General features: G+C 44.6%; 5 protein-coding genes and 1 long non-coding RNA gene across 7 annotated transcripts; 4 read left to right on the top strand and 2 right to left on the bottom strand.

Moving 5' to 3' along the window:
- Nucleotides 1-1,103: 1,103 nt before the first annotated feature.
- Nucleotides 1,104-58,374, bottom strand: wdfy3 (WD repeat and FYVE domain containing 3). The gene is made up of 64 exons (XM_062381319.1): nt 58,170-58,374; nt 55,231-55,354; nt 54,216-54,325; nt 51,388-51,621; nt 50,726-50,918; nt 50,289-50,642; nt 48,371-48,850; nt 47,720-47,830; nt 45,214-45,407; nt 43,346-43,617; nt 42,865-43,062; nt 41,451-41,534; nt 40,278-40,461; nt 39,676-39,890; nt 37,908-38,020; nt 35,740-35,977; nt 32,508-32,611; nt 29,975-30,193; nt 29,673-29,854; nt 27,816-28,047; nt 27,511-27,671; nt 25,595-25,706; nt 25,297-25,487; nt 25,053-25,205; nt 24,667-24,740; nt 24,416-24,577; nt 24,206-24,300; nt 23,915-24,035; nt 23,392-23,609; nt 21,489-21,685; nt 21,229-21,363; nt 20,542-20,721; nt 19,828-20,061; nt 19,566-19,665; nt 18,932-19,092; nt 17,125-17,354; nt 16,442-16,551; nt 15,807-15,989; nt 14,478-14,713; nt 14,146-14,376; nt 12,191-12,359; nt 11,820-11,983; nt 11,121-11,269; nt 10,506-10,626; nt 10,260-10,345; nt 9,909-9,989; nt 9,585-9,639; nt 9,366-9,485; nt 9,118-9,235; nt 8,889-8,995; nt 8,368-8,521; nt 8,182-8,273; nt 7,894-8,106; nt 7,656-7,797; nt 7,258-7,412; nt 6,695-6,853; nt 6,349-6,528; nt 6,082-6,264; nt 5,885-5,978; nt 5,631-5,798; nt 5,143-5,412; nt 4,883-4,994; nt 4,513-4,710; nt 1,104-4,303 (listed from the first exon to the last, which is right to left on the bottom strand). Exons 1-64 carry the CDS (start codon nt 58,347-58,349, stop codon nt 4,183-4,185), a joined length of 10,716 nt encoding a protein of 3,571 aa, XP_062237303.1. The 5' UTR covers nt 58,350-58,374; the 3' UTR covers nt 1,104-4,182.
- Nucleotides 58,375-63,291: 4,917 nt separating this feature from the next.
- On the top strand, nt 63,292-64,294 carry LOC133933005 (uncharacterized). Its single transcript, XR_009912013.1, has 3 exons — nt 63,292-63,420; nt 63,801-63,926; nt 64,103-64,294. It is a non-coding gene; the product is annotated as an uncharacterized LOC133933005 (long non-coding RNA).
- A 15,022-nt stretch (nt 64,295-79,316) lies between these two features.
- Nucleotides 79,317-80,666, top strand: LOC133933155 (C-C motif chemokine 20-like). Its single transcript, XM_062380132.1, has 4 exons — nt 79,317-79,465; nt 79,647-79,761; nt 79,869-79,993; nt 80,087-80,666. The coding sequence occupies exons 1-3, from the start codon at nt 79,402-79,404 to the stop codon at nt 79,987-79,989; spliced, it is 300 nt and encodes a 99-aa protein (XP_062236116.1). The 5' UTR covers nt 79,317-79,401; the 3' UTR covers nt 79,990-79,993; nt 80,087-80,666.
- Nucleotides 80,667-85,493: 4,827 nt separating this feature from the next.
- Nucleotides 85,494-86,843, top strand: LOC133941683 (C-C motif chemokine 20-like). Its single transcript, XM_062381741.1, has 4 exons — nt 85,494-85,642; nt 85,824-85,938; nt 86,046-86,170; nt 86,264-86,843. Exons 1-3 carry the CDS (start codon nt 85,579-85,581, stop codon nt 86,164-86,166), a joined length of 300 nt encoding a protein of 99 aa, XP_062237725.1. The 5' UTR covers nt 85,494-85,578; the 3' UTR covers nt 86,167-86,170; nt 86,264-86,843.
- Nucleotides 86,844-89,608: 2,765 nt separating this feature from the next.
- Nucleotides 89,609-91,607, top strand: LOC133936344 (C-C motif chemokine 19-like). The gene is made up of 4 exons (XM_062381318.1): nt 89,609-89,769; nt 90,755-90,878; nt 90,969-91,080; nt 91,195-91,607. The coding sequence occupies exons 1-4, from the start codon at nt 89,706-89,708 to the stop codon at nt 91,225-91,227; spliced, it is 333 nt and encodes a 110-aa protein (XP_062237302.1). The 5' UTR covers nt 89,609-89,705; the 3' UTR covers nt 91,228-91,607.
- Nucleotides 91,608-91,898: 291 nt separating this feature from the next.
- On the bottom strand, nt 91,899-121,619 carry rusc2 (RUN and SH3 domain containing 2). 2 transcript variants are annotated; one of them, XM_062381315.1, is made up of 13 exons: nt 121,493-121,619; nt 106,569-108,339; nt 105,171-105,747; nt 100,288-100,980; nt 98,994-99,197; nt 98,665-98,835; nt 97,556-97,632; nt 96,939-97,113; nt 96,709-96,814; nt 96,238-96,284; nt 95,066-96,146; nt 94,710-94,880; nt 91,899-94,283 (listed from the first exon to the last, which is right to left on the bottom strand). In XM_062381315.1, exons 2-13 carry the CDS (start codon nt 108,147-108,149, stop codon nt 94,082-94,084), a joined length of 5,085 nt encoding a protein of 1,694 aa, XP_062237299.1. In that variant the 5' UTR covers nt 108,150-108,339; nt 121,493-121,619; the 3' UTR covers nt 91,899-94,081. The 2 variants fall into 2 exon arrangements, with proteins under 2 accessions (XP_062237299.1, XP_062237301.1); XM_062381317.1 differs by lacking the exon at nt 98,994-99,197.
- Nucleotides 121,620-121,896: the final 277 nt, after the last annotated feature.

The raw sequence follows: 121,896 nt of genomic DNA, 5'->3' as shown, positions 1-121,896 counted from the left end.
ATTTGAGCAGCTCTCTTCGTTTCTTTTTCAAAAGCAGATGCAGTGTGTTTTTACTTTGCTCTTCCAAAACAGCCCTTTGTATATTTTCCTGTTTTAGGGCACCTTCTTCGATTTTAAGTCATGTTGCTTTGTATATGTCATCAGGTCACGACACTTGTCTTACATGTCTAGTTTGGACTCGATTGGACCAAATATGTCCAAGATACAGAAGCTTGTGTTTTGATGGCGTTTAATCAGACTTTGACGCAACGCCATGGTCACAAGGTGTGACGAAAAATAGATCTTTGAATAATTTAAAATCTCCATCTTGTTGGGATGACACTCAAGTAAATTTAACGTGTGCGTCAAAGTAAAAATGTGGAATATGACCAAAATGGCCACAAAATCCAAAATGGTGGGGTTCCTGTTTGTTTAAGCATATCTATCCAAGAGACTTATTTCTTTGTCATGAAAAGATGTTCCTATCAATTTGTAGATGTAGACCAATCGTGGTGCCGGGGCTCCCCTTTAGGGGGCGCTAGTCAGTTATTTTGCCACGCCTATTCCTTAAAACCATCTGAATATCTTTAAGGGGGGGCTGTGGAGGTGACGTTTAATCCTATAGACTGGGACAAGATCTGTAGTGGGGTTTTACCTATGTACCTCAATCTCCATACATGAACAGAACTTAAATTTTATTTTTAGAACCTATTACACACCTGTTCGCCTCCAGAGAATGTTCCCTTACACATCTAACCTTTGTTATTAATGTAAATACATAAAGGTATATTTATTCACTTGTTTTGGTCATGCAACCGTATCCAGACTTTCTGGAAGGGGGTACTCTCTGTAATTCATTATTTTTGCTGATTTCTTCTTTCGCTCACTGGGAAGCTTCCACACATTGTCCTGCTGCTTTCTCACATGGACTCATTCTGATATTTACCAGGGAGGTGCAGGAGACAATCCAGAAAACAACCAGATCAACCGAGTCAGACAATTGCATTCTCACATACAGACTCGCCGATAGATTTCTGGAAAAATGTCCAGACTTAAGTGCCGGTCTGAAATTTCCAACACGATTTATCAACTTTTGCCAAAATCAGAAATGAACCATGAGACTCTTTCATTTGGTGGTAAACAGCAATTATTTATTGAAATGAAATTAAAAAGAATAAGTACCAGATCTATTGCATTATTGTAACATTTTGTTTCTGTAACGGGGAGCTGGGTCGTTACTCTACTGGTTTTTCTCTTGTGGGATGTAGTGAACACAAATATACAAGGAACATTCAGCTACCACAGATTGCACACCAGATACTGTAATATCGCAGTCTAATACAAGACCACCAAAATAATCCGAGATTTATTCCTCCTCCTCCTCTTTCCTCTTCTCTCATGAATTCTTTTCCGTTAAGAATACAAAAAGTCTGAGTCAGGAGACGTTCTGCAGCTCTGTACATAAACCTGATGCTCGGCCACTCGGGAGTAACTCATCAGACAGTGCCTCCAAAAAAATGTACAAATTAAAACCCGAAAAAGAACAAAACCAAAACAATATAATGCCAAGAACATGTACAATGCACTGACACAGAAAGTCAGCTGTGTTAATAGACATGCAACAAGTAACAAAACTTGCTGAAATCGCAATAATCATAAAAAAAAAATCTAAATCCATTTATATTTGCATAAATACGTTGTTCAGTTCATTTATTCGCTTGTGAAACGCACCTCTCTGTTAAAACCACAACGTAAAACTGCATTGAATAAAAACTCGTGACTTTTCTTTTGTACACGTGAAGGTGCTAAGCAACTCTTGATTGACAGAAGCCGACTCGGCCAATTCAGCTAGGTGGCATGATTGCACGCTAAGTTACAGTACGTAAACGCAGTGGACGATAACAAGAGTGCGTATTATTAGTATAATGTCAGGGATCTGTGGGGGTGAATATTAAAGTGTGTTCTTTTTGTTTTTTTACATGTTGAAGACTGAAGACGAGTGTAGAAACAAAAAATAACGAAACATTCTCTCAAAGAAAGAGAAAGAAAACGAAAGCAGCACTTGAATGCGCACGTGTTGCCCACAGAGGCACGAACAAAACAACATGAACACAAACGTGTACGGAGCGAAAAAACGGAAAACAAACGCAGGTTCATCGTGTGTAACTGTCGAGGCAGCAGCAGCAACTCAAACTGTATCGTGTGGTGACAAATTCTAAACTCGTACGCAGACGGCCGTCATGTTTACGTGATGCGTCTGTACGTTATTAATATCTCAGTCTTGTTCGAGTTTCAATTTGTGCCAAAAACTGACATTTACTTCCCTGCTGGACTCTTTGTGTAGAGCGTGGCGCCCCCTTTTGGTAGCATCACAAATTACACTAGATCCTTTGTTTTTCTAACTGAAACTTTTCCCATTAGGATAATTTCAAACTTTCCTCACAAACTCATATTTACCTGTAACAGGAATATATGCAAATACAAAAAAACTTTGGAGAAAGAACAATTTCTTTTTGTTCTCATTTCATCAGATTCAACTGTTGAACATCTACATTTTCTTCATCCTTGTTTTTGCACTTTCTTGGCGGAAGTTTGCGCTCTCCGAGGTTAACGGTTCCTGGTCATCGGAACCAAATGGTCTCGTCTGGTTTGTAAATTATGTCCATGAAGGAGCAGAAACAGAAATTAGAGTGAAATGAGTGAATGATCCGACTCGTTGGATTTCACTGATTTCTCAATTTAAAACGGTCACTGCAAAATACAAGTTTTTATCCTTCTCTAGAATAAATAGCCAAGATGTAAAACTCAATAATTTCTGCATTTGTACCAAAACAGCAACATAAAGCAAACAAACAGCAGCTCTGTCCCACTGTCTTTAAATTAATCTCATGAATGATTATTTAAGTTTTCATACTTTCTTCTCAGACTGAAAGACGATTGGCTGCTGCTCCTCCAGTTTAACACGGACTGAGGATAAAGTGTACGGAGTGCCGCTGTAATAATGCCACAGGATCGGGGTGACGTCCAGCAAACGACGAGTCTGTGCAGAAAAATAAAAACTACCAATCCCTTTTTCTGTGTGCGCATTCAAAACGCTGCTTCAACACTGTACAGTAACTAAACACGCAAAACAAATGTGCAGCAACATTAAAGGTCTATCTTCTTTTTCAACCTAATTCATATTTCTTTCACAAATGAACTGATATGTTTTCTAAAATATATATATAAACAAAAACAAACGTGATAACGTGTCCAGTCTTTCAAAGAAGCAGCAATAACAAGTATTTTCCAAATGGGAACTCATGTAACGGACAGATTAGATGATTTGAGGATAAAAAAAAAAATCATCCTAATTTTATACTTTTTAACAATTTGGCAAAAGAAGGAAAAGACGTTCTGATAATAAATCTGTGTGATGGTGAGCGCTCGGCGCTGTGAGCAACGCACACGTACAAAATTAATCACATTTTTGTAAACAACAACAAAAATAAACAGGAAATAAAAAGAAAAGAAAATAAGTGACGTTGCATAATAACTAGACGCACGAGTAAATTCAACCCACTGACATTAATTATTGACATTCATTTCCCTCCCGTGTGACGCAGACGACACACCATCGATTTTGTTCTTTTTCTTTTTTTGTTTTTTTAACGCCAGCAGTGGCTAGTCACAACGCTATGTTACAGGCAATTTCTTTTGTTTTTGCTCTTTTTTCATTGACCTTATTTTTTGTTCTGTTTGTTCCTCTTACAGTTAAAAAGGCCATGTTAAATATTTACAATATCAACAAGTGTCTTATGTCTTGCAGTGACAGAGGAAGGAGTTTTCCATGTTTCTTGATCTCAACACAAAGATGGCGGGTGATTGAATCAGGCGCCGCACTCGAGGGCGTTTGGAGAGCAGGTGGTGAAGTGGGGATTGAGTTTTCATTTCCTTTCCATCACGTTCGACCTCCTTTTCCCTCCGTTCTCCTTCAATGAGTTTGACCGTCACAAAGATGAATTGACGGACATTCCTTCCCGTTCTCGTCTGTCGGTGTGTTACAGTTCATGTGGTTGAACACACCAAAGGGTAGAGGGGCTTCAGAGGGAGAGAGTTTCAGGTTGTCTGCGGGCTGACGAGGGAACAACGAGGCAGATGAAGGAGGGAAATCCTCCTCAGGTCCCCGAGAGGAGGATTTCTTTTGTCGGCGGCGGGTTGAGCTCAGTTTCTGCAGCCGTCCTCCACGCTTCGCTCGTGCTGCAGGTTGTAATAACAGTTCTGACAAACTCGCACCGGGGACGAGATCTTCAGCCTTTTGATCTCTGACTGGAAGCGACTGCACCTGAGAAACACAGAGAGACAAGGTGAGCATGTCGGTAGGTTAATTCGGGTTCTCCATCATGAAGCTGTTGCAAAAGAGTAGAGATAAAATAACAGGGGACCCAGGACGGAGCCCTGGGAAACACCAAAGGTTCAAAGATGCAGAGGATCAGGTGAGTAGAAAACGTTCATATTCTCATTTAATTCAACAATTCAAAAACAAAGCATTACTTCTGGCAGAAGAGCTGCCCGCAGTTCCTGCAGTGGTGGCGTCGCTCAGTGAGGGAGAAACGAACTGAGCAGCCGGAGCAGCTGTCGACCACCTCGTCCTTCACCCAGTGATCAGCTGCCGAACGGCCCGGCTGGTCACTGACCGACCAGCTGAAGACCCGGCCGCGCCCATCGCCCACCAGGATCTTACTGTGGTCCCTGAGGAGAGGGTTTAACAGCAGAGGAAAGTGGGAGGTCAGTGGAATTGAGTGAGTTTCTAATCAACTGTCCACGGATCAGGAACCATATAAAAACCAGTTACAATACAATTCACAACAAATCAAAGTTTGTCAGTTTGGTGCAGGACCACACGCTCTTCCATCGTTCTTACTTGGAGATGGCGAGGGAGGAGATCTCTGCTGGGTGAGCGTTGTCCTTACGATCGAATGCCGTGTGCATGGTGAGTTTGCTCCTGAAGACCAGCTGGCGCTCCCATCTGTAGCCTGCAGACAGGCACAAATAGAGCAGCAGCATTTTAACAATGCAACAAACGCCTGGTCATCAGATCAGCCGAGCAAACTCTTTGAAAATGTTGCTTTGCTTTAAAAAATGAGACCGTGACTTGTATAAACCTGATTCTCGGACACACACCTGCCCTGAGCTGGTTGAACGTCCGTGCCTCCAAGACTGAGGCGTGGAGCGGCTGAGTCACCGAGCTGTGGCCTGGATGCGCTGGATGAGGATGAGGATGAGGATGAGGGTGAGGGTGAGGGTGAGGGTGAGGGCCTCTGGTCTGACCCTCAGAATAGTTGACAAACACGAAGCCGTCCTTCTCGTCCACGCTGAGGGAGTCGGACCAGCGGTGGGAGTCGTCGGAGCCGCTGTCCATCGACCATGACGCTCCCGCTCGGGCTGAGGGACCTGCAAGGGGTTTAATTTATCAGGAGTGAGAACATCACTACGGTCTAACACTCAGGTCTCATGAAATACTGTCCTGAATCTCAGGGAAGGAAATACACGGGAAATGTGAAGCAGGACAAACCAACATCCTGACAAAGTGTATTAAACTAACGAAGAGGTCAAGACGGGCTGTAGCTGTAGGAACATGAGCAGCCTCTGGTGGTGGAGTCCGTGTTTACCTCTGGGTCTGTGGACGGCGCTGCCCGGCTGGCTGCCCGGCTGGCTGCCCGGCTGGCTGCCCCCCCCTGTGGACGGGTTGCGTGGCGCTTTGGGCTCCTGGCTCAGACTCGGTTCGTCTCCGTCCGACTCGCTGCTGATGTCTTCCCCGTTGTGACTCACGCCGCCTTCTGGGACGGAGAGAGAGAACCTCATCAGATTTGTGTTGTGACGTGTTGCTGGTGTGAAAGTCAGAATCTGTTGGTGAAGGACTCACCGATCTTCTCCTCGCTGCAGCAGTCGGGCACATCGGGCTCAACCGGCACCGGAGCAGGCGTTTCTGGGACTTGGAGGAACTCCATTCTCCAAAACTATGACAGATAGAAGAGTAACAACAATGACTGAATATCTCTGTTTGCTGCATTTTAAACACTTAATGTATCACAGCAGCCTGAGAAGACATTGTGTAGTTACCCTCACAACGCCGTCCGAGTGTCCCGTGACGATCACGTTCTGTGTGTCCCACTCGTTCATCTCCGACACGCAGCAGCACAGGATTTGCTGGCTGCGTCCGGTGAAGGTGTTGGCGCTGGCGATGGGGCTGCCGTTGATGCTCCACACGTGGATGTAGGTTCCTGCACACGACACGATGTCGCCCTGAACAAACACAACATCTTTAAATCACTCTGTCCCCATTTCACGGTGACGCCGATCACGAGCTGTGTTCTCTGCTTCACCCACCGTCAGTTCATTGATACACAGAGCAGAGACGGGCGCCCGGTGGCCCCTGAGCTGCGTGACGAAGGAGAGCTTGTTGAGGTCCCAGATGATGCAGGTTCGATCCCGCGAGCCGCTGACGATGATGTGGTACGCCGACGACGCCGTGAGACACGTCACAGCGTCTGTGTGGCCCAGTAACGCCTGGTGGACGAGAGACATGAGATTAGAGCTACACAGTTCAACACCGCTGCCTTGTGTGTCCTGAACCGAGAGGGAAGTCATTTAGACAATTTCATGTTTCTATCAGAGCTGGCCTTGAGTGTGTGTGTGTGTGTGTGTGTGTGTGTGTGTTTGTTTGTTTGTGTACCTGTTTGAGCACGAGGGACTTGACCCTCTCCTTGGACGTTCCGGTCTCCCACACACAGATGGCCGTGCTGGTGCCCCCGGTGATGACCAGCTTTGGGTTGGGACATATCGCACAGAGGACCTGACCCCACTCTGACAGACACTCGTACACAACCAGCGCCTGAAACCACAGCCGCAGATTTCTATCTGTTACTCATCTGTATCTCAACAAACATTTCAATTGTTATTTAAATTGTTCTACAGGAGGTTCTACTGAGGAAGGGCATGAGAGACATCTGTAATGGAGTCAGTAAGAAATGTGTAGTGTCACTCAGGCGCCAGCAGGGGGGAACAAAGTCTTCAATAACGTTTCACTTTGTCCCGACAGATTCATAGTGACATACGTGTGAACAGGAAAGTGTTTGAAAATCAACAGTGGATCAGGACGTCATTGAAACTACTTAAAAAGAAATCAAATCATACAAATCAAATGATGACACATTGTGTTACATCTTCACATGCAGCACAATGACACGGGAGTAAAGACACAAGAGGAGATTAAATGTTGGAGGAACGGCTCCAGACCTTGTCAGACTCGTAGTTGGCCAGACGGCAGCTGAGGTCGGCGTAGCCCCAGGCGAAGGTCTTGCTCCAGGTCGGTGGAACCAGGACTTTGTTTTGCTCCCCGGCGAGGATGCCTTTGTCAGTGCAGACGATCTGTCCCACGGGCTCCTTCAGCTCTGGATAAATGGAAAGGCAAAAAAAATTGTCGGTTATAGTCTGTAATAAAACAGGGTTTATACAAACACACCTGAAAACGCATTTACAGAAAATACTATGAGCGAGGAACAAAAATGGGGGAAAGTCAGAGCAGGGATTTCACACTAAATCAGGGTCAGCTGCGTTTCTTCTGTTTAGTTTCTCATGAACAGGTCCGTGAGTTGGCCTGTCTGTGGTTCTGTGTGTGTTGTACACAGACGTACCTTTGACCGGCGCCAGAGAAGGTCGGAGGTTATCCAAATGGTGGAAGAAGATCTTGTCGCTGTTGGAGCTCGGAGGAACGCTCGCCACGTCGCCGTTAGCTTTACTGCGAACCCGTTTAGGAGGGTGGGGCTTCTTAAAGAGCTGAAACACAAAACACACCCATCAACACACATGAGTGATCGAAGAGAGGGGTTTAAAAAACATCTACTGAAAGGGTCAGAAATGTGTCCATCCAACCTGTTTGGGGATCTGTCCAAAGTTGTTGATGAAGCCGATGGTGGCCGTCTCTTTGAGCGGGTCGTTGATGTTGTAGATGTCCACCTGACCCTCGTAGAACAGGTGGTGGAAGACGTTGACCGCCTCCACAGCCGGAGGACCCTGCTGCTTGTAGCCGAAGATCAGGTCGATCCATTCGTGGAGGTGGGCCGACACGTAGTCGCACTCCAGCGCCTGAAGGAGCACGAGATGGAGGTTAGCATGTGACTCACTGAAAGCCGAGACCTTCACTGTGGGCTCACGTCCTACCTCTCTGTGGACTCTGATGAACTCTCGGGGGTCGCCCTTCGCCCAAGGCGGCAGGATGACGTCGCCCAGTTTGATGCCGTTCTGTTTGGCGCCTGGTTCGTCAACAACAGAGGGCAGAACATTAATATTCATGAGCTCCAGTCCCTCAGTCAGGTGGACATGTGCTGCAGTCGACCTCATACTGACCCAGGTCAAAGTTGTTGGCGTTGAGCATGAATTCTGGCAGATAGAAGAACTCTGGGATGAGCTCCTTGACGTCAGCCATGTTGTGTTTGGAGGCGGAGTTCCAGGCTTCACGCACGCTGTGGTACATCCTGTCAGCCAGATCAAAATGGCCTCCCTGGTACACAACACACAAACACACACACACTGTTTCACACTTGATAGCATCTTGTTTTTAAGAGGCTGAGAGGACGATGATCTTTTCTGTTAGACCTTGAGATCTGAAGAAACCGAGCAGCAGTGAAACCTTCTGATGTGAAGAGCAATAGAACTTTACATGACCTGTTCTGTTCTGTGTGAATCTTTCAGGAAGAGGACGCAAAGAAATATTTCCCTCTGGAGATCAAACCCATTTGTTAAATTCTGTAACTGAGCTTAACATGAGAGTAACTTCTAAATGTTTCGTCTGAATCTTTTCCCTTCACAGTGGGAGCATGTAGAAGATGAGCAGAACACTCAGTAGGTAACAGAAGCTCAGTTCAAACCTGAAGTCTGAGGAAAATCTGTGTGAAAGGCTCCATGCGGACCAGGTACGAGGCCACGATCATGGCTGAGGAGTAGTGTGTGCCGTAGTGGTAAGCCGGGGTTTCACCTGGAGCGACAAAAGCAACACATATGAAATGAATATCCCTCTAATGTCTTCATCTGACCTTTTGAATAAAAACAACAGACTTAAATTTTCTCCTGCTTGTGAACTCGTGTCTGGCCTCTTACCGGTGGGATCCTCCCAGTCCTTGTACCTCTTCTTGTACTGGGTCAGTCGGTCTTCCGTCTGGGCGCCCATCGGCTTGGCCAGGTTACGGAACGTCTTGGGGTTGCTCAGGTCCAGCTCCTGGTTAGCGTGACCAAAGTTATAAAATGAGAGTTCATTCATTATGTTGAAAATCCTGACATTTAGTCGTGCTGCCATCGTACCACCAGTATAAACATGAGACCAGTAGAGAGAGGAGAGCTTCACTCACCTCGGAGTCGTAGTCGGCCAGGATCCAGGGGAAGACCGGATACTGCATCAGGTCGTTGTAGGAGCGTCCTGCCAGCGTGTTCAGGTGCATCAGGTACTGGAAGTTACTGATCTCTCCTCGCTGGAAAACAGACCACACACACACAGACCAGTGAGGCTTGTGATTGGACAAGCTGATATGATGAAGCATAACTTTAGACTGATGAGTTCAGGTTGTTACCTCCCATCTTTGAGTCACTGACTTCTCTCCGACCAGTGTGCTGAGCAGACCCGATCTGAAAACACCAGCACAGGGAGGTGGTTTAGTTCAAACTTCTTCTTCTTCGTGTTATTTGTGGGATTGAGTGTTTTTTCGTTTCATTTATTTTCTGTAAATAGCTGAAATCCTAATATCTGTAAAATATTTAGACTCTAATAGAAAATGCTACAAAGATTTTGAAAAAAAAGCAACAAAAACAAATATCTAAACCTTCAATGAATCATCTCACAACATTTGAAAAAGTCGGCAAATTGAAATGGTAACATGGATATTTATTTATCTTACCCCTGTTCCACGCTGGTGTTCGGCCTCTGACCTGAAACCGACTCCGAGCTGTCGGCCAGTGAAGGCACCACAGCCAAGAACCTGCAGGAAATCAAACGCAAAACTTAACAAGATACACAAAACAGCAAAATCTGATAGAGGAGGCGACGCATCAACGTGGCTCTCACATCACTTCCTTAAAGAGATCTCTCATGGTGAGTGACTGCCGATCAAAAACAAAAAACGAATTTGTCTGTAAACGGATAATCAGGCTAAAATCAGGTAATGGGATCTTTGCACAAAAGAGAGTAACAATTGTTTTTAACTGCTGTTGCTGTGACTGACAGAGCAGCTTGAGTTTGAGTTCAGTACCTTTGGTAAACCTTGTTGCGGACTCCTTTCTGGAAGGCTAACAGGTAGTTCCTCCCGTCCGCTGAAAACACTTCCACGGCCATCGGCTGAAAGAGGACGAGCACACACCAGTCACACATCAGCATTTCAAGAGCTGAGCCCAAATACTTTACTGGTGCTTCCTGGGATCAAGTTTAAATCTCTTCAAAATGATCATATTAAAGTGTGTGTGTCAGGGTGTGTGTCAGTGTGTGTGTGTGTACTAACCTGCAGCAGGTAGCGTCTCTTGTGAACCTCCTTGATGTCCTCGTAGGCGAAGATGCTGCAGGTTCTCTTCAACAGGCTCTGGCCTTGTCGGGCTCCTCTGGGGATGATGGCCTCATGCAAACTGGAAACACAGTTTTATTAATAATATTCATATTAAGGGAAAAATGACCCTTTGCTGCCCCCCGTTTATTAAACATTAAAACAAAATAACAATAATCCATCTGCCATTTGAAGCCGATACTCTGCTTAATTCATCCAGCACCTGAGGGGAACAAGTTCAATCTAACAACAATCTGTTGGTGACACTTTTTTTTGGGCTGTTTTCCCAAATGATGCCTCAAAGAAAGAGACAAAGAAAAATCCTCCCTCTCAAAAAACAACAACTCAACATGTCAAAGCTTTTCTGTTTGCATCACAACACTCGCTCCCTCAGCAGCATGACATCACCCTGGCAGCAGCAGCAGCTCCCAGTGCAGCCTCCAGAGGAATGAAGTCATCGTTCAAAAGTACAGTGACTGTGATCATCTGTGAGCTGCAGCCTCAGGATTCATGACTCTGGTGCTGAGTCTCAACGCTCCTCAGGACAGACACACAGCCTCAGAGGGGTGGACCTACTTCGGCGGCAGCGTGTCGATGTCCCGGATCTCCCTGGACACGGTCATGGTGTAGCCGTCGATGACGTAGAAGTGCTCCTTCCCGAACAGCAGCAGACCCTCGCTGGTGTCCAGACCCTGAACTCTGGCACAGCGGTACATGTGCTGAATCTGGAACCAGAGAAACAACCGAGGGTTCATTTGCTAATCGAAGATATGGATGCCTAACTCGTGACTTCAGTTGATCAGCTCAGTGTCCATCAGAGATTTTACAGCAGGACTTGACTGAAACTCATGTGACTACAGGTAGATTCTCGTTTACAGATTTAATTCAGGGAATCAAACTTTACTTAGCAACTTAACGGAAACATATTCTGCTCATATACAGGTTCAGAAAGTTTGTGTTATTAGTTGAAAATGTAAAACTCAGTAAACTCCTATTCAACCTGTTTTGGAAGTGTTATCAACTCTCCTGCCAAATTGAAACTACTGTTATTTAGATGACAACACTCCTGGACTTTCTACAACATAGATCAAATGCAATTCAAATCTTTAGGAGCCTCGTCCCACTGGAGGAGTTAAACTTTTACACACGCCTCTCTCTGCTTGTGGCTGAGTGTTGTTGTGTCTTATCTCTTATTCTTTCTTAGAAAAAGAGGCTCTGAAACTATGATGCTGCAATAAATACAATTTCTTTTAATTCATCTCTTGAATTCCTGACCTTCTCTCCTTCCTCCAGGAGGCGCAGCAGTGACGTGTTGTCGGTCTTCTGCTCCTCCTCTGGGCCTCCGGACTCTAGCAGCTGCTCCTGAAGCTGCTCCTGACTTTCCTCGTCTGCTCCGTCCGCCGTGGACCGGGACCTCTTCAGCGGCGCCTTCACCAGACCTGGAGAGCAGAGACAGAGCTTTTACCTTGAGCTCAGACACGAACTGGGGAAAGTCATGGAGGCTCCCGACCAACACAAACAAGTATTCCTTCTTCCTCTATGATCCATTTCTAGAAAGACTTGTTTGGAAATCAGCCAGTGATCCTGTAAAAAGCTTCCAGACGCTTCGTGAAGCTCATTGGCCGTCTGGGCTGCTGCCTCTGTACCTTTGACCCTGGCGATGGTGTCCTCTCCGTGCTCGGGCTCGTGCTGCGTGGTCTCCCCCTCGGTGCTGTGCTCCACCGAGTGCTGGTACATGCCGGGGTTTCCAGACAGCAGGCGCACGTAGTAATCTTTGCTGTCGTAGCTGATGGCTCGCCGGTAACGCTGAGGCTTCTGGAGGGGGGGGGGGGGGGGGGAGGAGGTGAGACCGACTCCAGGTTTGGTTAACGATGATTAGCACAGATATTCATCTTCAAAGAATTCAAGTTTTATTTTTTTTTTATTATCCCTTCTAGAATTTTAGTTTTATTATTCTAGTTTATTTTTCTCCTCTGTTCCCAAACACAGGCTACACAATAAACTCTGGTTCCTCATCTGTCAGTTTTTCCTCTTCGTCTTTAACCTGTTGTGTAAATTATGACCTTAAATATATAAAATTAAATATTGAGACGACTGCAGAGCGTCACTTGATGTGTTATTCATTTTGTTGTTTTGGTTAACACTTCATCCTCAAACAGGGATTTGCTGAATGTGCAAACACATGCAAAGTCAAAACCCAGGATCTGATTCAGGCATTAAAACAATTTCAAAGTCACAGCAAAATAAATGCAAAGCATCAGAAGTGCAACTGTCCCCACGTGCAAAACACACACGTCATTGAACACGTTGAAAAACAACACAAACATTCTCCTTTCCTGGAAGTTTAAGTTCACATTTCCCAGCAGACACACGTTACGGTGGCAGATGATTAAAGATGAGACTTCCAGTCCACTCATCATGTGTGTGGACTGATGTGACGCTGGGAGATTTGATGTCTGTGTGAGTCTAATGTTGTTTTGTAAACACGGCGTCATGCAGTCACACCGGGCGTCACCGAGCGCTACGTGGCCTCGTGCACTTCAGAACGGTACCTGGGCCAGAGCTGAGGGTACAAGAGGAACCCGAGGGGGGGAGGAGGAGGGCTGGAGGAGGTAAAGAGAGGGGGGAGGTTTGTGAAGCCATTAAGATGCTGTAATGATTCTGTTGGAACCTTCAGTCTGCAGAGTTAAAGCTACAAGCCTGTAGAAAACGTCACAACAGTAAAGTTCACAGGAGAATTATCACAAGTGTTTTCTCAAGTGTTTCATTTGGTTTGTAATGGAACTGGGACATTTTCTGCTCTGTGGCCTTGAGCAAGGCAGGGAAGCCAAAAGCTGAAGAGCTCAAGAGCTAATGTCTCTTATGGTATTTTACTGGGAACAAAATTCCCTCAACATCCCCCTGAGCACGTTTGAATTATAAACCATCATCAGGCCTGTGGGACTTTTTGGACCCGATCATCATCGAGGCACTAAAGACAGAAACGATGCCAATTCAACTTTCCTCTATTTAGTCTTGACAATCAAGATTCTTTAAATAATCCTTCAAACGCCTTAAACGTAATAAGTGTAAATGTGACTATCTACATGTCTCTACACTGATATGTCCACAAATCACAGTGAGCCATCTCTCAGCGTCCTCCTCACCAAATAGATCCCTGTGCAGACAGAAGGGACGGATCGTCTGTCCAGCACACAAAGCTAAATGTGTCTCAGCGGTGCCAGGACCAAACGCTGAGCCCCCGGCTGCTGGTGTCACTTCCTCCCATGACAGAGACGAGCTCTATTTCAGGAGAGCTGTTCTTACAAGTTCACAACACACAGTTATCAACATGATCCATTTCAAATATTTCATTTGAAGGATGTATATATATATGTATGAATGATCTTTAACACATTCATACGCTGCTGAGCCCATTTCAGTTTGAAATCTCTGGATCTGCATTTGAGTCTGGAGGGGCAGAGACTTCCAAAGAAGAAATCCCTCCTCTGACTTGTCACCATTGTTTAGATATAACAGAGTGTTATTCTGATGATCTCACTGTTTTACTCTTAGACGTTAACCAGCGGTGCTCTGCTGGATCATGTTTGAGGCCGAGTACCTGCGCTGAGTTGCTGTTGGGCTCCATCTCGGGGATGTACGGGTAGTGGATGTAGAACATGTCGTTGCGGACCATCTTCTTCCTCATCCTGCAGGGCCCCTCCGTCATCTCCAGCACAAACTTGTCCAGGTGGGAGCCGATGGGGGGGCCCCAGAGGCCGCGCTCACGCAGCAGCTCGTACTCGATGGACGCCCACTCCTCCGTCACGTACTTGAGGGTGTTCTGCTGCCGCTGGGGGGGTGAAGTGAGAGGAGTCAGTCACTGTTTTCATGTGTCTTAAAGGGTTAAAGATTCTTGATTCTATGCACTGAGTCATGATGCACAGTCGTTACCTCTTGATATTCTTTGTACTGCATGGCCACCAGGTCTCGGACCACAGCGATGTGTGTGAACATCCACTGGAAGGTCTCCTGTGCCGAGAGGCTGTTCTTGTTCAGGCTGTTCTCCTTCTTGTGGCGGCGGACGCCCGTGAGCTTGGACAGGCCGAAGCCGCTGCTGACTCTGGACAGTTTGGATTGGGTCGCCGGTGCCACCGCTTCACCGCGGCTGATGCACTTCTTCTCGTGGACTGCGACCGGGAGGGGAGCGAAAACAGAGGAGTTAGTGATTTAACCTCCAAACCATTGTCACAACTGTCACCTCAACACCAGAAGGTTCTGGGATGGAACTCTGGATTCACTCCACAGTCCGAAGACAGGCAGCTGAGGGGAATCAGAGACTCAATGTGAGCGATGGCTGTTTCTCTGAAACTTTTACTGCCAGCCACCGAGTAAAAAGTTAACAGTGAGCGAGTGAGCACGTTAATTATGTTTTTAAAACACAGCGGACGCAGAACTGGAACAATACAAATATCTCAGAATGAGACGAGTCATGCTGGTGGAAGAAGGAGACTGGAAAAGGCTTCTCCTGCCAGCTGATGCTCTACCCCTCGCCTGAATGTTTTCCTGTCACTGTGAACGAGTCTGACAATCTCCAGCTGCTTCCTCTCTGCATTCTGCTTGAAGGGAGAACTCCAGAGAAAGTCTGAAAGCAGCTTGTGTCAGCTCTTTGATGGTCTGGTAATCTGTACCACACCTTTCGCCCAATGTCAGCTGGGACTAGCTCCAGCCTCCCATGCCCGATTCTTAAAGATTCAAAGTCCTTGAATCTTTAAGTTTTGTTAACCTAGATACTTTTGGTTTTATTTGTTTTAAAGCTATTCAAGCGTTTCTTTTTTTCTGCCTCCACCTTTGTGCGATCAACCTGAACTCAATTTGGTTTTGTGGGTTTCTGGAAGTTTCACTCAGGTCAATCCACAGGGAACTCTTCTCGGAGGCTTTTGTGAAACGTTTAGTTCTGCTCGTCTGACAAAGTGAAGAGTCAGAACTTTAACAATTACCAGATTAAGCCGCCTGCTTATGCAAGCAAAAACACAACACTTTGATTAAGTGAGCAGCAGAAAGAAAGCAGGTCAGCAATAATCGGGCCCTGATGGCATCGCTCCAAAGCATTTGACAAACAACAAGAGGCATTTCTAAAAGTTTGATCTAGTTATAAAATGAGAAGCCGTTAAAACTCAGGCAAAGGGAATAAAGGGCAGCACAGATTCAGAAGGGCTGAGGAGGTGTTCAGCTACTTTACTGCAGGTCTACGTGGTTTCATCTTGTAAAGGTATCCCTCACCCAGGTGGTTCTGCCAGCTCTTCAGGGCCGGCTCCTCCAGGGCGGGGCGGGCCGTGACGATGTCCACGTGTCCTCTGTCGTTACAGGGCAGAGACACTTTGAAGATGTCCTCCAGCATCTGACGCTTGCTGTGCATCAGCTCTGTCCACACGCGATTCACAGCCTTCAGCAGCAGCTGGCGCCCTGCACAGACCAGACCATCATGTTCATAACACTATCATAACATCTGTGTGTTATCAGATTCAATCCAGCACATTGTCTTGTAAAACTCATCTTTAATGTCTGACATGATAATTATGTTCTTTCCTCATCTGTGAATTGTCTGGAGCTAGAGTTTGAATTATAAAACTACAGAACTATGTTTCGCACAACAAATTTCCCCTCATGTTCAATTGTTTTTTTTTTTAAATATCCAAAATATGAAGTTCAAGAAAAAAATTCCCTCAGTTGTTTGAAATTTGGATTTAAGGTACTTCCAATTTTAACAAAAATGCTAATATGTGCACAGAAACCTGTGTTATTCTCCCTCACACGTTCAAACAGGTAAAAGAGGTCAAAGAGGTCAAAGAGGTCAAACAGGTCAAAGAGGTCAAAGAGGTCAAAGAGGTCAAAGAGGTCAACCAGCTCCTGCTCACCCTCGCTGACGTCCTGGCTGTGCGTGGCGTCAGCATCGTTCTCCGTGGGGATCATGACGTGCCAGGTCGTCATCCTGGCCTCCGCCTCCAGACCGAAGCCCTCCACGCTGCTGCAGAGAAACACACAGCGGCTCAGTGCCAGCCCTCAGACCAGGAGGGGGGGGGATTGTTTTGCTTCTCCGCAGCAGAGAAGCTGCTGCTCTCTGAAGTCGTGTTGTGTTAAAGCATATTGTTTTCCCAGCATGGTCAGAACAGTCTCTCCCCCCCGCTGCAGCTCTGGAGGAACAATCAGTAAATTCTGGCAGGAAACACACGTCCCAGAAAAACACAGTGGACACGACTCGGTGGTGAAAAGGACTCTGAGTGCTGAGTGGATGTGTTTCAGTAGAGCTGCTCAGAAAGAGTCTCAAACAAACCTCAAGTCAGGGACACAGATCCACAAATATGCACTAAAAACCCATTTCTTCATAATAAACACAGTAATTTGTGTTTGTACCACATGTCTCTGTCTTCATCACACACTACATGAATGTTATAATAATATACATACAGTATCATATATATTGTCTTGATTTACGTCTTTTCTTTTAAGTCTTTTCAAAGTTACAGGACAGAAACGTCAGCAGTCTTTTCTTTTTTAAACAGAAGGTTCCCCCCCGGCTGCAGGAGCCACGCCTCCTCACCTCCCGCTGTGCAGGCAGATGAAGCAGTGAGCCAGACACGCCACAAAGTCCTGGTCGTGGTTGCCCGGGCCGAGCACCAGGTTGCGGTTGACGGTCAGGACCCGCAGGGCGTCCAGCAGGGCCACCTGCTGAGCCACCGTCTTGTGGGGTCGACAGAGCTGGTAGAGCACCGTCCGGTTCAGGCAGTGGTAGATGGTGTCGAGGGAGAGGCCCTGCGAGCGCCTCTTCGACTGCAGGAGTAAGAAACAGGTGGGTGGAGGTCAGAGGGAGAAACACAGCCCAGGAAATGAGATCCCGGTTGTTGCACATGGGAACAAAGCCGCTCAGGAAATACTTGAGCAGAAAGAAGATTTGTTTGAGCAGCCAGAGCTGAACTGGGTTAAGTTGTTTGTAGGTTTGTGAAAGTAGCTTTGTTGTTCTAGTGTTGTTGTTGTGGTCTGAACGTTGAAGTGCTCACAGACTTTGAGTGGAGAGACACTGCTATGAATGACTTACGTGAGTATAGAGCTAATACGCTTCATCTCCTCGTTTCTTTATTCTGCTCACAGACGAGTTCCTGACACCACAGAGGATGTGTGTGTGTGTGTGTGCATGTGTGTGTGTGTGTGTGTATTAAAACAGCTGCTGACACAAGACCACAGATAGTACACATCTGCAGTGAAAGTGTTTTACAGGCACTGGGTACTTATACTTCAAGTCACCAGCGTATATTCCAACTACTACTGAGTCGATGGCCGTCTAAATCACTAAACTCTACTTCGAAGACACAAAGGCACTTTATGTTTTGAAAAACCTGTTTCAGAGCCTAATCCTCTAATCTTCTCACTTTGTGTGTGTGTGTGTGTGTGTGTGTGTGTGTGTGTGTGTGTCGAAGGCCTCGAGGAAAGAGGCAAAGTCCGCCCATGAACTTTACTCAGAAAAGTCTCTGCACTCGACAAAATTTACTTTGTTCACTCTGTAAAAAAATGAAATATAAAATGTAGACCTAATCTTATATATAATAAATATAATCTCAGTCCCTCGAGGCTTAATATCAAATTTTTGATAAAGTCAAAATCTATTCATATACAAGACTTGTGCACCAACTTTCCTGTCAGTAAGATCAATTTGATCTTTAATAACAGCGCCACCTTCTGGCCAATTGATTCATAAAAAAATATCAAATGACACTGCTCCACTTCCTGAATCATACAAATGTGACGTTTCATGTTTATCTTCGGAAACTAAATCACTACAGACGTGTGAATGTAGATACGGACTGACCTCATGCTGCACTACACACACACAACACATTACACACAAACACAACACATTACACACACACAACAGATACAGGCAGTCACACCAGCTACACTCTAAGTGGATGAAAACAGCCGGATCTAATTGTTGTGCCTTCACTGGCTCACATGAGCAAACGAATGAGGCCTGATGGAGGCTGCTGATGGAACTGAATCCTGAGTGGCTTCCTCAGTCGCATTAACTGGATAAGAATCACAGAAGGAGTGGTTTGTATTTCTGCGGACGGAGGCCGCAGCAGAGACGGCGTCTGTCTGCTCAGGCCGACCAGTCCCACAACCTGAGCTGCTTCAAACAAGCCCCCCCCCCCCCGAATCCTGATGCATTCCACTGAGAGTCACCTGTCGTTTGACTGTGGCACAGAACCAAAGATCATCTGAAAAGTCTGTTCTATCGTCAGATCCACTGGAAATGAAGTCTGGTAAATTCTGGTGCCTTAGAGAAACTCAGGAAACTTTATTTCATGAGAATCAACTAACTCTAGTTCACGGGACAACAGTTTGGTGTGTACCTGTCCGATGAGCTGCACGATGAAGTCCACCACCAGCTTGGAGTCCTTGTTGAACATGCCCTGCCACAGCTTGTCCACCACCCGCTGAGTGAAGTAGAAGACGTTGTTGACCAGGATCTGGTAACTTCCGCTGCTGCTGAGCGGCAGAGAGGCGTCTTCGCCTGGAAGGAGACGGACGGCAAGAGACAAGGTCAAACACCTGATCGGCACAGAGGCGACTGACAAAAGGACAAAAACACGTTAAATATCATTTCTTTGTCTAATAGTTCTTGTGTATTTCATTTGGAGGAATAAACCCCAGCATGTCTGAAGGAGCTCACAGTTCTATCTGCGTCACACTGTGTTCTGCTGAGTCATGATGCAGCCATTAGAGCCAAATGAGGAATCGGTACAAGCTGCTGTCCTGCAGCAAATTCATCCCCAGACACTTTCTGTCCAATCTTCAGAGGAATGATGAGCAGCCAGAGGCCAAACCCAGGTCGATGTTATTCACTCTGAGATCATTTACTCGGTAAGAAGCCACTGAAAAGCTGTGGTTAATGAAAAATGTAGGTTTATGTGAAATCATGTGAACTAATGTGTCTGGGAAGGAAAGTCCAGTTTGCCTGGTGGAGACTGAGATGTTTGTTCTGACCTAACAGGACGTCAGCGGCCAGCAGATGCTCCATGACACCGTCCAAGATGTTCGACTGGAACTCCTTCTGCTGAGTTCTGGTGGAGCGCTCCGGAGACGCCTGGTGAACCAAGAGAGAAAAATCAAAACAGGATTGTTGTTATTATTTGGTCCATTTCGCTGCTGCATAGGATGAGTGAGTCAAATCTTAAATTCTGCCAACATGCCGACACATTTCTCTCTAGTTTTGGTCAGTTTGTGGTTTGTTGACTCCGCCCCTCACCTCCAGCAGAAGGTCGATGATGGGCGTCTGCTTGCTGGCCGGCGTCATGCACAGGTTGTCCATGATCAGGACCCTCATGAAGTCGAAGACGTACTTCTTGGCCGGGTGGTTGGTCAGGGACGTCTTGGAGCCCACGTTGCAGTATTCAGACTGGCTGCGGTTCATTCCAGAGTCGCCGGCGAACGCCTTGAACTCTTCGATGGGAGAACCGGCTTCGTCGTCCAAATCGGTGACCTGGAACGGATGGAGGGATGAAGAGAGAAATAGAAAAACATAAATCTAGTCTCTATTCTTCTTTCTACACAGCAACTTTCTGTGGATTTCTCTTTCTTTGAGTTATTAGGAGAAAAATGCAGCGTTTTTCAATTTGTTGTTGAAACTGCAGCAGTGAATATCGAACAGAAATTCCAGAGGAGAAATAACTTTAGCTCTTTAAAGCCCGTGAAGAGAGGGTCAATATGTCTGAAGCCGGTTGTTGGAGAAAGTCAATACATGAGATTGCAGTGGGGATGAGATTCCTTTGCCTTTAAACCCAAAGTTCGGGCCATTATCTCGGTCTTGGTATAAAAACTTCTCACGCTTTGTAAATAAAGGATTTGACAGCAGAGATTTGTGTAGGATGAAGAATTCCTTTGTGGTCACGAGGAGAAGTGGTGGATTTCTCTCTGACCTGAACCGACTGGGAGTCATGTAAGTGAAAAGGTTCAGACTCACCATCTCAGAGTAGGGCCGGATGTTGAAGGGGAAGACGGAGGCTGCCAGGGCGCAGAGGAACTCGGCACTGTGCCACATCGGTGCCAGGTCGGGCACGTTGTGGTAGAGGTACCTGAAGAACTGCATGAGGGTGATGGGGTACTCCCTGAGCCAGGAGCCTTCCTCCTCCGACTGCCAAGGCTGGAAAACAAATCAGGAGATGAATTCAAACAAAAGCCAAAGCAGCCGAAGCTTGAAGTTCAAATCTCAGGTCCAACAGAGATGAGTGGAACTCCCTCAGCAGCAGCAGTCTCTGTCTCTGTCGAGCCACTGCAGGAGCTTTTCTCAGCAGCGAGTTCGGAGGATGCTCTGAGAAACTGAGTGTGTGTGTGTGGATGGAGACGACGTGTGTGCCAAATCATTTCTGTTGGATTATTGAAGCTTAACAAGGCCCTCCAGAGAATCCAGGGATGATACAGTAGTTGTTACCAGGCACATGAAGAGGATGAGCACGAGAAACCTCACACGTTGGGCTTTTCCAAGATAGAAACCTCTTTGTAAAAAAGGTGTTGAATCTAATAATAAGCAAACTAAGCATTCAGAAGGTTTATGCTTGAAGAACTGTGACCTGAAGGAAGGAATGAGGGAATCTCTGCGTGTGTGTGACAGTGTGAAACTGTGGGATCATACTGTGTCGTTGGTTCCTACCAGGTTGAGCATGCTGCGGAGCATGGCCAGCAGCAGGAAGGCAGCCTCGGTGCACACGCTGTGGATGGAGCCCACCACCGTCGCACTGGAGGCCGGGATGCCGAAGATGAACGTCCAGATGGAGTCCAGGTCGAACTGAGGAGACAAACACACAAACTGGGGTAATACACAGTCAGGATACTCCAATGTTATAAGTATATAAAGGCGAGAAATGTTAGTTACTAGGGTAAAAAAGAAGGAAGAAGGTTGGTTGTACTGACATGTACCTGCAGGCTGTCCGGCAGCTCGGTGATGGGCTGCTGGAGGAACAGAGCCATGAGCAGGAAGTAGAGCTCGGGCACGTTGGTGTGTTTGGGCAGCAGCGTCTGCATCACAGGGAATCCTGGGAAGTGGCAGGCGTCACGGTTGATCTCTCGCAAGGTGGAGCGTCCGCCGGCGCTGCGACCCACGTTGAAACCTGAAGGAGGCGGGGAGCAATGAGTGTTAGGAGAACAGCTACCGGGTGTCACTGCTGATGCCTTCTGGCTAAAGCTCCTACGGGGGCAGCTCTGGATACAGCTGGTGGTCCTGGTCTTTGGTTTAACCAGGCAGGATGTGGTTAAAGTAATAACCCAGGACTGTAACCTTCTACCTGAGCTAATCAGACGGGATGTGTGCTTGAAACTGAGCACTAACAAAACAACTCAAAAGCATAAAGACGAGCAAGAAGAATAAAACCAGTGGCGGATGTAACAAAGTACATTTAATTACTGCACTTATGTACAAATACATTATGTATCTTTACTTTACTTAAGTGGATGTATTTTAAAAGGTACTTTTACTCCACGACGTATATCAGCAAATATTTATACTTCCTACTCCTCGGCACTTGATTTGTATTTTATCATATTTATTATATTTAATATACAGCCAGGTGATATTAAATCTTACCTCCCTCATTGAAAGAAAAGGGTGTTTGCAGCAACAGAAACTTCAAGTACCTTTATTTTTAATACTTATCAAGTATATTTAGAAGTTAGTTTACTTAAATTTTACTAAAGTAGAAAAGTTTGTGATACTTTCACTTTTACTTGAGTCTATTTATTTATACTTTCATTGAAGTAACATGTCTGAGTACTTCCTCCACCACTGAACGAGACGAAGGGTTTTAAACTTATATGAACATGGCTCTGAATATTTGCCAGAGCCCTGACCGCTCTGTGAGGCCACGTCAGCACTAAGGGTTTCTCTGAGGTAAGGTCAATGGTTCTCTAAAGTAAGGTCAATGGTTCTCTAAGGTAAGGTCAATGGTTCTCTAAGTAAGGTCAATGGTTCTCTAAGGTAAGGTAAATGGTTCTCTGAGGTAAGGTCAATGGTTCTCTGAGGTAAGGTCAATGGTTCTCTAAGGTAAGGTCAATGGTTCTCTGAGGTAAGGTCAATGGTTCTCTAAGGTAAGGTCAATGGTTCTCTAAGTAAGGTCAATGGTTCTCTAAGGTAAGGTCAATGGTTCTCTGAGGTAAGGTCAATGGTTTTCTGAGGTAAGGTCAATGGTTCTCTAAGGTAAGGTCAATGGTTCTCTAAGGTAAGGTCAATGGTTTTCTGAGGTAAGGTCAATGGTTTTCTGAGGTAAGGTCAATGGTTCTCAGCCTGGAGGTTGAACGGTTGAATTGTGTAGAATTAGACCATAAAGATCTGTTATACACAAATTAAAATCGTTAGGAAGCAAATGTTCATAATCATGCAAGTTTGCATTTGCTAGACTTAAGGATTTCTCTCTTTATATTAAAAAAGAGTGAAAACCATTGAGCTCAGGAGGGACTAGGACAGCAGCAGCAGCCGGAAGGTAAAAGAGAGAAACACAAACCCTTGGCCGTGCGACGCACAACCTGTGCAGCTTTCTGTTTACTGAACGACGGCCAACTCCGTGGGAAAGCGTTGGCAGCGTGAGGAGAGTGTGAGTCTGCTGAGCCACGTCACAACATAGAGGTTTTTACACTGGACATTTAACTGCATCCTTCTGACCTCCTCATTCACAGGGGGGGGGGGATCAATGGACATGTTTAACTGCTAACTATTTAAAATATTTAACAACACTTGTTAAATAATAACTTGCGCACTGGTCCTCGTAAGACAAATGTGTAGCCGTGAGGTTCAAGAAGACGCCGCGGGCTCCGTGTCACTCACCCATCACGGTGCCGATCTTATTGGTCAGGACGGAGTCGGTGTGGTCGAGCCAGCCGCCTCCACACAGGCCCTCCTTGAAGCGGTTGAGGGTGGACTGGTTGGAGAGCAGCACCACCAGGATCCACAGAGCTGCCGTCACCGTGCTGGAGTGGAGGTGTTCCTCCATGAACATCAGGAGCCAGTCGAAGCCCATCGTCCGCACCAGCTCGTCACACGCTCTGCAGGGGGCGACAGAGAGCAGGTAGGGGGTGAGCTGATGGGCAAACAGCCACTGACACCTTCAAATACCTATTTTTGTTGACTATTCAAATACTTTCAAAACTTTGCAGCTAAAAGTTGCTTCAGATTTTGACACAATGAAATTTTTTTGACATAACATAACTTCTGGCCAGATTTGATCCTCTACAGATCAGACTTTAAATACGAACATGTTTCAAACATCCAGGAAACTCTGCATTAGACTCTGACATGAATATTAATATTTTGTTCAGGTTAAACCAACGTGAGAGGAACAAAGTCTTACTGGGCGTTGACGGTGCATTTCTCCTTGGTGGTGAAGAGCAGTCGCCGCAGATTGTCCAACAGGCGGTTCCTCAGCAGAATGAGGTTAGCTGACAGCAGGCCTCCGAAATCCTCATCGTTACCTGGAGACACGAGGAGAACCAGCCGCAGAATATTAGTTCTATATTTCAAAAAGCAGATATCAGATTCCAGATTTCCCTCGAAAATGCGGTGATGATGGAACGAATACAACAAGTCAACCTGCATTTGAAAACACAAACAAAAGGTGTCGTCACATCGGATTCATCGTTACCTCCGTCAATCTTCTCCTCGTTGTTGATTTCCATGATGACAAACTTCTCACACACTGCGAACGTGGGAAGAGTCGAGGAGATGAACTGGCCGAACCTGTGAGATGAAGACGAGACCACAAGCGTTTGGTTAATATTTGTGTTTGTGAAGTGATCCTGTGTGTGTGTGTGTGTGTGTGTGTGTGTGTGTGTGTGTGTGTGTGTGTGCTCACCGCAGCAGGTCGTACGGGTTGGGGAAGCCCTGCAGCAGCAGACTGAGCACGTGGCTGATGGCAGCGACGGTGGGCTGCGACAGGGACGAGTCCCTCAGGGTCAACAGCAGCCTCGGGATCAGCTGGAACTCCCGCAGCAGTTTGGCGTTTTTCGCCGCCTCGCTGCTCGAACACAGTTAGATCAGACACGGGTAAGACTCCTGCTGATTACTACACGGTAAGGACATATTAAAAACACGTGTGGCACTTGCCTGGATTCCGTCAGCAGTTCTATGAAATGCTCAAACAGAGACAGATGCAGCTCGTAGGGAGCGTGGAGCCAGACCTGTGGAGCAGAAGAATCAGACTCAGGCTACATCCACATGTCGTTGTGTTTATGTCAGGACTCCACACTATCTGGACTTGAAGAACTCCAGTGCAGCGTTTTGTTCGAGATGAGCAGAATTAGACTTTTCTGAAAACACATTCGCTTCATGAAGGCAAAAGGAAGGAGAGGTGTGACCCAGTTATTTGAAGAATGCAACTACAGTTCTCTTTGGTGAAGGTTTTAGGAGGAACAAGATGCTTATGGCTTTAGTCATAATGTAGGTATCAGAATTAGCTGTTAGAGTGGCTCAATACGCCCAGAGTCCCTCACCTCGAAGTCACAGAGCAGGTCCTGGAAGGCCGTGGAGTTGGGAATGATGGAGGTTTCGTGGCCGCTGTCGACTGTTCCCACCAGGGAGAAGGTGAGGTGGAGGATGTGGCTGTTGAGCAGCGAGCGCTTCTTCTTCAGCAACATGGCGAGCAGCTGCAGAGGAAGGACACGTGTTTGATTTTTTTCCACCACACTTATTTGTTGACAGTTTGAAAACCTTCTTGTGTAGGAAGGTGTATCTGACCTGGTAGCCCTGGATGCGCTCCATCTCCTTACTGGCCAGCGGGTTGCTCTTCACCACACACACCAAAGCTTTGACCGCGGCGTACAGCCCCTCCACATCTGAGGCCATGGCCACCAGGCCCAAGATGGCTGCCGCCCCACCCACGTACTGTAGGTTGGTGGCCACGGGCTTGGGTACGAAGGCACGGACGCCTGGTGGGTAGTGACATGGAGGAGTGAGTTAACCATGAAGGACACACCTAATCCATTACAACACATAACACAGGATGTGAGGCTGGTGTCACCGTGGGGTCGTTCACCTAAATATCCAATGACAGCGGCTCCGATGGTCCGGGCCGGCCCGTTGAGGTGGCCGGCGGCGTTGTGTATCAGCTTGACCGGGGTGGCGTTCTCATGAGAGGACACGGTGAGCTGCAACCAGAGGGAGGAAGACGAGAGAGAGACTTCAGAATAAAAGTCCAAACAGCATTCTCATTTCTTCTATTAAGAATGTTTCACCTTTGATTTAAAGCGTTAACATTCATTATTGTGAAATTTATTCCATTATTATATTTCTTAAAGTTACATCAAAGTGACGTTCACGGACTGAAAGAGGAACAATTCTCTTTATTCACAGTCACTGAACAATCTAACTTTATTTAATGAAGCTGCTGGTTTAAGGTTAAAATGTCTCATGGTGCTTAAATATCATTTTTTGTTTTGGGTTTAACGACACAGCTGGTTGTGGATGTGTTTTTTCAGGGGATCAGAATTTATTGTTGAAAGCTGCAGTCTTGTAAAAGGCTTTTATTAAACTATAATGAAATATGAGACCAATTAAGAGCTTCATTGGTAAATTATAATATTTTTGCCAATTTTGCAAGTAGAACATGCTGCAATAACAACTCCCTAAGTGTGGCACATATTCAGATTTCTTAAAAACCAGACTGCAGCTACAGTAAACCTCTCCTCCTGCTCTGTGACGGCTCCCCGCTGGAGGAGAAATGCTGCCTCTGCACTTCTTTGCTGTTTGCTTCCTGTGAGTCGCCTGAGCAAGGCATGCTGGGAAATCACTTGACAGGTGGGGAGAGATAAGGACGGAGGAGGGAGCTCACACTTCTGGTGCGATAATAGGAGGGTGTGATATTTAATGTGAATGGTCAACCAGAGCAGATCTCATGTTGAAGAGAGAGTTTGACCTTAACACAGGATTGTGCATCTCCATATAATGTGTGTGTGTGTGTGTGTGTGTGTGTGTCAACATTTAAAAAAAGAAAGGGAGCAATAGAAACTTCCACAGATTTTCTTTAAGGTGTATTAATTATTTAAGATGTGAATCTTTCCGCTCTGAAAACTTTGCAGTTTCTGCCAAAGTTCTGCAGTGAGAACATCGTCGGTGTCTGAGCCGAGGCCGAGAGGAAGAGATGCTCGTCTTCCTCAGTTACATCAGACGGACATGATGAAGCCTGTGAGCTGAACACTAAGTCCGACTCCAGCCTTTTCCCACAGGAAATTCACCACAGCTCTAAACAAAGCAGGTGATCTCAGTGTGTTTTGATAAAATGAACCAAAAAAACAACCCTAAAAGATAGAAAGTGAGATTCAAACCCATTTTTGACTCTATTTTGACTGATGCATGATTAATTTGATCTATGTCATCCCTCCTTTCTGTGTTCAGTGGACAGGGAGGAGCGAGGCCATCACATGCTCCTGACCAGCATCGGAAGCTCAGATGAACTTCTACAGAATTTGTCTTCGTGCTCTTAAACGCAAATCGCAGCACAGTCACAAACCAATTCCCCAAACTCAGCGTCTGGTTTCCTCAGTGTGTTTGCACGAAGACTCAAAACGCAGTGAAAGTCAGAAAGAAAGAGGAAGAGAAGCAGGAATGCAGCTCCAGGTGCTTGTTCATCCTATTTGACTCAAATGCTTCTTGCTTCTTTCTTCCAAGCAGCTCAACCGTTTGTTACCAACGAACTCTCACTTCCACTTTCTTCACAGTAACCAGACCACAGACTGTACGTGTCACTGAGCAGTGAGGTTCAGGCTCGACAATCACACCGAACAGTGTGAGCACAGAAATCCTGAGCTTCTCCTTTCCATCGAAGGAGAGTTTCTCTACAGTGTGATTTGGTGGATGTGAACATTTGAAAGTCACACAGTGCCGACCAGGTTATTTAAAACACATGGTGCTCACGTGGTGACCTTAACTCCAACGAGCAGTGGCCTGTCTGACCTGTTTGGCGATGGCCTTGCTGTCCAGTTTGTTGTAGACCTTCCTGATCTTGGCCACAGTGAGCGTGGACACCGAGAGAGCGTAGAGACTGAAGGACACCTTCTCCTCCGGCACCAACGCCACCGGAGCGGCAGGCGCCACCTCTGTCTTCGAGTCTTTACCTGGAGCGATGAAAAGAGACATGGAAGGTGTAAAGACAAAAGCTTAAAAACCAGAGAGAGAGAGAAAACATAGAAGGTAGTAGACTAAACGAAAGAAGGGATTACACATGATCTATATAAACACAATGAAGTCAGACCACTCACAGGGCAGGTAGACCGCCTGGAAGCTGCCCACGTAGTTGGGTCCCAGTTCGAAGACGGCAGCGACGCTGGCGGCCGGCAGGACCTCCTCCAGGAAGTGGCTGGGCCCCAGACGCCACACCAGGTTGGAGAGCTGGCGCTGGGCCGGCGGCGTCCCCACGTAGCCGTACACGGTGCTGAGCACGGGAGGGTTGGTGGAGCCGGACCCGCCCGGTGCACTGTGGATGTAGTGAAGCTGGAGGAGAGGGGGAGTTAGATTAATCCAATGTTATTCGTTTTTTTATATGTAAACATGTTTTTGTAACTACAGGGTTCATACACATTTTGACCAATGGATTTCCTTGACTTTTCAATAACTTTAAAACAAATGCCCATGAACGAACATTTTGTGAAATCTCTGTGTATACTCGAAAAAGTGACAAAATGAAGTATTTAAACTAACAATGAGAATTCCAAGGCATACAGTATACCTTAAATGACACAAACCCAAGTACGCCTGCTTATATTTTGAGCGCATTTCTTTAAAAGCATATGAATTATTTAAAACTCCGCGTAAATGAACGACATGAATATATGAATATAGCAAATTTCCATGACTTTTCCAAAACCTTTGGGATTTAATTTTTTTCCATGACTTTTCCAGGCCTTGAAAAACACAATTCCGTGACTATTCAAGGTTTTTCATGACCGTAGGAAGTCTGTAACTAGTACTGAAACAACTACTCAATTCGTGAATAGACAATCTGTGCGAAATCAAATATTGTTGTGTTGTAGGTTATTCGAAGACATTTGGAGACGTGTGAACTTTCTGATCGAATGTGGTCATAACAAACCACATCACAGGGACACTGGTACAGACACACACTCCTGAGCTACATGAGTGCGGCTCGTGGCTTCCTGTCTGTCGACCTCGGCAGGAAATGAAGCTGTAGTTATCAGCGACACTGACAGGAAGCTGAGACTTGTGGTCTGTCGGGTTGTTTCCCTGCTCTGTGTAATCTCAGGGGAATCTGCAGTCACTCAGCCACAAGCCACACCAGTGCCGCGCTGCTCGGCTGCTGGTTGAAGTGGAGATAACAGATTGGTTTCCTGAGCCTTTGTCCAAATAGAGGTCAGTGCTTTCAACAGTCTGGGTTTTTTATGTGCTGGTCCATCAAGAGAAGACTGCACAGCTACTGCAAACACAGTATCACCCCCAATCCACAGATCCTCAAAAACAAGCACAATCTGTTTTATAGATTATAGTATATGTAGAACTATCATGATACAGCCACAGTGAGCCATCTCCTCTTGTTTCTTTCAATCCATTTATCCATCTTTGTTACTTGCAAATACAAATGAGGGTGGATGAACATCAGCGTTTCCTGCACCATCCTCCCACAGATGCATTAATTAATCAAACAATCGTTTAGATCATTCATCAGAAATGATAACATTTCCTGTAAAGCTTCTGAAATATGAGGACTCGTTTCTTTTCTGTTTTTAATAATACTGAACTAAAGATCCTTGGTTTCTAACCAGTAAAGCACTTTTTATTTGTATTTATGGCCTCAAATGACTGGACAGAATTTAGCTGTGAAGGAGGAGAGAGAGCGAGAGCGACAGAGCGAGAGAGAGGGAGAGAGAGAGAGAGTGACTGAGAAATCATCAATAGAAGAATTATAGGTGAAATCTTTAGTTGAGACACTAATAAAGAAATATGTTAAGTGTAAACAACTATAAATTGATGACTATTACATCAGGAAGCTGTAACACATGTTAAATTCTGACATCAGGACCCTGGGAACATCTGGACGACAGTATTTCCCCTGAATGACCTCAAAGACTCTTATTACAGGACGTGTGCATCCGTCCCTTTACCTTGACAGTGTTGATGAGCTGTCCGTCCAGGTACAGCGTGGCCATGCTGTTCTTCAGCATGCCTTTGCTCATGACCAGCACCAGGTGGTGCCACTGGCCCTCGGCGATCAGCTCGCCGCAGCGGAAGCGAGCGCAGCAGGGCAGGATCTCATAGAAGGCAGCTTCCTCACTGGACTCATCCGCTGCTTGATGGAGGACGGACACACAAGAGAGAGTATTAATGTGAGGTGACAACAGTGCACGTGGTTCTACCAGATTCACTGTGTAATGTTACAAGCAGGTGAAGGTTCACGGCTCCTTACAGTAGGTCTGCAGCAGCTCCTCCTTGGTGGAGACGGTGAGGGACCGGTCTTTGGCCGACAGCACCACGGCCAGACAGACGTAGTGCTGCTCCGAGGAGGTGGCCCGCCGCACCACGGTCAGCAGCCGCACCGGGTGGGCGTGAGGCGCCGCACTGAAGCGCTCCACGCAGAACCAGGTGGAGTAGCTCAGGCCCGACGGGGGAGGAAACAAGCGCTCCCCTGAAGGAAGAGGGAGAGAGGAGAGGAGGTTTTACTTTTTGTTTTAAATCACCAGTTTCCGCATCTTTATCACTGCTGACTGAAAGTTCTCACTGCAACTTTCCAGAGTAGAAACTGATCAGAGGGGTAATAAATAATATGATATATAATAAATAACAAGGGTAACATGGCTCTGCTATCTGCTTTAAGACCACTGGAGCTTACTCTTAACTGCAGTTCCATCAATTGCAGAAGAGAAGTATTCATGTATTTATGGAGTGCTGCAGATAACGGTATTTATGGACACACTGAATGTTTACTCTTGTTTTGATGCCTGAACCCACTTGGTATTAAATGAATGTATTCATAATCACAGCTGCTTGACTGTAATTTGTGTAATATTGTCACTTTCATTTTTCCTGTTTGTTATTTATGCTCTTGAAGATTATGTTTGCTTTCCTCTGAACCCGTTGTGTCGTCTTATTTCAGCCCCCTGTTTTATGTCAGTCCTTACTCTTCTGGCTTGTTGCAGCAGGTGTAGAATGAAAAGATCTAAACTCATCCTCCAGGGCAGATTTAGGAAAACAGTGTTATCTTTTATCCAAAAAATGATAAAAACTGTGGAGCCACATCAAAAGAAGTGACAGTGCTTTGGACTATGCTGCTGAAACATGACACCAGTGTTTGATAACTGAGCCTCAGACTCACCGCGCCTCAGGATACGACCGTCACTCAACAGGTGATGTGACTGGACCAACATTTAAAATGATCCTGAACAACCATGATGCAGTGAGAGCTGGCCCTGCTCCACCTTCTCTGCTCCCTGGGACCGTTTCATTACTTCTTGCAAATTCAAGTAGTTTGGTCCATTTCCAATTCACTGACATGGAGGAGGGGGGTTCAAAACCTATACTGCAGCCAGCCACCAGGTGGCAATCTAGATAACATGGCTTCACTTTTAGGAGCTGTCATTTTGGTCCGTCTAAATATTGATGGTGTATAAGTGAACTGCTATTTTGAAGCCTCATTGGTTTTGTCTGCTGCACGAACACAAACGTGTGGAAATCAACCGGTTTGAGAGGAACCATTGATTCCTCCTCTGCATCGGTCCTCGGTGGACTGAAGAGATGTGGATGAATGAGCGTCTACATGATGCTTTCCATGTCCATTTATTCATGTCCCGTGGATATGGGACAGATTTAAGTTAGAGGGAAGCAGGGATGGAAGGAGGACGGGGTGGAGATAAATGAGGCAGGGGGGAAAGGAGGGAAAAGTAACAAAGTGAATAGACAGATTCAGGGCAAAGAAAAGGAAGAAGGCAAAAAGGAGCGAGGATCAGAGATTGAGATCAGCAAGGAAAAGGATTTAGAAAAAGGGAAAGTGTGAGTGACAGGGAGAAATGAGGGAGGCAAAAAGAGCGAGGTCTATAAATAGTGTCGGATGACTGGATGGAAAAGACAAGAGGAGACGGCGTGGGGTGGATGAGAAGCAGGAGGAGCTGGGATGAATAGGTAAACAGATGGAGGAGAGGAGAGGAGAGGAGAGGAGAGGAGAGGAGAGGAGAGGAGAGGAGAGGAGAGGAGAGGAGAGGAGAGGAGAGGAGAGGAGAGGAGAGGGGAGGAGAGGAGAGGAGAGGAGAGGAGAGGAGAGGAGTCTTGCTGTGCTTCATAAATACTAAATGAGGATTCAGACTTGAAGATCAACCCTAACGTCACATATTCATTTTATCTCCGTCTTCAGGTCTAAAGAATCAAACTCTATGAATCTGTGAAACACACAGATCAGAGTGTGTGGGGTGTAGGGGTGTGTGGGGTGTAGGGGTGTGTGTCCCCCCCCCCGTTCATACACAAATGGATAGATCTGAAGGTCTTTGTGGATGAGATGGAGAAATCCTGAGAGGTTGAGAAAAAAGTGAATAACCCAAAAATGAAATGAAAGGAAAGAGTGAGAGAGGAGCGAACGCACAGAGGAGCAGAGGAACGCTGCACAAACACAAACTCTGGAGATGTAACACACAAGCGAACATAATGATGTGCGGTGTGTGTGTGTGTCTGCGGTTAAAAATATGTGAGTGATCAAAGCGGGAGGAAGTGTTTAATGTGTTTAGAGGAACAGGTAAGATGATCACACAGCTGCAGCAACGTGCAACAAGAATATGTTCTTATTATTTCACTGCTTAGTATTTTAAAAAATGGTTTATATCTTATAAATATTTCTGCCTCATTTCCAACAGCAGGAAGTGAAACGCATCGTCCTCCTTTCATCTACAGTCTGTGATTCACCAGCTGCAGCAACACAACCTGACGATGAGAGACACTCAGAGAGTTGTGTTTACCTGCGCCCATCCCGCTCAGCACCGCTCCATCGCTGACCCCCGAGGAGGCGTTGGTGTTGTTGGTGGGACCGTTGTGCGGCGCCAGACTGGGCAGAAACAGGCACCTGTGTGGGACCAGTACAGAGACACAGATTAAAGACCGTCATCTGGAGGAAACAGTTGTAAACACGTCGTCACAGCTTCACTCAGGTCTGCTGAATCCCTGCTGCAGCAGCAGAGTCTCCATCCCTGAGATCAACCATCAGATCTTACATTCAGACGCTTCGAGACACAGAAGCTTTGTCTTATAATATATGGAAATTTTCAACTGCCAAATACTTGAGGATTAATTATGCATGAGAGGAGGAGGGAGGTGGGATGAAAACACACTTTCAGGCTGGTTTCTTCAAGAGGAGTTCAAACGTACAACTTCTCGAACTTTAGCTTAACTTCCTGCCGGCGCATTTCACAATTAACTTTAGAAACGCAGAGAGGAGACATCGACTATAAAAACGTTTAAAATCTCCCATGAGCCACGTGTTCCACATTTAAGAGTGACATCTTTAACACCGTCATCTTGTGTGTCCTCCACAAAATCAGAGAATTTGGCTTGTGCGTGGGCGTCGTGTTCTGCTGACTCACTGCCCCCCCCCCCCCCCCCCCGTGAAGCTGCTATCTTGGCTTCTCTAATCATCTCGAACCAGAAGTGAAGGCGCTGGATTTCTCTCTCACTGTTGTGAACACAACCAGGAACCTGGAGACCGAGCCGCACAAGAAGTCGGCCTTGATGACAACACAAGGCCTGAGTCACAGCTACAAGAATTATCAAATCATAAATTCAGCCCTGCAATATTAATACTGCAGTCAATAGGATCCATTAATGAAGTAATTGCTTGCTGCCTCCGAGCTTGTATTCCAGTCTCTAAAAGATCTTTTTATGAGCCCTTATGAATTATGCATTTAGAAGAAAACGCTGCTTCAACGAGCTCTTGATGACCAGATTCTGTTTTGCTTGAACGCAGCCTCCTCTTTTTGATTCCCCCCCCCCGACAGGAAGGTGAGGGGGGGTCAGGGTGAGCGACAGGACAGCGGCCCTGAAGCTGGCACGGATTCAATGACTTCCTCAAGGACACTTCTCAAGGGCAGACGCGCTGCTCCTCTGTTTAACAGTCAGCCCGTCTCCCTAATAAGGAACCCCCCCCCCCCCCCCCCGCTACTGCACAACTACATGAACACTGTCTATTTATTTTCTTACTCCTCATTAGTCACAACCATGAGGAGATAAAACAGGATTCTCCAGCGTGCCATGCTAATTTTAATTTTTCCAGTCAGAGTGAGATTCGTCTTCTTCTTCCCAAAATAAAGGGTGGGATGGGGGGGGGTCTCTTCTCCCCCCCCCCCCCTCCGCCCACACTATGTTCAGAGACCCTTGTGAAACGCTTGGCTGCGTGAGTGTGCATTTGTGTGTCTGCGTGTGTATAAGCGTGTTGTGCGTGATAGAAAGTGTGGGTGCATGTGATTCCTAACAGCAGCAGGGGCATCAATTTTTCATGCGGACAGATGGGAGGGGAAGGAGGGGTAGTTTCTGTGTGTGTGTGTGTGTGTGTGTGTGTGTGTGTGTGTGTGTGTGTGTGTGTGTGTGTGTGTGTGTGTGTGTGCGTGTGTGTCTCCTCCACTGTTTACGCTGAGCAGAAAGTGGGCCAGTGCCTCGCTGCCTGTGCGCCACTTCGCTGTGTTTTTAGGAGAAACTCGATGTTCTATTCTGAAGCGGCGACAGCCATGTTTCAAATGGCTCCTTATTAGAACACCACTGATTTCAAAATAAGATACATTTACAAATATATTGGAATCATGATTATATGATGATACTTTATGTACAATTACTTCTGTAACGGTGTTAGATGCAGGATTTTGCATACAGACATAGTAAGATGTATGATTCATTCATCCAACACCAGCAGAGCAGAATATTAATCAGTGTTGTTTGGAACCCTGACTTCTTCCTCTGTGTTGAAGGTCTGAGAGACTTAATACAAATTAATAATTCATCTCTTCATCGGCACAATACAAACAAACATATTCCAAATCAAACTGATATCTACTAATTCTATGCTGGTCAGGTAATCACAGGAAACAACCTTTCAACTTTCTGCAGCTCAACCGACAGAAAACCTCCAATGACCTTTTTCCCTTATGAATATTAATGAAACATAAAACATATCACAGCCTAAAGTCTCTTCCAACAGTTCTGTGTAAGTGTAACATGTGACACACGTGTGTTGCTTAAAGTGTGTGGGAGACTTTCCAGGGTCACATCTCACACACACACACACACACCATAGTAATTTCCTAAATAAAAATAAGCCTCTTTGTATGGGCAGCTCCACGACAGGAGGTGAATCACGACCTCCTGCTGTGACAGTCAAAGGTGCTGCCACCCCCCCCCCCCCCAGCTCAACCTGTTTCATTGCAGTGGAAAAGGATGTGAGTCACAAATGGAATGGATCATTTGTTGCTTCACTCTTTTCCAAGTAAACGACACACGATCAAGTCAACACAACTCATCTGACACCCGGCAGTGATCTGCATGAGTGAAGGTTCTCAGCTCTTTGCGATGGTCTAGCTCTTCTGAGGTAGTGGTCCACGTGGGCCGGCCTTCTCACCTCACGCTGTTCATTGGCTGTCTTTCCTTGGACCACATCTTGTAAGTTCTGACCACAGCTTACTGGGAACATCCCAATTTGAGCTGCTGTGTGGATCTGACTCAAGTTGTCAGGACTATGGCTCTTGATAAAACCACAGTAAATAATCTGCCCGACACCAAACAGCATCTAAAAAGAGAGATCTATATCATCATGAACTGGTGGAGACCAAACCAGAGCTAAAACCCTGCAGGTTAAACAGAACAGTGTTTATGAGAGTCTCAGGACCCGACATGAAGCCACATGAAGAGGATGATATGTTGGACTCATTTTAAGTCTTGTGACCCAAAGATAAAAAACTAACCCTTCAAAAGTTATAAAAACATTACAAATCTGTATAGCGTGACATTTTTGTATATTAATGAATCTGGAGAGTTCCAGAAACCGACAGCATGATGTCTAGAGTTCTAGTAGTTCTGTCTGGATGGAGGAATGATCATTTCATTTTGTAAACTTGCCCCCGTTTCCCCGTTTGTCAAAAACAACCACAGGCTATAAAATGTACAAACATCCACATGACTCAGGTTTTGGTAATGTTCATGCCGACTGACCCAAAGCCCTCCAGCGAAGCATCGAACTCCACAAACGCCGGCGTGACGGCCGATCCGTGAAGCCGGATGTCATGGGGTGTGGTCATGGACACCAGGCACTTGACCCGGGTGAGCGGCACGGTGCTGTCCTCGGCCGAGCGCACCAGGCTGCGGCTGATGCGGTACTGTCCGTTATCCTCCGCCAGGGTGGCGAAGACGCTGTCGGGGCCGAAGCCCTCCATGGACATGGTCATACTGTCTGTGGAATCAGAGGAGGTCAGGTTAGGTTTCAGGAGAAGGTGACATGATGATTCCTAACTTCATAACCTTCACGTTTATCTTCTCCTCGTCCTTTGCCGCTGTTTTATTTTCCCAGCGAAAATTATAGCAAAAAGATAATTGGGAGATTTTTTATTTATGTGGAAGATTCTCTATCATCATATGACTACACTGCTGATCACTGATTTAATCTGATGTTTGCTAACCTGTTTAGCATTTATTACCTTCGCCTATGAAGTTATCTTTCCACCCCCGTCCATTCGGTTGTTGTGTGTCTGGATGTGTTAAGTAAAGTCGTTGTTCGTTGCCCCAGAAGCAGTAGAATGGTTTAAGGTTCAATATTTCACCTTCCACTGAGATCATGGATTCCTTTAAATGTGCAGAGTCAGCACGTGGGACAAAGTCTAATTAGGCCACAACAAGAACTACGACCTCCATCAATGGCAGCTAATAAACCGCAGTAGATTACCTTCCCACAGACGCAGAGAGAAAGCTCTGTGTGCTGTAACAGTGGCTGCTGGTGGGGAGCAGTAATTAGTGGGGACTTAATACCCGTCCTCAGCTGGGAGGAGACACAATAAACGATTAGGACACGCCGAGGAGCCCGTAACATTACAAACATGAGCAGCTGCTGATGGAAAACAAACCATTAGCGTGAGGTTCCTCAGTCTGTCTTTATACAGAGCATTTACACATCAACTGGATTTCAATCAGAGACCAAGGAGATTACTTTCCTACAAGCTGACACGTCTGCCGCTGTGATCGCAAATGAATGTGATTCTACTCTACCTGCAGATCGGCCTCTGAGACACACTTCCTCACAGTTGCTTTAAGGAGACGTTTCATATCTATATTCAGGTTTAATTTGTGTTATAACTGTAAAATGTTTACATGCTTTAATGTCAGAAATCACATTGCGTTCCTCAGACTGTCCATTACTGCAGCTCCTCTATTCAGCCTCTGTCTCAAAACACTTGGTTTAGCTCCTGTCTCTTTAAGACCCTTCTTCTCATAAAGCCTGGTCTGCTCTGATTGGTTGGCTGGTTGTCAACCAGTTCCATCGTGGAAAGGAATTATCAGCCTCCGATATTGCCATTGAGTCGTATATCTATGTACCAATCCAATAACATTTCTATTGATATAAATCTGCATTTTCTTTTGTCAGAAATCACTTTAGTTTGTAAATATTTTGTTACTTTTTACTTACTTTACTTAAGCAACATTGAAAAAACATCATGTTTCTCCTTTGAGCTCAGCTGCTCCACCGACTTTCTCATCTGAACCTTTTTGAAAACCTACAGAATTCTTATTCTCCACCGCCGAGCTGCTGCCGGCAGCTTCCACCGGCTATTAAATATTTTACAGGAAGCTCATCTTCTGCAATCACAGCCTATTCACTGGAGGCTTCGTCCCAATGAGCAATGAGAGCCTGAGCGAAAGAAGATGAAGCAATTTCTGGAAGATTGACAACCTTTTTATCAAAAGCTTTTTACTACTGAGGGAAACTTTCTCCCCGGAGGACGCTGGTCTCACGTCGGCCGATGGGAATCGCTCCCGAACGACAGCTCTGCAATTTCCAGCTGTTAAAAATAATCTTTCACTCAATGTTTGTTCTTTCACCAATTTTTATAAATCTAGGATTGGGTTTTTTTAAACTAGAAAATTATCATACAGTTAGTTTTAATGTAGAAAATGTTATCTTGAAGAATTGACCTGGTTAATATCATTATAACTAAGAAACAGGTTATTTTTATGTCCCTTTCAGTTCAGTGAAGGAACCTGAGACAATCCTGTGTTACTAACAGGTCTGATGATGAAAACCAGGAACACACAGAGGCCTTTCCTCTCAGAGCCCTGGCCCATTAACTGTCATGTGATCAATACTCGGCTGAGAGCTGCTGTTTTCTTACTTCTCATCTCCGTGTCGTAGCTGAGCGAGCTCGGCTTGTGCACCCGGTACTGCTTCAGCAGCTTCTTGTCCCAGGCGCCGCAGTTCAGAGGGTTTCCAAGACGTAAGAACTCCCTGGAGAGGAAAGAGACCGGGATGGCATGAATAGAGATAAACTCACAGAGAAAAAAATAACTACAGAATAAATTAAATGTTTAAGGAAAAGCAGGTTTCTGCTTCTGCCTAATATTGTTGAGGTTCTCATGCTCCTGCCACAGACTCGATTAATCAGTGAGAAACATTGAAGAGGTACAGTTAACCCGGCAGTAAATTTAGACCATTAATGCATTTTATCTATAGAAACCTTTCATGATAATCAAAGACATTGCAAAGGTAAAAGTAAATCAATATTAGAAATGAGATATCTATCAACGATGGGTCTGTTTAACGACAGTTTTCATAAAGTAGTAGCTCAGTAGAAGCCTCCATCGCTGCCAGGTTTACTCAGCGTATTCCCACAGGAGCCAGCGATCATAAACATGTCCTGTATGTTCCCATGGAACCGTAAAGCACTCGAGATAAAAGCGTCCATCAAACTGTGCGTTCACTCAGGTTGCAGGTTGACTCCTGCACCTCAGCAGCTCTGGTTAACAGCGTGTTTTGTCTGTTTCAAAGTCAGTGATGAGGTTGACTGGCATGCTAAGCGACATGGATAAGAAGAGTCCCAGTGGTGGTTCCACATCCCTCGTCAGAACGCTGAGTGAGCGACACGAGAACAACACCAAAGACACAGAGAGGCTCTGGAGCTCCACTGCTTGCTGAGCAGAAACACACCGAGAGAAAGAAGAAAAGAGAATTATGAGGGGAAAGTGAGGGCTGACAGGGAAGAGAGAGAGGGGGAGAGGAGGAGAGGAGGAGAGGAGGAGAGGAGGAGAGGAGGAGAGGAGGAGAGGAGGAGAGGAGGAGCAGATTGACGGCTCCGGATACGATTACCTCCAGCACATTACAAGGGAGGAGGATATCAGTCGAGGAGGCTTGAATTTAAATATGAAAAGAACCAACAGCATGCGTGTCAAATAAGCCCCCCCCCCTCGTTCCTCAACCCTAAACTCCCATCGCACTTAACTAGTCAAGCGGGAAATGAGAATTTCTCCCGGTTTGTCTGTACGTATACACAGCCATCCCTCACACGCTGAAACCCATCACGGAGGTTTACCCTCCTCACGTCACTTTCAATCGCTGGAGGGAAACTGTCACGATCCTGGGTCGTGCCTCTGGAGGAGGTTGAACATTCGAGGCATTCATTCTGCTCAGGGCGTCTCATACAAACTGTATTTACAAGAAGCTAAGTGAGAGAAGGTATTTACATAAAGCTGTAATTTAATCTACCTGTAAACACGAGTTGGAGACACCAGGAACTCACTCGGCAATAAGAGTTACACAGACCAGTGGCAAAATAAACACAAAGCTATCACCACAACCTGTTGTATTAAAATAACTGTGAATTATTTATCTGATCAACTATATCATTAAAATAAAATGAATTACACAAGCTGATTAAGTTAACACAAATACAGGCTGTAAACAGGATTGCATAACCATTAAAGAAAGCAGACATCCTATTTGTCTCACTTTCAACTCTTCAGAGTCAGAACCTGCTTCACAAAGTGAAGTCTTAAACTTTGTGGAGCATCTTGGGAACTCACTGCTGGTGAAGACGGACTGGACGTGGGCTATGAAGAAGCCGTCCTACATAATATCAGCTAAATACCACTAGTCAGATCCAGTACCTGAGAGCCATTGGCTGCAGGGCCTGCGAGGCCAGCCTCTCGAACATCCTCTGCAGCGGGGGGTGCAGCGGGTGGTCCTCGTCGCCGAGGGCCTGGCTGCAGCGCTGCAGCAGCCGCTGGTGGAGGCAGGCTTCACACAGCACCTGCTGGTTCCTCTCACTGTTCACCAGGAGCTGGAGGATGTTGGCCACTGCCAGCTGCAGGTCCAGAGCATGCTGGAGGAGAGACGGTGGGAGATGGGAGGAGGGAAGGAATTAAACATGTACACTATTCCAATAGAAGGGATTCTGGAGGACTGCTCAGGTCAGGGACGTATAGAGAGAGAGACTAGAACCAATCACCTGAAATTCTTTACATTAACCTTTAATATAGATACAGATTCTGAGGTTTCTGCTAAATTAACTGTATATTTATGTATAAAAGTATTCCTTGTGTAATGCACCGATTTAACATTATCAAATCCATTTTTTTTGCATATTTCTTTGGTTTTGACTTTAACATGTAAAAACCAACAGACACAAAAAGGGACTTTCGTGCCCTGCACATGACCCGTTCCCCCCCCCCGCTCTGACAGGAAGTACACTTCCACATTGTGTCCTCACCTCTGGTTGGCTGTCGGAGGAGACGGAGGGCAGCAGGTCCAGGATGGCCAGAACCGCCCCCGGGTGGATGACCACCATGTCAGATGAGGAGGAAGCTGGGTGGGAGGGGTTAGTGAGGTGGAGTTTCAGGTCTGTGAGGGCTTTCACCGGGGCGGGGGGGCCCGACGTGCCGTAGTAACCTTGTCTGAGGAAACAGAGGAAACATACCAGGTCAGAAGTTTGTTTAGTCCAACTCAGTTAAACCCCAGATGCATGGAAGAGATGAGGTAACAGGGGAAATAAAATCTGGAAACTTTAGTGCTTTGGCTCAAGATCAAAACTTCAGATTTGCATAGATTTATTGTGGATACTTCACTGTGGAGAAGTATCCACTTTAAGGGAAAACATGTGAGATTTTGAGAATAAAGTCATAATTATATGAGAATAAAGTCGGTATTTAAGGCTGTGTCATGTTGGACCAAGAGTTAAAATGACAAATGTGGAGCTTCTCTAAATGCCAGGAAATCTAGAGATGTCCATCATGTTTTCTGAAGCTGTATATTTGTTAAGACAAGAAAATGAACTCATGTCAGCTGTAACCTGTATAGTTGCAAATAAGTTTGTTTAGTCTCGGTGAAACTGGAGTCTACAAAATATGTAAATATGTCTCATAAAAGGGAAGCGGGTGTTAAATATTTATCATCACAGCCACAGTGTCTCCAGGACCTTTCATAGCTCACTGGAAATACTCGTATAATGAGAATGGCGCAAGAAATAAGTTAAACACTTTGACACCAACTTCATTTCCACACGAGTCAGCGCTCTTCACACTTCAGAGATCAAGTAGTCGCTCGGCGGCTGTTTTGTCTGAAGCGCTGAGCCGACTCGTGTGAAAACAGCGTAGAGCAGGAGATCTGCAGCCAGGCAATTACACCAAAGAGGCGTGTTGCTGCCATGCAAATTACAGAGTCCCCCCCCCCACAGGAGAGCTGCCACAGTGGGAAAGGCTGGAGTCAGCATGAGGCGCTGGAAGGGCTGGATGTGGGTTGTTCACGTTCACAGTAACTGGCAGATGCAGTAATTGTTTGAAGGGCTCAGGGTCACTTTGCCACAAGTGGGCGTGTTGATGGAAGGAGAGGAAAATGGAGAGGAAGGGATGGGGGGGGGGGGGAAGTGGCAGAGCGCTGTAGCTACCTCTTCCTGGCGAGTGCTGGCGTGCCCCACGGCGAGGGCAGCGAGGTCTCGTGAGTCAGGCAGGGAGGCACCTGCTCCGCACGACTGCATGGCACACACACACACACACACACACACACAAACACAAACACACACACACACACACACACACACACACACACACACACACACACACACACACACACACACACACACACACACACACACACACACAAACAGAAAGACAAGCATGCACATCCAGATGTGTGAGGACATACGTACAAACACACACACACACACACACACACACACAGTCGGGCAGACGGACCAGGCCGAGGAGGAACAGCCAGACAGTGCCAGAGGTTAGAGGAAGAGAAAAGAGAGAAGGGAAGAGAGAAGCTGTTAGTGTAGAGCTGACAGAGGAAACAGGATCCGAGGTACAGCTGGAGGTACCCCCGCCCCCCCCAGACAGATCAGCACATGTGTCTGTGTAGAGCAGTGATGACGACAGATTTGGTTGTGATGTCCCGGTGATGAAAACACACACAGGAGAAGAAACAGTCTAAACACAACTTGAAATGAATCCCTCAATTCTTTGAAATACGTATTTCATTACATCAGCTCTCCCTGTACCTGGCTTTGCATGTTTTAGTATCATATTGAAAAAGAAGTGAAACTAAACCTCAAACCTTGTGAGCACATGCAGATCTGGAGAACAGATTTCTCCCTTGTCTCAGCATTTCTGCTGAAGTTGAAACAGTTTTTTAGGTCACTTGAAAACACCAATTCCCCTTCGGCTCAATACATTGCATCCCGTACTTTGAATAAAAAACAAGATGAATTGTTTACAGAGGCTTGTTTTATGATTCAAACTAGGCCGGGAGGAACTTTCCGACCTCTCACAAGAAAAGTTAAAGTTAAGGGTTTTGTTGAACACATGTGAGAGGAGTCTTGAAAGGTTCTGGATGAACATGTGGCTCCAACCTGCTGAGGACTGCTTCCCTTCTGCATGAAGACCCCACTGAACCCCGGGCACATGTTCTTTAAGTGACCACATACAACCTACTGTTAACTTATTTAACTGCCCACGATAAATAAATGACTTGTCGATAATGATGCTTCTTCCTTATTCATTCATGAGCCGAGGGGCCTGAATACATGCAAAGAGACGGCCGCCTCCATTTGACCCTTCAGGCCTGATTTATGATGCGATATGCACACGGCTGACAGCCGAGCACATTAATGTATACGAGCCGGCTGGAGACGTAAGTTACTGAAAGAGACGGCGGCTATTGGATATGCATAAACCATTTTCTATATGAACGACTCTGTAAAACGTATAGTCTCTAAGAAAAGCTTGATTAATTGAGTGTAAATCTGAATTTTAGACGCTAAAGTGCAATTGCCAATAAGCCCAGTTTCTGTTTCCACTGACCTGTCGAAGGAGTCGGTGGCCATCTTGTACAGGTAGATGAAGAGCTTGCTGCAGTGTTTCAGCGTGGGACAGACGCTGTCCCCCGCGCAGCCTCCGGGGGCAGCCTCGTCCTCCAGCAGCCTCTGGAAGGGCTGAGCGTTCGAGGGGAACACGGTCGTGGCACCGAGCTTCTTCGTGTCGGAGAAGCAGCCGAGCAGCCTGGTGAGAGGCCGACACGTGAACATCAAGACGCTGTGGTTTTCAAAACACTTTGTCATTTGATAACCAAACCAGAATATGAAGGAGAAAGCAGAGGCTTCCATATGAAAAGCAAATGTGCAGATTCACACGGGACCGAGAAGATTTACTGAGGATTAAAGAGACAGATGTTCCCTGATCTCCTCGTGCGATTCCCACGAATCAGAACAAGAAGTGAGGTGTGACAGGAAGTGAGGTGTAACAGGAAGTGAGGTGTAACAGGAAGTGAGCGAGCGGGCCTCACCTCACGGCGTCGGCCAGCTTCTCAAACTGGATCTCAGTGCGGAAGAAGTGCGAGTTGGCGGGCTCGTAGCGCATGGCGGCGGTGAGCGTGCAGAAGACCGTGTGCAGGAGCTCGAACACCTGGTTCTGGTTGACGCGCTCCCAGCCGTGTCGCGGCTGCTGGCACAGGCAGCGCTCCATGGCCACCAGCAGCGAGGTGACGTACACGAAGCCGCCCACCTTGCGGAACACCGTCCGGGTGCGGTGACTCTCACGCAGCACCGCCAGCAAGGCCTGGAGGAGGAGACACCACGAGAGGCAGGTTGAGTTTCCTCAGGTTTCACATGAAGAAATAATGAGGTGTTAAAAGTAAAAAGGAAATCAAGTATTTTGGTATCGTTTTCCCAAAAGCACACGATTTATGATGTTTATAATAAATGTCTTTCTTCTCCACAGTTTTTAAATCATTTAATTTCCTTCAGCGGTTTGTTAGTTTTCACGTGGTTTGGTTTCCGTCACCTCGTTCAGTCAAGTCTCTGCTCATCGGCTCTCTCGCTCTTTTGAAGTGCAGACACATCTACGAGCCCCTCTGGGCTGCTCTGGATCGCTGCTGCTCTTTTTACTGGCTTCTACATTTTTCTAACTTTCGTGGTTCACAAATTTGTAAGTTAACCTGAACTGAAACATCAAACCGAGCTCTGAGTGTGGGGACGTAAACACAACACGAGGGGATTTCTCTCTTTTTTAGTTTCTTTCAAATCATGAGTCTTAAAAATATCCTCCTCTTCTTTTAGTGACCACACCGTATTAAATGTATGTCTCATAGAATTTATGAAATAGGATTCTAATTCATTTTGGCCATGTTTACAAAGGGAGCCTGACTTCACTGATCATTACGACATCATATCATCAAACTGTGGAACTGGAGCTAAGCTTCAGTCAGTGGAGGGTGAGTGAGGAGAGGAACAAGAGAGAGGAGAAGTTAAAACAACGAGTCATTACGAGGCTGAGGCGGTTTCCTCCTGCATGAAAATAGAGTCGGCGTTTTTTAAACCCTTTTGCAGGATGTTGAAGAAACTCCCCTCGCTGTTCACAAGGCTGGGAAACCACCACCCGGCTGTGGGAGGATGTGCTGGGAGGTGGTAACTTTACCAGCCCAGAGGATTAGACGCAGCGTATCAGGATTAGTCCGGGTTAAACGTGCTCTTTCACAAGGCTAATCAGCTTAATTGTAAGATCTATCTGTGTGTTACTGTCGGAACATAAACCCCCCGATGACGAGCGAGGAAAAATCTATTTTACCCGTTAACTGGATTTGATACAAGTTGTTTTCAGTGTTAAAGATTTTTTTTTTTCCGGGGTGATAATTAAAATCTCTGATTAGTGAACCAGGAGCAAAACGCTGACGTGTGTATCCAGACGAAGCTTTCAAGGCGTGAGAAAGGCTTCATGTGAAGAAGGCTGAGATTCAAAAAGGCAATTATGTTTTAGAAAATCAGCCGCCATCGTGTGTGTGTTTGTGTGTGTGTGTGTGTGTGTGTGTGTGTGTGTGTGTGTGTTTGTGCACCTAACTCTCTGTGCCCCTGGTCTAAGTTAATTACTGTATGCAGGGCTTAAAATGTATATTGATTTTAAAATTACAGAAGTTTTTTCCTGTGTTGAGAAGTCGTCCAGATTCCAGCTTACACAGGTTGTATCTTATATTTAAGATGATATAAGAAGCATTTCTCTGTGACCTCTGAGTCCCAATAAGAACAAACGTCTGTGACGGTGCTGCCTGATGGTTTCACTCGGAATGACCCAGTTCAGATCTGCTTTCAGGGTTAACCATTAGGGTTAGATTGGGTTTGGTTAGTGTCAGAGCTCCATGAAGGTGAACAGTGCGGTTACCCTCAGTATGTCGGTCTTCAGCTGCAGCTCACTGGACGGGGCGGAGTGCATGAGGCCCAGCAGCGTTCCCATGTCGTCGTCTCCGCTGGGCGACAGCACCAGCTGCTGGATGATGAGCAGGGCGTGTTCCCGGCACTGACGGTACTTCACGATGTTGTGGACGCAGCGGGCTCCACCGAACTCCCTGAACAGGGCTGGGAGACACAAGAGAGACCGGAGGGATGAAGACAGGCGGACATTTCCACCTTTGCACATCTTCATGTGTTTGACTGAACACATGGAAACCAGATGTGATTATAATTCATATGTTGACAGAGCGCTGTCAGATTGGCCTTAAAGGAACATAATGTTGACTGGTAGATTCAGTACATAAATACATCCCCTCCTTGTGGTTCTGAGGTGGAGCCACTATCAGTGTATTTACAAATCACCATACCCATTAAAAACACTGGACCACGTGTAAGACACAACATAGGACATGTTCTCAGGAGCCAGGTGAAGACATGATCAGTAGATCAAGTTGTAAAGATGGAGAATTTCCCCCTTTTCTATTAATATCTTTGACTTTCTTGTTCATTAATGTTGTTTTGCTGCATATCTTGAATGAGTAAACAGTTAGAAGGCAACAAATCCTCATATTAAAGAAGCTGAAACCAGTTTCTTACAATCTCGATGAATACCAAGAACAATTTACTGATAATCAGACGTGTTGACGATTAGTTTTCACAGTTTCACCTCAACATTTGTCAATTTATGATCTAGACCAAACTAACCACATGGTGTAGGAGTCACCTGAGAAGATTCTTTGGAAGTTTTCATCAGTTTTCACATTTTGTTTTGCTGCATCTAACCCTAACCCTTCTCTTTTCATAATAACATAATTCACAAGATAATAAAAGTTGGGAAAGATGTCTACAGCCTCTGTTCTTCATTGAGGTACAAACTTTCCAGAGACACCTTTCATACCCACAGATTTGCAGTTTAGATTAAATATTGCCTGCTGCACTGAATGTTTTACTCTCAGCCTTCTCTCGCTGTGAAACCCAGGAGGTTATTTGTTCAGAGTCACATCTTGTTCTCAAACTGTATGTCCCCAAAAAGATATGATATAATGTTTTGGTGCTTTATCTCCAATTTCATTCTGCTTCTTTTAGACCTTCACAAGGTTTATTCTGCTCTGTGTGAAGGTTTCAGGTTTGATTCTTCATCTGTATTAAATATGATGACTGTAAAAACATTAATTTAAAGTTTATCTGAGGAAGCTGACGTTCAGAAACACAGCAACACAACCCGTTTCACAGACAGCTCTCTGTGGCTCTGGTAATTTTGGTGACGCGCTGAATTTTCTTTCTTCCGGGAGGGGACGGGGGGGAACTCATTTCAAGTCCCTCCAGATAAGACTGCCAGCAGAGAGCCTCAGGCGCAAAATGTAAATGTAATCAACGTGTCAGAGTGGAGTGCTACACACACACACACACACACACCAGTGCAGTCTGACAAAGGTCACCGGTCATCATCAAGGTCGAAGACAGCTCCAAGCAGTCAGTGTGCAGGTGGTTGTTATCTTCATGACTCATCACTTGTCTAACCCCCCCCCCCCCCCACACACACACACACACCACACACACACACACACACACACACTTCTACCCTTAACCATTACAGCAAAATGCCCTCAAACTAAACTCTTAAACCAAATTGAGACCTGGAGCTTAAAATCAAATCTTCACAGCTCTTGTGAGAAATAACAAAATAACTGCGTAACGTCTACAGCTCACAAAGACACAACACAACAAGCTTAGGAGACACAATGTGATCTTTTGTTAAAACGTTCATCTTTAGCTTTGTAGGTTAGTACTGTCCTAACAAAGAATCACAACACAAACGCAGTGTTTAGCAGCTAAACAACCATAAAGGACCAACACATCTTTGTGTCTCTGTACGGATGAGACATCATCTCCTGCTGCATACAAAGCGTCAACACTGCAGAGCACCTGAGCACAAAGTATTTAAACTGACACAACACAAGCTGCGTCTTGTTGTTAAATGCTGTGCAGGACGTCAAGCAACATCTGGCTCAGTGAAGGACACACACACACAACACAGACACAACACCAGCTCCTCTAGAACTACTGGTGACACAAACACACTTTACTTTTACACGTCGTTAATTATTCAAGTTTGACTTTCAAAGCTGATGACACAGAGAAAAAAAGAATCACACAGTGATTTGGATCAACCCCCAAAAAAAGAGTAAAAATAATAATTTGTGTTTGTGTTGAAGTGTCCTTGAGCAAAACGCCGACCTCTGACCTCTCTGTGGAGGAAGGAGAATCTTCCTCCAGGGTTCAATTAAGTATCTTATTTAATTTCTTTAGACCTCCTGCCCATCACATCACCCTGACCCTACCATTGTGTGTGTGTGTGTGTGTGTGTGTGTGTGTGTGTGTGTGTGTGTGTGTGTGTGTGTGTGTGTGTGTGTCTGTGTGTGTGTGTGTGTGTTTACCTGCATTCGTGCTGGTGGTGTTGGAGCCCTGCAGCAGCACACCCAGTGTCTCCATCACCAGCCAGGCCAGCTGCTTCTGCTCCTCCGCCACCGTGTTGTTTTTACAGTCGGCTGCAGACGGAGGGAAACAAAGGGGGGGGGGGGGGGGGGGCACAGGTCGACTTCAGACAACAGCATCACAACTCCATCACAGACACACACACTGATTGTAAGTGCATATAAGGGAATGCCCGGAGTATCGGGAAACTGTTAAGGCAGTAAAGCAGAATTTAATATTCTAGCCACTGCATCTAATGGATTTGTAATATGGTTGAGATTCAGATCAGCTCAGCTCAGTTCAGGTCGGACCTGTGGTTCTTAAACACGGCCCTGCTTTTTGTCATGGTCGTTACCTGCGTGTGCGTTTATCAAATCTACAGCTGCTTTCAGACCTGCACTGAAGTCTGCACATTTTCCTGGTAAAATCCAGGGGGGGGGGGCATGAACATCGCCTGAATGTTCCCAACATGTTCCTGTTGTCGTGATCGAGTCTGACAATCTGCCTCCTGATCAGTGGAAGATAAACTCAATTTGTTTCACATCTGAATAATGTCTGGAGAACATCGTGATCTAACAAAGCACCACCTTCCAAACAAAAGCCGGGCTCCTCACCTTGGTCGTTATTGTGTGGTTGCTGCTGCGTGGCCGGGTCTTTGAGCAAGGCAGCGTACTTGTGCAGCAGGTTGACCAGCACCTCCAGCAGGCCGACCTCCCGCAGCACGTCGCTGAACACCGGGTCGTGCCGGGCCAGCTTCAGCAGCGTGCGCACGGCCGTGATGCTGCAGGCGTGCGACGTGCTGGACTTCAGCAGCACGCTCACGCTGAACAGCTCCTTGCACGGCACGTAGTTCAGGCTGAACACCACAAACTCCAGCAGCTCAAAGTACTTGGCCTGGGCGTCGGGGAGCTTGGCCACGCGCTCGGCGAACTGCGACAGGGTGTGCTGCGACTCCAGGATGAAGTAGTTTGCCGGCTCCGCTGCGTAGATGTGTCCGATGGCGTCCAGCAGCATGGCGGCCAGGCGGCTGGTCTTGGTTCGCAGGAAGGCGTTCTGCAGCACCGCGAAGGCCTGGATGTTACGCACTGTGTGGCCTGGAACAAGAGAACACCGAGAATTACTGAGAATAACACAACTCATCTGGGCCCTAACTCAGGATGGAAAGATGGATGTTTTCCACAAGCCACCCTCGTCATCTTACCTCCATTTTGGGGTTGTGTAACACAAACTCTGAATCTCAAACGTAGTAACACAATCAAGAGTAGCGACGGTGAAGTGTGTCATCACACACAAGAAAAACACCCACAACCTTTGAGTGAATGTGGCAGCCTAATTAGGCGAACAAGCGGAACCCTCACACCATGATGGCATCTGGTAATGACTTTGCACGCAGCTGGAGTTGTCATTAGGGGTGTCCTTGTGTGTGTGTGTGTGTGTGTGTGTCAGTGTGTCAGTGTGTGCATTAAAACATGCAGCAGAGCTAAATTGTGTCAGATTGTCGTTGTGCGAGGTCATAAATCTTACAGTTTCTGTGTTTTAAAATCTGAAACATTTCATCCTGTGTCTATTAAATAAAACCAAAGATTTGAGTCAATTCTTTAAATCAGATTTTAGGCTTCACATAAAAACACTGTCCCATCTTTAGTGGGCAGTGTTGTGTGTGTCTTTGTGAGTGAGACTGCAAGAGGAGACGTTCTCAGGCAGTCGGACGTCAACGTGCCGATTCTCCAAACCACTAAAGCATCTCTGGAAAGAGCTGATTTGTATTCAAGAGGCTTCAGGCGTCCGTCTGCAGCAGTGTGACAGGCGGCCGAGTTGCCATGGTGTCAGTCAACAGGTTAAGCTTGCCGGGATCGGCCGAGCATCAAAGTCATTTCAGGGATTAAGATCGGATGGGGAGACGCGGCGGCGGGGGAACACAGCGAGACCTTTCTCACATGCAACTCCTCTCTCGTCTCAGGGATTTGATGTGAACTGAGTTGGTGGTAGTGGGAAGGTTTAGGGAAAGGGCCTGAGAGGAGGGAGAGAGCGTCTTCATGCCTGTGACATATACGTCAGCGTGGCCCTGAAAGAGACTTGAGAGATGTAGTTTCATCCCTTTTGTTTGTTTGTCAGCAGATTTACAACAAAAATACTTTGTACACGTTGTGGAAGGACGAAACACGGGTCAAGAGAGAATCCATTTAATTTGAATCTGGATCAGCGGACGCATCGAGGAACCTTTGGAACCGTTGTGTGACAGAGCGAGACTAATTCAAACAGTGGGGGGGGAAACCAGTCAACTGGCTAACTGGCTAACTGGCCAAAGTGTGTTTTTCCTTCATCATACGTTGTTAAGCCATTGTTAAGTACTTCTGACTAAAGACACTAAAATGAAACGTCCTGGAAACTTGAACAAAACTTTTCTCAGGGTTTAAACATCTTTTAACAACTGGTCACAAATAACTAACATGGATCTAGTCTCAACAAGACGTTACAGCCATATCAGCTCTGACAGTAATTCAGTAGCTGCTGTTAACACCATGAACTCACCTTTCCCAGTGGACACTGGGAGCACGAAGCCAGGCAGCAGGAAGGGGGCTCCGGTCGTCAGACCAGCAGGTTTCAGCTCCGTCACTCCGTACGTGGTCAGACAGGTGACCAGGTTCACCAGGTCCTTCAGTGCGTCTTTCGACTCGTCTTCCTTGGCCTGCTCCAGTCTGAGCGTGAGGTCGGAGAGGAAGGCGTAACCCTGGCACATTCGGAAATCGTCCAGCAGCGTCTGGGACACGTCGCTGGAGTCTTTGAGGAAGCAGGAGAGGCCGGCGAACATCTCCACGATCTCCAGCGGGGAGAGGTCATCGGACTGCTGCATGTTCTGAACACACGTGGCGAGGCATTCCTTCTCTGTGGACGCAGCAGGTGAGGAGGTGAGAGGAACCCAACACAAGACACACACATCCTATCATATACTGAATGTTTGCCTTTACCGTGTATGTACTTGACCACGTTGACGCTGAGGCCGTGTCTGGAGATGGTGGTGAGCACCTCCCCAGCGCTCCTCCGCCAGGGCAGGTTGTGGGGGGGGCACCAGGAGGTGATGGCACTGAAGAGGAGCTGGAGGTCGTCCTTCTGGGCCAGCTCCTCTGCCGGAGACACGAAGGTGCAGAGCTTCACCAGGATCTGCAAGAGTGGAAAGAACGAGGAAAAATGTGTGTTAAGAACTGAACCAGTAGGACCAGTAGGACGTTAACCATTAGAACTCTGCAATAGAAACAGTGGCTACATGGACATCTTTTCTTAGTGTGAGGTCATTTCCTGGAGAATCCTCAATTGCTTCATATCTCTAACATCTGGACAACCTGAGCTAAAAGGTTCTCTGAGTTAATAAACTATAATAAGGACTCTTTTCTCTCATTTCGTTAAATAATTCCACAAGTTGAAGGGTACATTTAAATAGTTTAAAGATTCTCAACACATTCTGCAGGTCATCACAGGCGTACTGACTTAATGAGGCAGGAGACAGAGACCTTGGCTTTCTGCTGCATAAAGAACGACTGTTCAAACTGTTATGGTTTTTTTATATTTTGATCGATTTCAACAGAATCTCAACCACGGCAGCTGAGTTTTCAGAGTGTTACTGTCACGTCACCTGAACGAAGACTTTCTGAAGCAGCACCCTGCGATCAGCGAGGGGCAGCTCCGGCTGGGGGGGGCCCTGCACTGGGGTCTTCTCCTGGGTGGAGGGCGGCGGTGGTGGTGGTGGCGGAGGCTGCGGGGTCGGGCCCACCGTGGCCTCGGGCATGTGGGGCAGGTCAAAGAACAGGTAGAGACATTTGACCAGGGTGGAGGGGACTGACATGGTCGTCATGCAGTCCACGGTTTTCTGAAGAGAGAGAGGACAAAAAGGGGTTTGTGTGAAATGGAGTCAGGAGCATGTTGAGATTCACACGTTAAGACGTTTTGAATTTATTTATAAAATGACCCCGGCTGCGTTAACATGAAGCCGAGAGCTGCACTAACAAAGATGAAAATGTGTTTTTGTTTTCAGCGTGACTTTGCTAAATGGGTATATTTACTGTTGTGTTGTGATTAATGGTTTTGTCTCTGCGAGGGGGAAATAGGCCTTGAGGTGTGTGTGTGTATTTAATGTGTGTTTTTCCACAACTATACTGCCTGTGTGTATTTATGAGTGTGTCTTGATGGCAAGGAAAAGGGCTTTGGAAGGAGATGGGGTTCGTGCTCACTGGGGCGAATGATTCAGATAATCAAATGCTGCCTCCTAGAAACACACACACACAAACACACAATAACACACAGTGGATCCTCCCATTTATACCAGTACTGTCCAAGAGAGCGAGAGGGTGGACACACAAGGATGAATAACGGAGCACAATAGGTGCACACTCAAATTCCCCGAGCTGATCGATGGAGAGATGGGAGTGGGGGAGGGGAAGAGAGAGAGAGAGAGAGAGAGAGAGAGAGAGAGAGAGAGAGAGAGAGAGCGACGCCCACAGTGGATGTAGGTGGAAGGTGTTTGTAGATGATAGTGAATCAGTATCAAGGATAAACTGGAGCAACACTTGTGGTGCAGTGGGTCTATGAGGTGAAGTGTGTGTTTGTGTTTTCTTTACAGGCTGTGACATCTTGGCTCCGCTGCAGCTTTAAGGTCAAGGCTACTGCTGAACCGTCAATCAGGGAGAAAACCAGAGAGGCGAAGACGTTTAACTGGGCGTGTGTGTGTGTGTGTGTGTGTGTGTGTCAGATGAGTGCACTGGGAATGCAAAGCGTGAAGGGCGTCATATAAAACAGAGGAGGAAGCAGTGTGGATGCGAGAGGCAGAGCTACAAACAAAAATATAGCTTTTCTATTATCTGAGGAAGAGGAAGAGCAGGAAGTGAGTGAGAGAAGAAAGAAGGAACCGAGGACAGACGAGCACTAATGAGGTGACGTCAGGTTTATGGGAGGCCAGCTGCCAGGAGAGTCCTTTGTTTTACCGTCTGAGACGCGAGAGGAAAGGAATACAAATCCATTAAACCCAGTCACCCCCCATCAAACACACACACAAGCAGGAGTCTGAGCAATGATGCTGTTTGTGGGGTGGGTGATTCTTCTTCGTCTTTTATGCTGCAGTATAATGACAACACTGTTGTTGCACACTCACAATGACAGAGGGGCAGGTTGACAGGAAACAGTGGACACACACCAGAGTGGGAGAAAAGGACATTTCTTATTTCATCTGTGAATAAAAGGAAAAAGCCGGCGGCGGCTCAGAGGAGAAGGAGAACTATGAAGGAACTTGACAGACTCGTGGTTTGTCTAGCTTGTTTCTCAGAGGGACCTCGATACCGGGACTCCACAGAGTCTGGCTCCAGATGACGTCATCGGTGCAAGATGGCAGCTTTCTAGGATATTTGGCAGCAGTTCAGGATAGTGGGAGGAACTGGAGTCGTGTCATCCGTCTTTATCTACAGTCTGTGCTCGTGAGTGGTTTAAATGAGTGTGAGCGCCGAGAAGGCAACTTTAGAAACGTGTAGAAACCTATGTGGTTGTATTTTAGTGTGTATGTTGTGTACACAGACAGCAGTTGCACCTCAATTGTCCCGCTTGAGGCTTTTATCCCTAAACTTCTCTGCTTTAGTCGACAGAAAACACTAAAACAAACTGAGCTGAATTTTAATTTTCTCTAAATCTTCCATATTTCTATGAAGCATCAGCTATCGTGTGTGTGTGTGTGTGTGTGTGCGTGTGTGTGTGTGTCTGCTCTGACAGGAACAGAACGGGGGGAGTTGTTTTTTAAAAACATGTCTGGCGAAAGAGAGAGAAACTGTTTGACTCGACAACAACAAAGGCAGATTTCTGAAGTGCAGCCGACCAGGAGAGAGAGAGGTGGGCGGGCGGCCAAGCAGCCGGCTGACAGAGACGCTCCCCTCAAGACCCCCCCCGAGGAATGCCGGCACAAAACCTCAAAAGAAATCTGCTGGCCATTGCTTGAAAGCACAGGAAGCTGAGACTCTGAATTATGCAGAGTGGTGTTGAGTTGGGAGAAGAAGCTTCACACACAAACTGAATGTTGACTCGCTCTCGTTTCCAAAAGGTGACAATGCTGCAATTCATGTGACACAGTAACATGACAGGAAAAGAAATGTCACGGAGGAAGCATCAGGACAGAGAAGCAGGTTGAACGAATGACTGTGTTCGGGTGGAATGAGCTGCTCCAGGTCCGATGGGACTTTGTATTTGTCCTCAAGGGCCGGTTCCCTGGTTCTTACGGAGGAAGATGCTATTTTTCTGCTGGTAGATCAGAGAGGGGAGCTGCATAACGGTCAAATAGATACAGACCACTCCTTTATACAAGATGTTCCCCCAAATGCATATTAAATCTAATGTGTGAGAGGAAGATGAGAATAAATACAGACACACACAGGACAACAGCCAAACACATTCAAATCTAGAAAACACCACCATGGTGACACCGACCTGTCCGGAGGAAGCCAACAGGTTGATTGTGGTCAGAAGCATCCAGCCGCGACTCGCCTCCTCACTCTGGTTCACCTCCAGGAACTGGACTATGGCTCGACTGGCGGCCTCTGGAGGAGCAAACACACAAAAACAATGATCAGTTGTGCTGCAATGCTCGGTGAATGAGATGTGGGAACGTGTGGAGTGAGGGGGTCTTGGTTTGTGTTCTTGAAAACCTACTTTTGTCTAAATATGATTTGATATTGATGCTGCATCCATGCTTATACGTTTTAGCTCCATGATTGGACTATGACGAGGTGGAACTGTTACTGAGAGCCAGAGTCGACCGGTCCAGACTACAGCACAACAAGGTTTCAAACTAAAACAGGACCGGCAGTGTGTCCATTCTTCTCTGACGTGGTATCAGATCGGTATCACCTATTTGTAGAGTTGCATTTTGTATTAGAAATAAACATGCTTTGGAAAAGGTCTGCTAGAAAACCCCCACAAAGTTCACCCCCTTCCCCGAGGTGAAATTCAGTTGTGTTGATGATGACAGAGGAAAGTAATCTGAGAGCGTGAGTCAACCACTGAGTCAGTCCACAGAGGCGTGGTGACCAGCTGGAGGAGCCAGCCCTCAGACTGGGCTGCTGCTCGAAAAGAACGAGTCACATGGACGCTCGAGAAGAAGAAGATGGAGAGAGGTGATAAAGAAGAGGAAATTAGAGACAGAGAGCTGGACATTTACTCCACTGACGTGAAGTTACCGGTTCTGTTTTAAATGATTTGATTCAATACATTTGATTAAACTGCAGGATAAGCCTGACCCTGTTTGTAATAGATGAGAGGAAGTCCCTTCTGTTCCTCATATGATCACACACAGCATCAAACGGCAAATACTCTACACAAATACTTCTTACAGCTGCATCACAATCTGAGCATCAAATGAACATCATCGAAGGAACAATTCATCTTTTACTTTATTAACCAAACAAGTGGATGTTTTCGAGAGCTTCGGGGGGGGGGGGCTCACCTGTTGATTTGTTGGAGGCTCTTCGTCTGATCTCGGTCACCATGAGACGTGAGACCTGGGTGGTGAACTGCAGCAGGTCGGAGAACTTCTCCGTCATGCTGCTGGGTGGAGCATTTCCAAAGACCTGGAGGGAACAGGGAAGAACCCATTACATTCTGATGCAGGGTCAGGACTTCATTAACATTGGGTTTTAATTTATGTTTTACCCCATTAAAGTAAATAATATCGACAAACAGATATTAAAGTGTGTATGTGTGTGATATTTTGATACAGGGCCTGAGCAGAGCGACGAGTTAGTTTCTCTCTCTCCTCTGTCAGATGCATGATGGGATACATGTCTCGGTTACTGACCATCAGTTGATCACTACTCTTCACGTCGGATTGTGGGATGCAAAGAGTCCCACAATGAATGAATGATCCGGGTGGAGGTTTGACTGACTGGGATCTTTGGGTTTTCCCTGCTATGCTCTAGTTCTCCAGCCTCAGTGGACTGTGCAGCCTGAACCTCCTCCAGGCTCCTCGCAGTGTATTTATTTATCAGGAACAGTACCACATTAAAGCAGGGCCGGAGCCCAGCGTCCCTCTGCAGCGGGGAGTGCTCGACTTTTGAGTTCTGACATGAATTATGTCACCAGTGAGTGAACCACCGCCCGGGCGGCCCAATTAGCCGACAAGTCAAGAGACCCTCGGTGAGGCACTCCAGTTTGATGAGGACACTCAACGGGGGCTGCCTGAGGTAACGGCTGCAAAACAAAGAGGCACAACTCTCCATCTGAGTAACAGGAACAAAGACTGTACATGTAACAAGTCCTGCCTCCTCGGCTCTGTCGACTAAAACACACACAGATTTAATGTTGCGTTCAGCCACCCTGAATCAAAAGGATTTCATATAGAACTGCTCTTGTTTATGGATTTAATGCTAAATCAATCAGAGCTTTGTCTGTTGTCCAATTAATTTGCTTCTGACCATCGTTCCTGCTCCAATGATCAATCTATAATAGATAAAAACTTAATTAAGAACTGTTTTGATCAATTCTTCAACAGAGAATTGGTTATTGAATAAAAAAGAACAAATTGTGAGGATTTATTGTTAGATTATAATAATTTACAAGGCAGCCTAGGTTGGACAAAATGGTTATAATCAATTTGAAACTATATTTAATTTGTATTTGTTTAACTAATTCCTGATTAAAGTCGTGTAATAAAAATGAATAAGTTTGCTTTGTTCCTGGCATCAAAATCTTTCTAAGGATTCTTAAAACCTCACATTATGCAGGACTACATAATATGTATTTATCATTATAGATATTTCTTGACCGTGTCCAGACCTGTGTTAACATCTGTCCTCAGTGACCTGATTCTAACCGGACAGCTCTGAGTACAGGTGTAAACCCATTCAATGAAAAAGACGACATTCTGGTCTGGGACACATTCGTTCTCCTGCGTTAAGGCAAATGTGTCCTGGGCCACAATGAACGACCAGAGTGTAAAGCTATTTGTGTTTGTGTGTCTGTCCTCCTCACACCAAGAGACACACAAACACATAATAATTTGGTCATTTATCAGAAATTATGTAAATGTGCAGTGAGATCACGTGCGGCCACTTTTTGAGAACACACTTTAATTCCAGGTGGGAACAGACGTGCTCAGCGCTGTCCACCTGTGATCGTCTCCCTCAGGTGGGACGTGAACACCAGGTCTGACCAGGGCCTGTGCTGCAGCCTGTGGCTCTGGGAAGATGTTTGATTAAACTGGGTGTTGACACTGGGAGGGAGTTGACTCAACTCTCCCACACACCTGTCTACCAGGTGTGTGGGAGACAAGGTCCACTTTGTCAAACAGCCTTTCAGGATCTGAACTTTGGGAACAGGCTCAATCTCAAGTGTTGATGCTGGAGTTTATTATGATTCCATATATTGTAGTTGGGTCATTTTGGAGAGAATTCATGTGAGCCAAAGCTGGAAGGAAAGCATCTGTGCTCTATTTATATTTAAGTCCTCATACCTGCACAGGACAACCGGCTTAGTTCCTTGAGATTTAGCTGCAGGAGTCTATTTAAGTGTGAGGGTAAAATAAATCCCAGGTGACTTGTCACTCATTGATTTCACATCAATCCATCCTCAGTATAAATCCATGATGTACGAGTCACTGGCCTCGTTTAGACCTGGTTACAACATCCTTCCAGAGAGATACGATCACATGAGGACAGCATCAAGGTCATGTGATCACACATCGTTTTAAAATGTGAGCGTGACTCATGTGACCACTTGTGATCCGATCAAACTTAACTTCCCTCTACGCAAATAAATACGATGATCACTTGTTTTTGTAAAGAGAAAATTATATGTTTTACCAAGTCTGAGTTTACAGATGTGTCTGATGTCACTGTGTTTGTGTGTGTGGGTTTGTAGCTGTTTGTGTTTGTGTGTCAGCACAAGAAAGAGAGTGAGAGAGGAGTCATGTGGGGCTGAGTGAATCTCATGCAGCTCTGTTATAAAGAAAGAATCCATCAATTTAAGGAAAGTTTGAATCATTATGTGTGGATCAGTGTTGATATTGTGGTTGTGGGTACAAACAAATCAACAAATAGACAGTGTAGTGTGTCAGAGGACGTCAGCTGAGTAGGTGGACATTCACACAGCTTAAAGAAAGTGTCCACGTGTCCCAGACCACCTCTGAAGGATCTGTACTCTGTGTGGTCCACTTGTGATTGGATGTTTAATCCAGGTCTGAACCAGGTGAATGTTGACAGAGCACCAGCTTGACTGGAAAACCACGAGTCCAACAACATGAACAAGTCAAACAGGTTTGAACTCCAGTTTCCACACGTCCCCACAACCAGAACCGGATTCTTTCCTGCAATGTGTCAGCTGTTCAATTTATGAAATTCTGTTATTGTAAGCATCCGGCTCTCCTTCCACCCCCCCGGTGGGACCTACCCTGTTAAAAACAGGAAGCATCATGTAGAGCTTCTCCTCCTGCTCCTTCTGGGTCATGTGGCGAGGAGGGTGGCACAGTTCGGAGAACAGGCGCCGCAGGTGCATCAGGCCGAGTGCATTGTCCTGGGGGCTGCACTCCTCCTGCCTCGGCCGACCCATGATCCTCTTCACCATGTTCATCTTGAGCGGCTTTGTCAGGGCAAAGGCAGCCCTGTGGAGGAGAGGGGGGGGGGGGGGGGGGGTTAATTACATGTATCACAGCAGTTCAATACTCAATCATCCTGCGGGGGTGAGAATCAAATCTAGACACAGCTTTTAACCAACTGTACTGTCTCCACAGAGAGGCCGAAACTATAAACTACAGTGGGAGGATTATCTGAATATGAGATGACCTTCATCTGTGTGAGATATGGAGGCACCGGCCCGATTGAAAGGTGCTTTCACTTATAACTGCTGTTCATCTGAGTCTTTGGCACATTTTGATTGATGCAAAAAAATTGGTTAATTAACGTTAGATTAAGTTTAAAGTTGATTAAATAAGGAACATGAAACAAGTGGCACTTTGGGATCAGCACTGAAAGTCACAGATAATTTTTAATACTGAGCTTCAGTGTTTCAAAAAGTATGAGACAAAATAAAGCATTTTTGCATTAAAAGAGTCTGATGCCTTATTAGCGTGCTAATAAATACAAGCATTTGTTCAGATGGTCGATGTGACATATTTAATGTCTTCCTTTAAAAATATTGTTTTCTATTATTAGCTGGAATAGTCTCTCCAGACTATCTTTAAGATGGTTGCTAAGAGACGTCACTGAGCTGCAAAGCCTACACACAACACAGAAAATCATCCAACGATAAAAACTGGATGAAAAGACTGGAACAGCTGCTCATCGATCTCAACACAAGCCTCGTGTCTCAGCAACTGCACTGACACAGAGTCACTTGCTCAAGGGTTCACGGGCGCTGGTTACAGAGAAAAGACATGATAAAGAGAATGAGCCTGTAGGATGTGGGACATGACGAGGAATTAAATGACATTTTAGCTAAAGCCTATAATAATAATACATCTTTCCTCAGCTCCTTGTATTTCTCCATCATCGGAAATTCTTGAGCTACTTGTGTGTTTGATTTCACGATCATGATGATAGCACGACAATTGCATTTTGAAAAACAGCTCAAAAGCATTGACTGGCCTCAAGTATCAACGCTTCCCACAGAGTTTTATACTTCTTGTTAGCACCATCTTGCTTAATTTAAAATAGAAGTAGGGAGGTCAGATGAAGCAAGAATTAGAGCCCGCCCACAATGCACCCATTTGATGGCGCTAGCTGTCAATCACACGGTATGGATGTGTCCTGGCTGAGGTTACGTCCCCTGATCCCCGAGTTGACCCAGACTGAGGTGAACCTTGGTGAGAAAAATCCCTGACAGTTCAGTTTCAGTCCTCTGAGGAAGTCAGCCAGCTCCGTGGAAGATGAGGGGACATGACAGTATATCGTGTGGTCCCTCCTTCCTGAGTGGAGGAAGTTCAGTCCTCACAGTGGATTACACTGGAGACACTGAACAACAGTTCCTGTAGCAGTGAGGTTCTGGCAGGTAGCTCGAGACTGAGAGGAAACGTGTTTGACAGAAAAGGTTACCGACTAAATTCATAAGAGTGAAAGGTTGTGGGTGGAACAAAGATGGGCTCTCTTTAAACTAAATAAAGGTAATTGACCAATGATATACTAATTGAATGATAGACAGGTTGTGCTTTGAGAAGACGGCTCACAAGTAGCTCTTGAGAATTCTGACAGCATTTTTCAATCCCTCTCTCCAGCCACTTATGTGAAGTCTAAACAAATCAGGATTCAAACCAGCGCCCCTCAGGGTGAGCGCCCCTCTCAGCCGGCTAATTCACTCTTGGCCAACTTCTCCATCTGTTGGCTGTGTATAAAAATTTGATTCTGTTTGATATCACAATTATGGGCCCTTTGGGGATATTAGTATTTCTAAAGTCTTGAGGCTTGACTCCGAGCCAGACATAGAAGATCCCCTTGCTGTTGGCTCTGTTCACTTCCTCTTGTATACAACAACTTAAGAGTTTCTCTTAGTTTTCCTCTGTCAAACCAATTTTTACTTAATTTTAAGGTGGAAATAATCTTTGCCAATAAATGGTATGCCAATCAATCAATCAATACGTTAATTAAACAGATTTGTGACTCTCTTTGAGGTTTAATAGGGATTGTGTTGACCAGACCAACTAATTACAAATCATGTAAAAAAGAAGGTGAAAATGTGCTCAGAGCTGAATGGGACAATTACTATATGTTCCCTGAGGTTAACCTTTATTGAAAGCTGCCTTGCTCAAGTTCTGCTTTTACCCGGCGGGCATCTCAACACATTTACTTTCTCCTCGCCCCTCCACTTCCTGTAAAGACTGTCGTGAAAGACTGAAAGAATGTGAAGAGCATCGCGGAGACAGACGACCACAAAGAAGCTTCCAAGTGTGTTTCTGAGTCACAGGAACGAGGCATCTGTGGCATGAATGAAATCCCAGTGAACCAAAGGCTTTGATAACTGCTCCTTGCCCACAGAGAACGGCTGCCCTCTGCGTGAACCCACACTCCAACTGAGATTCTAGTCAACATCCGCCATTTAGTACACTTTCATCTGAAGGGCCTGATGCTGCCTGTGAGTGCTCATAGACGGTTATAGCATGAACAGCCTCCTGAGATCGAACTTCTTCACCTGGTTAGAACTTGGTTTTTAGAGAAAATGCAACAAATCAATCCTTGTCTTAGCATTTCTGAAAAGTACTTGCAATAGTGAAGACTGCTTCCTTAAATATCACTCAAGTGGAAATGTATTGAAACACAACAAAACAAAAAAATCTAAGAAAATGAAAGATGCATCACTAATTGTGCTTTGAGATACATAATTAGTTCTGCCTCATCAGTGCCTTGAGCCGCCTCCCTCAGTTTGAAAGGATATTTCATCAGAATAATAAGGATTTTGGTTTAAACACATGTTAAATGCATGATTGAGATCAATAGAGACAAGAGGCTCTGACATTCACAATACAGCCTGTGTTGGCAGCGATAGAATCCACGATTCAGCGCTCACTAACCACCAGTTCTGTCTGTCCTAGATAAGGTATTAGTGAAAACCCTTCAGTTTACATCCACACAAAACAACAAGCTGCTGCTGGGGCTGATACAGTTGGATTTTTGTATTTCAGTTTCACCAACTGGTTGATGTCCCAACTTCAGCAGAAGAAAAGATGTGATAGATATAAAAACAACACAGTTGACAGAGTGATTAGCTTAGCGCTGAAATAGCAACATTTCTGCTACTTTGGTTGACTAGACAGCTGTTTATTATAATTCATTTTAACAATGTATGATCAGCAAATATGAACACAATAGCTGCTAAGACGCCTGACGGGATGAATTCCTTGTTCCAGCAAAACATAATTCAACAAACCGGAGTTCTGAGAAACGAATATTCAGGTTACTCATTTGAATTTGTGCCATTAGTTGAAAACATTCTCTAATGTTCATGAAACACGTCACTTTCCTCATTCCATTGCGGCAGCCCCTCTTGTCAGCCTCTGTCTGAAACACATGGTTTTATGCCCCCCCCCCTACACGTCACAAACTGAGTTTTCAATTTGTTACGGTTACAGGAAGAGAAATTTGACAAAAAAATATTTTTCCTGTGCATGTTGCAGAAAATGTCAATTTCAATAATTACATCGACACGGACCAATTTCATATCCTCAGCATGTTTCATTTTGTGTTTGTGGAAGAAAAGGCTGGTTCACATTATTGCAAGTCATGTCAAATGTTCTGCTGCATCCTAATTAACTTCCTCTGGCAACACCCTTCCTCTTCCTGTGTCGACACATGTACTACGTTTGGTCTTCATTTAATAATCCACATAACCCACATGACAGTCTTCATCGTAAATAAGACTTATTGAATCCTGCTGGTTGAGGAGCAGGCAAAGCAAGCTGAGGCTTTGAGACAGAGCCGCAGATCTACTGCACATTTGGTGAAGCCAGCTCATCGCAGCAGTGGGGTTATAAAGTGATCAGCATCAGCAGAAAGCCAGTGCTCAGCTGCTGGCTGCAGTGGAAACTCGGGCTGAGCCACAGACAAACATGTTGGAAAGATGCCGGTCAAGGAGAAAATCTTGCAGCGTGTGTCAAGAATCGAGAACCCAGAAGTAGAAGTGTTTGGCGTGTAGACGGCTTTAAAAATACCCAGCCCACTGGGCCCGGTTTCTGCGGTTCCTGTTTAGAGCTGCAAGTTTCACTATGAAACAGAAGGAAATGGAGAACCCAGCCGACGCTTCTTCTGAGACTTGGACTTGTTTGCAGGGTTTGGAAATTGAACCAGGTCCCAGTGAGTCAATGGGCCACTGAGACCCAGAGACATGTTTAAAAACAGATTCTTATTCTAATCTGAACAAATCTGCCAGAAAATGTGAAGGTATTCAGGTGTGGTGGATGGATGGATGGATGGATGGATGGATGGATGGATGGATGGATGGATGGATGGATGGGTGGGTGGGTGGATGGATGGATGGATGGATGGATGGATGGATGGATGGATGGATGGATGGATGGATGGATGGATGGATGGATGGATGGATGGATGGATGGATGGATGGATGGATGGATGGATGGATGGATGGATGGATGGATGGATGGATGGATGGATGGATGGATGGATGGATGGATGGCATACCTGGTATTTGGTGGGTGAAACAAAGGCCAGGCCTATTTAGGGGACTGATATCTATTAGTATAATATACTATCTATAATTCATAATATCTAATATTGGTGGAGATCCAAATGAATTGATTTTAATGTGGTTTCATAAGATGTCTGTTGGGCCTTGGTGGATGTATCCTGTGTTCTGACACCCCCACAACGACTCTGGTGAGGACAATATTCTTATAACCAACAAGATATGTTACACATTTAAATTCTCAATTATCCTATGAGCTGAAACAGTCCCACCTATCCTCTTGTTGTGGTGTATCCTTGACCTGGATCAAACCCTGTGTTTACCCCTGATCACTGCTGTTGACGCAGACAGAGCCCTGACAGAACGGTGGAGTCGGAGCTCAGCAGGGCCGGGACCACAAACTGGGCCAAACACATGTCATACGACTCGGCATAAGGCTGAACTGGAAAATCAACGAAAGGGCAGGCGGGGATCAACAGACGAAAGCAGAATCACAGCCCACTCCAGCTACTTGGTAAGCAGCGAGCGTCACGATGCCACAGACACTCGTCCTGAGACACACTCACTTTGAGTTCTGCTCACACACTCGACGGTTAAGTGCAGTCACAACTAAATATGAGACGTGGAAATTTAATTTGTGTGCACAAATTGCTGCCTTGATGCAGCTTCACTTGATGGATATCTCAGGGAGGAGTGAGAGCTTTACCTAAAAGCTGCTTTTTGTTTTTGACTGACTGCCTGAAGCTTCAGGATGACGCTTGTTTATCCACTCTTCTGTGGACACTTTGCTGTAAATAGTACATAAAGTATTTATTACAGTCTTCTGACAGTCTGTGTAAATTCACAGAGAGTAAGTATTACATGGTTTTCTGTTCTCGTTTGACTCTGCGGCAGCTAGGGGTCTCTCAATCAAAACAATAACAGAGGATCGGGTTTGATGACGTCATGAGGCAGCGTGGGATCATGGGAACTGTTGTCTTCACCTCCACTGCTGATGAAATCTACCAGATCATGTTCATGGTGATGTAATATATTAAAGTTGTATTCATGTTAAGCAGCAAATGATCAAAAATAAAATGATTAATAATCAAGATCCATCACGAGTGGCCATTACAAACAGAAAGCTGTTGATTCAGGGAATGTTTTTTTTATCATGCGTTTGTCTCCAAATTAATTTTGTCCATGTTTAATTTCAGATCTGGAAACGTCTCCAGGAAAAGGATGAGGCCCATGCCTTTGGCAACAGAATCTCTCTTACTGGCTTCACACACATGAAGCCTCATCTGTTGATCCAGAAATGTGAGGGGAATTAATGCACCTGAAAAAAGGAAATGGTTGAGAAGAACTGGGATAAATGAGCCCAGTCACTTCAGATCTCCAGCAAAGCTTCACCAGAATGTGATTTTCTCGGACACAGCCAGTGATCAGCTTTGGCTGTGACACAGAAGATTTGTATATCCTAATAAAACCAAACAAGTTATATTGCTCATGTCTCTACTGTTATGTGAATGAGTGTCCAGCAGTTGACCTGTGCAGGCAGACAGCTTGGTGCACACTTGACCGACCTCAGAGGGAGGTGGCATAGCGGAGAGGATTACGTTTTTCAGCTCTAACGAACCATTAAACAAGAGACCGGTTCCATTTAAAGCAAAAACAGCATCGAAACCACGTCTTGTACTGAATGAGGCAGAGAAAGTAAGTTGGTGGTATCAGAGGAATGTTGACTCCAGTGCAGTGGGGGAACTGAGCTGGCCCTCCAGTCCTTTTCAAAGGATTCTCTTTAAGCACACGCCAGCTTCGATGAACGTCTCACAGAGTTACCACTGACTCCTGGGAGATGAAGGCAGCCAATGCACTGGAAAAGCCTGACTCTTCAAAGGCTTGTGAGGCTCTTTCTCAGGAGAAAGTGATGTAATCACCAAAATGTCTCCTGTCTGACAGTTTGTGACGGTGGGTGGAAGATGGGGTGGTCCTCGGAGAAGAAAGAAATGGGTTGACAGGAGCGAGACAATAAAATAGCAAAACAAAATGCTAATTTGAGGAAAGTGAAAAGTCTGTGCAGACAGGGGGGGAAACTCACAACAACTTCCAGCCAAATGTTGGTATTTAGATGCGGTTGTGACTGGAAGCCATCTAAACATCTGCATAACCTAAAATGTAATACTGTGCCTCTCTATGAAAGCTGACAATCCACTGCAAGACGTAGAAAACATCTGTCATTTTAAGATAGAAACCAGCTCATAGGCTCAAGATGATTCAGAGAGACATACAGTTACCACAGAGCCCCTTGTATCTATTGCAGCATGTTTTCATTTGATAGCTAATGTCTGACCAACACGAGCCATGAGGCCAGGGAATTATCTCATGTCCAACAAGTGTGGAGAGGACCCGAGTGGATGACCCTCCTCCCTGGATATCTATTCAGGTCTTAGGTGTCACCACCACAGACCATTAGCACCAGTCACTGCCTAACTTCTACTCTTCTTCTCCTCTGCCAGCCATTACAGAGTCAACACTGGAAACGGTTGGTGTTGAGGTTCAGCAACACTTCTGACAAATGTGGATTTACTCCCTCGAGATCACGGAGGAAACTAATGACTGTATTTTTCTACTCAAAGAACAAATGTTCAGAGAATAATGTTCGAGCCTCGCTGAACGGTAACCATAACAACACGTGGGTTTCATACAAAATAGCTGCCTGTAAACATCCATAAAAAATATGAATTACCATAATTGTCATTTTGATGTGTGACATTCGACTTTAATACAAATATCATACATTTCCATAAATGTGTCCTTTTACAGCAAAGACAGCTTGAGTTCAGGATGTGAGTTACTCTACAGATTCCTTCAGCTTCACAACTGAACAACGAGAACGATGTAGTTGATGCTTTATGTGCATCACCAGAACATTTTCCCAAAGAGAGTCTTTGTTTTGCAGTATTCTGCAGTAATATTCTAGACCGTGGTGAACCTCAGTCTAACTCGTATTCTTACAGTTTCATAATGATGAGGTATTATTACACTTTTCATAATCTGAGATTATTTTGCTCCAGTAATGGTCATCATTATCCCACTGTAGCCCCACTACCCCCCTTACAAACAACACCACAATAAACCATCACAGACTGGCCATCAGGAGCACTGGTAGTATTGTTGGTCCAGTGCACTGTCAAAAAATCCATAACATTTTAACCATCGTCAGCAGAAAGGCAGAGCTCTGCCTAACAGAGGCCCTCTCTGTGTACCTGTTGTTTGTGGTGTTTCACGTGAGAGTGTGTACTTCCTAACCAGGAGCACAGCACCTTGTCAAATTGTGTAACTTAATTTCATTGGTTTCCATTTTATGTTTCAACCTGAAAATCAGTGAGAAGACATTTCAGGAACTACAGACGTTCTATGTCGTGGGTGGATTTAAACAAAAGGAATCAAAACAATGTGTCACCATCTTTCTGATCTCGACAATTGTTGCATTAAATTAAATGCAGAACCCACAGCTTCGACCAGCAGCAGCAGTCAAACACAGTGGGAGGACTGGTGCATCCCTCGCTGCTTAATGATGGTTACGAACACACAGCTGCTGTCACTCTGCGGTACAGCATCTTGCAAACAGACTAAATGTTAAGTACAGACACACAAAGACGACACATCAGGAGGAATGAGGGTCAACACAACTCATCCACCGAGGTCGGCGTTGCCAGTCAACAGTTCCCCCTGGTCGCCGTGACGACAGGCTCAGCACCCGGCTCTTCCCTACCTGCTGTTCTCTCTGCGCTCCGCCAGCATCTCCGCTCCTCAGCAGCACAACACAGAGAAATAATCCACAGCACCGAGACCGACTCCTCTACCTCCAAAAAATGAACGATCGTTCGTCTTACTGAGGAGGCGACAACAACGGCGTCCTGTGAGAAGAGGACAGGCTGAGCTCGGAGGCATGGCTTGTCTTCATTGGCACTGCCAGAGGCTTTGTTTGCCAGCCAGTGTACTGTGTGTGTTTGTGTGTCTGTGTGTGTGTGTGTGTGTGTGTGTGGCCTGCCGGGACTGGCACAGCTGATCCCCCCCTGACACCGGGTGTACAAGGCTTTGGAGGAGGAGGAGGAGGAGGAGGACGGGAGGTGGAGTGGCTATGGCCGTCTCTCACCGAGAGGAACGTACCATTCGGACCAGAAACGGGAGGGGACATGCATAACCCTCAGTGGAGAGAACCATTAAAAATTCATCCAGGCTCACTGAGTTCACATTAACTTTGCATTATTATGACATCAAGGGTTTTCTGCCACACATACAGAGAATAGAAGAAAGTTATAAACAAAAACAGGAAAAGATAGATTTGTTGATTTGTGGACGATCATTTAAAGAAAATAAAATAAATCTGCAGGTTCCTCGATCTGTTATTCGAGTTATTATTTTAAGAACCCTCTGCTGGAGACTGTTGGAACATTCTGAGATTCTTCTGGTTCACTAAGACGATCCTGGAGTGTGGTTTCCAGCAGGGCTACACTGGGCCATATGGAAATGAGGCCAGCAGGGAGAGCAGATCATCCACCTCACTGACTGAAGCCAGGCTGTAAAATCTCCTGCTCAACAAACCACCGGCAGCAAGGTCGGCTATGCACAGGAAAGTGAAAAAATCTGATTAACTGCACCCAGAGACCTGTTGTGTGTGAAATGAGCCTGAAGGTTTCTCAATGGCTTGTGTAACCACAACATTCAGATCTGATTCCAGCACTTCTCCACCTAAACCTGCACTTACACCCCCGACTTACAGGATATTATTAAATATGTGTCACACATTTTGTTTCCATTCAGTCTGGAGATAAACTAACAACAGAATCCAAAGCATAAAACTTGTGTTTGCAACAGAAAAGTCTGTTGCAACTGTGGCAACAATATTACACAAACCAGCGCCCCAAGGTGACGTCACCACCCGTCTGCCTCCATGTTTGTTGCTGTGGTGGTTTCATCTGTCACTGTGTCTATGGTCTCCCACGTATTTTGAAATGAGTTACGCTTTAGCAGTCGGTCTGCGGTCACTTGTTGCATAACTGCAAAAGTGACAAGTGATTCGTTGATGCCTTTATTTTGCTGTGCAATAGCTAGGAGGATAAAGATGCAACTTTCTGCCACTTGACGTTTTCCTTCTGTGTGAAAGTGCTCGTGACAAAAACAACAGTTTGGAACAACAAAGTCTGTAAAGACCTTAATATTGTTGTTAGCTAAAAATACAGAATCTATCAATATCTAACTTTTGCCATTAATTAACACAAAAACACTTTGTATTAGCATGTGCAGTTTGTTACAAACACTTCGTACACACACATTGTCTGCGCATGCTTAAGTATGTGTGTATCGAGAGTGATTTCAGTGCTCTGCTGGCTCTGTGCTGGCAGTCCACCCCCCCCCCCCCCCCCCATCCCACCCTGGGGGCTAATTAGGAATGATCCTCTCTTGGTCTCTTCCTGCTCACTGCTTCTTCTCAACGAAGACGACAACTCGTAAACTACAGCTTACAGTAAATGTCTGTCACACAAACACACACACACAAAACAAAGGTTGTCTTTTTCTTTCTTCGTGTGGCCTGAGAAAGTTCACTTCGTGTCCTGAGTGGGAAATTAGCATTGACCTTGTGCTGCATTATCCACACGATGTTAATGTAGCTTTTCAGGAACATGAATCAATATGAAGAGCTTCACAGAGACACAAATGTCTGCTCCCATCCAAACACAAACACTTGAATGCACAGAAAATAAAAATGCAATTTTCTTTGTGTGTATATTAGTATTTGCTGCATAAATCTTTGGTCTCATCCATTTAATGAGAACATCTATATTTATATTCGGAATTAAGCTTCAAACACAACATTCTTCATGTCATCATGGAACCTATAAGGAAACATTTTTGTTCTGAATATTTGTCATCAATCCCAGTACATTTGCACTTCTACCTTCACTTACAACTAGTCACAGATTTTCTCTACTTCATAATATCACTGGGAAGGAAATACTTTCAGAATTCTGACTAAAAATGTACTTTTTCAGGACCTCACTTTGGCATATTCATAATTAATCAACTAGTCATGAAACATAAATACCTTATTATAAGAGTAAATATAGTAGGGACATACAGAATAAATGGTAATAGGTAAAGTTGTCTAATAAGCTAACGCATGTGTTGCGTTAATGCTAAAATATCAGCAATGCTGCTTTAGTCCAACTGATTCACCACTGAACAATGGGAATGGTCGATCATAATGGTCATAAAAAGCAGAGGGTAAAAACTGCTCAATATGTCAACAAGACGGTAACTGCTGATGTGCATGGGACACGAGGGACAAACCACACGGATCAAGATAGTGTGTATTTACCTCAACACCTGAGGGAGTGACTGTAACTCCCCAAGAGAGAAATACACACTAATAACAAAGAACCATCCAGTTGTAGATGCAGGGGGTGGCAAAGGTTGTGTGTTTTCATTAGGTCACAGCAGCCCAAGTTGTGGCCCTGAGTAAACTCTGCTGAATGACTCAACCGGTGATAAGTTTCAGTTTGTGCTGGTCTGAAAAGCACAGTGTGAGAAAAGGCCCTGGGGTCACAGTGATGACGTCATTCCCATCACCAACTACTGGCAGGTTCGGAGAAATCTCAGGAAACCACAGGAACCAGACCCTGTGGCTGTTATAATCTTAGCTGAACACATGGTCTGAATAATACTAGAATGTTCATGAGTTGAATTGTTGGGCTTTCGCAGGCTGATTGGAGACCGAGATGTTAACTGTTTTGGAGAATGAGAACTTTAATGTGAAAGGATTGCTTCTCTTAGGACGTCCGAGTCAACCAAATGGACAGGGACGGTGTTTATGTCCAACTTGAGAGTCAGTCCAGGTCAGTGTGTAACAAGACGTGACTTAGTTTCACAGGCAATTCGTTTCCTGGACATTTTCTGGAGCTTGTCTATCTGGGTCAAAATGAACAACATGTCACAAGATGCATTTAATTTTACAGCTTGTTGAGAGAATTAAAATGGCAGCATTCCCGTTATTGTGATTTAGTTCCAAGCGAAATACTTAAAACTTGGCAAGTTATAAACATAAGGGAAACTACAGACTAGAGATTAAAGTGCTTCAGGTTTCTTTTGATTCCAAACTTGTCTATTCATTATACTGAGTTGAAAAACAGCGAATATAATGGCCGTCATATTTCATACATCAAAACATATCACTCAGATCTGAATTCAGAATTACATGATCTTTATTCTAGTCAATCAACTAATCGTTACAGTAGTTGTTCTCAATGAATGTCAGCTTATTAACTTAAACATTTTTTAGGTCATGAGAGAAAAAAAAGTGTTTTGGAAATAGAAATAAAGCACTTGATTGACTAATATTTTTATAAATAAATTTATATTTTTACAAATAAATGTGTTAATCCCTAAATAAATAGACTAAATTACAAGATAATGAATTATTTGATATGTTAATTGTTAATTAAACTAAAGTACCTGTTAGATTAACTCTAGTACCATTTCAGTGACACACACTCATTAGCTGACATTCATTGAGTGGCACTAACTGTAAGGATTGGTTGATTGACAAGAATAAACATTGTAAAGTTCTGAATTCATTCAAACACACAAACCCTGTGTGCAGACATGAACTCACTTTGGCTGCATGTTACAGAAGCAGCTGCAGCTCACACATCTGTCCACCGCTACTTTACTTAAATCAGGTTTCTATATTTGATTTAGACATTCAAAAGATCATCAGTTACTTCCAAAGGCGTCTAATGGCATAAACAGATTTACTGTGGCTACCTCCAGTAGTTGAACAGTGTTTAACCAGTGAGGCCCTGTTTCTGTTGACATGTCTAATTGTTATTTAATATGACCAAAACAAACTGGAAGGAAGCGACTGAAGCAACACCACACAACAGCTTCTCTGAGTTCAGTTCAGGTCGCACACACCAACTGTTTCTGAGCCAAGAGCCTGAATACAAGCATGAGACCGTTAATGGTGAAATTAATGTATAATGATAATGTGTTTTTGTAAAATATTCACTTTCAAGACTTACAAATGCAAATGCTCATCGTCTGTCGGCTGCATTTGTTCATTCAAATCCATTTAATTTTATTCTTCATACTCAACAAGGCTTTAAATACAAGTTGGGTCCAGCTCATATAACTCGTACTATTCAGCTCCAGCCTCATATAGAACAGGTGGTAATGTCTCAAGCTGGAAAAGCTCAGATGAAAAAGCTCAAGGTTCAATTAATAAAGTCAGAAACATATGGCAACCACTGCTGGGTCATTATAACCTATACACAATAAAAAGAAATGTGACTTAATGACTGTAACTGATGACCATGACTCAGTGGAACGGCTCTAGAGTCTGATTTCCTTTGATTTCAATGTGAGTCTGTTTGGTTCCTGTTCCATTGTTTTTTCATTATCATCTGCTACTGTCTTTTTTTATTATGATAAATATTGTTACTTCATTTTATTAGTTTGTACTTTATAATATTTGTGTGATGGCCAGTCTCCGGCTGGGTTGAATACAACTGATACAAGTTGATTTCCCTTGGATATTTGGATTTGGATATCTCTTGGAGATGGATATTTGCAGAGTCATGTCACAGTCGGGTCTTATTACTGTAAAAATTATTATTATTATTGTTGTTGTTTCAATGCAGGTTAAACGTTCACCGGTCCAGGTCTGCACTCGTGATGTAACAAAGAGTTATGGGTGCACATGATTTTTTTGGCAGGTGAATCAGACAACCAGGGTAAATAATTAACATCTGATGCAGAGCTAAGTGTGACTGAACGGGACGTGCCACAGTGAATCATGGAGAGAATCAGGAATGCAGTTCAGAAGATGAAGACGTTAAACCACAGCTGCTGCAGCAACAGCGCTTCTCAACCTCAATTAAATAACATGTTTAACATCCAAATCATTATTTGTCAGCTACGGACAATGTGTGTCTCACTAATAACCTGTGGATGTTCACCACTAACCACCTGGCACTGGGTGAATGGCTCTAATCATCATGTGGAGGAAACAACGGACATTCCGGCATTGCACACATGTCACAAGCAAGAAGACTGGAACCGCCTGAAACAGGAAACAGTCTGAGTCAGAAGCTTCTTTCAAAAACAAAGCTTCACATGATATTTCACTGCACCACAATCCCCTGATTCCAGTTTGGAATCTTGTGATGGGTGGTCATGTTTAAACGTGCACACGGCCTCTAGTGCACCGCTGTCTGTCCTGGATGAGGGATCCTCACATGTGACCTCCTCTGAGGCTTCTACCTGTTTATTGGTAGTTTTGCTCTTGTTGAGGGAAAAGAACAGATGACGTCGCACCGTGTTAAGATCTATGACACAAATCAAATGTCCTTATTCTCTTGACTTCACGTTATAACGGTTTTTGAGAAGTGCTGCATGAATCAAGGTATTATTATTATGATCTATCTATGCTGGCTGTCATGATCATGTTTTCATTGTGCAGATACTGACTCACGTGCTAATTGCGTGTATAATACCAGATGATAACACGCAGTCAGGTTTGAAGAGTCACGTTCACTGGTTCCTGGACTGGTCTTTAAAAACTGTAGCTGCAGGAGTTTGGACCCATTTAAATCACGTGATGCAGATGCGTGTGTCACAGCTGCGCCAAGTAAACACCGCAAGAAGCGTGACACGAGTTCGAACCAACACACCCCGCATCACCCTGCGGGCTCCAGGGTGCGGGCTGCGGGTCCCCGCAGGAAGCGGGCCTGCCCCCGGGGAGCGGTGCTCCGGCCTGGGGTCGCGCTCAGGTGAATGTACAGCCGCACATCAGCATCGACGCGAGGCCGATGTAAATATGTCAAATCACTGCGGCTGCGGATTCTAAACAAACCCCGGCACGGGCAGGTCACACAGCCCGTCACACGCCGCTCCTGTCCCGGGCTGCAGGGGCGCAGGCCCCCGGATGTTTTCCACGGGGGCTGCGGTGTGTTCGATTCCCGCAGGAAGCCAGGACACAACATCCCCCCGTGGGACCACAGAACGTTAGCTCCCCACCGCTAGCTAGCGACCAGCTGATCGCACTAGCATCTGATCTGTCAGGCCACACGGCCACAGTCAATAAACACACATTAATAAATCATAATAATAACAATAACAGTGACGGGTGTGTTCGCTGCGTCCCTCTGGACCCCGACATGCTAGCGCTAGCTCCGGCGCCGCTTCAGTTGTAAAGCGACGTTAGCGTGGATGCACATTCCAGTGTATGCTAACCCCGAAGCTAGGCGGCTAGCAGCGATGAGCTAGCTCCGGGGACCTCTGCGTGTGTCTCTCGCGTATCCGCCTCAACACTCACCAGCGAGCGGCGTTTGCGGCGGGTTTCCTCGGTGTGGACGCGGGCGGTGAGCTCCGGTGCGTGAATCAAGTCGGTGCGGGAGCCGCCGTGTACATCCATAGGTCACACGCGATGCTTTAATCCAAAAGTGGCCGCTGCTCCCTCAGCTTCCTCCCGACGCCGGTGGCCATTTTTCCTCAACATCCAGATCTGCGGAGCTCGTCCCTGCGACGCCGAGGAGAGAGTGGCCGGACTGACAGCATCCTCCTCCCGCTGCGAGTCGGAGCGCAGCCGCGAGGTGAAGCTGACATCTGCTGGAGCCACGGAGGAAAAACACCCGAGATCAAAACACCAGGGAGAAACTCAAAGAATCAATAATTATTCTGCTGTTTTTAATATATAACCTCATTAAAAGTCCCATGTCATTTCATTTAATAACCCTTTAAATTCAAAGGTAAAATAAACTATATTTAAATATAGATAAATAAAGAGAAGCCTCCAAAAATTAAACTTATGCAAATATAAACATATATATAAGGATGGAAATGTATATAAAAGGAAATAAATACATCCATACAAATACAGTATTGACTCACAACAAATTTAAGAGAACGCTGCACAAATATATGCAAATTACAAATTTAAAGTATTAAAACGTAACGGTGCAAAAGGAAATATATCAAAATGGAATATTCCTATATCAGAAAGATTAATACAGAGAGGACTATGCAATTATATGGAAATATTAAAATGTGAAAGTATAAAGATATTTATAGTTATAAATGTAAATATAAGCATATATATACAAATTCGGTATCATAGATAAATAAATAGAACACTACAAAATATTCAAATACATAAATGTGCAGCTGTTAGGATATCAATTTAAAGTTATACAATGAAACATATACATAATGCTTTTAATTATGTAATATAATAATATATAAATACATTAAAATGCGAATGTAAAGTTTTGACAGGAAATATATACGTGTTTACAAATAAGGTATTGAAGTATAGATACATAAAAGATAACTCCACAAAACTGTACTTTGAGGAATTTGCTAAAGTAAGAACATAAAAGTGAGGAAATTGAAAGGTATGAAAGGAAAAATGTACTTATATCCAAATAAGGTATTATATATAATGTATAATAACCAGCAGCAGGTGTCAGCAGTGACTGAGGAACCTTTAACATGCTGCTCAATTCAACCTGAACATTAAATATTGTCTTGACATGAAGTTTATTGTTGTGTTGCTGTGAGCAGCTGAAGGATTCTGACTCCACCTCAGTCTCTGTGCCCTCAGGCTCTCGGCTCTAAATCTCATGTGTAATACAAAGTTTAAAACACAAGGTGACAGCAGCTCTCATCTGATCGTGAAAACTTCAGGAGTCAATCAAAGTTCAGAGCCACATGTGAGGTTTGGTTTCAGCCCCGACCACAAACCACTGTCACCTCAGACACTGAAACTCACACCTCCGTAACGTTCATTCATCGTCAACATGAAACTCTGGATCCAGATTCCAAAACGGACTCGTTGATCGTAAAAATTAAACTGAAGAGGAACATTATGGAAACTGTGACTCTCGTCAGTTAGGCTTTTTATTGTCCTCTCTGTTTTGAAGCCTTTAATTAGAGCCAGACTCTATTGTGTTGTTTTGGGTTCGGCTCAGGACTTGCCCAAGAGAGAGATGCCTTTTATTTCTCAACAATTAAACCTGAAAATCGACCTTTGATAAGCGGTTGGGGACAGAGGTCACATTTCCTCCTGCATGAAAAGCTGCAGTTAGAGAGAAAGAAAGAAACTTAACCTTCACTGTCAGAAAGTCCCAGTGGCTTCAAGAATCATGTTTTAACCCTTTTATCTAATTTATGAACAATCTCAGATTTAATCATCTTTCAAAGCAGGTGCTGATCGATCGATAATGACTGGATCAAAATAGTCACATGACACATGCAGTTGGATTTATTATTTATTAAATTTATTTTTAAAATATTAAACTATGTTATATTAGGTTATATTTTATGATATTATATTAAGATATATCTTGAATCCTTTTTGATGATTTTTTAACTTATATATAATTCATTGTAAGGTGTTGAGTGTTAAGAAATGCACTGTGAAAGACATTTTATTATTATAATTATTATTATTATTATTATTAGTAGTAGTATTAGTAGTAGTAGTAGTATCTGTGGTGAGCGCTCAACAGCATTAATGGATGTGGACTGGGTTTGAGGATTTGGAGATCCACCTTCACGTATCTCAATACGCGATTTCAGAATCTATAAACTTCATATTACATCAAAGTTAAAGTTTTGATTACATGCAGTTTGAAAGGTTATTAAAACTTGGCAGAATCAATTGTAAATTTTACAGTTTCATAAATTTGACGTTAAGATTGTTCTGTGTCAATTGTCAAAAATGTTGGTTTCAGAAAATCAAAGCTTTCTATGAAAGTTTCTCGTCATCTCCATGTTGTCTAAACTGTCTTTTACACAGAAGTTAAAACTCTTTAAGAGCTGTGCAGGGGAAACCTCAGAGGCTGAACTGTTAATATAAACTGAAAACACATGCAATATGCACAAAGTCACAACCGGAACCAATTAATAGTCCGTGTTGTTTTCTGGACTGGAACCAAAACAGCAGGTGCTGCAGCCAAAAGGGTGGAAAGTAAAGCCGGTCGAAAGTTCCAGTGAAAGTGAACAGGAACAAAAAGCCACTCTGCTCCAGTAAACGATACCAGCACTTCTTCAAAAATCCTTTAACAAGACTGAACATGAGCTTTACTGTAAGAGCGCACCCGGGATAAACAATCAAGGAAAACGAAAGTTAAGGCCCTGGCACGGTTCCCTGTGCAGACACTGCAGCTTTTACTTGTTGCAGAGCCAACTTACGTATATTAAATACGTAAGTTATTTTTTTACATCAGCAGATAATGATGTGGGCTAACCGCTATACAGAGTTTAGTTCCTCTACAGCTGTGACTCACTGTCTGTTAATACGAATCAAAACACCAGAGAAATTAGGCAACGTTTCCAGAGAACAAGTGAGTTTGAGAAGCAGAGATTTATTTCAGCAAACAGTTTTTTCACTGGACAAACAACTCAGAGACAAACGACCAACACAACACTTTCTAAGATACAGACAATTAAAAGGAACATTTTCCATCACAGGTTTCAATATGTCAGACATCACACGATATCATATTTGATTTCAGTGCTAGATTCTCGTTATAATGCCGCCTTCTTTTTGTTGGAGGATTTTCCGTCACAGTTTCTACTCTTTGATGTAATCTGAATAAAATCTGAGAGATTCACAGAACCAGAACCAGATATGATCTAATTTCACTGTGGATCTGTCAGCTCTGCTTCTGCTTCCCAGCAGGACACCCTGCATGCTGCTGGCTTTCATTTGTTGTGTCTTCCACTGTCCTTGAAAAAATTCCTGAAAGTTACATCCCACCAGTTTAGAAAGAAATGTGTCTCAACCCGATCGGACAAACAGGGAACTGTTCAAAAGTGAGTGAAATATGGCTTTGGATGATGCAGCAGAAGACAGCCAGGTGAAGAAGACGAGCAAACAGCTGCACAAAACAAGACATGGCAAATCCACCGATCATGTTACAGTCCAAACCCCACAGCCAAAATAAACCTTTTGGTATTTCTAACAGCCTCAGGGCCTCGTCTCCTTCTCTGAACCCCAGAAAGGACTTCTCCATGCCTGCTTTTCCTTTTTTACAGATCTATTTTATGGATACTCAAAGTAAATCGTAGAACATGCTTTCCTGGAAATCACGTGGTTCTTCAGATGTGTTTAAACTCTGTTTGCAGAATAGGGGAGCAGCAGTTGATTAATGGATCAGGCTTCCTATTCAGACGCTGCTGTTGACGTTGTCTCTGTGTTTTTGTGTCTTTGCCAACTCTTGCCTCACATCAAATTTCCCCTTGTGGGACAATAAAGATAACCTGTGACCTGTAGCACAGATACAAGTTGTGTGACTGTCGTCCCTGAAACAAAAAGTCACAATAGCTCGTCTGTGCAGGAGTCTGGTTACGAGCATGGACTTGCTCTCAGCTTCAGGACGTGCAGGTTACTCTCACATTGGTGTGTAAGGGTCATGTGGGGAGTTGAAACGTTGTTTACGACCAAAAAACCTACAAACTAGAACGATTTGGGGTCAATTGTAAAACAAAGTGAGTCATCTACGTGAAGTAACATTTCTCTTTTAACTGCAGCTTCCCCCTAGAGCATACTGAATACTTTGTCCTGTACTCCTTTTTTAAAAAGAGGAACACAACATAGTCTTACTCAACATGTGAAAATGCGTAAAGGAGAAGGTCAGTGAGCTTCTGCTCATGGGGAAGACGTAGTTCACACTTATCCTCTTGTTTCCTCATCTCGTTTCCAAAGAAGATGCCCAGAGAGATTTTGTTGACGAGGACAAACGCATTGTGGATGTGGTGTGAAAAACCCAAAGCTTGTGATCTGTGCAGAGGGATGAATATGTTAAATCCTGCTTCACCACCCGTCACCTAAGAGATCGGGACATTTCTGTCCTGATTCTGGGTCGAAGAGTCTCGACTAACCTCCACCTGTTTTCGAGGTAATCTGTCCAGTAAGGTTTTTGTAATGCTACTAACAGACAAGATGAAAACAGAGGTCAAGGGTGGGTTCATCAACGTGACTTAGATAGATGATTAGATTTGATCAAATGTAATAGTAGGATCAGCAATGAGACTGATATTGATATGAATTCCTTTCCTTTCATTCTGAAACTCACTGACCGACTGTCGGGAAATCAAATTTAACCTCACTCGTCCTGTCTCAGCGTGATAACGGTTATTATCTCATGTCTTGGCAATAGGTAAAGACTTCTGGCTGAAAGAAGTTTGTCTGCTGTTGCTCAACAACTCCCACACTCACAGATTGACATCGACTACCTCTGGAGCGTGCACACAAAGGTGTAACAATTCGCACTCTGCACTGATATCAACTAAAAAATGTGGGAAACAATGTAGATGAAGATTAAATAACCGGGTTGACTGCACAAATTTCAGATTTCTATGTAATTCTGTGATTTCGTCATGTGATTCACCACAGTCATCAGAAAGAGGACGAATGAAAGATCGTGAGAGGGGCCCAGAGAACGACTGAGGGGAGCCTCTTACATTCTACTGTGGTTGCGGATTAGGGGCTTGATTTGTTTTTTGAAGGTCATTTAGAGGACTCATGTCTATGAGTGAATGCAAATTGGTGCAAATCCAAATGGGAAAGTCTGAATCTAGTGAATTTAAATGAGGCATAAACTCTGACTGAGGGACGTTCCAGGTAAATGAGAAATCAAAGCACTTCACTTTCACTGACAAGGACATGTCAGAAAATCTTTGCAGTTGATTGAGTCACAAAAGAGTGGAAAGGTTTTGAGTATGATACGGTACAGTACGGTATGGTATGATATGATATGATATTATATGATTGACTATTAAGCCGAAAGAAAATGCTTGTGCCAGTTTGATTGAAGTTTACAGCAACAATTTACAACAGAGGGCAATGCAATAAAACAATGGATTATTTATATAATGAATAAATATAAAGTGATAATACAATTTTTAAATATAGAGTGTATTTTAGGTAAAGATATAAAGTGCATGCAGAGTAAATGTAGAACCGGTGCCCATAGAAATAACAATAGTAATAAAATAATTTATGTGAGACAGTAAACTAATACTAAACTAATTACACTGATCATAGAGATAAGTCACATGGACATAATGCTGCACATGATATTGAATGTCGTCCTCCATCCTGCTTGTGCTCATCCATAATGAACTGTGTCACTCTCATGGAAAGTTGGATTGCGTAAGGCGTGGCAGGTATTTCTCATTTCACGCTACCAGATAATTGGCCTCAGGGCGAAATCTGACAAGAGCGACCGAAAGATGTTGGCGAGGAACCCAGAGGAGCGTGGGAGTTCAGAGGCGGCCGCCCGGGCACGCGCGCCAATGGTTTCCAGTCAATGTGCCGATCACACTTTCATTTTCACTTGCACACCTGTATAAAGGTACCTGCGGCTCTTCCCTTCTCCACACAGCAGCAGCTTCCCTCCTGAACAGAAGAGTCTCTGAACCCTGAGCTCACTCCTACCAAGACATGGCCTCTCGACTTGCTGCAGCTCTGCTCCTGCTGGGCCTCATCTGCACCGGGCTTTCACGAGGTAAGACCCAGAGAGACAATGTTAGCTGCTCGTGGTTTAGCTCTGACTGCAGGTTGCATGGGGTCGTTCGGATGGAAACTGTCATGTTAAACAATATTTTAGATTTGAATGCATCATTGCATGTGTCTGTTTCTTTAACCCCTTAAACCCCCAGTGAATTAGATTCTCTTTCTCCCTGCAGCTGAACTTGCGGTGGATTGTTGTCTGAGCACCACGGACAAGTTCTTCCCGCTGATAAGGATTTCAACCTACAAGCTGCAGATAGCCGGCGAGGGCTGTGACATCAGTGCTACTGTGTAAGTATAGATACACATAATGTTTACATGTACTCAATAGTTAAAGGAAAAGTCACAGTACTTTGTTTTTTCAATTTCCTTCCAGTAACGATTGTTTCCGTTTTCAGGTTCATTACAAAGACTGCAAACACCATCTGCATCGTCCACCCCAGCGAGTCACAGAAGAAGAACAAGTGGGTGAAAGCTCACATTAAATATCTGGATAACAACAGAAAGGCACAGAAGTAATGAGGTAAATAAAAAAATTAGCTCAACTTTACAAACAAAAAGTGAACAAAGTGTTTCTTTCCTCTGCTAATGACTCGCTGCTCATCTTGTTTTGCAGGCATGTGGAGAAGTGGACTCTGGGTAAAAGATGAGAACTGAAGACCAAGATACATTTCCATCTCTGTTCGCAGCCTGGAGGATATTTATTAGAGCTTTGTTTTCTGTGATGCTGTAAATTGTCCCAGTGTTCACCAATCTCTCGAAATCACATTGGGGTTAATGTATTTCTAAGTTAACTAATATTTGTTTATCTTTTGTAACAACACTGTCTAAAATACTTTTATTAGACTTCTGGAAATCATGCTGCGACCCCGCTCTCAGTGTCTCTCGTCCTCCTGGGGGGTCTCGACCCCTAGATTGGGAAACCACTGCACTAGACGAGCAGAACAGCTGTAGGAGATCCGACAGAATATTGTTCAGTCATATTAATGTTGAGGTTTTGTGTGAGCCTCCATGACAGTGACTCCAGACACTGGTTTATTGTACAGTTGTGTTTCTTCTCTGTAAAACTCATTTCATTCCCATATGAAAATAGAAAGTTACGTTATTTGCTGTTTGAGAAATAACTTGTACAAAGTATTGTGAAAATGTTTGTGTTGTATTATTATTTTACAATAAAGTTTGGTATCAATCTCCAACGTCTAGTTTTCCGACTTTCTTTGAAACATCATCACCTTGTTGCCATCAGCAGATATGAGCCCTGAGCCTGAAGCCTGAATGAATCAGCTGCTGCACTTCACAGTTTAACCAAAGTCATTTGACAAAAACTAATCTGACTCTTAAACTCGATCATTTACATGAGTCTCTAAATTGAACTGAATTCAAAACCTTTAACAGAATTCATTCTTCTTTTTCTTCACATTAAACTGATGGTGAAATATGAGATGTCGTGTATTCGTTAGAGTAAAACATGTTGGTATATGCTTAAAACACATAATGACAGGTTAACATTTATGATGCCTAGTTTCTGGACACTCAGACATTCTCAGAGAGTCCTCCAGATGTTTGCCTGGTTTGGTCTCTATCTTTTGAGGATGACCTTTGACTTCGGGAGTTGTTTCTGACCACCTGGTGGATGGATACCAAGGGAATGTTTTTGACCAATGTGTCTTCATGTTCGGACACAAAAACGTGCCCTTATTTAGTCAAATGTACCATAGAGAACGTCATTTACCTGAAGCAAGGGCGGAACCAATGTCCCTATATAACTGTGTGTAAGACCTCAGCACGTCAGATTTTCACCATTTGGCTGTGTGATGTCTCCGGGTATCTAGAGGCCCGTCCTGACCTGTGAAACTTCTGTGTAATAAATTCTGTTATACTGGAAGTAATAGGTCCTCGGAGTCCTTCCTTCATCATCAACAACTTCTATAACAACATCTACCTCTCGGCTGCATAGAATATACGACAGAGACTTAAGAGACAAAGCATGTGATCTGTGCAGAGGAAACAATACGTTAAATCCTGCTTCACCACCCGTCACCAAAGAGCTCGGGACGTTTCTGTGATTATTATGGTTCTTTGCAAAGAGTCGAATCGGCTCGACATCCCTCCAGCCAGTTTTAAGGTGATCTGTCCACTGATGTTTTTGTAAATGCTGCTAACAGACAAATAAAGAAACAGATGAAAACAGAGGTCAAGTGTTGGTTCATCACCGTGAATCAACTTAGATGATTAGATTTGATCAAATGGAATAATAGGATCAGCAATGAGACTGATATTGATATGAATTCCTTTCCTTTCATTCTGAAACTCACTGACCGACTGTCGTGAAATCAAATTTAACCTCACTCGTCCTGTCTCAGCGTGATAACGGTTATTATCTCATGTCTTGGCAATAAGTAAAGACATCGACTACCTCTGGAGCGTGCACACAAAGGTGTAACAATTCCCACTCTGCACTGATATCAACTAAAAAAATGTGGGAAATGATGTAGATGAAGATTAAATAAACGGATTTACTGCACACATTTCAGATTTCTATGTAATTCTGTGATTTCGTCATGTGATTCACCACAGTCATCAGAAACAGACAGAAAGAGGACAAATCAAAGATTGTGAGAGGGGCCCAGAGAACGACTGAGGGGAGCCTCTTACATTCTACTGTGGTTGCGGATTAGGGGCCCGATTTGTTTTTGGAAGGTCGTTTAGAGGACTAATATCTATGAGTGAATGCAAATTGGTGCAAATCCAAATGGGAAAGTCTTAATCTAAAACTCTTGAGCGCGCTATCTTTAATCAACTCTCCGCCTATCTTAACCACAATAATCTTCTTGACCCTCACCAGTCTGGATTCAAGGCAGGTCACTCAACTGAGACTGCCCTCCTTGCTGTCTCTGAGCAGCTTCACACTGCTAGAGCAGCCTCTCTCTCCTCTGTCCTCATCCTTCTAGACCTCTCTGCTGCATTTGACACAGTGAACCACCAGATCCTGATTTCCTCCCTTCAGAACCTGGGTGTGTCAGGCTCTGCTCTCTCCCTGCTCTCTTCCTACCTCAATGAACGCACTTATAGGGTAACTTGGAGAGGATCTGTGTCTGAACCTTGTCCTCTCACTACTGGCGTCCCTCAAGGTTCAGTCCTTGGTCCTCTCCTCTTCTCTCTGTACACCAACTCTCTCGCCTCTGTCATTCACTCACATGGCTTTTCCTACCATAGCGATGCTGATGAGACCCAACTAATTTTGTCTTTTCCCCGATCTGAAACACAGGTAGCAGCACGAATCTCTGCCTGTCTGACCGACATCTCTCAGTGGATGTCTGCACACCACCTGAAGATTAACCTTGACAAGACTGAACTCCTTTTCCTTCCAGGGAAAGACTCTCCCATCCACGACCTGACTATTAACTTTGACAACTCCGTGTTAACCCCCACTCAGACCTGGGTGTGACACTCGATATCCAACTCTCCCTTAAGGCCAATGTATGCTTCTCCGTTTTGACGGACACGGACAGATAGGACCGCCTTCTCCAACGTGGAACGCCCTCTCAGTGCCTCTCCGCGGCTCCTCTGAGAGCTTTTCGTGCAGCTCTCATTTTTCTAACTACACGTCGAAATGGTGGAGAGCCCACGGATAGCCCTTGGCTGTGATTGGTCCGCTAACGCCAGCATTTCGGGACCTCAAACTTCCTGTTTCATTCCCTACATCACAATAAACCTAAAACACAACTACGACACTATGATTAATGTGACAAGTGTGTTAAGCCAGCGGCGTTGTCCGGCTGACGGTGGCTGGTTAGAGCACTTACGGCATGTGTGTGCGGTCACATACGGTTATAACGAACTTTCATAACGGGACTAGCGGGCTAGCCACCATGCTAACTGCGGTGGGAACAGCGCAAAAACCCGCTGACTTTAATCCCACGGCTGTCATGACACTCTTTCTCAAACACCGTCAGGTTAGTAGCAAACACTTGGTAGTAGTTAGTATCGGGTGTCCCTGCTGACTGTGTGTGGAAGCTGGGGGGAGGCTAGCTGCCTCTGTGTAGCTTCAAGCTGTTGCAGCTGTTGAATTAGCAACGCAGTTTGGAAACAAGACCGGGGAACCGCTGCGTTAAGACACGATAACATAAGCATTATGACCCGCTGGGTGTTACTTTATTCAGCAAAAACTGTCGCGTCATCAACATCCTTTTTCTGTTAGCTGCCATCTTTAACTGTGTGTGAGGAGCCGGGAGGACGTAAATAAACCAGCGTGGACTTCTTCTATATACCTCATGAGGTAGGCTTCTCTAAGCTCGACTTCAGTTGCGCCATCTACTGTTCTGGCGGTGAATTGTTTTCACAACAAAAAGGCTCGTAGAACTATAAATCAAAAAGGGTCCGTCCGCTCCGTCCGTCCGTCAGTCCGCAACGGACTCGGAGAAGCATACTGAGGCCTTTACTGCCAGCATTACTGCAACAACACGGTCCTGTAGATTCATGCTGTACAACATCAGGAGAATACGCCCCCTTCTCACTCAGAAGGCGGTGCAGGTTCTGGTCCAGGCTCTGGTCATCTCACGCCTAGATTACTGCAACTCCCTCCTGGAAGGTCTACCTGCTACTGCCATCCGACCTTTGCAGCTCATCCAGATTGCAGCAGTTCGACTGGTTTTTAACCAACCTAAATTCACTCACACTACTCCTCTCCTCCGCTCCCTTCACTGGTTACCAGTGGCTGCTCGCATCCGGTTCAAAACACTAGTACTTGCGTACCATGCTGTGAACGGATCGGGTCCAGTCTACATCCAGGACATGGTCAAACGTTACACCCCAGCTCGTTCACTCCGCTCTGCTTCGGCCAATCGGCTCATTGCTCCCTCACTGCGAGCTAAACACAAAATCACAACTGTTTTCCATCCTGGCTCCTGATTGGTGGAATGAGCTCCCCATCCACATCCGGACAATTGGAAGTTTACACATCTTCCGCCGAAAACTAAAAACACACCTCTTCCGACTTTACCTTGAATAAAAAAAAAACAAAAAAAAAAACTAACAACTCTTTGAAACTAACACTTTAGTAGCACTTACAATGGCACTTACTTATAGCACTTTGTAGTTTCGCTTTATTTTGAAGAAATTGTACTTTCTTGATTCTTGTACCCTCGGGGTTGATGCACTTATTGTAAGTCACTTTGGATGAAAGCGTCAGCTAAATGAAATGTAATGTAATGAATCTAGTGAATTTAAATGAGGTATAAACTCTGACTGAGGGACGTTCCAGGTAAATGAGAAATCAAAGCACTTCACTTTCACTGACAAGGACATGTCAGAAAATCTTTGCAGTTGATTGAGTCACAAAATAGTGGAAAGGTTTTGAGTATGATACGGTACAGTACGGTATGGTATGATATGATATGATATTATATGATATGATATGATATGATTGACTATTAAACCCAAAGAAAATGCTTGTGCCAGTTTGATTGAAGATTAAAACAACAATTTACAACAGAGTGTAACGCAATAAAAAGGATGGAGTATTAATATAATGAATAAATAAAAATAAAAACATAAAGTGTATTTTAAGTAAAAAAAAAGGTGTATTTTAGGTAAAGATATAAAGTGCATGCAGAGTAAATGTAGAACCGGTGCCCATCGAAATAACAATAGTAATAAAATAATTTATGTGACAGTAAACTAATACTAAACTAATTACACTGATCATAGAGATAAGTCACATGGACATAATGCTGCACATGATATTGAATGTCGTCCTCCATCCTGCTTGTGCTCATCCATAATGAACTGTGTCACTCTCATGGAAAGTTGGATTGCGCAAAGAGTGGCAGGTATTTCTCATTTCACGTTACCTGATAATTGGCCTCAGGCCTAATACTGACAAGAGCGACCGGAAGATGTTGGCGAGGAACCCAGAGGAGCGTGGGAGTTGAGAGGCGGCCGCCCGGGCACGCGCGCCAATGGTTTCCAGTCAATGTGCCGATCACACTTTCATTTTCACTTGCACACCTGTATAAAGGTACCTGCGGCTCTTCCCTTCTCCACACAGCAGCAGCTTCCCTCCTGAACAGAAGAGTCTCTGAACCCTGAGCTCACTCCTACCAAGACATGGCCTCTCGACTTGCTGCAGCTCTGCTCCTGCTGGGCCTCATCTGCACCGGGCTTTCACGAGGTAAGACCCAGAGAGACAATGTTAGCTGCTCGTGGTTTAGCTCTGACTGCAGGTTGCATGGGGTCGTTCGGATGGAAACTGTCATGTTAAACAATATTTTAGATTTGAATGTATCATTGCATGTGTCTGTTTCTTTAACCCCTTAAACCCCCAGTGAATTAGATTCTCTTTCTCCCTGCAGCTGAACTTGCGGTGGATTGTTGTCTGAGCACCACGGACAAGTTCTTCCCGCTGATAAGGATTTCAACCTACAAGCTGCAGATAGCCGGGGAGGGCTGTGACATCAGTGCTACTGTGTAAGTATAGATACACACAATGTTTACATGTACTCATTAGTTAAAGGAAAAGTCACAGTACTTTGTTTTTTCGATTTCCTTCCAGTAACGATTGTTTCTGTTTTCAGGTTCATTACAAAGACTGCAAACACCATCTGCATCATCCACCCCAGCGAGTCACAGAAGAAGAACAAGTGGGTGAAATCTCACATTAAATATCTGGATAACAACAGAAAGGCACAGAAGTAATGAGGTAAATAAAAAAATTAGCTCAACTTTACAAACAAAAAGTGAACAAAGTGTTTCTTGCCTCTGCTAATGACTCGCTGCTCATCTTGTTTTGCAGGCATGTGGAGAAGTGGACTCTGGGTAAAAGATGAGAACTGAAGAACAAGATTCATTTCCATCTTTGTTCGCATCCTGGGGGATATTTATTAGAGCTTTGTTTTCTGTGATGCTGTAAATTGTCCCAGTGTTCACCAATCTCTCGAAATCACATTGGGGTTAATGTATTTCTAAGTTAACTAATATTTGTTTATCTTTTGTAACAACACTGTCTGAAATACTTTTATTAGACTTCTGGAAATCATGCTGCGACCCCGCTCTCAGTGTCTCTCGTCCTCCTGGGGGGTCTCGACCCCTAGATTGAGAAACCACTGCACTAGACGAGCAGAACAGCTGTAGGAGATCCGACTGAATATTGTTCAGTCATATTAATGTTGAGGTTTTGTGTGAGCCTCCGTGACAGTGACTCCAGACACTGGTTTATTGTACAGTTGTGTTTCTTCTCTGTAAAACTCATTTCATTCCCATATGAAAATAGAAAGTTACGTTATTTGCTGTTTGAGAAATAACTTGTACAAAGTATTGTGAAAATGTTTGTGTTGTATTATTATTTTACAATAAAGTTTGGTATCAATCTCCAACGTCTAGTTTTCCGACTTTCTTTGAAACATCATCACCTTGTTGCCATCAGCAGATATGAGCCCTGAGCCTGAAGCCTGAATGAATCAGCTGCTGCACTTCACAGTTTAACCAAAGTCATTTGACAAAAAATAATCTGACTCGATCATTTACATGAGTCTCTAAATTGAACTGAACTCAAAACCTTTAACAGAATTCATTCTTCCTTTTCTTCACATTAAACCTCCTCCTGACGGGACAGTGTTCCCGAGCTCACAGCACAAAGAGTTATATTGTTACACGACCTCGGCATTCTTTGGAATTCTCCCACAATGCAAGTGGGCTCTGACAGTTCAGCCAAAAAGCCCCTCAACTAAAAGCAAAAGTACAAATGATGAATAGTTTTCACGGTATTAGAGTTCATTGCAGCTGTTTTATTATGATGGATTGTTACGGCCACACAGAGGGAAAAAAGAAATTACAGGAATAAAGTTACACACAGAGACTGTGAGAAGTCTCGCCTGCTGCAGCAACTTGTTAACTTATACTTCAGGATAAGTTTCACTCATAATGAAACACTGGATATTTGTTCTTTTAATAATACAACTTTTTCCTCATATATTACAACCTCATTCTTGTAATATCATGATTTTCTTTCATTGAACTATGAATTTATTCATATAATATTATAACTTTAAAAAAAGTAATTTTTACTTCATTGTTGTAATAATACTCTTGTTAAATCACAACTTTATTCTGGTAATATAAAGACTTTTTTCATACCCTGACTTTATTATTTTACTCTTGTAACTTATTCATATTCTGACTTTATTCTTTTAACATTATAACTTTTACAATTAATTTAAGATTTCATTGTTGTAGTCACAACCTTATTCTGGTAATATAATGACTTTTTTCATACCATGACTTTATTATTTTACTCTTGTAACTTATTCATATTCTGGCTTTATTCCTTTAACATTATAACTTTTTACAATTAATTTAAGATTTCATTGTTGTAGTCACAACCTTATTCTGGTAATATAATGACTTTTTTCATATTCTGACTTTATTTTCTTAATATTATAACTTTTTACAATTAAATTAAGACTTTGTTCTTGTAGCATTACTCTTTTTAAATCCTGTCTTTATTATTTTAATATTATGACTTCTGTCTCCTTGAATTATGACTCACTTCTTACTCGAGGGTCTCACTGAATTTTCCATCACCATCCACCTCCTGCTAACAAATGTGTATAAATACTACACTTATATGTTGTTGACTCCACATTTGGCATGTTTGCACTTATTAATATTCCACCTAACCTCAACCTCAGGGAAGACGAAACTCACTGTGCTCATTTCACCACTTGGCAGGAGGTCACACTTGGATCAGTTACCATTTGGTTTCCTGCCAGTTTTTCCTCCGCAAATTTTTTCCTGTAACTGGTTGAGCAGGGAAAATCCAAGAGAGTGAACCGTGCGGGCAAACGTCCAGAGCGGTTTACAAGAAACAGAGAGTTTCTCTTCAGAGGCTCTCAGCCCATCAGTGAACACAGTTAAACATTTGCTCTGGTGATGCAATAAAGCCGTCAAAGAAGTTAATGTGATAGAGTGCAAATTAGATATTGGTGAAGTTTATCTCAACACAAAGACACAACTGTTCAGCACTTCCTCAACACAGACCCACTATGCCAATGTTGTGGAATCAGTTCCACCACAGTTTGTCTTTCACATGGGAGTAAATCAACATGGGAAGAGTTTGTTCTTGCTTTGAGTTTTGTTTTGTCTCATTTCTGGTGAAACGACCGAGGCTGAGCGACAGGTTTATGAGTCAACAACAAGTCTGCAAAGGTTCCAGTGGAACAATCATTACCTTTAAATCTGATAACATTTATCCACCAGACTGCGTCATGGCCTGTTAGCCTCTAACGTGCCTTCAGGCAGCAGCTCATTCAAACTGATCTGTCTGCTCCTGTCCCCGAGCCGATAGCTTCTACCGGATCCAGTGTCTGATGACGTTGAACCGGGTAGTCTGGACATTTTCAAGGGGTCCCGTGGAGGACAGAAGAGGACATGGACAACACGGGGGCCGGATGGAGACCCCGCTGACCAGAGCCAGGGGCAGTCAGCCACCTTGACCACCCTTTTGCAACGCCCCTGCCCAGCAACACAAACAATGCCCTGTCCCGCCTGCAGCCGGATCACGAGATGTCCGTCCACACTCATGATTTGTCTTTTCCTTTGTCGTGGGTCCCTGCTGACATCTTTTCCTGAGTTCACAGGTGATGTCCTGCCCACTCCTGTGTCAGTGGTGCCGGGGGGGGGGGTTCCAAAGTCGACCCCCCAAGCCAATGTCTCGATCCCGTCCCACATCTCACCTATACCCCCGTCTGTCTCTGAGTTGGGGGGGCCTGGACTCAACAGTCCATGGACGGCCACAGTGCAACTTATTCAAACGTTTGTTATCCGTATCTAAGTTCTCCAGGCGGGGGTGGAAATCTCAAACCTGACCCGGTGGACTCCCATGAGGGACGTATGGTCACCGCAGAGTTAAATCAGAAAGTGTGTTGTGTGTGTTCAGAGATTAGCGTGTTTGTGACCCGCGTGTCAAACGTTTCCTGTTCCCTCCGAGCAGCCGAGCCTGTTTGTCAAAGGCTGGGAACCGATAAAAGAAAGAGAAGAGGGACTTTTCCCTTCATGTTGGGAGGGGTCAAGACCTGAGCTGGACAAGAGATTTAAGAGAGGGGGGGGGGGGTCAGAGGAGTGGCCTGTGATATTAAAAGTGAAACCAGGGGGACAATGTTGTGTATATAAACACTGACACACATCCAGTCTGTCACCACTGAGCCTCAGGGACGACTTCACCAGCTCAGCGATCAGACATGGCTCCATGGGGTGACACCAAGCTCTTCTTCTGCATCTTCTTCATCAGCTGCTACTGCACAGGTGAGGCTCATCTCTCTTTACTACACACTAACACTTTAATCTGCTCATCTCTCCGAAGCGGTGAAAAGACCCGTGAAATCGTGTTAAGTTGTGAGTTTACAGAGATAACAGGATGTGAAGGATCCAAACAAATCCACTCGGCACGGCTCCAGAAACAAGCAGCTGCTTCCTCTGCTTCTCTTCACATCTCACACCCACTAACTTTTAATCTGAGTGAAACCAGACAGAAATCAAATTAATTTCAATTACAATCTTAAAGTATGTTTAAATAAACATTAGCTAATAATGATTTTTTTCTTTTTTAACACACTGAGGCTGCAGAGAGAAGCTGTCAGTGTTTCCCTCTGTTCAGTAGAACTGTAGGTGGAAGTTATAGATTAACTCTTTACAAGTGACAATGTGTGCGTGTGTGTCTGTGTGCCTACAACGTGCCCTTGAGCAAGTTTCGGACTCATTTCCTTCTCAGCCTTTTGGAGCCAAAACAGTAGTTAGATAAATTGATGGATCGGCTAATTATTGCAACTCTGTCAACATATTTTTACAATGCTTTAAAATGCTTTTTAAACATTAGAGCAAGAATTACAAACTTTTTAATTGTATTTCAGACTAACAATGCATTTTCATCCTTAAAAATTATCTTTTTATGAGGCAGAGGCCAAAGAATTAGAGAGAAATTTGTGTGTTATAACCGATCTCAATAAAATACACACACACACCCACAGAAGCGTACATTTAATAACCTCATAAACAAAAGAGCTTCTGCATCTAAATAGTGTTGTATAAATGGTTTGTATATAATAACATCAGCTTTGTGTGTTGCTTACAATGGATCTGACAGAAAGTGGCTCCTCCTCCTCTGTGTTCAGCAGCAGTGTGAACGGTGTGTTGTGGTGGAACAACGACACCCTGAGCTCACAGAGGGATAAAGCTGTAAATCATCTTATAGGTTGAAAGTCAGACTGATCTCTTCTTCTCTGTGGTTCAGTGACATTAGCTCAGATGCCCATGGACTGCTGCCTGAGCGTCAGGAACAAGCCGATAGAGCGACGGCTGATCGTGGACTACAGTCATCAGATCAAAGGACACGGCTGCTCTATCGATGCCACCATGTGAGTTCAGTGTGTGTTTAATAGGTTTAACCAGCAGGGGGGGGTTGGGGGTTTCATCCACCTGACCTAAATGACCTGGTGTCGTTGCAGCCTGCTGACCAGACGCGGCCGGAGTCTCTGTGTTCCCGCCAAAGAACCCTGGGTCCACAAGGTGATGAGCCACGTGGACCGCCTGAAGGAGCGCTGCAGGGGAAACTGCAAGGTACCAGAACTCAGCTGCTCTCACCTCACATCTCTAATCTGGAGTGTTTTAATAAAGCTGCAAACTTACAATCATAGCACCGGTGAATTTATTGTGTTTTTGTTTTGTTTACAGAGCAAACGCTCGGCCAAAGGGAAGCAAGCTTGACCTCTGACCCCTTCAGTCCGCCTTGACGAAAGCATTGGGCCGCTCCGAGTCAGGGAGGAAACGCAGTGACTCAAACCAACCTAAATAATAAATCATTATATTGAAAGTAATTACTTCTTATACTAAACAGCCATTTCTCTATTTTTGTACGTTTGTGTTGTTACATACATTTCTGTTTGAGTGGAAAAAATAAAAAATTGAGTTTTTATATAATTTAAACTTTTTATTTTAGCCATTTTTGTTTGAGGAAAAAAAGGAATGAGGATATAAAATGTGAATGAGTGAGTGTGTGTCTCATCAAACTGTGAAGAAGTGAAGAGTGTTGGGATGGATTCAAATGATTGTTGAACATTTTCAGAATAAAACGAGTTTCCTGTCAATCCTGCCAATGTCTCAAGTTCTTTGTTTGTGAAACTAAAGTAAATAATCTTTATTTTTCTGTTTGCTTTCTTTGAATCCCGTCACTGCTGGAGATAAGATGATTGATTTTATGTCTTTTTAGTTTTTTCATAACAACATATCATATAGTCTTTCTTGGTTCATATCCCATCTTCCCACCAAGTTTCATGGAAGTCTGCTCCGTACCTTTTATATAATTCAGCTGACAAAGAAACAAACTGTGAAAAGCTTTGTGGAGAGTGCGTTGAGGACAAAAGACACAGGAGCAGGTGTGTGATCACGTGAGCACTTTGTTATTGAACATCCACAGTAGTTTGATAAGGTCGTACACATCCTATATCCTGGACACAGAGAGAAGAGCAGGGTCACTGACGGTATTTACAGAGCGAGAGAAACCAGACGACTCACAACTCAAATCAAAAAGCGAATCTGTCTTCTCCTCCTCGTCTCTCTGGTGTGATCGTGTCTCTCTGCTCCGGCCACCAGCCACACCTCATTTCCAGTCCGCAGGTTGTTAGCACTGAATCTAAAGCTTATACTCGCTTCCTGTATGAAACAGGAAATGCATTAATAACATGTACACATATAGATCTATGGCAGAAATGAACCACTGAAGGCTTTAAATATATTTACACTTCAGCAAGAATTAAATATTAAAATCATTTTGGTGAAATTCAATGTTTAAAAAAAAAAAAATTATACATACAAATAAAAACTGTACAGTAATGCAACCAAGAGGAACAAAAAGTAAACAAAATGGAAGAATTATATCCCATGTAAGTTTTTCAAAAACTACACAAGCATTCATTTATTTAATAAATGTACATTGATTTCACCTGTTTTTAAATGTGTAATGTTTGGACCGGGCGTCTGTTTACACTCTATTGCCTTAAGTTGTACTTCACGGTCAACTCATTAGGAACCTAAGGCCACATTTTACACTGTGTACGTCCCAGCACAGGACGGCTTTCCCTTTAGACGTCAAAAAGTATCACCACAGAACACGCCTCTGCTTCTCCACTACACTCTGAAGTCAAGTAAACATCCACTTAGATGTTTGTATAAAATAAACTGTAACGTCAAGACGAGTGTTTGGGCCTCAAGCGCTTTAAGGCATAAATAAGATCACCGACCCCATTTTTCTAAATGCAAAAAGTAATTAGCAATACTTTTTCAAAAACCAGAATCACACTCAGGAGAGTGCATCGATCATTTCAACTGATAATTCCTTGCTGTCTTTTCCAGGATTAACGACTCTGGCTTAAATTGCTCGGGACTTGATGAAAATGACAAAAATAACTTTTCAATGTTAAAAGAAGTTAAAGAAAAATCCTGGATTCGCCTCTAAATTGAATTCTTTCTCGTTCTATCCTTTCAGCAAGGTTCGAGGAAACGTGTTCAGTAGTTGAACAGACGGGAGAAAACACAACATCCTTGGGGGACGTGCAAAGACATCACCGCAGCTCATTGGACGTCTTCCCCCCTTTCTGTCCATTTAGATACCTGCCTCGGGAAGTCAAATTAGCATTTACAAAAAAAGGCCGACTGATCAAACTGCACTGAAGCATTTTACTCGATAGTGTTTTCAGATTGGATTAGAAATCAGATTTTAGGGGCGATAGAAAGTTGAAATGCTCCAAAACCACATCAGCCATTTGCTCGACCCAGCTATGAGCAGAGAGGAAGAAGAAACATCCATCGCTTCTTCTCCACAGAAACAGGAGCTGTGATCAGGGACCACAGAGGTGGAATAAAAAAACTCTTTCACTCGAGTTAAACAGGCGTCTAAAAACACTGCAGCCAGGTTTTATCCTCTGATCATAATCATAATAATAATAATTTGCCGAAAACAAACACGTCTGCAGCGGTGGAACAAGTTTAGCTTTTACAACCATCTTGAATCTTCCCCTGAAAAAGTAAAAGAATAAGGATTCGCAGATTCTACGTGATTTAAAGTCGTCAGTCGGCACGAAGCAAGCGACAGGACATCGAACCAAACTGTGTTCAGAGTGCGGCGCAGCGCGGTGAAAGTAAAGACGGTACGGCAAAGTGCAGCTAGGCGTGGTGCAGAGCATATATATATATTTATATATATATCATACGTGTGTCGGCCTTCCTTGTTTAGTTGGAAGTAAAGATGGATGTTGTTCACACGGGTTTTAAAACTTGTGTCACAGCTGAGAGAGAGAGGAGCGTCTTCCAGAGTCTTTGGGTTTCGGTTTGTCGATCGGGTGTTTTGGTTGTTTTGTTTGGATGTTTGCATGCGTACTGGTCTCGGTTGAAGCCTTGGAGTCCGTGTTGGAGGCTGCATGCTTCCCTTGCATATGTCTGTACAACGTTTGAACAATGGCCATATGTTTGTTTTCAGTTTTCCCTTTTTCAAACAGCAGATTTTTAAACGTGTGTCCGGAGCTGTTTGCCTTCGTCTTCTCCTCTGTTCCCTCTCGGCTGCAGCTCAGCAGAGACCAGCGGCGTCCTGGCTGTCGTCCATGCTGTTCAGGGTGACGTAGATGATGGGAACCAGCCCCCGCGTGGAGCCCAGGGAGCAGAGCAGCCAGTCGGGATCAGCTTTGCTCAGGACCAGCAGGACGTCTCCCTTGTTGAAGCTCAGCTGGCCGGGCTCGGTGGCGATGTGGTGGCACAGAGCCCGGACTTCACTGAGGAACCCAGAGAGGACAGTTGAGAGATGAGTCTTAAACACGTCTGATTAAACAAAGCTTCTGTTAATTTACTGCATTTCTTCTTTGTCTTGTTGGATTTAAACTTTGGTTTTTGGGCTGAAACTGTGACGGATATTTTCTTTTCTGATCCTCTGTTCTTTAAAATGCAAATTCTTTCCAAAGGATGAAAGTATATTTAATTTAAAAAAACTTGTGGACACCTTTACTACCTAACAAATCAAATGCTGTTGAATTAAAAATGAGTTGATAAACATTCTGATATTAAACCATGAAATCTGTTGTTTTATTTCATAAAATAAAGCTTCCCTGAACTTTATATTGTAGTTGTATAGCTTCATTTTGAAGTATGAAACTGGTTGAATTGAGGAACACGTGTTTGACGGATCAGGACGACTCGCTCACCACAGAGGCTGTCGTTTGGCTTCAGGTGGGTGAGTCGTCCTGGGTGGGGGGGGTGTGCTCTGGGCGGGAGGAGTCTGAGGCTCCGTCTTCTTCACGCTGCCTCCGGCTCCGATCGTCTGGGCCACGAGGTCGAGGACGGACATGTCCAGACCGAGCCAACCTGACGGAGGTCTGAGGGACGGAGGACAAGAAGAACTAGAATAAGTTTGAGACTTGAGGTTTAAAGATGAGTCTAATAATTCTGTATTTATCTCATCTGCAACAAATCCCAGGAATAACCTTTGACCTCTCTCCAGTAACTAAAGATAACGTGTGCCTTGTGTTTTTGATGTCTCTTGTTCAGAGTCTCAACCCACCTGCTCCTCTGACTTCTGGCCCTCTGCTCAGCTGCCTCCGCTCTGGAAGGAGAACCGAGACTCGCTCCGAAGAGCCGGCCCCACCGCAGGCCCTGTCCCTGTGAGGGGCTCTCCAGCTGGGCTGCAGCCGGGGCCCCGGGGCCCGTGGCCTCCACAGGTTTTTTCTCCTTCTCCTGGTTGAGAACAGACTCCGGGGGGCTGCCCATCCACGAGGGTCTCCCCCCCCGGGGTCCGCCCGACTCCTCGCTGGAGCTGCTGTTGCTCTTCCTGCTCCTGCAGCCCTCCCCTTCTTGGCTTGACTCCGCCCCCTCCACCACGCCCTCCCTGGTGGGCGGGAGCCGGCCCTGGCGTCTCTCCGACGACCTCTTCCTCTTCTCGGTCTTCACGAACTTGGTCTTCTCCGTGGATTGGTCGATGTAGACCTGGGAGGACTGCATGAGCTGGTACCACCACCCCGCCTGTCTGTCCTGCAACTGACGCCCTTCTTCAGCCGGATCCCTCTCTTTTGTCTTCCTCCCGTCCTTCTCTTGTCCATCCTCCCCTTCTCCCTGGCTCTCCTGGCCCACACCTTTCACCCTCTCCTCACTCATCCCCCTCTCCTTCCACAGATTGGAAAACCCTACCTCCACCTTCGACTGTCTGCTAACAGGTCCAGCTGTCATGCTCTCCGTTGCCTCCCCCTCCTTCCTCACACTGGATTTGAACCCCCACCCCTCCCTTCTGGACCTGGCTCCTTCCATCCTCGGCCACGTTCCCTCCCGCCTCAGCCCCGCCCTCTCCTTCTTCAGCTCGCCGCTCGAGTCTCTGACCATTTCGCTCACGGTGGTGCTCCACCCTCGCATGAGCTGGAAGGTGGAGCGAGCCGACTGGTCGACGCTCTGGCCCGCAGAGCACAGCTGCTCCTTGCGACGCAGGTGCTCCTGGCCCTTTTGGAGGAGGTGCGGCTCGAACAGGAGGTCCAGGTCGAAGGGGAGCAGCGACAGCGGCTGCAGCAGGAGGAGGAGCTCCTCGAAGAGATGCTGGCAGGCCCCCTGCGACAGGGGAAGGAAACCCCACGGGCTGTAGTGTGCCACTATGATATCTGAGGAAAGGGAAACAGAAAATAGAGTGAGAGGTGGACTCAAGATTCAAGAGGTGTTTGAAGAAGATAAACATCGCACACGTTATCTCACCTTCATGTGTGTAGAGGTGATTGAACCAGAACTCCAAAGATTTCAGGCTGAAATAGACGACAAGTCAAACATTAAAGATAACAGCAGGAAGCCAGCGGGACCTTTCACCACCCAAATCTAATCAGTTGGACTAATCGTAAGTGGACGTTTGTGCCAAATATGAAAGGAATCCCCCTCAGGCGTTTTTAAGATAACATGTTATCAAGGTCAAACATGTGACCTTATACCACCAATAATCTAATCAGTTGAGCAGAGGAAATTCCCTCGAGGTGTTTTATTGACATTGTGTTGACAAGAGTGAAACAGACGCACAACCCTAGAAACACAACGCCTCTGGTCACTGGAGGAAAGAGCTGAACTGAAAAACATCATTGTGACCATTTGACTGAACTTCTTGAATAGTCTAACTTCCAGGTTCTCAGTCGTTTTCCCAGAGAAAGAGGAAACTAACTAAAAGCAGAAGTGACTCACTTGAGCAGACCGAAGATGAAGGAGTTCATCCTCATGCTGTGGCTGCTGAGCTCGGAGAACTGGCTCACCTTCGAGAACAAGCTGTGGAGGACGCGAGTGGACGGGCCTGACGGAGACAAACGGAAACACTCACACACACATGACACAGGCTGCTTGTTCTCTAGTTTAAATCATGATACAGTAACTGTCGTGTGACGGTGAACACATATTGATCTCCTGCTCCTCCTCACCCAGCTGAGTGGAGGCCTCCACCAGGCTCCAGGGCTGACAGCGCCGCTGCCCGATGATCAGGTCCAGCACGTAGGCCTTCAGGCCGTCCTGCAGCACGTCCTGCAGGGCCGGGCACAGGTACTTCAGGATGAGGTGCCCCACGTTGGGACTCACCCAGCTGTTCCCCAGCTTCGCCTGGAGAAACATTACGAGTGATGAAGGGAAAGTAGAGGGACATGTGAAGATATGGAACTTTGCATTAAGACTAAAGACTAAAGACTAATATGCTTCTCTGCTCTTCTCAGGAGGAGATTTATCTGGAGCCTTGTTTGAAACCAAACAAAAGATGTGACCGGTACAGATTCACTGACACACTGATGCAACACTGTTATAAGGTAAAAAGACTGTAATAATATAATATAATAAGTGTATATTTATAGCAGTATACACCTGAAATAAAAATCTTTCCTTCAAACACATGAACACACATAACACAATATCAGTGACTAAGAGGAACTCTGGTCAGAGTTCTGGCGCCATCTGTCTGTGAGATCGCTGCACTTCACCTGCTTTTAACTCAATCAATCTAATACTGTTTCTATTAAAGAACATTAATCAACCACTGATGAACACTCACCTTCACGTCTGGATCTCGACTGGTTCCGAAATGAGCCACAATCAGATCCACTGCTGTGTTCACGGCTTTCACCAAAGCTGACGAGAGAGAGAGAGGAAAACAAAACATGAAGCTCAACTTTTGACCTCTGAAGTTCTAATCAGGTGAAGTGATGAACTAAATTTTAAAAAATTCCCTGAAGGAGTTTCTAGAAATAAAGTTACCTATAGATTTATAACAAACTGTGCCTCTTGGCTGCTGATGGATAAAAACACACCTCTTGGAGGTTGTATCTGAAGTCAGTGTGAGAAAGGTTCAGTTAATGGCGTCTTGCTCGAGGACACTTCAGCAGTTAGGGAGTAAAACCTGGATGCTCCTCATGAAGGACGTCTTACGACCCCCTGCTGCTTCAACAGGCCTCTAATGAGGCTCCTCACTGTCGAGTGGCCTCTTCACACAGAGGACGGCTCTCTGGTGAAACACCATCAACCTCACAGTGTGGACATGTGGTGGATTCGATTCTCCAACTACAGGTCGTTTCTAACGTCTGAGAGTCAGAGATGGAGGCAACCACTGAAAATCAGTTTTCTAGTCATTTAAACTTTAACTTATTACGATGTTGCACTGCATCAATAGCTTTATAACCTGGTATCACGTGACTGCAAATCGAAAGCTAGTTTTCTTATCGCCAACAAAGATAATGAGATTTCTGCGATAGGCTCATATTGGCTGAGATCAGAAAACAGATTTATCAAGACAGAGGCAATTGATCAGATAATCACTATAAACCTCAGAAATAGAGAAATAAATACATGTAGTAATACAGAAATAGCCTTTTTAATCAGGACTGTATTTTTTTCTGTATTTAGGAAACTCTGCACTAGTATCGTACAAGTTTGACCAATCAAGTTCAACCATTTCTTTCAGTAGGAACTTCTTTTTCTAAACTTTAAATTATTTTGATAGAGTGATTAAATTCCTTTGCTTCTAAAGGTTAATGTGGAAAAGTTATCATTGTCAAAAAAAAAAGAGAGAACGAGAGATGCTCCACAAATACAGAGTTACACTCTGTTTAATATATAATATTAATATTTATATAGAGTATTTATAACCAAGCAGCAGGGCCTCACCTCTCTTCAGCGACAGGTCCACAGTGATGTGGGACTGTGAGGAAGAGCGGGAGGACGATGAAGAGGAGGCGTCGGGGGAGAGGCAGAACTCCTCCGGCGGCTTCTCGGTCATGGAGAAATAGTCCGGCAGGAAATCGGTGTAGCTCTGCTGGAGCTTAGCTGATTGTCCGACTGCGGAGACACACACGCAAACACACAATAAGACACAACACAACATCAACACACATCAAGTCGAAGCATGAATGCATTTTCAGGATCTGCAGGTGTGACGTGGAGGAAAATAACACTTTTATAAATCGTCATAATTCTGACAATAAGACAATCGGCACCATTAATCCGTCCCAGCGTGTAGCCACAGGGCGCCGCTGGGAAATCGAACACGTTGCGCCTGGCAGGCCGTGTCCCCCCGCCCCTTCGGGTGTCAGTGCTGCTGGACAGGACAGACGATCCTACGCCGGAGACCCTCTCCAGCCCCAGTGGGTTTCGGCGGCGGTACTCCCTCCATTTGAGGGCTTGAGGAGAGAGGTGGTGAGCTGTCAGGGAGGGGGGAGGGTGTTCAGATCATGGCGGATGGGGGGGTGGTGGTTTATTGAGAAGATGGATGGATGAGATGTTTGGGGTAAAAGAAGAGGAAGAGGAGGAAGAGGTGAAGAAGATAATAGTCCATGCGTGAAGGGAGGGAAGACAGAGAAAAAGAGAAAAGATAAGAGAAACTTCTAAAGAGACATTTAATTTATATCTGTGACGTGAAGTGAAGTCCTCACAAAAACGATCCAAATTAAATTTTACATTTTCTAAACTTTGGGAAGTGACAACAAATCTATTCGGAATCAAAACAGGAAGGAAATCCAGAGTTTAGAGATCAGATGTAAAGTCATGAAGAACAGAACAGGAACCAGAACCACAGACACAGAGAGGACAGACAAACTGTAACAGCTCATTCCAGCTTTTACAGTTTGTCCTATGAAGCAGCAGCAGCAGGTTGTCGGGTCCGACACCTTTAAACACGAACATGCGGGGAACATCCAGGAGAGGGGTGGAGCCTGTAGAGCAGCAGGGGCGGAGCCTGTAGAGCAGCAGGAGGCCGGACTTGATGTATAAACTCTGCGGTGGAAAGATCAGTGTTGTTGTTTACAGCTCGTCCACTAAGGCGTCGGCCCTCATCACCAGAAGATCTGGAACCTCCTCGTGTTTCCAAGTTGACGTCTTCGTCTTCTACGTGTCCGGCTCCTCTTCTTCATCCTGAGATGTTTGTGTTCGTCCAGTTTCACGTGTTAGAAACCTCTACAACACGTCCACTCGCTCACTGGGAAGCTTCCACACATTGTCCTGCTGCTTTCGCTCATGGACTCACTCTGACTCTTTACAGAAAATGAGCAACTCAACATAATTTGATCCTCATTATGTAAAAAGAAAACAAAGATCAAAGAAGTTCTAATAAAAATAATGCTAAATGTCTTTTGAGCCAAACCAGGCTCAAGATCTTAACGGAAATATTGTTGGAGTTTGTGTTTGTCAACATTTAAATTGTGACTTTTATTTCCCGGAGCACCAGCAGCTTTTACTCTTGAAAGCACAACATGAATAATAATAATAATAATAATAATAACTTCTGGAACCTACCATTCTGTGCCCTGACTCCAGAGCCTTTGCTTCCCTCGCCGTGTTTCCCAGAGTCCACACATCCCAGTGGACTCAGCATGTCACTGTGCAGCGCTGGTAAACTGGTCGGAGCTCCACGGTGGAAGCAGTGTCCCTGCACCGCCGGCAGCATCGGTGGCACCGCCCCCCTCTTCACGCCCAGCGATGGAGGCGGAGGGGTCGACGGTGACCGTGCTGAACCCCCGCCCTGTTTTGGGGAGTGCAGGGGGCTGAAGCCGGCTGACAGTGGGCAGGAGGGGCTGTGGGGCGGCTGGGGGCTGGGGCTGCAGGTGGAGCAGGTCCCAGAGCTGGGCGCCCCCTTGAGGCGAACCGGGGAGTAGCTCCCGAGAGGCGAGGGACGAACTGATCCAGGGGGAGGGGCTTCCCCGGCCAGAGCCCCCTGGTAACAGTGAACATTTTCAGCTGCATCCTCACCATCATCCCCCACCACACCACCAGAGCCAGAACCAGAACCAGATCCAGAACCAGAACTGGAGCGGGCCTGCATCCCCGAGACGTAACCCGTGAGCAGGGGCAGCAGGGGCTTGGGCTGCGGGGGCTTAGAGGCAAACTGGTGGTGGAAGGTGAAGGGCTGGATGGGGAGGGTGGTGGGCCGCTGGTCCAGGGTGTACCGGACCACCGGCGGAGGAGTGTCTGAGGAGCTGGAGACGCCCCCTGGTGGAGAGGAGAGGAAGAGGTTACGTTTCCACTTCACAAATGATTACAATTAAAATCTAAATATCTAGATTTGAGCGAGTAAGAAATAAGCGAGTAACAAATGTTCAAAATAAATAAATCATGTATTGAGTCCAACCCCCTTTTACTCATATTTCATCAAAACATTTTATGAAATGCTTCATAATCCATCTTTTATCTCATGACTCAGCCAGAACAGGTAAACTAAATCAAAGCAAACAAAGTATTTAAAATAAGCTGCGTCTAAAAAACACAATATAAGAAATACCTCTTAGAATAGCACAATAAAATTCACGAGCACCCCAATCTGCCGCCTCCAGAACTTTCCCCATCATTACCTTCAAATTAGTGTTTCAGGACATTAGAGTGAATTAGGTTTACATGGGTGTACCTAATATACTGGTCTCTTCTCAGTTCAGCTTTAATTCACAGGGGAAACACAGTAATGTTTAAATACATTACTGATAATTCATTTTATATTAGTGCAGTGTTTCCCATAGTAAAGTTGCTTAAAGACATTTAAAAACATAATATTATGGTTATTTTGATTACGAATATTTATGATGACTATTTATTGGTTTTACACAAAAATTTGACAGCTTGTTCACATTGAAACAACAGAGCTGCCTTCACTTCACTGTTGTGCTACATTCTGGTGAATGTACGAATCAGGTTGTCGGCCTCAGAGTCTGAAGTTGAGAAAGTTTGGGAAGTTTTGCTTTTCGTGAATAAAATGTCAAAATTAAATTCAATAAGTCCCATAACAATTTTCTAAAATACAAGTTGACAGTTAAAATGACTTTGTCCAACCGACAGCACTGAGATGTTTAAATTACAGAGATGGAACAAACATGTCAGGAGGTGAAACCTGATTCGTTAATCGATGAATCGTTTCTGGATTAAACTGCAAAAACACAAAGGTTGAAAATGAAACCTGAAATACAGACGAGCAGAAAACTGCCCAGTCATGAGTCACAGGGTTGAACAGGTCTGTTATCACCGTCCACCATCGACCAGCGATAGAGACTCTGACCGCTCCCCCACGGTCACACAATAATCCACACACACACACACACGCGTTCACAGAAACACACAAATCACACAGACTGGACCTTGAGGCTCTGCAGTCAGGAGACACCAGCAAGGAGAAGGAGGCCTTATTCTGTTTTCTACCAGTGTGTGTGTGTGTGTGTGTGTGTGATCCCAGTGCGTGACAGAGTGTGTGTATGTGTTTGTGACGTCAGCAGTGTTGCGCAAGCTGTTTGTCGCTCCCTAAAGCCAACCCACCAATGTCACCTGAGCTGGGTGCTGTGCTGCCTTATGGCCACAGGAGGTGCTGTAGACACATGACGGAGGGAAGGCACACACACACACACACACACACACACACACACACACATACACACACCCATCAGGCCTCAGCCCCCACTGGAGATGGAGAAAAGACACGCTCCCTCCCTCTCTCTCCTCTATCTGCTCCGTCATCCCTCCTCCATCTCCTCCCTGCATCCTCTATCTCTCCCTCCCTCCCCCTCTCTCTCTCTCTCTCTCTCTCTCTCTCTCTCCCTCCCTCCCTCTCTCTCTCCCTCTCCCTCCCTCCTTCTCTCTCTCTCTCTCTCCCTTTCCCTCTCTCTCTCTCTCTCTCTCATCTCTTCTCCTCCATCAGGCAGTTGCAGACCTTTTCCTTTTCACAGCATCATGTCGACATCATTAGCGAGCGAGCTGCTTCCCTCAGGCTTTTCAAGAGGCCTGTGTGCTGCAGCTGACTGATGTGAAGTCTGATGAATAATATATTTGCTGTGCGATGCGGCGCAGCCTCTCATTAGAACATTTAACCATCTCTGTGTGTGTGGAGACAAAGTGAAGAGCATGTATTTCAGGCTCGGGTGAGACACGCCTTGTTTTCAGGGACGACCCCCCCCCTCAAGCCATAAAAACATGGCACACTTCTCTCCTTGAAAACCGCTGCAGGTTTATGTGTCAATAACAAATTACTCAAATGATCATATCCTGAAACCCTCAATTTAAAGTCTAATAATTTCTAGATATTTTTCAATATCACAATACATCACAGCTGATTCAATGCTTAACAAATGATTTGGAAACATGTGGACGTTTTGAAGCTGATTCTGTTTCAGATCACGACAAAGAGACGGATCCAGGGATATTTGTATCACTTTGTTTTAATATTTGTCCAAGTGAATCTTGATCTTGTCATATTTAAGGATCTGATATCTATGAGTGTGAGTAACTTGGTGCAGCTTGATTGAATTAAGTTGGACAGTTTCATGAGCTCTAACTACTCGACTTCACACAGTCAGTCCCCTCTGCAGACACCAGGTTCATTTAGTTGTCCAGTTACAGGACTGACATTAACAATGTGAGTAAATGAAGCAGAAAATAATACAGGCTGAGGGCGGGCAGGTTGATTTACTTCCTAGGAAGCTGGGTTTAAGTATTTTAAAGGAAAAAGCTTTTAATTAATTATGGTGTTAATATGATGCAGCACAACATGAAGCTGGTTTGTTGTACTGAGATTAACACAAAGATGCACAGTGAGTTTCCAATAAGGAGAATTTTTATTGAAATAAGAAATGATTTAAGGAATTCCAGATTTTATAAACCAGTAAAAGGAGACAGCTGAGACATTCCTGTCCTGGTGTGTTTACTCATAACTGTCTCTGTTATTCCAGCTATTCCAAACACTCCCTGTTGTGTGTTTGTGTGTGTGCGTGTATGTGTGTTATACCGGACACAAGCAGCAGGCAGCTGACACTGAGCTTTAAAAGGTGAAAGTAGTGTTGTATAAATGCTGTTATCATTTGTGAATATTTGGAATTTATTTTAACATAAATTTATTTTATCACAGTGTCATTTGACAGGTTTGAGAAAAACACTGACTTATGATCCAAACATAGAGTCTGTAGGAATCCAATCCATCACGACATCAATAATCCATAAACACGATTAGCTTTCAGTGAGGCGACAGAGAATACATATTTACAGACAAACAGCTGCATCGTCATTTATTCTGTCGGCAGGAAGAAGTTTGTGTAACTTTATCTGACCTTCCATTGTTTATGGGACGAGTTGGGCCTACAGGCAGGCACACACACACACACACACACACACACACACACACACACACACACACACACACACACACACACACACACACACACACACACACACACACACACACACACACACACACACACACACACACACACACACACACACACACACACACACACACACACACAGCTCAGTATGCTGATGTGGACCTCAGCAGGGGGGCGTTCTCTGCACCTTCATCTCCTCTCTCTATATCTGATTGTTATTCAGAACATGTTCGGCCCAGTTCAACCCTTCAATGCGTCGCAAGCTGAGGACACACACTCTGCACCGCTGGGTGATACACTCACTCACACACACTCAAACACAACATACCGACTTGTTGACACACAGCAACAGTGTAAACACAACGAAACTGCAAACATAGGATGAGAAAACATCAAAATAAACATGTGGGAATGTTGTTGCATCTCTGTTTTGCTTTTAAGTTTTTGTACAATACAAAACGTTTTCTTCATCTTAGAATAACAGCTGCTGCTTAAAGATAAATATTTTAATATACATTTATATATAATATGAGACGAACTTCTCAGTGAACGATCATCAGTGCTGCAAAGAGGCTAATTATATTTTTTAAAAGACAGAAGGTCAATTTACATCTGAAGTCACTAATTAGTAACTGAGGCAGAAGATGATATCTCACAGCTAAAAGTTTAAAGCTCCTCTAATCAGTCATTGTTTCATTAGGATTAAAATGACTGAGTCACGTGACTAAGGGACGGTGATGAACCTGTGAGGCTCTAACAGCTCTGTTAGCCTGTTAGCATCTTGTAGCTCATTTAACTCAACAGTCAAATACTAGAATGACACTCGGTAGAACTTGTGAGGCTCATACATCTCACAAACATGAATGTCAGTAAGTAACTCAATTTGATTATTTGTGAAACTGTTTTTGCGTAATTCTGCTGACAAGCCGACGGTCACGGGATGAGACGGAGGTGATGTGAACTCATTTCAAGATAAAGAAACAAAACTCCACATGAATTTTGCCAAATGTGCAAAACAGATGATTACTGGAGCTGTAGGAGACGTACCTTCAGCTTTGGCCCGCGTCTCCCTCGCCCCCTCCAGGTGTCGCTCTATGCTGCCATGGCTGTAACATCTGGTGAAGGGCGCCGGCGACAGGCTCTGACTGTCGGCCTCCGCACGCTGCTCCAGGATTGGAGAGAAGTCCACTGAGGAGTGCGAGTGGGTGGAGTAAGTGGAGGAGAAAAGGTCCGCGGCTGCCTTCATGGACGGCGACCCCCCCGTAGCTCCGTTTCTTCTTTTACTCCTGGCGATCTCTGCGAAGGAGGTGACGCGGGGGGGTGGAGGCGGGGTCGGGGCGGCGCCATCACTGAGCCGGACGGGGCAGCTCAACATCCGCTCCAGAGATCCGAGCCGAGGAGACGGAGACTGGTCCAGGTTTCGGTCGTAGCTGCGTGAACGTGGACGAGTTCCCGAAGAGGCTCCGCTTCCGATAAGGGCCCGGCCACCCACAGGAGGGGAGGTGTTGACGTACACCTGACCCTCAATCACAGCCGGAGCAGCTTCAGCCCCAACATCTGCCTGGTGATTCTTCGTCTCCTCCACCTCATCCTCCTCCTCCTCATCGTCGTCATTATCATTTTCCTGAATGACGGAAAGAAAGGAAGGAAATAAAAGAAAGAACAAAACAGACGTCAGACAACACATCAGATTAAACAGGTCAAAGTCTTCATGAAGGAGCAAATCAAGCTTAGGGCCAGAACTTTCTTAAACTGTAACACAGTGTTTCAGGCTGATGTTAAAAAGCTGCAGCGCAACAAGTTAATCCTCAGACATGATGACAGCAGATGACCCCAGACTGAGGCTGTGATTTAAAACGAGCGGCGGCCGACTAACGCCACAGTCACAGTTATTTTTAAGGTCAGAGCTATTGTCACAGTCATGGGACCATTACTACTTTCCTCGTTGAGTGAGATGTATTTTAACAGAATCACTTCCGTCTCGTCCCTGCTGGGTTTTTAGATTTCTTCCTTTTCCTTCTCTTACCTGCTCATAATGCTTCTCTTTAAATAAGTCATAATAAAAACACTTTAACTAAATGTGTGATAATCAACCTGTGACAAGCTGTGTTTCAAGACAAAGGTGAAACTGAGGTAGAAATTAGAGAATATTCAGAATCTGATAATTGAGACAATCTGAATCTTTTAGACAATTAGACACATTAACATTTTTTGCATTTTTCTGCATATGCCTGTTAATTTAGGTGTAAAAGTGGTACTATTGATTAACTGTTGTCTACACACAGGTGGCTACACAGGGAGGTTGCACACAATATACAATCGTAATTAGAATCAGTTTAATTGATAAGCTGTATATTAGCTTCGTATTTGTGGACCTGGGCATGTGGTAGTTTTCGGTTACATGGTTTACAAACTGTTTAAACCAAAGATAGATTCTCCACTCACCTTAGACGACTCTCCCTCCTCCTCCTCCTCCTCTTCCTCTTCCACACCGTCCTGCTCAGCTTGCTGTCTGAACAGGAAGTACTCGCTGGGCTGAGTCGGGGTGGGGCTTCCTTTGCTGTGCTCATCGGAGCAGCTGTTGACCGACGAGCCCACGGGACTCGGAGACGACTGCGACGAAAGGTCACAGGTGACCAGCTTGTAGTAGTTCTGGGTGGCGACAACCAGACGGGCCTGGCTCTGCAGACAGGATGCAAGGTCTCCGGACGAGCCAGAATGTGGCGGGTGGTAGGAGTTGCAGTTGGCGTCGAGGTCCAGAGCCCCCTGGTGCTCCACAGAGCAAGAGCACGTGGAGGAGGTGGACAGGTGTGGTTCCCGGATCAGAGGGAAGGTGTTGCCGAGACAAAAGGGTTGTTGCTGTGATCTGGGAGGTTCGGTTGGGGAGGTGTGGAGATCTAAATAGAAGGCCCCTCCACTCGAGTCTCGCTGGTGTCCTGCTGGGTCAGAAACAGACGAGGTGAAGGAGTGCTCGGTGGAGCTGTTGAGGTTGGTGAGTCCGGGGGCCGGTGGCTTCTCCGGTATGCCGTTGTTCATCTTGTTGTAAATGGCACTGAAGTTGACGAGGACGCCGTCCGAGCTGTTGCAGGACGAGTCGCTGCCGTAGCCTTGCTGACACGCTGTAAACGGCTCAGAGAAGGTTTCAGGAAAGTGCTGAGGGTAGTTCTGAGACAATACACAGCAGGAGCAGTGTTGGGTCGAGGAGCTTGACGAGTACGAGCCGGTCTTACTGCTTCGGCCGCAGCGCATATGATGATCTTCATCTTCTTCATCATCGCCCCAGTCTTGCTCTCCACAATCCATGGACATGTTGGAACCGCTGCTCCCGAGGCGACGCTGGCTGTCCAGACCTAAGATGTTCAGGTCTTCCAGGTGGTTGGACAGATCTGAAGCAACGGCCCTCAGGGACTCCCGTCGGCTTCCTCCCACCGAGCTGTGCAGAAGGAAGGGCTCAGAAGCGAAGCCGAGGTCGTGCAGGTGGAAGGATGCCATCCCAGCATCGAGGGCAGAGTTGGTGTCACTGTGGAGGTGGAAGGATGAGTCCTCAAGGTAACCGCTGAGGTTGTCACCATCATCCTCCTCCTCTTCGTCATTGTCATTTTCGGTATTCAGCAAGAACGGATTCTGACGAAACGGATTCCTGTTCCTCGGTTTCGCCCTGGGTAAAGTGTGAGCTGTGATCAGCTGGTCCTCTGAATTGCTTGAAGTCAATGATGAATCATCACTCGCCGTGCTGCCTCCTTTACCGCCACCCTTCCTCTCTCTTCCTCTGTTGTGGGAGGAGCAGGAGTCACTGGAGGTCTGGATCAGGCTGCTGTAGAGCAGAGCATCCCTCTGGAGGATGTCCCTCTCGGGAAGGGAAGTGGTGCGACTCAGACCGAGGTTCTCAGGTGGGGTGAAGGCCTTGCTCCTCTTAAGTGAGCTCCCGCAGCCGCCCTGTCTCCCCCCTGACACCTGACAGTGCACCAGGGGAATGTGATGCACAATCAGGGTCTCACCAGACAGTTTAGGAGGGCTGTCCATCATTCAAGAGGAAGGAGGGGTGGAGTGGAGCTGCAGTAGCTGAAGGAGGGCCTGTGCGAGCGGAGGGGAAGGTAGACGTGTGACGTGTTGATGGATGTGTTCACACTTAGTTTGTTGGGCCCAGCTCAGCAGCTCTGCCAGGGATGTGGAAGGTGAGGTCAGGGAAGTCGACGCCATGGTCAGAGTGGTACATCTGGAAAATACAAAGAAACAAAGAGGAAACGCTGCAGGTTATGAGTCCAGATAAATAAATCCATTAAGGCACAGACACTCAGTGCTTTTCCCGTATAACTCATTCGTTTTGCACTAAATCAGAGGAACAGAGACAAAGAGAAATACATCAAATCACAACAGCAGCAGCTGCTATGTCCTGACTCTCAGTTTCCAATGTGGGTCAAGCTATGAAACCAGTGGATCATAAACCATAACTCAACTGTGTCACAGGACCTGAGCTTTCTACTAAAATGGGCTGAGTGGTTTGGGTGTAAACCACATGGGTGCATACGCCTCGAGCAGCTGGTTCCCTGTTCCACTCTGTCGTCTGTCCTCCACTCTATTCTCCCTGTTTCCTGTCCCTCCATTACTGTGCTTTCAAATAAAGGAATAAAATTACCTCCAAAGAATAAATAACCTGTCCAAGCTAACGCTGAGATCACCCAGTTGAGACCACCAGGGGTCATTTACTCAGCTACACACGACTTCTCATGCGGTTGAATCCACCCATGACAGTCGGGTTAGAACAGGTCCAGGGTTTATGAAGAGGTTTTATGTGTTTTTATTTTCTATGGATCAAAACAGCTCCAGGAAACAAACTGTACCATTAAGGCTATACACTGAGCAGGGTGACACACACACACACACACACATACACACACACACACACACACACACACACACACACACACACACACACACACACACACATACACATACACATACACATACACATACACATACACACATACACATACACATACACATACACATACACATACACATACACACACACATACACACACACACAGCAGCTGACTCTCAAACACGGCTATGATCTCATCCCCATTCGCACATGACATACACACAGACACACACACAGACACACAGCAGCTGTTTCCTTCACCATCATCCGTCAAACCAAAAATAAATAAAACATTTCTACAGTTCACATCTTTCTCATTTGACATCCACTTTGTTGTGCTAATAAAGTGTTGAGCTGATAGTTACTTTACTTTTAATAGTTTGAATTTATCATCTGATCCACAGACTTGTAGTTCACGTGGAGAAGACCACGCAGCAGCTGCTAATGCACGAAACCCGTCATCCTTTCAAAAACAGCACAAACTTTATCCAGCTAAAGTTTGTGTTTATTTTGGTATAGTAAACAAACTGGACTCCATGACACTTCCTGAATAAACTTTGTCAAAAATGTTTTTTTCAAGACAATAGTCAATGTCACGGAAATACGACACACCCTTTTAAAATCCAGTGTATAAGATGTAGGTTAAAGAGATTCATCGGCAGAAATGGAATATTAAAATAATCATGTTCGGATAATGTTGTCATCCAGGTATATTTACCTGAATGTACGAATTCTTCTTTTCATTAAGAAGAAGAAGAAGCTCTTGATATTTATATCCGGAGCAAATTATGTTCTATTGCGGACGCCAAGTTTTTACTGTGGCCCAAAATTGACAAACTAAACACATTTTGAGTTTTCTCTCTACCGTGGGTTCACCAACACCCTTGCGAAGATTTTAATGTCATTTCAAACAAATGTGGTCATGAATTATCCATATACTGTATGAATGCCAGACCCAGGATTGTGGCAGTTCATCCATTCATTCTAATTTCTATAATAAAGAATTATAAAGTGTGTCATCAACAGGATTGGGAACAAGTTACTTTAAATCTACCGTTCACCGGCTGCTAACCTGGATTTGACAAGGACTTTACTCACTTCTTCAGAGTAATCCCTCTTTTTCACCTGCTTTAAATCATAATCCCAGATACCGTAGGTTGATAAAAAGTGAAACCTGAAATTAAATTTTGATTCTTAAATCTCTCTGGAAGTCAGACGAGTGTGGTTGTGACTGGAGAGAAAGGAAAGTGGGAGATAAAAAGACAGAAAGGACATAATCTGATTTAGGGATTTAAAAGACGAGCTGGAAGCCAAGCGGTGACATTAGAGTGGATAACAGAGAGACGTTCAAATATAGATTCAGATGGATATTTACCTCAAATACAAATGCATATGAGACCTTTACGAGTAGGATTACAAGGAGGAGCAAAGCAAAGCGCTGCTGCATCGTTTTCGTTGCTACATGAAGAGAAGAGAGACGGCAGGTCTGAAGCTCAACGTCAGCGTGGTGAGAGGTTTACTCTCTGCCAGGATAATAACTCAGACGCCACTCTCCACAAATGACCTTTTTAAACAGACTTGAAAGGTTTTTGCTGTCAAGGAGGCTTCAGCTTCTCTTCCATCCGAGTGGAGCTCAACCTTTTTATCTCGTAGCTGCGAACATGGAGTCATGGCTACCCATGATGCCCTGCTGCAGGCCTGGAGGAGGACAGTTATCCACACTGACACATTCTGATCTGGGGCGGATTCAATATCTTTTCAAGCAAAGACCATCAATCACTGAAATCATCACTTGATTGAAAATGAAGATATAAGATCTGGAAAACACGATGCACTTCAGTCATTTATTGACAAGTTGCAAAGGGCAAACGTTTAAATGTATATAAATATATTAAAAATGGTTCCAGGATCAGTTTGAGTGTATCTGATGTGTAAAGGTTGTGGTCAGTGGACGGTGACATGATCACATTAGCTGAGTGGTTCTGATGGAGAGCGAGACGATGTTAACACCAGACGAGGGAAACTGAAATGTGTTTAAGAGATTAGCTGCCGGGTCAGGCTGGCAGGGTGGTGAAGGGTGAGTTCAGACATTAACACAGGACAACGACAACTGTCTGAGTGTGTGTGTGTGTGTGTGTGTGTTTGGATCTGATCAGCCAAAGCTCAAGGTCAAGGTCAACAAGAAGATATGGCTACAGAAAAAACACTTTCCAGATAGGGAGTTTATCTGAAGCTGATATTGATCAGATCATGATTCTCCATCGTGTGATGTCATGAAGAAATCAGAGAATAATGACATGGATAGTTCAGATATAGATTTTCAGAGTATTTGCTGCATCCTATAAGATATGAGCTAGAGATATCATATATATATATATATATATATATATATATATATTTATATATATATATTAATATAGGCATAATTTCAATATATAAAAAGTTTATAATGATGGTTGGAGAATATAAAGTTCATGCAGGGGATGAATCCCTCCGATGTTTTCTGTTACAGACGAGAGGACGGGAATTTAACTCATATGAATTTCAACACAACCCTATGAGTGCATGAGAAGTCAAGGATTTCTAGGTCAGTGTGTGTGTGTGTGTGTGTGTGTGTGTGTGTGTGTGTTTTCCACAAAGAATGTGTTTTGTAAACAGAGCTGCAGACTAACACATTTCATAATCTCACATGGTTTTGATGCTGCCCGGGTCAGTCAAAGCAGTGTCTCCCACTATTAACCTACTTTGTCTCAACACAGTTTCATTATGAAACAAAACATTTAATAAACGATGTTAATCACAACGTTTTGCTTCATGGTTTCATTCTGTCTCCTTTGTCCCTCACAAACAAATGGAGCAGTTTATTATAGTTGGACGAGCCGACGACAATCAAGACATCCATAAAGTTTTTATGTCCGTGGCAGGAACGCTTCACTGTTCATACTTTCCTCTTGAACTCTGCACGTTCACTTTAACACTGATTTAGAGACATGTACAAATTCAATGTTGCATCAGGTGCACGTTTCAAAACAATTTTAGTTGGTCTCATAATTTATCTTGTGTGTATTTTAAGGCATATAACGCAATAAACTAATCTGAGTAGCATCTCTAATTCCCTTTAATAAAGTGCCTTGTTACAAAAATGGAGGGTTATAAGAAGACAGTCCAGGAACCAGAAGGTCAGTGTTTCGATCCCTGGCTCCTCTGGCATGAATGTGTTGAACTGCAACGTGCCTAATATGTTCAGAAAAGTAGGATATCAAATACAGTTCATTACCATTTCAATGCTGAGACATTCCGAAGAGTTTTGCCAAATTTGAGGAAAAAGATGATCTCAGGAATGTGTCATGGTCGACAGGAAACCGCGCCCGTCACATGACGCAGAGTTCTCAGTCTGGTATTTATAATGGACCCATCACAGCTGCTGTGTAGTGTTGTGTGACTGCTGAGTGACACACTGGACAAATGTGGACAGGCTATTCAAGTTTTCACACACACTCACGCACACACACACACACAAAGACTCATTATTCTCCCACAGGCTCAATAACGGAGCTTTTTTATACAAAACCTGCAACAAACATACAACAACTTTATCATATCACAAGATATTTATCAAAAGATTTTCCTACAAGGACACAACAACAAATTCCTTTACATTTACTGAGCCTTCCAAAATCATAATTCATAAAAAGGTCCCGTGCAGCTCTTCAGCAGCTGAGACTCATCACAGAGTTTCAACCCTCCAACACACAGAAATCTCTTTTAAAGAAAACACACACATCCTCCTGGTCCCTTTGAGCACAAACAATAACACCACTGAGCCTTTCACCAGATTACATCACAGCAGATCAGATAACGGGTTAACTAGAACAAAGAGGGCCGGGGCTGGCCAATCGGATTTCATTACACACCCACCATTAGAGACCATAGCTCCAGGGCCGGCCAATCAGGGGGAGGAGTCGTAGTGTGTTTCAGACACATCGTGAGAAAGAGGGAACACAGAAGAAGAGAAAGAGGGGTAACCATGGCAGCCAGGCCAGCAGCTGTAAGAGGGAAGACACAGAAAAGACTGAAGACGAATCATTGGTCCATTTTATGTAGTTTCTGTCTTTTTCTGTCCTGCTGTTCATGTCAAGGTTGCCAACAGGTCATTAAAGAGACAGGAGCTAAGTGCCATGTGTTTGAGACAGAGGCTGAAAGGAGGAGCTGCAGCAATGGACAGTCTGTGGAGAGTGAATGAAGTGATCAACCTGAATATGAGCAGAATGTGTCTCCCTTAGATATGAATAGTTATTATTCTTATCTCATCTCATCTTATCTGGAGCCTTCTTCCCCTTCGTGGTTTTGTTCAGCTTCAAATTGGGGTTTTCTGGTTTTCTCTCTTCAAACAAAACAGAAAAACAATAAGAGGGTTCTCCATCCGTGGTAATACCCCAACAACTGGGGATTCAGTGAATATGTCTGAGTCAATCAGCTGTGACTGCTCTCTACAAACAGTCTCCACGGTTCTCTGGAAAAACCCACATGAAGGTGCTATATGTGGTGGTGGGGCAGGGAACTGACCTATTTATGAAATACTGAGGGAAGAGGAAAGGCAAGCTGTTACGAAGGACGTCCTCCCTCATATATCACCAGCACTTCCAGGAACAAGTCTGAGCTCAGGACGGGGAGGAGGGGCTGCATCCGAGTGAGGGCGCACCCTCACTAGGAAGAGACAACTACACAACCACAGAAGATGGTAATTACAATGATAGATGAAGTGCACCCCCCCAGTGGGACTAACTTCTATTGAATACAATATTGTCGCTGTTCGTAGAACAACCTCTTTTATGCAGATCGAAGCGAGTCGATAAATTCCACAACACAAAGGGCCAGTAAGTGGAATGTATTTTTGCTCGGTAGCAGAAAATAACCATAATTTATTTGTGGATGGTTTATGAGGCTGTAGACTGAACATACATCACATTCCACAACATTTTCTATTCTCCATTAATCAGAACATTAATTAAAAGAAGTAGTTTCAATCTGTCACTGATTCTTATTGTTTACTGAGCATCAACTGGTTCTTTCATGCGTCCTCGGCTCTGCCAGTCTCTGATTGTCCTCTCTCGTTTCCTGCAGGAATAGGAAATTTAAGCTGTCTGGTTGATGAGTTACTGGTTCAGTGTGTGTCAGTGTGTGTGTGTGTGTGTGTCCCTACACCCATGAAAGAGCTTTTGTTTGCTGCACACATTCATCGCCTCCCGCTTCAGTGTCAACCAAAGACACACAACAAGAGCCGAAGAGCCGAAAGGAAGGAATGTTCAATGTTCAACCATCCTGAAAGTGTCTCAAGATTTTCAGTTGTCTCACATCAAATGTCTACAGCTGGTTGTCCAGTTTCTCGCCAAGGAGGACACAATATGTCCAAAACCATCGGGACAGACAAGAAAGGGAGGACATAGGAAACAACCATGACCTTGTGTCCTGGAGCTCTGAGCTCTGTATTCAGGGGGGAAGTTTCCCACCAACACCAGCCAAGTACTGGAATGTGTGTCAGAAAAGACATTGTGTCTTTTCAACTGCAAATTAAGGACTTGCTGTCAATCAAGTCCTCAAATAAGTCTGAACTTCACATCAACTAAATACTACAAAAACACAACTGGGATCATTTAAGATAGGAGCCATATGGTTTTTTCTTTTGTGTTGATGTTTTTTCAGCAAATGACTTGATGCAGCTAAATATGAAGCTTCATTGATCCTTATTTGGGAAATGCTCTTTTCTCTTTCCCTCCTCCATCGTCCCTGAAGCTCACAAGGTTTCATCCAAATAAAACTGTTTCTTTGAAAGTGTAATATCAAGCATAGTGGCATCAATAAATTACCACAATCCCAGCGTTCCCCTCAGAAGTACAAGGGGTGAAGCTAATGGATGGATAGATGGAAGGAAACTACCACAGTGATGTTGAGTCATTAGTAATATTACACTATTGATTGCCGGCCTCTAGCGATCTCTACGCTGCATTTCATAAACTGTAAGTTGGTGGAAAATGTGCTAATGGATTTTACGGCACAAACCAAAGGAGCAGTTTCCTGCAGAATTTAATATTTCATAAAGATTATCCAGTAACTTTCAAGATGTTGATTCTATCCTTTAAGATCGATGTTCTTTCTTTACTAAGTTGTTTGGTTATCCCATCTTAATTAGCTTCACCTCTAAGTTGATTACTTACATGTCATGTCCTTAGATCGAGCAGTGTGAGCTGAAGATGAATACATGACCTTGATCCCAGTGTCCCAAGAGGCTTAGGGACAGTTTCCCCCCCTCGACCGAGTCCCGGCCTGAACTTGATCGAGCTTAGAGCCTCTTACACAACAGACGACCTGTGTCTTCACCTGCACTCACCCGTCAGTGAGCCGACCTTCCTCCACAGCAGGAGCTGAGTGGCAGTGACTGACTGCCGCAGAAAATGAATTGAGATTAAAGTTTGGAGAAATGATGCAGTGTCATCTGCAAACATGAGAACATTTCCATCCTGCAGCAACAAGCACCCGACTGTTGATGATGGTTTTGACGGAAGAGACAGGATTCTTTTTTCTTGTAATCCAAAGTGCATATGTTGCTTTAGTCCTCTGATGGAGTTTGCTTTTGTTTTCATTTAAACCAAATGTCGGGTCAACTGTTGTGTGACTTCCTCACAGGGATTAATTAGGTTTAACCTAATGTCGAGGCTTAAGGTAACACAAACACAAAAACTGCATTAAGACCTAAAGCCACACATCAGACTATTTCTGGATCTCAAATCGGAGATGCTGGTTTTACACTTGTGCCTCCAATCACAACATCTGACTGCGACTGTCACTCGCCAACAAAACCGGAGTGTCTAATTTCTGGGCTGGATTTCTCTTTAGCTACATTCACTTCTCTATTCCCTCCATTTTCTTCTCATGCTGTGCTGACGCCGTCTTTCTCGCTCCTCTTTCTCTTTGCTGCCGTCTTTCCATCCATCGTTCCCCTCTCTTCTCCCACCCCCCCCCCCCCGGCTTCACTAAATCCCTGTTCCCTTGCTCTCTCTGCCTCTCTTCCATCCACCGTGTGCACTGCAGCACAGCACATCTCTGCTTCACTTCTACCTCTCTACTCGTCTCCCTCCCTCTCTACTTCCTCCCTCTCTCCTTCCTCCTTCCAAACACATATATCCAGCTGAGGAGTGGACTGCAGATGGGTTCAGCCAGATCGCCTCACAATCCCATTGTGCAGTTAGTGTAGGAGGCCACGGTACAACTCACAACCTGTGTGTCTTTGTGTTTGATAGAAGAATTCTCAACTCGTCTTTACCTTGCAGATTTACAAGAGCTTGTTATCAATAATCCCTGTTAACCACAAAGCAATTAGGAAGTAACCTGCCTTGCTCAAGGGAAACTTAATGCTACCTACAGCAGATAGCTCTAAACCAGCCAACCTTCAAGTCGCAGGCGTGTTTTGACCCTCAAACTATTTCAGTGATACAATTATGAGCAGATAATAGTAAAATCATGTTCTGCCCTCTTTTAATAACAGTTAAATAACTGTGACCTTTGACCACTGAAATCTAATCAGTTAATCTGTGAGTCTAAAGTAATGTTTGTGAAAAATTTGAAAAGATTCTCTCCTGATATTCTTAAGATCACATGTTCAGAAGGCAAGAAAGAGTTAGTCACACTGACATTGAGCTTCCAGCTCCAAATTCTAATCAAGCATTCTTGAGATATTGCGTTCACCAGACCAAAAATGTGTTTTGTAAGGTCAAGCTGATTTAACTAATTGATCAATAAACTAAAAAACCAGACTGTCTCCGTCTGTATTCATTTCTTAATTGAGCTGAATGACTCTGCATATAACTCTGCTACGTCAGCTCGGAACCAGCCAGAAAATGAGGAACCAGTGATGTTCAAAATTCAACTCACGACCTGAAGAATTTTATAGTTTTGTGACGGTAAAGTTTAATTTAAAAACTCTGATATGTAATCTAATCTAAAAAGAAAGAATTTAAAACATAAATTTAAAATCTAACCTTTTGAACAGAACTTTTTTGTGTTGTCGTCTCTTTCTTTCTGCCCTGATTCAGCAGCTGAACCCCCAGTCATCATGTAATCACCACATCATGTTTCACAACACAGCGCAGAGGGAATGTCCACAGCGTGTTGATGGTGTCCCCGGCAGTGATCTCTCACCTACAGACAAATGAGCACTAAATAGACCGAGCGAGGCCGGGCAGCATTCTCCCTCCTCAGCAATAAACACTCACTGTGCACTCACGGCTCGTTCACACAGTCGCCTGGATGCCTTTAAATCCAGAGCAGCTGTAACCAGCCAGAGGGGAAACGTGTCCATGAGTTGGACTCAAAGGTCTCATCAGCATCAGGTGCTCACGTCGTTACTTCTCTTTCAGAAACACCAGATTATCTTTATGCATAGAAGCAAAAAGATCATCTTCATCATGCTCAGGGTCCTTTAGGCAATTACATCCTCTCAATGTTAATAATGATACGGTCAGAGGTGGAAAAGGTTTCGTCTTGCAGTAAGTAAACAAAGGACACTGAACAGACAAGAGTTTAGATATCTGAACAAAGATTTTGAAATAATATTCGGGCTCAGATCAGAGTCGGACTCTTAAGCTTGCAAATCTATTGATTTTTTGTGCTGCCAGTATTTGAAATATGAAGATTTTATATCTTTCTGCTGTTCATGACATTTAAAGATATCCCCATTAGCTCTGGAAAACTATGAAAATATTTTCATTATTTTGATACACAATCTTGATCAAGAAATTAAAATAATTTGTACTACAGCCCAACAAGCTTCACTCTGAAATGCTGGGGAGGGCTTCATGAGAACCAGAGTCTATCCTGTGGCTGGAAACACAAACGGATCTCGATCAGTTCCCTGAGGGACTCCTACAGCCTCGACACCACTTCCACACATCCCTGACAGAAAGCATCACAACTTCCAGGGTTTTCTCCACACTTTCTGAATCACACATCTTAAGAACAACTCGACTCAGGAATCCTGAACACACAGTATCAGCTTTTCCTTCATTGTGCATTTTGTGCTTGGCTGAAAGCTTAGTCGCTATTGGATGCACATGTGGCACAGCAAAACGACATCCTTGCATTGCACACGCCATTGAAGAGAAAGGGTTTCAGAGTGCAGCCATGCCGTTGTAACTCAAAGGGCCTTAAGGCACATGGTGGGAGGTATTTATAGCATCAGTGGGATGGAATGGTCCAAGTTTGCTTTTGAGTTTGAAGAGCATCAACAATAGAGAATACAGACACAAAAGAAAAAGGCTTCCAAGATGTTGCCAGTTCTCAAAACTACAGCAGTCCTCGTTCTGCCTGGTTTGAACGGCCTGTTTACTGGTGATGCTTTTCTTTCTGAAACTGTAAAAGTTATCTGCAGCAATTGAGCCCCAGCGAATAAAGAGCTGCTGCTGGTCTCAGTCTACAGAACCTGAGGTAAAGACCTGCTGCTGCACAAAGAGCTGTTCACCTGTTAATTCAAAGTTCAGGGAAGCTTGACCTTGAACTTACGTTGATGACTCCCACTCAAAGTTTATTGATATAGAACGTATCGCATGTCCAAATTCATCACCGACCTTCACTTGACCCTCAACAATACACGCGTGAAGCCGACGACATGAACGGTTCTCCAAATATGCATTTAGACAAAACTACATTTCTGGAATCAGCAGATAAAGATAATTAGGATGTTGAATCTTAATCCTTTAGCTCTGGACAACATACAAAACCAAAACAATTCAAGTCATTCACAGAGTGCTGCTGCAGATAACATTGTTGGAACTCTCCATTCAGGGAAAGTAGAGAAAACAGATTATGACCTGCATGATATCTGCATACTGTTCTTATACAAATCTGAGTTACTCATGAAATAACACAAATCAAAACACACAAAACACACGACAGCAGAGAAACTATGCACATCCGGCCTCCGCAGGCAGCAGCTCGATTACGTAACACAGAGAGACACATTCCGAGATCAGGAGGAGCAGCTGAAGACCGAGAGCAGACATGTCGCATGACACAGGGAATCAGTCTTGAATCAGGCTTTCTTAAAAAATGGGCTAGCCACGACGCTGAGGCTCGAAAAACTGACTGTGAGGGTCAGTAGCTCAGTGGCCACACGTCCCTGCTGGTGACGCAGGTTTGATAAATCATCACTGGAGAACATGAGATATTGAAAACATGAGCATGTGCAGAAATACTAATGCAAACAGAAAGAAGGGTGTGAGGTTTTACTGCTTAGATAAACTGGGCAATTCTCATTAGCTCCTCACGTAAAATGATACATAATACGATAGGTAATATGATACAATAAGACGTTCTACGATAATAATCTTAAGATACAAAACGGTACAATATGATGCGATACCAGGATATGATTTGATACAATACGTCATTATGCGAAATGGGCCTGAGAACAATCCGTTAAAGTTGCAGATGTGAATTAACCGGCACTTTCTTTACTGCAAAATGTGTTTTCTGACAAATGATTCTTTATGCTTTTCTATTATATTTCTACAATAAGAACCAGACAATCAGGCCTTGACCGAGTTATGATCTCTACTGAGTGACTCCATGTTTCTGATTGAATTTAACCCGAGTGGAGATTTGGACGAATTGTTTACATAAGATGTGATGTCTTGGGGGTTTTATATTCATTTTCACTAAAGGACAAATCCTTCTGCATCATCATCCAGTAAAAACATTTAATTTGCACCAACGTGTGAATCTGAGCAGACAGAAGTGCATCATGCATCCGCCCTCTTCCGGTTACCTTAAATCTTTGGCACATGTTCGATCAGCTGCTTGAGGATAAATATATATCGTCTGTCTGATGCAGCAGTGGCTGTTATTGTGTTCCTTTAAATTCCAGCAGCAACACAAACCCTCTGGAAATGAATAGCAATGTTTGCAAATGGAAACGTGCGTCCCTGTGTATTAACGTCAGGACAGAGGTCATGTGCAGAGCGAACAAACAAAGCCAGAGACAAATCTAGTTACACATTCAACCTGTGCTACTGTAAGTAAACCTGTGCTGCTGTATAGGTACTACTCACAAGTTTTACTTATTACTGTTACTGCCACTACTGATAAAAACCATTAAAATCACATTTAACCACAACACAATAAGATCTTGATTATTGTTGTCTCATAGGAAGAGCTCCAGTATCCATCCTAAATGCTGCTATGGGAAGTATGAGTTGATTATAATTCTTCAGAAATAAGTTGGGTGTGGACTAATTCAGTCTGTAAAATTCAATAACAATAACATAATAGGAAAATAACTGTGTCCTGAACTCTCTGCCTCTCAGCTGAGAAGATCGATACCATCATCTCTAACTGCACAGGGTCAGAGAACCACCTCCTGCTTATCAATTATATATGTATAATGTCAAATACAGCTCGAGAATTAACACCAATATAAATATCTGTTGCAGTCAGATAATAATCATGAGACAGATTCAGCAGAAATAAAAGGAAACATCCTTGAATATAAAGGATGTCTCTGAGAGAGCACACAGTAAATCCCTTTCATAATAAAACATAGATAATTCGCACATTTAGGTGCAGAACTCACGGTTCGATGCCGGAGGCCCGGCTGCTTGGTTCAGTGGACCAACCTGCTTCTCCACCATGTTGTGATGGAGCTCAAGACACCAAACAGCATGAAAGAGCCCGTCAACAACAGGAAGTTCAGCCACACAGCCTTCACAATAAAGGCCTGGGAGTGTGCATCAGCACTAAAATCCATACGTTCACAATGGATCACATTCTGAACGATTTGTCAACCGACATCATTCAAAGTAAAAATTTAAAAATAAATGTATACATCTAATGTTTTGTAGAAGTTTTACTGAAGGGACATTTTTTAGAAAACATTTTTAGGAGTAAAATCAAAGCCCATCCCTCAACATCACAGCCAAACTTGTATTTTGTAGATGTTGAACGGAAGTCGTGTTTCTCACGTCCTGTGACTTGACAGTGGAGCTGACGTTTCTGCAGATCTGAGATCAATTTGATTCAATATGGTGAACTAACGGTGGAACAGGCCGCAGCGGATGGAACGATGAACCGCGTCAGTGTATTAATGAACTGAATCGTGTCAGTTGATAACACGGTCCTGTCGAATGGGTTCACCCGGACTCTGTGAACGTTTCCACCGCAGAGAAACCGAGGAAACACCGCTGATGTCCCCGCAGCCTTTGTGTCAAAGCGATGAATAAAACAACGCATCAAAGACATAACATCACATAACATCTCATCACATCCCCTCACCGCTGAATCACCGATGATACAAGGGTGTTACAAGTCAATGTAGCAAAATGACGACAAACATCAAACGGAGATGAGGCGTCACTGGGTTTTTTCCCTCTCGCTTTTTAAACGTTCTCAGATCAGATCTGAGATTAAAACGAGTCACAGATGAAAGCGCTTCTCTCACCTCGTGGCAGGTGAAGATCCACCGGGGGAAGATGCACGACATGTCAGAGCTGCACATACAGTCCAGGAGACACGGGAGATAATAACGGAGTAGGCTGAACACCGCAGCATGAGGAGGAGGAGGAGGAGGAGGAGGAGGAAGATGAGGGGCTGGACCCGAGCGACACGTCAGCCTGAGGTCACTGAGTCTCAGTCCGGTGTCAGAGCTCCGCACACCGGGTTATCTAACCGAGTCTGACCCGAGTCAATAAGATGATGGCTCTCATCACAGGCCGCACTGCAGACAGGGACTCCAGCTTAATATGATAATCATACTCATCATTATCAGCATGATCAAATAATAACGATCGTAATCATAATGCTACTAATAATGATAATAATAATGATTGTAATATGAATCATCAT

Source organism: Platichthys flesus, chromosome 3 (genome assembly GCF_949316205.1).
Source record: "Platichthys flesus chromosome 3, fPlaFle2.1, whole genome shotgun sequence".
Classification (NCBI taxonomy): Eukaryota; Metazoa; Chordata; class Actinopteri; order Pleuronectiformes; family Pleuronectidae; genus Platichthys; species Platichthys flesus.
Note: the sequence above shows the minus strand (reverse complement) of the source record. Positions and strands in the feature narration are given on the sequence as shown.

Bases quoted from the DNA above. Each gene is read 5' to 3' on its own strand.
- wdfy3 (XM_062381319.1), bottom strand. From the start codon at position 58,349: ATGAACATGGTGAAGAGGATCATGGGTCGGCCGAGGCAGGAGGAGTGC. The intron at 47,831-48,370 runs GTGAGGAGCCCG...CTCCGTCTGCAG, and splicing joins ACCACACAATAACGACCAAG to CCGACTGTAAAAACAACACG. The intron at 25,206-25,296 runs GTCAGATACACC...CTTCCTCTGCAG, and splicing joins AGCGCATCCAGGGCTACCAG to CTGCTCGCCATGTTGCTGAA.
- LOC133933155 (XM_062380132.1), top strand. From the start codon at position 79,402: ATGGCCTCTCGACTTGCTGCAGCTCTGCTCCTGCTGGGCCTCATCTGC. The intron at 79,466-79,646 runs GTAAGACCCAGA...TTCTCCCTGCAG, and splicing joins CTGCACCGGGCTTTCACGAG to CTGAACTTGCGGTGGATTGT. The intron at 79,762-79,868 runs GTAAGTATAGAT...TTCCGTTTTCAG, and splicing joins TGTGACATCAGTGCTACTGT to GTTCATTACAAAGACTGCAA.
- LOC133941683 (XM_062381741.1), top strand. From the start codon at position 85,579: ATGGCCTCTCGACTTGCTGCAGCTCTGCTCCTGCTGGGCCTCATCTGC. The intron at 85,643-85,823 runs GTAAGACCCAGA...TTCTCCCTGCAG, and splicing joins CTGCACCGGGCTTTCACGAG to CTGAACTTGCGGTGGATTGT. The intron at 85,939-86,045 runs GTAAGTATAGAT...TTCTGTTTTCAG, and splicing joins TGTGACATCAGTGCTACTGT to GTTCATTACAAAGACTGCAA.
- LOC133936344 (XM_062381318.1), top strand. From the start codon at position 89,706: ATGGCTCCATGGGGTGACACCAAGCTCTTCTTCTGCATCTTCTTCATC. The intron at 89,770-90,754 runs GTGAGGCTCATC...TCTGTGGTTCAG, and splicing joins CATCAGCTGCTACTGCACAG to TGACATTAGCTCAGATGCCC. The intron at 90,879-90,968 runs GTGAGTTCAGTG...GTGTCGTTGCAG, and splicing joins TGCTCTATCGATGCCACCAT to CCTGCTGACCAGACGCGGCC.
- rusc2 (XM_062381315.1), bottom strand. From the start codon at position 108,149: ATGATGGACAGCCCTCCTAAACTGTCTGGTGAGACCCTGATTGTGCAT. The intron at 105,748-106,568 runs GTGAGTGGAGAA...TCCGTCATTCAG, and splicing joins AGGAGGGAGAGTCGTCTAAG to GAAAATGATAATGACGACGA. The intron at 96,147-96,237 runs GTGAGATAACGT...CCCTTTCCTCAG, and splicing joins TCACCTCTACACACATGAAG to ATATCATAGTGGCACACTAC.